Below are 115,034 nucleotides of genomic sequence, written 5' to 3'. Positions count from 1 at the left end.
TATCAAGAACTACTAACTGAAATAAATAAATTGAAAAATGGAAAATCTCCAGGTCCTGATAATATTTCCTCCAGTTTAATAAAATCTATAGCTTATGCTATTGTTCCTGTTCTTTGTCACATTTTCAATGCCAGCTTTTTGAATGGCCATTTCCCATCAAATCTAAAAACAGCTAAGGTAATACCTATTTTTAAGAGTGGATCGAATAGAGAAATTTCAAATTATAGACCCATCTCACTGCTTTCAGTGTTCTCAAAAATTCTAGAGAAACTTTTTAAGAAAAGATTAATGAGCTTTTTCAATAAAGTGAACTATTTTAATAGAAACCAATTTGGATTTCAGGAGGGCTTGAACACAGAACAGGCATTATATAAGTTTATGTCAGATATTTATCACAGCATCAACACACCACATAAAAATAGAACATCTGGTCTATTCTTGGACATCCGAAAGGCTTTCGACACAGTTGAACACAGCACCTTGTTGAATAAGCTTCATGCTGCTGGTGTCCGTGGTGTTACCAACATGTGGTTAAAATCATACTTGATGGATAGAAAGCAGTATGTGTCTATTTCGGGTTGTGATAGTGAGCTGACAACAGTTAAATACGGCGTTCCACAAGGATCCGTTTTGGGCCCTATATTGTTTTTAGTCTACATAAATGATTTGTTTTCCTACACATTTTTTGGATCAATTACATCTTTTGCCGATGACACAGCCCTAGCGTATTCTGCTAAAAATGAAGAAGAACTGCATGAAATGATGCAGCTGGATTTGTTTGATTTGCGATGCTGGTTCAACTGTAACAAACTAGCACTAAATGCGAGCAAGACTTCCTATATAAACTTTTCATTATCATCACCATTTAGTTCCACTGATCCTGTCAGGTATAATCAGGTCGGTTGCAGATCTGTGAGTTGTGACTGTGAGGTAATTCAACAATCTGACTATTAAATATCTTGGGCTAATATTGGATCAAAGTTTAAATTGGGATTTGCATGTGAATAAAGTAAAAGGGTACCTCTTATACTTGGTTAGGACTTTCTATCAACTGCGTCAATTCTTCCCTGTAAATATTCTTCGTGTAATGTATTTCTCTTTCTTCAATAGTAGGCTGGAATACGGAATCTCATGTTATGCATCTACCTTCATGTCTCATTTTAAAAATCTTATAGTCCTACAAAAATCAATTGTTAGAATAATGTTTGGAGCTAATAGACGAACGCATACTTTCCCAATATTCAGGTTTTTTGGAATTCTACCTTTCAGATACATGTATGTACTGAAAGTTTTATCTTTGTTTTATAAAATGAGTGGGGATAGGAATCAAATGGGGAATCTTGAACAAAATCAGCAGATAACTAGGCAAACTACAAGGATGCTAATCAGACTCCCCAAACCAAACAGCACTACCTTCCAGAGATGCTTTTTATTCCTTGGACCTAAATTCTTTAATATTCTCCCAGATGAGATTAGAAAGCTACAGAATCTCAAGAAATTCCTAAAACAAACGAAGAGTTGGCTATGGCTTCATTCACCATTAGAAGTAGAAGACTTATTCAAAGTAGTAAGCTGAGAAGCACATGGTGCTAATATTTAATCCATTATTGAATATGAATTTCAGTGTAGTATGGTCTTTTTACTGTAGTTACTTCTGTATCCTTTAAAGTTTAACCTTTGCTTTGAGCTTTGATCTGCAAACATTGTTTTATTTATCGCTGTTATGTCTCATCTTTTATTTTTCATTTTTTCCCCTCTCTTGTCATGAATTATGTTGAAAAAAATTATAATGGTGATTCTTTCCTCCCATTTTTTCGCAGTTTTAACGACATTTCATAATATAAGTATATTTAAAGAGAGGAAATGCTACAATCAATCAATAAAATTACTTGATGATGGTGATTGAATGTGTGTGTGTGTGTGTAGGCTTTTTTCTCCTCCTATATCCGATTAAACCTCAACTCCTGCTCACGGACAAGTGCTTCATGAAGCACTTTGTGAGCAGTTATTGTTCACATTAATATTATATTATATATTATTATATTATATACTATTACTTACAATCGTTTTAGAAATGCTGTGTCAGGAGCTCGTGGCTTCAAAATTTTGCTGAAGATGCCTGAAATAGATGTTTTTTTGCTTTTTCTCGGTTTACCTATTTAAAACATAATACTTCTCATTATGAGAAATATAATGTGGGGGGGGGGGTCAGACAGGCAGTGCTGGCTAATGGCATGCATTCACAGATTAGAGATTGTCATGACTGTTGAGTACCCACAGGATTCTGTCCAGGGCCTTCTGCTTTTTCCTAATTTCAGTGGATGGCAGTGGAGGCGTCCTTAAGCGCGCCTCTTCACTAGGAAATACTGAAACGAAGTGCATCTAACAGGTGATTCTCATAGAACATAATCTCATGAACTTGTTTCTAGTTAACTGAACTGTGTTGACTTATCAATATTAGTCCTCGAAATTTTGATATTAACCAACTAGCTTGAAGTTGTAATATTCTTTATTAGGATAAGATTGGTTGGATGAGAATTGATATTGCGGAACTTTTCCATAATTATTGTTTATTTTTCAAGTTATTATAAGAGTTATTGCATTTTAGTCCAGTTCTTTAAAACAATAATTAATCATTTTTATCCTTGAGGTGTCCTTAAGCGCGCCTCTTCCACTAGGAAATACTGAAATGAAGTGCATCTAACGGGTGATTCTCATAGAACATAATCTCATGAACTTATATATCATTGTGCAAAATATCACTGTGAGGACAATATAGATGGTGATGATGGTTGAAGGTAAAAATTATGTGTTTTTCACAATACAAGGAGCATTGTTGTCAGGTGTACCTGGAAATCTATATGAGATAGAGCGCTCTACCTGATCTCAGATTGTAGGGCACAAAATTACGCCCAGAGGGATTTTGAATTTTACATCTAGATTGTAACAATCGGGATATATTGTTGATTAAGGTACTAAATATCATCAAAATTGTTTTTTTATTATTGAAGTTTCACTCATTTTTTAAAAATCATTACTCATTGGAGATAGAGAGTTCCGAATGATCTCATTTGATACAGAACTAGCCGTCAGGCTTGCTTCGCTCGCCATATCCGTCTAGCCAGGGGGCTCCGCCCCCTGGACCACCGGCTGGATCGTCCAAGAATGAGATCAGCAGGCTCGCTTCGCTCGCCTGCATTTTTATCATATGTTAGGACAATCCAGTCGGGGGTCCAGACTAAACGGATATGGCGAGCGAAGCGAGCCTGACTGCTAGTAATATAATATTCCCAGGATTGAAGTAGCAGTGCCCAATCAATATTTTTCCGCGATAAATGCATTTAAATCTTCAACTTGGTGCCAACCTAACAAAGACAACTCAACTTATAATGCCAACCTGACAAAATTATTAATTTAGTTGCCAGTTAACAACTGTTTCAAAGAGGTACTCTATCTAGATTATAGTTCTATAGTAACATATGATATGGAAATTTCAATTATAATTGAGAGATTGGGAGAAGAAGAATATACATGCTAAAAGACGAACTTTAAACCCTTAAAACAACCCTTAGAGTTAAAATATTGCCAAAAGATTTCTTAGTGCGCCTCTAAAGGGCCAACTGAACATACCTACCAAATTTGAACGTTTTTGGTCCGTTAGATTTTTAGTTATGCGTGAGTGAGTGAGTGAGTGAGTGAGTGAGTGAGTCAGTCAGTCAGTGAGTGAGTGCCATTTCGCTTTTTATATAGATTTCATAATCTTAGAAAAGGCGAGAGCAAGTCTTTCTGTCCGATCACTGGATTTGGTGGAAATACGTAGCTGGAAAATGAACCGAAAATACGAGGTTTTTGGGCTATTCTGAATATAGCACAAGGAAATTTTGCATGAAGAATTTGGTTCTGGACTTCTCTCATGTATCCAAATGATATATTAAAAAAACACAGAACTACATTACAAATTTAAGCACACCCCTTTTTTATGTCTTTCTTTGTATTTGACGGGAGGAATCATGCTCAACATAATGAAGGATGATGCATGCGAGCTGTTCTCAATTCTGGATGATACAGCATGTATAAGGATAGGCGGATAGAAAATTATATTCACGAAAATATGAATCGCCTACTTCTAGTCCTATTTATAAATCAGGATTAAAAAAGTTGTTATCAATCTGAAAAACTTGGCATTTATGAGAAGTTGTTTGAATTCAAGCGGGTTTATGAGACGCAGGCTAGGGAACCTCACAATATTTTACTGACATCAGAAGACTCTGATTCTGAGCACGTAATGTCTGAACACAATGCTTTCTGAAAAGTAGAAATCGCTCGAGTGGATGGTAGATGAATTAGTTGTTTGAAAAATGTACTTCGAGGAACTACTAAAATGTTGAAAAATGATCTGGTAACACGATCTGTGAACACGATAACACCATTCCTAATTAACCGATTGTCTTGAATTTTGAACTTAAGGTCCTTATACCATGAGGATCTGACAATAAAAAATTAATAAAATTCAATTCAAAATGGCGGAAAAAGACTAAAAAAACATGTTTTTCTCGGGTTTTTCGAAAACGGCTCTAACGATTCTCTTCAAACTTATACCTTGGATAGCTATTTGTAAACCCTATCAACTGACATAAGTCTCATTTCTGGAAAAATTGCAGGAGCTCCGTAATATTCTTGAGAAAAATGGATGTTGTTAAATTTCTAACACGATTTTCTCAAAAATGACTTGACCGATTTTTTCAAATTCATACTCTGTATAGTTATTTATCAGCTCTATCAACTGACATAAACAGGGGGTCCACCTCATCCTTATCTAATAATAGATAAGGTTATCTTTTTAATAATAGATGAGGTTTTCAAAAAGTCATATTTTGGTCACTCTTTACGACCTAGAATCGACTTTTTAAAAAGAGGTGTGTTCAGATAGAATGCGTAAAGAAAATCTCTGAAGTATCAACCCAATTATTCATTCGATTGGTGATATCAATTAATAATAAAGTTCCACAATAAATCTCATACAGTCATCCATAAAATGTTTGAAATATTACAAAAAAATCAAAAGGGCTTTGTTATTTGTTTAGCGCACCACGAGATGGCCCCTAGTTGTCTTCCCAAAATCATCGCCAACCAGTGGTCTTCTCGGTATGCACAATTGCCAAGGAAATTCAGTGGCTCAGCAATCAGCTGTAACTACACCCGTTCAGCGGTGTATTTTGCATTGTGAAGCAAAGAATAATAATTTGTGAAACGTACTGGAACTGGAAGATGTCTGATGCCTTCATTTGTATGAATTTAGGTTGTCTTGTCATGTCTTCCCGCCTGCTGTAAGTAAGAATTGACCTACCTTAAAGTTTGATTAATTTGTATAGTGTTTTTGAAATATTTTTCTTACTCTTTGATGATTGAAATAACTTGAGTTGTCGCTGTATCATCATTAATATTGTAGACTTTATTAGCACTTGATAGTCTATGTAACATTACGCTACTGTTATCACTAGTAAAGTTTGCATTTTAAATTTATCTTTATAAATCATCTTAAAATAGCAATATTGCCTGTATTCAATGATAATCGGGATCAGCAACTCCTTTGTTGACATGTGAAATGTTGAAAATAACTGCGTCAATTTATTTCCCGGGTAAACTGAAAAACGTGCTTGTATTTATAAATTATAGTTTAATGTAGCTTGATTTGATAAAATTGAACTATCTATATAGTTTCTAACTATCTATTCAGCTTTTATATCATATATGCATTCCCTTGGAAATAAATCAATTGAAATTATAGATTTTTATGCTCCATCAAATGTAGTGGTACAAAGAGCCCTGACATTCCTTGTAAAGTAACTTATCACATTTTTTAAATGTTGTATTGTTGGATATGCTATTCTTTGTTTAAAGCAATTGTTTGTTATTATTTATTGCATCATTCAATGTAATTAATTTTTTATCCTGTACGGTATTTCTTTTTACAAACTAAATTTAGTTTATTATTTTTAGGAAGACTTGTAAAAATTGAGTATTCTCTTAGCACCAAATATTTGGGCGTCTTAAACGCGCTGATTTTATAAAATTTGTTAGTTGTATGCTTTGTCTCTTATGCAGTAAACTGTACAAACAATATACATGCAATTTCTGAAAACATAAGATTTCTGTACAACCTTTGGTTTAGTTATTCCTTCAGTTTTCTTAATCCTATACACAATTATCCTCTTCACAATGTAGTACAGGTCTTCCCTTGTCCTTTCTAATTTTTAGCAAACAGTTTTTTTTTAATTGCCAAATTCAATTCTTGGCAAAATAACAATTTGGATTCTTCGGATTTCCAATGAAACTTGAACAATTGGATATAGCAGCATTTGATCCTCAACCTTGTGGGCTTCATCGCGTCCCCACCAACGATGTCTCAAACCTCTAAATCGAACAATACTCTGCTCAGCCAAACCTCAGGACAGTCACAATTCCTCCCTGCCATGCTTCTGCAGTTCCGGACAGCCGTGCTTCTTCCCTGCCAGACCTCCATGTCTGCAGAACCAAACAACCCACGCTTCCTCCCTGCCAGATAGCCATGCTTCTGCAGTTCCGGACAGCCGTGCTTCTTCCTTGCCAGACCTTCATATTTTATTTTTATTAAAATTTTATTGTCATAAACCAACATTGGTAATTGACAAAGTCACACATTAAACAAAATATAGATTACAAAATACATTCATTCAGGTACTATCAAAAAATTCGTTCAAACAATAAAACGGTCTTTCAACAAGCCAATTAAATAATCTTTTTTTGAAATCAACAATGTTAGCACATTTGATCTCTGTAGGTAACTTATTATAGATCCTTAGTCCTATGCTGTCATAATGCTTCATGCTTGTGGATAGACGTTGATATGGTATATCAATTTGATGTTTATACCTTGTATCATGAGCATGAATTTTGCATCTTGTCTTCAAATTAGGTAAGTTTTTCATTGTATAAAGAGTTACATCGTAGATTTACAAATTTATGACTGTTATTAGTTTAAGTTTCTTGAAAAGAGGTCGACAGTGGCTCAGATAGTCTGCACCTGATAAAACTCTGACTGCTTTTTTTTGCAATAATAATACTTTGTTCATGTGGCTGCTGTTCCCATATATTAAAATACCACAGGCAATTATGCTTTGAAAAAAGGCAAAGTATGGGTTCCTGAGATATTGTTCTGGAACTAAAGTTTTCAACTGTCTCAGTAAATAAATAACTTTAGCTAGCCTACCAGTAATGAAATTTATGTGGGGTTACCACGTCAACTTGGGGTCAAACATTAATCCAAGGAACTTGATACTATTGCTGTTGTTTAGTGTGTGATCTCTCTGGCTAAATGTCAGAAACTGAGATTTTTCTTCATTTAATTTGAAGCCATTTGCTCTGAACCATTTGGAAGCTTCTATTAACGTATTAGCCATATTCTTTAGTGTGTGTGCATCTAAGTGAGAATGAAGAAAAGTGGTATCATCAGCGTACAACACAGTCTTAACTATTGAGTGAGAGAGGGAGATCATTAATCATAATCACAAATAAGAGAGGTCCCAAAATTGATCCTTGGGGGACACCATACTTCACTCTGGCAAGATCTGATTTATTATTGCCCTCACATACAACCTGTTTTCGTTCACTAAGGTAGGATCTAAAAAGACTGAGATTCTTCCCAGTGATTCCATAAAATGCCAATTTATCCAGCAGGATATTGTGTTCCACGCAGTCAAATGCTTCGCTCATGTCACAGAATGTGGCCTGAGCAAAAGACTTACTCTCAAATGATTCGATCATAAATTTTATCAGGGAATCAAAGGCGTCAGTGCTAGATCTTCTCTTCACAAAACCAAATTGATGTTCTGATAACACTTTAATATTAATCAAATATTCGTATGTACATAACAATCTCTAGCACTTTTGAAAACACTGGCACTATCTGAATAGGTCTAAAGCTAGACGGTTCTTCTTTAGAAACTTTCTTATAAACCGGAACGACCTTGGATACTTTTAACACATTAGGAAAAATACATTTTGAAATGCAGATATTTATACATCGAGTCAGTGCTGGTACCACTGCGCCTGCAATACTTTTAAGAAGGCAACTGGATAGGCCATAGAAATCCTCGCTTTTAGATTGCTTTATATTATAAACCACTCTAGAGATAACTTCTTGTCTGACTTCATGAAAACAAAAAGTGGCATTATGCTCTTTATCAACACTTCCATTTAGCATTTCGATGGCTGATATGGATGGCTTCACTATCTTTTCATGGATATCATCAACCGATCGTATGAAATATTCATTTAAAATATTTGGCATTGGAGTGGTGAAACCTTGAGCACATTTACTTGAAGATATCGTTTTGATTATTTGCCATGCTTTCCTGCAACTGTTATTCGAGAACTCAATAATTGAAACAATAGACACTCTCTTGGCCTCATCTAATGACTTTTTGTACAGTGCTCTACATCTCTGATAAACAGTTATAGCATGTTCGGTACTGTATTTACTTTTTATATACTTTCTTTTTATTTACTTTTTATCATGTCTGCAGTACCAAACAACCCACGGTTCCTCCCTGTCAGACAGCCATGCTTCTGCAGTTCCAGACAACTTTGCTTCCTCTCAGCTACATGCTCAGGACTGAGGAGTCCCATTTGAGCTAGTGACACCCTCACTTGCTCCTGATTTATTCACTTATGCATACCCTAATGCATGTCATAACCACACACCCTATGTGCACACACTTTATCTGTGACTTCCTTGAGGCACCAGACAATGTTGCTTCCGACGGTCTGATGCTTCCAACTATTCATCTCTGATATTCTAGATCGAGAGATAGAAATACCCTTCTTATCTTGGCATTGTCATTGAATAACTTTTAATATTTAAAACCGTTTTACAATCAGTCAGATCATTCTCAATTCATCTATTTGATTCAGAAAGAAAATAAAATTCATAAAATCTTGTTTTAGTATTCATAAAAGTTTTAAATCAGTCAAACTAGGTTACAAGATCATTGACTCTAACCGCCTGTATTTCTTGTAAGTCTCTACATGTGATCAGATTCCCCTGTGAGTCAATCACTATAAATTGTGGCACACTAACAATGCTATACATATTTCTCAGAGCCGACCTAAAAGTCTCATCAGAGTCCAGAGCAAACCAATGGCCAGATTCTTCTAAAAGTCATCCAGCATCTTTTATTTTTTCCCATCAACACTATCATGAACAATCTCAAACAATTTGAAAATTTTCCTCCATTTTCTGTTACAAGTTTCGTCCCATATTAGATACAGATTCTAGCATACCTTCTTTGAGCCAATTTACCAACTCGTTGAATGCTTCCAACTCCATTTTTGATCTTGCTCTCGTTTTCATGCAAAACTTTTTTTGTGTAACAAGCTTTTAGCACAATTTCATAAGGATTCAATCCCATTCTGACATCAATTTTGTAAATGTGCTTTTGTAATTAACACTTTATTCATTAAAAGTTTACATTTATAAACAAGATAAAAACAAAATACTTCATCAATTTAGAACGTTCATCATAAACTCTCAACTAGTTATTTACTTGTAAACGTTCCTTGCTAAAACAAGTCACCTTGACAACGGTGCTCACATGATTAGTATCCATGTAGGGCTAGCCTACATCAATACGTATACTTATATTATAGTTACTATACTATACAATATAACTATACTTGTTCTTATTCAATATAGGTACCTCATTCTTTTAGAATTTCTCTGATTCATCTCTAAAGCATTGTGTATTTATAAATTCGATTCTATAATCTTCGTGTGTATCAATTCTAATGAAATAACAAATTAATTATTTTTACAGGTAAGAAAACGTGCCTGCACATTCATGGCGTGTTCCCGTACATCTATGTGCCATTTGATGGCGAATTGGACCCCAATCAGCAAATGTACCAACTGGCAGCAAGTCTTGACAAAGCTCTGAATATAGCTTTGGGCACAGCCAACTCAGCTCGTCAGCACATTTACAAAGTAGTCCACGTGAAAGGAGTGTAAGTTGAAGCATTAAAATCAGTCATCGTCGCCAAACCGCCCTACACTGTGGTGTCTGCTTCTTGCCGCCATTAGTGACTAGCATTGTCCGAACCCCATCTCACATGGACAATAGGCTATTTTATAGTAGCCAACAGCAATGGCTAGGTGTTCTTTGGCCAGTTAATAGAAGATAACTATTTACACATTCAACATTCAAATCTCTATTATACTAATCATCTTCGTTCTACGAAACATCAATATTCTACAAAATTCAATTTCGTCTGTTGATCTCTGAGTTATTTTTGTAACTTATTTTATAAGTAGATTCTCACCATATCAAAAAATGTGTCATATTTAAATTCGTTTTCATGACCGATGTAGGCTGATGATTGTATTGCTGCATGATTTTTTAAATTACTGACACATTGATTTTTCAAAATTGTAATGCGTCAAGTTGAGTGTGTTGTACTTGCATTGTGAAGCCTTCTTGCCTTGGAGTTGTGCATTAACCGAGTAGTGCCATCACAAGGCAGAGAACACACAACAAGTTGGACCAGATCATGAATATTTTTATGATTACAGTCACTTGATAGTTTGTCCAATATCATATTATAACGCAACAAATTCAATTTCCAATTTTTTACTCTATGCACCTGTCGATTATGTAGCTGAACTTCTATATATATCACCCTTTTGCTATCTTAGCTCATCTAAACTATTAATTTTATCCATTAAAACAATAATAGTATTCTTGATAAAGATATTCTTGAGTGAATAGTCATTGATTGCTTCATGTAAGTCATTTATTTTTCAGGCCATTCTACGGTTACCACGAAAAAAGCCACCAGTTCTTGAAAATCTATTTCTATAATCCCTTGATTGTAAAAAAAGCTACCGATCTATTACAGGTAAGTTACCTTTGATACATAAAAATAATGTATTGAACTATTTTATTTCTAGATAATTGGTCTGATGATTGAATAACTATTCAATCATCAGTCTTGTTCAATGAATCTACTCGTATTACTCTACTATATCAAACGCTACACATTAATACTATTTTATAAAATGTGGTTTACTCAAAATATTCCTTTTTGTCAAAAATTAAAAATAGGAAAACCGAAACTGTTGATACAAACATTACGGCAAAAATACTGTGAATGTAGAAAAACACTTCTATGTCCGTCCTTTCACAGGAGTTGCCTTTTAAACAAAAAGCATTAATCTTGAAGTAAGCATGAATTTTTCCAAATTCAATTACTTGCACATTGTTTCAAGAATACTTCAGTTAGCCTACATGATTCTTAAATAGTCTTCAATTTCATTATTTCTCGATTCCATATTTTTCTCGCTACAGATTGTACTCATTGTAGAAATTTAATCGGCATACGGGCTTACGACTCTACCTCCACCAAATACACCTAGCCTATCTGCAAATTTTTTCATCATCTTAATTCTCGTTGTTTTTTTCAAGAAATTTCGCTTCGTCTACTGATTATAATTGCAAAAATTTATATTTATCGTGGAATTATATTATTCGATTGTTCACTCCTTGACCTCCTACCTATCCTCGCATTTCCTTCTTCGACTTGAATAGAGATTTACATCTAAAATCTTGTATACAAGCTGGTATTTTCTTTTTATAGAATGGGGCCGTGTGCAATAAAATATTTCAATGTCATGAAGCTCATTTGCCCTTCATACTACAGTTTTTCATCGACTATAATCTACATGGAATGAGCTTCATTCAACTGTCATCCGTAGATATTAGAAAGGAACCTGGTGAGTGTTGAACTGTCTATCGGTTTAATTCCTTTTCCTTATTTCCATTTATCTTTCCTCCTCTCCTTACTCAACTGCCTAATTTACCAACTGCCAACCTTTCTTCTGTTTTTTTCCTTTTCCATATTCCTTATTCCTTCCCAGTTTCCATTCCACAATCCTTTTGTTTTTCTACGGGCTGATCTCTTATTCTTTGTGGTATCTTGATGACCATTCTTTCTCGTTTTTTGCATGTCAATTTTCTACAATTTTTGTCAAAAATTCTACAATTTTTCATTCATTATAAATATATTGATGAGTTACGCATTTTTTCACGAATTTCATAAATAATGAATACATTTATAAATGCTTATGCAGCCCGTTCTAAAAATAATTTTTTATACAGTTCGTCAATATTATTTAACCAAAAATATATTCATTCATCCCTTGCAGGATTAATATGGGGAAAAATAAGCTAAAACAACTCTTTCAATGAAATATTCTTGGAAATTATACACTCGGATCTCCTTTATTATGTGGCATGCTATAGGCATATGTCTATAGCATGTTACAAGCGAGTGTCTACTATCAGAAAGGTTGTAGAAAGGTTTTCGGGTGTAACATTTTTGTATTATTGTTCCTTTTTTGACTCATTCGTTTAAAGTTCAACCTCTGTTTTCAGTAGAACTTATCTATAAAAATTAGGTACCAATTTTCGTTATGGGCCTTGTGTTATTTTTTTTGAAAACGTTCTAGTCGTACTCATTGTATTAATCGTCTTGAAATGATAGATTCATTAATTAAGAGTGTTTTACATAAATACTTACTGTTATGAATATTTTTATCCTTGAACTAATTCTTCTGTGTGAAGCTGCCTGCAAACAGGGACAATTGTAGCTTTCACTAGCGGTGATTCTGAAAGAGTTGAAAATTATAGACCCATTAGTATTCTAAATGTAATAAGTAAAATTTTTGAAAGGTTCCAGAAAGGGAAATCTACTAAGACTGCAATAGTATCCCTTGTTGAAAGACTAATAGATATAATAGATTCAGGTGAGAAGGCAGCCGCAATATTTCTTGATTTATCCAAAGCTTTTGATTGTGTGAACCATAGAATATTATTGGAAATACTAAAAACTGTAGGTGTGAATGGTATAGAACTAAAATGGTTTGAATCATATCTCATAGGTAGAAACCAGTGTGTTGAGCTTACCAAGGTGGATGGGAATGAAATGGTAAAAATTAAATCTCAAAAACTGGAGGTCCAGGCTGGAGTACCTCAAGGCTCAATTCTGGGTCCCTTACTGTTTCTGTTGTATGTGGACCAATTACCAAAAGAGTTAAAAGATCACAGTGCTCTGTTGTTTGCTGATGACACATCGCTTATCTTTAACAATTATTTATTAGATAGTCTAGAAATAAATGCTTTTACTGGAGTACAGTCAATTGTCCAATTCTTGAAGCAAAGGCAATTAACAATAAATAGTAAGAAATGTCAATTCCTACAATTCAAAAGTAAATATAATTCAGTAGAGGATAGAGAAATAAATGTGTTTGTAGAGGAAAATGAATTAGACCAAGAAGAGAAAGTAGCATTCTTGGGAATTTTATTGGACAGGAAATTAACATGGCATCCTTACATTGAGAGGATATGTAATAAGATATCATCTGGGGTATTTGTCCTGCGGCAGCTTGCTAGGCTGAATGATAAAAAACTACTGTTAACTGCTTACCATGGACTTATACTATCTCATATTAGGTATGCTATTTTAGTATGGGGTAATTCATCTCAACAAAATATGGACAGAGTGTTCAAGATTCAAAAGAAGGCACTCAGATGTATAGAGAAAGTGAATAGGTTAGACTCTTGTAGGCCTTTATTTAAAAAGCTTGGTCTATTAACTGTGCCATCTTTGTATGTATATGAAGTTGTAATGCATGTGAAAACGAGTGGTGTGATCCAGAATTCAGATGTTCATGAGTATAATACGCGAAACAGAGCAGATTATCATATAATGTGTCACAATAGTAGGTTATTTGAACAAAAACCAGATTATATTGGTAGGAAATTTTATAACAAGCTACCTCAAATCTTGAAAAGTAATGATGATTTGAAGATTTTCAAAAAACAAATGAAAAAATATTTATTGATAAAGCTTTTTATAGTGTACAAGAATTCCTTTCAAACCTAAACTAGGTTGAACTACTTAGTGTTAGAATTATTATGTAATAACATGACTTGTCTTATACTCCATAACTGGAGTCTTTAGGACGTAATCTGAAAAAAAAAAACATCAAAAAATGTGTCATATTTAAATTTGTTTTCATGACCGATATAGGCTGATGATTGTATTGCTGCATGATTTTTTAAATTACTGACACATTGATTTTTCAAAATTGTAATGCGTCGAGTTGAGTGTGTTGTACTTGCATTGTGAAGCCTTCTTGCCTTGGAGTTGTGCATTAACCGAGTAGTGCCATCACAAGGCAGAGAACACACAACAAGTTGGACCAGATCATGAATATTTTTATGATTACAGTCACTTGATAATTTGTCTAATATCATATTGTAACGCAACAAATTAATTCAATTTCCAATTTTTTACTCTATGCACCTGTCGATTATGTAGCTGAACTTTTATATACATGTATGTATATCACCCTTTTGCTATCTTAGCTCATCTAAACTATTAATTTTATCCATTGAAAAATAATAATAGTATTCTTGCTAAAGAGATTCTTGAGTGTCTTTTGTGAATAGTCATTGAATGCTTCATGTTAGTCATTTATTTTTCAGGCCATTCTACGGTTACCACGAAAAAAGCCACCAGTTCTTGAAAATCTATTTCTATAATCCTTTGATTGTAAAAAAAGCTACCGATCTATTACAGGTAAGTTACCTTTGATACATAAAAATAATGTATTGAACTATTTTATTTCTAGATAATTGGTCTGATGATTGAATAACTATTCAATCATCAGTCTTGTTCAATGAATCTACTCGTATTACTCTACTATATCAAACGCTACACATTAATACTATTTTATAAAATGTGGTTTACTCAAAATATTCCTCTTTGTCAAAAATTAAAAATAGGAAAACCGAAACTGTTGATACAAACATTACGGCAAAAATACTGTGAATGTAGAAAAACACTTCTATGTCCGTCCTTTCACAGGAGTTGCCTTTTGAACAAAAAGCATTGATCTTGAAGTAAGCATGAATTTTTCCAAATTCAATTACTTGCACATTGTTTCAAGAATACTTCAGTTAGCCTACATGATTCTTAAATAGTCTTCAATTTCATTATTTCTCGATTCCATATTTTTCTCGCTACAGATTGTACTCATTGTAGAAATTTAATCGGCATACGGGCTTACGACTCTACCTCCACCAAATACACCTAGCCTATCTGCAAATTTTTTCAACATCTTAATTCTCGTTGTTTTTTTCAAGAAATTTCGCTTCGTCTACTGATTATAATTGCAAAAATTTATATTTATCGTGGAATTATATTATTCGATTGTTCACTCCTTGATCTCCTACCTATCCTCGCATTTCCTTCTTCGACTTGAATAGAGATTTACATCTAAAATCTTGTATACAAGCTGGTATTTTCTTTTTATAGAATGGGGCCGTGTGCAATAAAATATTTCAATGTCATGAAGCTCATTTGCCCTTCATACTACAGTTTTTCATCGACTATAATCTACATGGAATGAGCTTCATTCAACTGTCATCCGTAGATATTAGAAAGGAACCTGGTGAGTGTTGAACTGTCTATCGGTTTAATTCCTTTTCCTTATTTCCATTTATCTTTCCTCCTCTCCTTACTCAACTGCCTAATTTACCAACTGCCAACCTTTCTTCTGTTTTTTCCTTTTCCATATTCCTTATTCCTTCCCAGTTTCCATTCCACAATCCTTTTGTTTTTCTACGGGCTGATCTCTTATTCTTTGTGGTATCTTGATGACCATTCTTTCTCGTTTTTTGCATGTCTTGTGAATATTTTCACAAGAACGCTACAATTTTTCATTCATTTTAAATATATTGATGAGTTACGCATTTTTCACGAATTTCATAAATAATGAATACATTTATAAATGCTTATGCAGCCCGTTCTAAAAATAATTTTTTATACAGTTTGTCAATATTATTTGACCAAAAATATATCCATTCATCCCTTGCAGGATTAATATGGGGAAAAATAAGCTAAAACACCTCTTTCAATTAAATATTCTTGGAAATTATACACTCGGATCTCCTTTATTATGTGGCATGCTATAGGCATTATGTCTATAGCATGTTACAAGCGAGTGTCTACTATCAGAAAGGTTGTAGAAAGGTTTTCGGGTGTAACATTTTTGTATTATTGTTCCTTTTTTGACTCATTCGTTTAAAGTTTAACCTCTGTTTTCAGTAGAACTTATCTATAAAAATTAGGTACCAATTTTCGTTATGGGCCTTGTGCTATTTTTTTTGAAAACGCTCTAGTCGTACTCATTGTATTAATCGTCTTGAAATGATAGATTCATTAATTAAGAGTGTTTTACATAAATACTTACTGTTATGAATATTTTTATCCTTGAACTAATTTTTCTGTATGAAGCTGCCTGCACACAGGGACAATTGTAGCTTTCACTAGCTTCCGCTGGAACACAGAATTTGAAATCTCCAGAACTGAAATGTACATGTCATTACCGATTGCGCGTTCCCGCGACAGCTAGTGGAGCTACTATTGTCCCTGTATGTAACGTGTTTTAGTAGTAGACCTTATTACAATTTTATTTAAAATATAATGGAATTTGAATGAAAATAATAATATTGATCTAATTCTGTTCTTAGGATCCATGCATTCTAATCTAGAATGCGATGTAAGGCTGGCAAAAACTACTTACTGTGAATTGGAAGTCGATGGTCTCGCTAGCGATATTTTGAATCAGAAAACAGTCTCAGGTTAGTAAAAAACTATTTTTGGCAGAACTAAATAGAAATTAGGATTCTATAGATAAGAACTAGATATAAAGATAAAAATATAGAAATAGATAAAAACGTTAGTTTCATAATAATAAATCACTTTATGAAATAATCATGGCTAATCCATCAACCAATATTTTTATCCATCAACCAATACTTTTCATTTCAATAGCCATACTGTGCTTCAACAAGAATCTTAAGTTGTGAAAACTTCACTTGTTTTCGGATTAATGTTTTCCCATCATGAAATATGTTTTGGTGGAAAATACCAATACCCTGCTACATTGCTGCTCAAAATGTTTGTTTTTTTTTTGAAAGAGTGACGATATTGACAGTATTGGTCTCACTAACCTTGATATTGACTTCCAGCCTTCTTCACTTGTTTTCTGAATAATTTTTCTTCATCATGAAATATTTTTTGGTGGAAAATATCAATACGTTGCTGCTCAGAATGCTTCTTTCGGAAAGAGTGATGGTAGTGTCACTAACCTTGATATTGACTTTCTGGATGTTGCTTCAAGTCAGATAGTCTCAGAAGGCGTCTGGTAGAGGCCAGGAGGTGAGGTTTGATCAGCTTGGCGGTTCCTCCGTCACGCACGTTTCTCGTTGCCTGGTTGAAAAATACACTGGCTGGCGCCTTTATCTCTCCCCTGACGAAACATCCTAATAGGAGATGGGGTGAGCGACTGCTTGACAGCCGAAATCGCTCCCCTGCCTAAGGGTATAAGGGATATGAGGTTTAGGGGTAAGGTATAAGGGTTATGAGGGTAAAGGAATCTTAGGTGAGCGCGGTAGGGTAGGTAACAGAGGTATGCTCACCGAGAAGTTGCCTAACACCCGAAATGAACAGCATCACAATAACCGTGGGGGGGGGGGCTACTACCGTTCTCCGCGCACTAGGGTAGAGAAGAGGTTTTCGACTGTCTGCTCTACCGCCAGGACCGCTGCGAGTGTCACGAACACTAATGCCTCGAGTTCCGTAAGCTACTCCTGTAGTCAAAGAGGATCAGCTCTAACTTACAATTTCACGAGGAATGAAACCGACTGATTGAATTTCAGCCACCAACCCGATCACGAGTTCACTACAGAGCCTCCTGTAACGAGAGGAGCTCAAATCTATCTTTCAATGTTCAAGAAGCTGCTTCTCTTCAGCTGTTATCTCCAAAAAGGAGAAACAGTGGGGATGCGTATCAAAAATATTTCTTCATTTTAAATCAAACTCCGAGATAGTCATGCGTTTTGACTCTCTGTCCTTCGTCACAAAACACATTGTGACAGTATTCACTTTGGAATGACTGTAGTCGACTAGTGGCCCCGGGTTCGATTCACTAACGGCCATGATATTTTTCAGGACACTCACGTGTTTCAGATGATCGCCTAAACAGTCATTAAGTCATGTTAGAGGCCCTGACATTGGCATGGTGCGACCTGAAAACACCAGACTGAACAAGCCAGGTCACTCGATTTATATTTTTTTCAATTTTGAAAATAGGTTATTAGTTAATACAGTTAACATGATATTCTCAAGGAGGTTTTATTTCATTTATTGACAAGAATACGTAGTGGAAGAAAAAATAGACATGACCCTTACTATTTCTGCAACAATTTTGAAAATATAGTCCAAATCTTAAGGCTATGTCCAAATTTCTGTAAATGTCAAAGGTTTTCCCACTTCAAGAAATAATTCGGAAGAAACCAATGGTAGCTATTAATATAATTAATTATAGTTATCAGATATCAAATATCAACATCACTAAATAACAATTTATTAATATTTTTCAATGATTTATAATAATATAATTAAATATTTATATTCATTCATTGATATTGAATACATCATATCAAAGAATAAACTTAGGGCCTGGACTTACAGAGTCCAGGACTAAAATGAGCGCTCGGGTCTAAATCGACTTTCTGAGTCACGATGTTATCTTCTAAACTCCGGGGTCTACTAAGTTATTGACTTATTTGAGTCCAGGACTCTAACGTAGTAAACATGACGGAAATTCACAATATTTTGCTGTTATATTGTTGGCATTATAGCAAAACGAAAACAGCTGATAGCAGCGGGATAGTTCAAATGAGCATTCTCTCCAAACTATTTTGTAAAATTATTTTGTGAAAAGCTGAAATAGCTATTTATGTATTAAGATCGTAATGCGCGACTTTATCGCTCGGGCAAAACAGTTATCACGCGACGCGAAGCGGAGCGTGATAATTTTGCAAGAGCGATAAAGAAGCATTATGCGCGAATTACATACAAACATTTTTCTACAACTGCCCAAACCTGTTAAATCACTTATATCTGGTGGAGTTAATAATTTTTCTATTCAATCTATCATTGACATTTGTAATGCAATTGATGTTCTAAATTAGCTGCTGCAATAAAATATTTTGAATTTTGACTTAATTTTGGCGAGCTGCTTATCATCAGCTGATTAGAGAGTGTAAAGAAACTCTTCTGCGCATGCGTGAATGATTAGCAAGCTAAAGAAAATCTACTGCGCATGCGCAGATGGTTAGCGAGCGAAAAAGTAGATTCTCCTCAGAAATAAGCTGTTTTACTAGGAGAATTGAGTACTCTATGTAAATTCTTTTTTAGAAAAATACGTTTTTGCAACACTGCACAGAAAGCAGCTGTTTTCCAGTCCCTATGTAGATCTGAAAGACATTGTTTGCAGACGACTCACGTCTCACGGCAGAACAGGTTTCTTTCCGGCTAAGGCCGGAAAGAGTACCCTTTCAGGCCGCTAACATGGAACTAAGAAAGGTGAAAGAGAAATGGTCTTTAGCATTGGGAGCTAATGTATCGGATTTTCGGATAGATATTCCAAGCCAGGGCGGAGCTTAGAGATGACTTGAATAGAACAGACCAATCAGCATCTCGGGATCACAGCCCCAGAACAAACATTAATGAATAAAAATGAACATTCCCAAAGTAAATAAATCCGTAGTTAATAAGTCATCCGCTAGATCAGGCGAGTGTCAACTTTCTTCATCTGAAGTAGCCATTATTTCAGTTCGAATTTCAAATCAAACTAATTCAGCATTCGCTTTGCAACCATTTTTATTCAATTATTTATTGTTGATTAGCGCATTCCAAATTTTCAAAAATTCTTGAAGACGATGATGCCCGTGAAATTCCAAGTGAAATTTTAAAAGAATCAGAAATCCTGACTGCAAATCTTCTACCAGAAAAATCAAGAGTTAGGTACATTAACGAGTATTCTTTATTGTGTAAGTGGCGCAACAATAGAGACATAAGAAATGTGAACGATGATATTTTATTAGTTTATATGTCAGAATTGCGAAAAATATCATACGCGACTCTCTCAGAAAGGTGTTAACGATATTCGGGTAACATATTAACTATGGATGCCGAAAGTGATTGTTTTCTGACCAGGCCGGTAAAATGTTTACGGCCGTAGGGCTGTAAAATAACCTTGAAGTCAGCTGATTCTGGTTTGATGTGTACGTTTTTACAAAATAGTTTATGAGACGGAATCAGTTTATGCAACTAGAGTTGAATAAAGTATTTTGCAATAAGATACTATCATTTTATTTGGATGACTGAAATACAAATAAGATATTACAAACTATTCAGATTCAATTTTTAGAGTATAATAGAATCCAACCTCTAACCTCATAGTGCTGCGTTTATCACGAAACCTGGTGGATAATTTTGGAACTTCTTGGGCATTATACTTGGTGCTGAACGTTTTTACAAATAGTTTATAAAACGGAATCAGTCTATGTTTCTAGAATTGAAAAAAGTATTCTGCAATAAGATACTATCATTTTATTTGGATTAATGAAATACATATAATATATATTATATTAAACTATTCAAATTCGATTTTCAGAGTAGGATAGAACTCCTAACCTAAACTTCCACAGCCGACGACGATAAGCATTGTTGACATTCAGATTGGCCAAATTTCAAGTGAGCTAAAACAGCTGATCAAAAAACTTCATTATTTGTGTTTATTTTTCAAGAATCGAAACATTTATAACATCAGAATAAAAAATAAAAAACTTGGACAATTTCCTGATATTCAGATTACCTAAGATTTGCTTGAGCTATGACCTTTCAGTTTTGCTTTCGGAAGTGCCTAATAAACAATATTATATATATATATATATATATATTTTCTAAATTTAATAGTATTTCCTATAATATTAATTTTTTGAATATAAATCCCTTAGAAAACATATTGTTTTATTTTTTCGTGTGGCGAAAAATAGCGTTCGCACCACGGGCAAAAATGTGCTTCTCGGCCTACGGCCTCGGCCCATTCAAAGCAAAACCTAACCTTTTGAAAGATGAATGACTAAACATTTTATTTTTCGTTATGCTATTATTGATCATTGATAAAAATTTCATTAGGCTATTAGCCCAGTCAATAAAGGTTTTTTCGATCCGAAAATTAAATAAAAGCTGAATCTTTTACCATCGATAGAACCCTCCCAGAGGGTCATTCTCCCAAAAGTCCCAGGAAATCCACTTGGAGCTTTCCCCCCTAGCCACCCTCAAAGTTGAAAAATGCAGTTAATCACGGAAAATCAATTATCTCTGTACCCATTGATCGGAAACAGTTCTATTGTAAGCCATTCAATTCGTTACATTATGGACTACAATACTAGTTATATTTATTTTTTCAATAAAATTAACAGTTTTCTTGATAAAATAATATATTTGTAAAAATTTAGGGGGTTTGCGATTTGATTTTTTTGTTTTCTTCGATTAACTTCAAAGCAAGTAGTTTTAAAGAAAAATGAGTCGAATAATTAATGTAGCCACTCTCATTGCGAATCCATTGATGTATATTGTTATGTATTTGCGATTCGATTTGACGCCGTGGAAGGGGAAACAGTTGACGCAGAACGGCGCGGCTGACTCTCTTAGCCATAGTAAACAGCAAACTGGAAATCAATTATCTCTGTACCCATTGATCGGAAACAGTTCTATTGTAAGCCATTCAATTCGTTACATTATGGACTACAATACTAGTTATATTTATTTTTTCAATAAAATTAACAGTTTTCTTGATAAAATAATATATTTGTAAAAATTTAGGGGGTTTGCGATTTGATTTTTTTGTTTTCTTCGATTAACTTCAAAGCAAGTAGTTTTAAAGAAAAATGAGTCGAATAATTAATGTAGCCACTCTCATTGCGAATCCATTGATGTATATTGTTATGTATTTGCGATTCGATTTGACGCCGTGGAAGGGGAAACAGTTGACGCAGAACGGCGCGGCTGACTCTCTTAGCCATAGTAAACAGCAAACTGGAAATCAATTATCTCTGTACCCATTGATCGGAAACAGTTCTATTGTAAGCCATTCAATTCGTTACATTATGGACTACAATACTAGTTATATTTATTTTTTCAATAAAATTAACAGTTTTCTTGATAAAATAATATATTTGTAAAAATTTAGGGGGTTTGCGATTTGATTTTTTTGTTTTCTTCGATTAACTTCAAAGCAAGTAGTTTTAAAGAAAAATGAGTCGAATAATTAATGTAGCCACTCTCATTGCGAATCCATTGATGTATATTGTTATGTATTTGCGATTCGATTTGACGCCGTGGAAGGGGAAACAGTTGACGCAGAACGGCGCGGCTGACTCTCTTAGCCATAGTAAACAGCAAACTGGAAATCAATTATCTCTGTACCCATTGATCGGAAACAGTTCTATTGTAAGCCATTCAATTCGTTACATTATGGACTACAATACTAGTTATATTTATTTTTTCAATAAAATTAACAGTTTTCTTGATAAAATAATATATTTGTAAAAATTTAGGGGGTTTGCGATTTGATTTTTTTGTTTTCTTCGATTAACTTCAAAGCAAGTAGTTTTAAAGAAAAATGAGTCGAATAATTAATGTAGCCACTCTCATTGCGAATCCATTGATGTATATTGTTATGTATTTGCGATTCGATTTGACGCCGTGGAAGGGGAAACAGTTGACGCAGAACGGCGCGGCTGACTCTCTTAGCCATAGTAAACAGCAAACTGGAAATCAATTATCTCTGTACCCATTGATCGGAAACAGTTCTATTGTAAGCCATTCAATTCGTTACATTATGGACTACAATACTAGTTATATTTATTTTTTCAATAAAATTAACAGTTTTCTTGATAAAATAATATATTTGTAAAAATTGATTTTTCTCTTCAAATTTCACTCATTTTTGAAACATCATAACTCAGTACTCATTGGAGATAGAGAGTTCCGAATGATCTCATTCTATTCAGAATTTTATAATCTAAAAAAAGGCGAGAGCAAATTTTTCTGTCCGATTACGATATTTGGCAGAAATAGCTGAAAACTGGAAAATGAGCCGAAAATACGAGGTTTTTGGGCTATCCTGTATCTAGCACAAGGAAATTTTGCATGAAGAAATTGGTTCTGGACTTCTTATGTACCCAAATAATATATTGAAAAATCAGAACTACAATATAAATTGCATGCACCAATATATATATAGTGACTGGACTGGCAAAAAATTGAATTATGTTTAGGCTGTTTCAGTGTGTCATATCCTTATTATTGTCTGTAATTTTATGCCGATGGTTTGGTAGTCAATGAACAATTCTGTGCATACTACTATGATTAACCATAATAATAATAATTAGTATCTATGCTTTTCTACCAGCATTTTTGTCAATTTGTGCGATTGTTAAAACATTTGCTCTTCTCATTTACAAGTATCGTTGTTAATGTTTAGAAGGAGAGGTGGCGAATCCAGGGTTGGCGGGAATTTGGAGTGAAGAAAGGCTGAGGAACGAGGCTGATGCGAGCCAGCTCAGTGAGAAGCAATCGCAACAGAGAACGGCCAACAACAAAACCCTCAGTGAAGTTTTGCTGAGGCAGAGGCTCAGAGAAGCACTTAATGAGGTAGGTGATTATAAGTTGGAGAAAATCCAAATTAATGATATTCTTTATTAAGAAAATCTTTTAAGGCCATTCTAACTCATATCCTAAGTATAATAAAAATGAAACTCACTATACAGTACAAATCAATGTTTAAGTGCCGGTTGCACAGAAACCGGTTCAATTTTAACCGTGATTAGTTTCACGAGAACTAACCAGAGAAGCCGTCTTATCAAAAAGGCCTTCTCTGATTGGTTCTTCTGAAATTAATCACGGTTAAAATTGAACCGGCTTTTGTGCAACCGGGCCTCAGTGTTATAAATCTGTTTGTTTTTTATTCATTTATGGATATAAATAAAATATTACAGTATTTTGATTATGTATAATCATAAAGAAAATATAGCATAAGCATTGCTATGTTAAGCTGACTACAGACGACTTGAGTGCCATGAACAATAAGCGCATTTCACCTTCGATCAGCTGATGCTATCCTTATTTATATTATGTATGTAAACACATCATTGTATTCTGTAAGATACAAAATATAATAAGCGTGGTGTCAGCTGATGAAAAGTGAAATGCGCGTTTTCGTGGCGAATAATTCTGTAGTAGCAGGTAACCCTGCTCCGCAAGGGTGTAATTAAAAACTTGACTAACTGAAAAAAATTTGACCTACTGAAATTTTGAAAAATTTAAAATAGGCCTATAACCGTCCTTGGTAAATTAGGAATCTATATGGAAAATTTCAAGTTAATCAGTCCAGTAGTTCAGACATGATGATGCGTCATTCGTAAATTTTCTATCCTGTAACTAATCATCTCCTTTATTATATTATAGATTATATCTTTTTCTATGGTATATTGTACTGTTGAAAAACTTCTCTCATCCGAATTTGTGTGAGTTGATGACTAATAAAATATTAATTCATTGAATGAAGCAAACAAATACAATATTCAGGAAAGACAAAACAGGCTATTGCCCTAAACTTCTATTTTTTAATTTTGTCTCAAATAGACCAAATAGGTTATGTCCATATCAATTTTTACACCAAACAAACTGAAAATTCCACATCAGAATTAAACTATCAATTTTAAATATGGATAGGTTGATAACAAAACTTTCGAAAAAATACAAAACAAACCTTGAATTATTATAATATAGAATTAACACATAATTTTTTTTCAAAAATAGCACCACAGCTTTTACAATATTACTATAAGCACATTATTCAACTGAATATTCTATTATCTATACATTTTACTTTTATATTGACGAAATCGGGCCAATCTGGTTTCTAGGACCTTCAAGCCTACATATTCAATGTAGGTTTAATGGTTCATTAGAAAGATTCAATAAGTGTCTTGGAAACCGGGACTCAGATTAATGTATGCTATGAATTAAATAAAAAATAATTATTCTTCATTTATACAAACATTTTTTATTGAATGTGTTTGAATGTGAATAAAATTAAAGATTTAGTTAAAAAAGTATTTCAAATTTGTAATGTTTAGCAAAAAATTTAATTTATGTAATTAGAAGATGTAAATTAGTTCTGTTGAGGTGATTTAATTGCACTGAATGATAGATAAGAAAGGCATCTATTAATAAACTATTTATCTTGTTGATTGTGACGCTCCTATCAGAAATACCTGGTTGAGCTGTTCAGTAATTGATTATTTATTATCTCAGCTTGTAAATAATCATTCAGGAAACTGCCTGGAAACAAACATATTTTGTTGTGTTCACTACGATTAACGATGGAGTACGAAATAATTCAAAATTTCATGATTTTTTATGAAATTGAGGTACGAGTATAAACCAACAAGAAAATAATATTAATTTCTGAGTTTTAGAAATAATTAACAAAGTTATCCATGATGAATTATGCATTTTCTTGAAATTTCCTGTTGTTTAATCCATTGTAAAAAATGAGTAATTTGTAACGAATTTTATGAAACTCGTTTATTTATCTATTTATACATTTAAAATCCACAAATAATATGAATGACCATTAACTTTATGTTAATTATTTATTTATTGAATATGAGCGGAATAATTGCAGAAGCAATAGATCCAATTAACAAATTTTGATAGATCTAATCTTGCTTCTACAGGTGCGGCAGCGAAACTTACTTTTTTTAAGTGAATAAACCTTTGTATGAATCAGAAAGTTTGTATTTATTTTTTTTGTAATGTAGACACATATATAAAGTTTTGTTTCAATTAGTTTTGGATACCAAATCAGGTAGGTGACGTCCCCCATTCTCCATACACTGAGTAAACCGATTTCTGGCGTTTTTCATGACTCCTGCCAGCATTGCAGGCGTTATGTTAGCAATTTATCCCCTGATTGGTCTACGACATCAGCTGACTGAATGGCGTTAACTTCAAAAAAGGAATTTCTACTGCAGCTCTCTGTATAACGAAACTCAATTTTACTAGCTCAAAGTAGATTTTTATACTACCCTACCTGTAGAATTGAATAAATTATGCAAGTTTTAACATACATTTTACATTTTTCGTTTAAAACGTGTCTTAGATTTGCCGGAATTGATAGATTTTCATATTCATTTTTTATTCATTACTGTATAGAAATGCAGATAGGCAGAAGATTTTCTCCAAAGAAACTATTACTTTTCAAATAACAATAAAAACAAAACAATATTAGCCTATCAAGGATGACCTGTGTGAGAGATACAGTAAAAACGAATGGTTAGAAAATTGATTTAATTGAAAAGGTGATGATTGATACCTTCTGAACAATATTTGAAGTATAATATCGTTGAGTCTAAAATTGTGATTAAGGATAAAACGTGAGGGGGGATAATAAACCCCAAGGATAGCTAATAGATATTGCTTATTTGTGGTTTGGAGCTCACCTAAAGCATTGTTCCTTTTATCTTTCAATTTCAATTTCAATTTTTCAATTTATTCACAACACACAAAAATTCAATGAGTAAAAGCAATATACAACAAATCAATAACAATAACAGTAACAATGATATTAACACATTAAAAGACAATAAAATCTATCTCATACTTATCAATTAATACACTGTTGATGAATAAATAGATATCTGAATAGACAAATCAGATAATTCCATGCTTTTCTAACTCCACACCGTTGCCAATTTTTTCGTAGGCTACAAAAATGAACCAATAGAATATTTAATCTCAATCAGGAAAATTAATAATTAAATCACGTAAAAATATATTTACTTGATGAATAGAATATATTTACGACATAATAATAATTATTAATTAATATAAGAACCAACGACTAATATTTTATAAGATATACGGGTATGACTTCAATCACAACTTCAATTGATGACTTGAATATATCTGCTTCATTGGCACTTTACCTCTCACTTTTTCATCTCTCGTCATTTATTTTATTTTCATTTCGTGTGTCATTTATTTTCATTCATTATCTCGTCATTTTATGTTATGTTATTCTTATCTATGTCATTCTTCAGATAATTCTTGATATTTCTGTTGATTTTACAGCTGAGTGGTAAAATTTCTGGAGGAAGTGTGAGCACAGTTCTGTACCCTATCGAGTCAACTCCAGGAGATGCCATCCATGATGCATCGATGGTGGAAGCATCCATGGGGGCCTGTAACATCTGCACTGACCATGAATCGTCCACATTTGTGCCCAACTTGGATGACTCAGTTATTGATGAACAATTGGTGTTATCGCTCTCCCAGGCTCGTCAGTATTTCTTCTCTAATTTTATTTGTGTATTCTAGAGTAGACAATCAGCTCTCTTAATTTGATAGATCTTCTAGGAACTTGAAAAGTTTCTTCCAGTTCTTCTCAAGAGTCCTTGATAACTTTCAATACAATGAACAATTTTTAAAATCTTGGACCAGATTGCTATAAGCTATATTTAAATTCAAATTTCATTTATTGTCCAAGAAACATTATAGTAAATTATTGTATAGACACTGTTAATCTACATGAAAATTACACAACTTAACACTACACATGAAAAATTATCACATCATTCCATACTGGCTAACCTAATGCTAAAATACCGTACTGATCTAAACTATAAAAACATTTCTTCAATAGGAACTTTTTAATTTTTCTAGGACTAGTGCATTGTTTTGGATGGTCTTCTCCAATTGGAATGTAAAGTGTATGCAATCAGGGCTACTTATTTTTATTTATAAAATAGCATTATAGTACCCTTTTTTGAAATTAATATAAAATAATAGATTAAAAACACAAATTGAAACTACTAGTTTCGATGTTCCACATTTTCTTCTTCTTCTTCTTTCGGCATTACAGCTTACAGCTCAGCGTGAGTTTTAGCCTCTTCCACTATTCGCCTCCACACCAAACGGTCACCTGCTTTCTGCTTCCAACCTCTTACCCTCGTCAATCTAATATCTGCCTCTACTTCATCCAGCCAACAATTTCTTAGTCTGCCTTTTTGTCTTATCCCCTCCAATCTACCCTTATCCTCAATCTACATTTTCTCTGTTCAGCCATTCTTTCTAGGTGCCCAATTCATTGTAGCCTCTGGGATTTCATGTGTCGTACAATATCTCTACCCTGGAAAATATAATGTATTTCTCGTTTTGTCTTCTGTCTCCATTCACCTCCTCCATTAATACCTGCAGAGATTCTTCTAACAAGCTTTCTTTCAAATATCCTGAGCTTGGATGCATCCGAGTTTGTGATACTCCAGGTTTCCGCCCCATTTGTTAGTAAAGGTCTCATCAGTTTCCTGTGCAATTTCAATTTGGTCACTCTAGATATGGCTCTGGAGTTTATGAGCTTGATATTTGCGTAATAGGCACAATTCCCAGCCATGATTCTTTGTTTTATTTCTTTGCTCACTTTATTGAAGTTATTCACATCTACACCCAGATAAGAAATGCTAACAATTTTGAATGTCCACCCATCTACTGCAAAGTCATTCAGCGTGCGTCTATTCAAATGTGTTCCACATCATCATCAGGTTTTAAGAATAAATTTTCAAATGAACGTTTTACTAAAACTTTATCAAGTAAAGTTTATTATTTCAAATTTATTCTTAAAACCTAAAGATGATGTGGAACATCGAAACTAGTAGTTTTAATTTGTGTTTTTAATCTATTATTTTACATTAATTTAAAACAAGGGTACTATAATGCTATTATATAAATAAAATGTAAAGGATGCTATATTTTTAGTCAATCAAAATGTAAAAAATAGTTGTTGTTGTACCCTCTAAGTATCAATTTCTCAACTCAATAATGACATTATTATGTAGTTGATTCTCGAGAATGAATATCTAGAATGTACTCGATGTATTCGAAAAGCGAAACGCATTGAGCCTGTAGACTATAAGATATTGACTACTAATACATAGGAATGCTATAAACCCCATTTCCCTTATAATGGTATGACTGTGGTTGTTGCAGCTGTCAATATACAAGATGTGTCACTACTTGACATGATGCAAGGTCTTGCCGAGAGGGGCGCCGAATCGTATGAGGGGGAGGGGGAGGGGTCGAAAAGTGGCACAGCTCTGCTCAGTCAGTCGTTCCACTGTTCCAATATGGAGGCAGACAGCGTTCTAGCAATAATGCAGCCGGCCGTCGATTCTCTTGCAGACCATACTACACAGTGAGTCAGCCTAACCTAACCTAACTTTGCTTAACTATGTTTCTAAAAACACACATTTATTTTTGTCGAATCCACTTTATTAAAATTAACAAACAGAACCTAAGTTTCGTGATGAAACCAACACACATCTTCAGCTGTACTGTTTTGGTTTCAACACGAAACTGCAGTTCTGTTAGTAAATCTAATTAATGTGGATTTGACAAAAATGAAAAGTTCCACATCATTAATGCATATTCAACAAATTTCATTTCTTATACTAAGTAAATAAAACACTTGTATTGCGACCGACCTTAATATTAATCATTCATTTGTTGATACTGTATAGAATTTTTAAATTTGATTATGATTTGGTTTCTTCTAGTCCAACGGTTCAATTAATTAGAGGAAGCTAATAAGATGAATGTATATAGATATTCATAAATACAAATAAAAATCTCATATCCTTTTTTTGAATAATTTTATCACAACATGTTTCAACATTCATGCCATTTTCAAGTTGTGTTAAAATAATTAAAAAAAAAGAGTACGAAGATTTTTATTTCTATTTATATTACAAGTAGCCCTAAACAGAAAAGAGACAATAGATATTCATTCATCTATTTATTTGTAAAATCTTCTAGAAGAACTAGAATGTGATGTTGAATTTTAAAAACTCATATTCATTCCTTCCTCTACTGTAAAAGTGATATACTATTCAAATTACAAGTACAAATTGCTCTCTCATTGTAGGAGTGATGCGCGTTTCGCCTTTATGGCTTCTTTAGACCGACTGAATATTCAGACAGACAGATACAGTTCATCTGTTTAATATGTAATAAAAATAAACTATTTGAAACAAACAAAGACACATATTTATTGAAACAAACCAACATAAAATAGTGCATCGTTACTCAAATAAATATCAAGAAACGTTTTAAAATTGAGATAAACTTTAAAACGTTTTAAAGTTTTAAAAGCAGCACTTTTTGATTAATGTGTAGGCTACCTAATTGAGACAATTTCAAGTCTAAATATTTACGATTGCTTATTTTCGCTAAAGAAAAAATTCCACCATATTATTATCTTCACTTGTTCACGGCAATGTGCTGGTGCTTTCAATCACTGCAGATTTAACATTATTATATGTTATTTAAATTCTAAAACTTGACTTTTAATCGTTTTAATTTCAGGAAAGAAGACTGTTGGCAAGACTCAGTATGGAATGGAATGGACCTGGATGACATACCTCAATTGGATGGAGCTCCGGACGAATGTGATGAAGAACGAGACGTGCCTTCTAGCAGACGACAAACTCGCCAGTCGTTGAAAAGCAATGCAGATATCATGAGGAAGGAGAGTCCAATCAGCAAGACTGCCGTCAGAGTGTCATCGCCCATATCCATCAATAGTTCAGAAGATGACAGTTACATGAGTTGTACTCCCATGAACATTTTTAACCAGGAAAGGTTCTGGTGCTCTAAAAAAGAAAACGCGGACAGTGATTTGGAAGAATCGCTATTTGACGATAGAATGACTCCGGTTACATTTTTAAAACCAGATGTGTTCGATGACGGTATAAATAGTTGTGAAAATACGGCATCCACTTATGACAATGTTCTGATGCATGGTGACCCCTCCCTCAACAGTCTAGCCGAAGCTGTAAATGAACTAAACGATATCGAGCTCAACGATAATAAAAAAAGCGAATTGACAGAAACTGGTCTCGAAACTTTAGATGAAAACAGTCTAGACTCTGATATATCTTCTGACTTTTGTCTTCAACTTAAAGAAGATTCAGATGGTGTCGTTACCAGCCCAGAGTTTATTTTCAATTTAGATTATGACTACTCCTCAATCGACAACAACGAAGGCTGCGGAGAAAATAACGAAGCTGTCAACAAGAAAAAATCAAAGAAGGACAACAAAGGTGCTGGGAATAGTACCAATGGTCATGGCACTAGCAACAATAATAAACCGAGTTCAAGTAAACGAAAAAAGAATCCTCCAAATAACAGTAATAAAGTGGAAAATGTTGTCTGCAATGAAAAACAAATTATAGATATTGAACCAGAACAAGAAAATATAGAGTTAAATAATAACAGGAAGAAGAAGCATTGCAAAACTGAAAATATTAATGAAGAAGGTGCGAGTGACTGCGATGGAGAAACCGAGCATAGGAAATCCAAGATGAGTTGTAAAACTAACAAAAAATCCAGCAAAAGCAGTGAGAAATCTCAAGTAACGCATGTTATAAGCGAATCCCCAAGCAAGAAACAAAAGAAGAACAGAATAAGCAGAGAGATTGTGAATGAAGAGGGTTTGAAAAGTTGTAAGAATTCTCTGAAAGAAGCAGCTCATAATATTGACAAAAATTCAGAGTCGCCAAGCAAGAACCAAAAGAAAGCCAGTAGTGACGTCGAGCCCATGAATAAGAACAGTTCAGTGAATAAGAATGTTGGAAATAATGAAACTAAGACTGTTAAAGACTACAGTGTTGAAGAAGAAGATGATGATGATGATTTGTTCCGAATAAATTTCAACATTAAGAAAGAAGTTAGAAGTCGTGCGAATACAACCAACAAATCCCCCTTCAAGTCAAAACCAAAGACTCCCATTAAAGCTGCAACACCAGTCAAGTCAACTGAATTACAAGAACAAAACTGTCAAAATGATTCTAACCAATCTTTTCCTTTTTATTTTTTCAAAAGTAATGGTGTAGCAATGAAGTTTAATTTTCCGTTGAAGCATAAGTTGTCCGAGAAGACGAAGCAGCTCCTGGTTGAAAGAAGAAAAGGATTCGCAAATGTCCTTTCACCAATGGTCGATTTTAGAATTAAGGTTTCGAATCTGGAGGATGGCTACTTGACAAAAGAAATTGTTGAAGAATATTACGAAAAGCAGAATTCAAGTGGAGTTCAATTGAATTTGTGTGAGGTAAATGCTGTTGACAATGGTTCTTCCACACCTAAAAAAATGAAAATATCCGACAACAGTAAGCCAAAGAACAATACTGCAAGTGCCAATCTATCTCCTGAGCCCGGTGTAAAAACTAGTATAAAACAAGTAAGTTCTAAGAAAATTCTCAGTCCTAAGTTAGAGTGTGGTAGGAATAGGAAAGACTCAGTAAGCTCTCCCAAGAGAAGTAGGATTAAAAAGAGCTTGGATTTTGAGTTGAGAAGCGATGTAAATGATTCTGGTGATTCACTTTCTAAGACGGTGGAGCAGAATTACTTGTCTAGTACAGGTAAAAATAAATCAAAATCTATATCTCTTCAAAAGCCACGAGAGCATTTTAAAGGATTTGATGAGTTCGAATTGAATGAAAATGACTTTAACAAACCAAACAAGATGCATTCTCTAAATACTCCTACAAATTTGCAAGCTTCAGGGTCTAGTCTCCCTAAGAGAAATAAGTCTTTCAAAGCAGCAAAAAATACAATTTTGAAACCTTCTTTAAAGGTTATGTATGATGTGGAATCTTCTAATAAGACTGAAAAACAATCACCGAACATTTCTGTCCTCAAATCAGTTGTTAAGGGATCACCAATCAAAAACAGTAATTCTCTGAATCGGGATGGTAAAATTGATAAAAATTTCAATTCTCCCAAGTCAAAAATATCGTCCAGGTTGGAAAAATGTTTGCGATTGAACAATATAAAACCATGCAAAGTTGTAATTGTTAGATTACCTGAAAATTATAAACATTTGTCTGTGAAAACTCGCTCTTCTAGGCAGAAACAGAAGAAGAAAGCTCTCTTTCCAAAGCCAAAACAGCACAATGTAGTCGTTGATGACCGAAAATTAGTAGACTGCTCAATGCCAATTGAGAACAGTCGGGAAGTGAATCAGGGTGTAGCAGTATGCTCCGAGAAGGAGTTTGACACTTTTCAAGTGCCTTTCGATAGATTTGAAGTTGCTGAAACTAGCTCGAAAATAGATGTAGAAGACTGTCATAACCTATCCAAGTTGGTAGAAGAGAACCCGATTGAATTCAGGTTGTCTGTGAGATTGGATCGTATTGACCAATCAGTATTTTTCCGCAGCAATGAAAAGCGCGACTCGTTCAAAATCGACAATCTGGATGGATCGTTTGGAGAGGACATGGAGACTTCATCGGACGACGATGTGCCCATCACACCTTCAGCCAGAAAGACCGACCGCAACAAGGCACGTCTCAGCACACCTCGACCTAGATACAAACCATTGAAAGTGAAAATCACCAAGAGCCCGCCGAGGAAGGTCTCCAAACCTCTGCCCCAGTGCTGGGTCCTCTTGAACAAACTCAATTTTGATGACTATAAAGGTACGACAATTTTGAACTATATGCTATTTGAAAACTGCTAATTTAGTATTTTCGATTGTTAGTTTCTTTAATCCAACTGTTCAGTCACCTAGAATAGTAGGCTTTAACAAATTTAGAACCACTTTCTATTGATTTGTATTGTTTTACTGCTCATTATAACATATACAGGATGGCACAGAAGAAGAAGAAGAACTATTGTAATAATTTAATTTCTACGAAAATTCATAAAATTAGTCAATTACTAATGTAATGGCATGCATTATTGCTCCAATCAATACAATCTAAATTTCCAAAAGTATATCTATACGTTTTAAGATAGCATCGGAGAGATGTGCTCACATACAACGATCACAGCCAAGCAAACGAGAAATTTTGAAATGTCATTCCCACAAATAAATGTATAAAACTGGTAGATTACAGGTGAAATGGTATGTTTATGTCATTCCATTTATGTTCCTTTAATCGTAATTTCTCATTACCCACGCTCCACGTTCAAGTAGTAGAAAACAACAAACAATTACACGATTAGCACCTGTTTATTTCAAACAGGGTTTTTACCTGTTTATTTCGATCTGTTTGAGTCACAATCAAAAAGATATAGTTTATATTTATTTCATCGTCAAACATCTCATTCGGCGTTCTCAGCATGTTATGGAATGACTGTGTAGCAAATCTTGGGTAGTAAAATTTATTTTATTTATTTATTATACATGTCATAGACTATTTAGAATAGCATTGACAATAATTGTCACACATATAATAAATTTACATAAGAATTATATTGCAACAATAAAATTATATAACAATATTCATAATAATTAAATAAAATCAATTGAAAGATTTATCATCCTTCAAAAAGGCTGTGATGTCTAATATAAGTTAGGAATCTCGCCAACAACCATTTCTTCACCCTATTCCTGAATGACTAGTGGTGACTGAGAATTAGTGACTCAGTGACTGAGAGTTTTAAATAGGTACTTTCTTTCAGTTCATGTTTTGTTGTTGGATGTTTACAGTGCACTGGATACGTTCATGAATTCAAAAGTGTCATGATATTCTAATAATGTCAAAATATTCTCTTTGCGGCAGTTATATCACCATTTTCATAAAATGCTCTCATCGCTATTGCACCTTCCAAACCAGTCCAATGACACATGATTGATCAATGAAAATACGCTCAATCAAAAACTAAACTCTATCGATCATATTCTGCTCTCACTTAGCATGTTTTCGAAGGGAGGATAGGCCTACCGACTGCCGAGAAGGAACTGACCAAACCCTTAGTCTAGTTACAGTACTTACACATCGATTCCATGTCTTACGATTTTTTGCAGTCCTTAGAAATTCTATTAGATTAAACATAACTTGACAAACATCTTTGAAACATACATAGCCTATTATGCTGTCTTATTTATCTCTTTTCTGTATAGGGCTACTTTTTATAGAAATAGAAAGAGAAATAAAAATCTCAGTACCATTTTTGAATTATTTAATCACATGTTTCGGACATTGATGCCATTTTTGATAGAATTATGCTAATTTAAATCCACAATTTATAGTTTTAGTACATATAATCATATGAATACATATATGATCAAAATAAGAATTTCCAGCAGTATTATTTATTTACTTCATATCACTTGAAAATGGCATCAATGTCCGAAATATGTTGTGATTAAATAATTCAAAAAGGGTACTGAGATTTTTATTTTTATTTCTATTCCTATTATGCTGTATTATCAATATATCAATGAGTAAACATTATTACTGTATATTATGCTTCTTAATAATGTGAAGTTGATTTTTGTTTGTAGGATCTTGTTCGGCTCATCTGCCAGCTCGTCACACTGCTTGGCTGGTTATTCAAAGTGAGTGGCCTCTACTCTACTCAATCAAGTATATCTTCCTTTTATATTTATCAAATTGTCAATCATTTGTTTATTATCATTTAGTATTTGCTTAAGTATATAAATACATAGCCCCATAGCCCCAAAGTATTTAAATGTATAAATCATTATTTTTATTTTTGAAGATTTATTTTAGATATAATTATTATTTTATCAACTCAAGATTCCAATGTTTAGTTTTTATATTACACATTGTTAAATGGGCATAAATATGTAGATATTTTCAGACCACTGAAGTGAGTAATTTTTTATTCAAACTTAAATACCATTGACTACATTCATGCATAAAATATTCGTATATCAGCTATTGTTATTAAATTATCATTCTTAATTTTTACGAATATAACCATTATCCATAATAGATTTTACGGAATATTTTTGTGATGACATCTATCGCATTTAATGAGTAATACCCTTTTTATGATATCTAAGTGCCTTCATAAGATAACATAAGATTGCTTTTTCTCACTTTTGTAGTTTATGATTTAGTGTCGTGTAATACTAGTTATGTGCTTGACTTTTCAAGAATTATTTTGAAATTTTGTCAATTCTATTCTTATTTTTTATTGTTTAAGTTGTTTTAAAGTATCTAAAACTTGTTTACATGACAAAAAAGATTTTGCCCTCCACCAAGAAATGAACTTGAAAATTCACGCACATTAATTACATTCATTAGCAACCTCAATAATAATTACTTATAATAAAAATAAATAACCTACAGTGTTTAATAAGAATAAATACTTATTTCTCAACAATTGTTATTTTATAAAATATTAATTTATAGTTTGGGTAGTAGCTTTCCATTAAGTCATTGATCTTATTCATTGAAAACTTAATAATTATAATCTATAATGAAGAAATGTATAATAAATATGTAAGTACCGATTTTTCTACATTTTTTATTTATAAACTTCCGAATGTTATTAATTTATTGTTTGCAATGGAGCTTTCACTAGCCTATTGATCTTATTCATTGAAAAGAACTTTCATACCTCCCTTTTAAACTACCTACATAATTGAAGCATTATTTTAGGTTTATTTAGGACAATATTTTTTTTTATTTCTGCTTATTATATTACCAAGTCTCAAGAATACGTGCCCGGGACCACTTTCTGACAGATTTTTCATTTTTTTAATCATGTTAAATTATAATTGAGTTCGAATACTAGATGAGTAATTTTAGTTGAAGTGGTTCACTTGTTTGTACTTGTTCACTATAATATTATGTTCATCTTAGAAATAATACCAATTCATGTACTTGGTCCCTTGTATCACATTTATCAAGTTCTCTAAATATTTTAGTTAATTTTCATTATTGATCAAGTCGAGTATGATGATACATAGTGTTATCAGAAGAAAACATTATGTGTGAGTTTATTTCATATGTGATAATAATTATAATGAATAATTAATCAATTCTCATTTATTCTATAATTAGTTACCTAATTATCCGAAACATTTAGGATAATTTTACAATCAAAATATCTTGAGATAAGTAAATGAGTAAAAATTTACCTGTAAAAACACGATAGTTTCATGGTGATCTTGATTAATTGTTTGTGAATGAATGGATTGTACCAAATTTTATTCATTAAAATATTTATACCATATGTTATAAATGTAAATAATTCTCTATTAGGGTACAATGTGATATCAGATTGTGTTATTCTTGCGTAGAGAAATATAATTATTTTTTTTAATATTGGAAGAATGCTCTGATTCCACTCGACTGATGAAAGAGACAACTGTGAGCTGTGTGATAAACTATGAGGCCTGATTGAGTGATAAGCTATTCCAGTGTTTGGCTAGCATTAAATTATAATGGTCGATTATGCAGTTCGATTCAACTGTTACAATTTATCACAAGCTTTTTCACACTAGAATAATGTTGAATTTGTATAAATACTTATATTTGGCTTTGAGAAGTCATGAGATTTCACCCTCAAGCAAAGAAGAACCATAATTTATATTGTATTTTCTTGTATTGAATAATGGCATGAGCCAATAATGTAGTTTTAAAGGAATCAATAAAATAGCATAAATAAAATTTAGGGTACAAAATATAAACTGATTCAATTATTTATAACGTTTTAGTACGATTTTTTATCGAACAATACTAATTGAAAAAATATCAACTTTTATATTCATTCCCTATTCAGTTACATTATGTATGAGCAATTGATATATACGTAATTATTTTTCCTCTTTATTTATTTTTTCGCGATTCCAAACTATAAACATTTGTCCTTCATGAATTATCTATTATTAAATAAATTATTAATGATTATTATTAAAAATCTAGACGAAAAAATATGAGTTTGATGCATAATAATGTGTTATGGTTGTGGGGTCACGGCTCCGTATCAATCAATTTCATTTTATTATTATTTTCATAACTGTATAATTTAACTTGGCTTTGTTTTTATCTACAAAATAGTACATTATTTTTAGTTGTCCAAGACACCCATTCTTCACTAAAAATTGATGTAATAACATTTGAAGGAATTTATTCATTTTGGATCTGAGAAATCAACTTCTATTACATTCATATTATGTATGTAATTTATGTTTAAATTTGGCATTAAATACCATGAAAATATTCTGTATTTTCTAATTAAACATTCATTTATCGTAAGAGTTGATCTATTACCAAATATGATCAATAGTTTACTGTGAGTCTTGGTTATTTTTCAGTACGTTAATTGTATTTTTGAAACTAATATTCTCTTGGTTGAAGAAAAGAAGCTCACTTCAATGCCAAATAAATGTCAATAGTTTGAAATGTGATTCAGTATGTAAGAATACCTGTTAATTTTTATTATTTGATATTGTTGAACATTTTCAAGAATATTGCATTCTTATTTTGTTTGAGATAGTTTCGTTTTGTTTTTAATTTGTTTCAAGAATCAATTTGTTCTTGTAATTGATAACTATGAGTTTTTGAATAAAATTAAATTTATTTCAAAATGTTGAGTTTTCTTTTATTTTGAATTTCAGAATCCGAAATCCTGTTGATGCCACTTCATCACATAGTCATTCGGGAAGTGATGATTGTGATATTTTCGGGGAGGGGGAGGTCCTATCGCAACCTGAACCGAAAAAGGCAGTGAATTTACAGTTAGAACCTGATGAAGATGATTTCGAATACTTGGCAAGCTCAAATTTATCTAAAGCTGCTCAAGACAAGACTTCTCAGAGAGTTGAAACCAACTCAGAAGCGATAGGTTTGTGCTCTGAGAGCATAGATGAAAAAAATATTAATGATCAGTCATTCCTGAATGCCTCCGAAAATTATGATAATAATTCTGAAAAAAGGAGTTTTACCTATAGGAATGCCTTACCAGTTAATCCGGTTACATTTAAAAGTAAAGATACAGTGGATAAGTATATGAGCATACCTGGACCATCCACATCGTCCACCCAACCATGGTGCAATGCTAACGTTTATGGTAGTGATAGTTCCACTGATGAAAAAGAAGATAAAGCAATTTTAAGCTTTTATAATACAAGTGTCTATTTTCCAGAAAATGACTCGGATAGTGAGAAAACCATTTATGAAATTGTCTCAGGCGATGACAGTTGTGAAGTTAGTGACAAGGAGTACAAAACATTCATTCCTGAAATTCAGCCGCCATCTCACGACGGAATCTTGTCCTCCTTAACTCAGTACGGTTTGACCAAAGTTTTGAATCCAGAGCCGTTTTGTAGTGATCTCTCAGATAGGGCATCAACAGAGGTGGGTCCAATTTCCTTGAAATTGAAAAGTCTTACAGCTATTGATGTTGAAGAGTACGATGGGCCTTATTCAAGGGGTCTCTGTATGTACAGAAATAATCTGTTGAAAAGTCTTCAGGTGGAAGGATTGAGTGTTCTAGCCGGCGATAGACAAGTATCTCTAATACCATTGAAACGACCACCATCTTGCATGCAAGTTAAAAAATGGTTGAAAGTGAAAAGGAAACTAGAAGAAACTAAAAAATCGGAAACAGAGGACAAGAGCGAGAAACTTGAGCGATTAATTGTGGCATGCAGTCCTGGCCAGGACTATGGCTCAGATGAGGAACAGAACACGCTTGTGTTGACCCCCATGTCACCCCCCAGTCGAATTCACAGCACCCCCAGTGACTGTCCGCCCGGTACTTCCCTCTCTCTCACCGACACCCCTCTTTGTACTCCGGTCCCCCTTGCACCGGGTCGACGCACCAAACGAAAATCGTCTGATATATTGAAGAAATCTTCCGCAAAATTGCTGAAAAATTATGCTGCCATGTCTTCCATACAGGAGAATGAAGCTGATGCTGTCCATGCTCAAAAAGAAGAACTAGAACTACAGGTGAGATTATTATGTTTGCGAAATTTTTACCTTTTTTCGTCGAATGATGATGGGTGTTCTCTGATACAACAACTTTGACAGAGTGTAGGTAATGATACATACATTGCAGAAATATGTGTACCGTATTCAGTGTGTATAACTAAGGGCCGGCCGGCCCTACACACTTAGGGATTTGGCGTGTGTCGTTGAACGGCTCGGTGCAAAATCACTACACACTTGTGAGCAACGCGAGTCCCGCCCGCCTTCCATACTTTTCAAGTCTATCCTCTCCACCGAAATCTGAATCGGCCAATAATGAAGATAGAGCAATTTTGATTTGGGATTTGGATTCAGTATCCCCAAATTCTTTAAAGCGTAAGTACCTTTCTCGAAAATAACCGAAAACAAGGGAGTTATGGCTGTATTTTATTATAGCTTTCTATTATCGTAGTAAAAACTTACTAGGTTAATAAGATAATTTTTTGCTCATAAAGGGACAGGCAAAAAGGTTTTTGCCTTAAAGTTTTTAAACACTTGAAGATTTAGGTCTAAACATGATCATTTTAAAACTTAAAAAGGCTTTTTTTAATTTTAAATTTTGAAAAGATGAATCCAAATATGAAATCAGAAAACTTATCACCTAATAAAATAAAAGATAAATAAATTTCTTCATAGAAATATAATTCTTCATTAACAAGTTGGATAAACTGTTTTCTTTTCCATTTGTATATTTCTTATAAATTTATGACATACAAAGTTAAATACTGTTAATGCAAAAGTATTCTTTGGCCAAAATAATAGTGCTGGTTGGTTTTATTCAAGAGCCTTCAAATATACAATCGGCAACTTAGGACAAAAATACCAGAGTATATTGGTTCATGCTGAATAAGAAGCAACAACAATAAAAATAACAAGAGTTTCTGAAGGGTGAGCGCACACATGCATGTGCTTTGTGAATTCAACTCTGACCATTTTCACTTCCATTTTCTCCTTATTATTATGTTGATTATTTTCTCCATATTCATGTTGATTGAATGTACAAATTCAGTTACTTTTTATTCATCATTCAAAGTGTAAACATTAAATGATTTTTAGAAATTTTTAAATGGTTTTAAAATAATTCAGTCACTTTTTATCCACTATTCAAAGTGTGAACATTAAATGATTTTCTATTCAATTTATGACTTATTCAATTTATGACTTATTCAATTTCCACATTCATTTAATCACAATAGTTCAATATCTGTCTCTCTAGAGAATTGTTGTCAACTGGTAGTATTTAAATACATTATGTCAAATTCAAGCTGGGACCTCAAAAATAAATACTGCAAAGCCTAACCAGCTCCCATTCAGAACAGTATGGAACTCTTTACATCGTGTGTAAGAGGTTTATATTATTCATTGATTTCAAATACTATGACAATCCATTAATCGAAAAAGGTTGCCATACTCAATATTTTCCTGTAAAAATAGAGACAAAAAATTTTGATTCGATTTCAGCTTCTTCAAATCAATAAAATTCCACACAAGTAGACAAAAATAATAAAAAATAAGTTCATTTTTATTGAATAAAAAATGAAATATGTTTATTCTACAGCTAACTTGATAAAAATTTGGGAGAAACACTTTATTTTCGACTATTTTAGAGTTACCGCGAACCATTTTACTAATTCGAGGGCGCTGAATCCGAATCTGAAAGTAAAATTTTGCTATCTCGATTTTTAGGTGATTTAGATTTTTTGTAACTACACGCGCCCGGCCGGAAGAGCCTACACACTCACGGAGCCGAGCCGCACCAGAAGCCCTGGACGAAGTTGGCCTGGCTCGGCTCGGAAGAAAATTGACTACACACTCACGGATGTCGCCCGAGCCGAGCCGAGCCAGGCCAAATCTGCAGGCTGCCACAGGCGAAATCCGTAATTTTGTAGGATCACATTGCAAACGCATTACCACGTTTAAATCTTAATTACAGTATGTTACACAATAACTAGCATGTTAATAATCATTTATAGATAAATTGCTACAGTAGATTGTAATTTAGAACAACGTTTTTAATACGGTATTTGATGTTTTCGCTATGTATTTGAGCACAACCTTGTAAGAATTGTAGTTCTTACCGGCAACGTTAGTAAATCGTTCTAGTAGAAGAAAAGTAACTACTCATATTGTTGTGACATTGCTTCGTCTCTGGGGAAGGCACTTGTGGTGCCATTTAGGTGGCACTTGCGGAGACATATTTTCTTACAACTTTCTCTCGACTTTTTTCATTTTCCAACTATCAGATTCTGACTGTTCAGCAGGATTAACGCAACAAAGTAAGTAGGCCAATAATCAGAGATAGAAATCAAGAAGAGTAATAAGCTGCTTTCTGTAATTATTATTGTTCAAGAAATTGGAAAGCTTTCGAGTGGATGCAGTAATAACTACACATTATTAACACTTTCTCAGTTAACTCATTTTAATTAATTATAAAGTGTTGATTCTTGTTATCTTCAAATGTTTAAGCTGTGCTATAGAAATAATAAACCCTGCTTTATCTGAGAAAACATTACACAAGAATAGGTTGACTAGAATAGCCTATAATGTTTATTATTTTCTTTACGATCATGATTCCCATGTCGCAAGTAGAAGAATAATCAACAATCATTCTAGAAATTATTTACAACTGGATGGACTATAATAATATATTCATAGGTATTTATTTTTTAAAATATTGCAGTTGTCGGACAGTTCAATTTGCATTTCTGAAGAGACTAGGAATAACTTGGAAGCCGAGCTGAAGAAGAAGACCCGTTTATCGTGCAGTTTCCAAATAGAGGCCTGTAATAATTCAGACAGTACCAGCAGTGGCCTTCCTACCCGAATTGATAATTTACAAAAGACTCGTCCACAAATACAGGTACAGTTGCTACGGCATCTATTGTTCTATTCCAAATAAAGTTTAATAAAATATATTTCAAATCATTAATATATCATATTTCAAATCATCAATATATTTCAATCATTAATTACTTTACAATTTTTGGAATTCATGGAAATGAATTTTACTCTTGAGAAGGTAGCCTTTTGATATGAATTCAATGAGAATTCCCAATAAGTAATTAGGCCTACTGCGTCATTTAAAAAAATCAAGTGTGAATAGAAAGGACTGAATATTTATTGAATCAAGTATCGTGTAAAATTTATAGAATTTTCTATTTTGTACTCTCCTCCGCCAGTATATTTTTTTCTAGTCTTCAATAAGCAACAATTCTGTGGAAGAGTGGTTGCTGCCAAACAAATTGGAACAACTTGATTCGTGTTTTAAAAATCTTTAACGTATTACATTAAAGGTTATCTTGGCAAATTCATGTGAAATGATTGGAATGAATACTGAATTTTTAAAATAACAAATTCCATTGATTTTACATGAGTTATTATGATTTAATATTATTCACAGTGCTACACATGTATATTTTATTTTATTCAAATAAATTAATCAAATTCAACTCAGACAATTTTGGAGTTTACATTAATTATATATACTGTTAAATTAAACAAAATTGAAATGGTATAAATATTGAATAGGTATGCTAATGTTTTTAAATAATCTGAATGTGAACTACAGTAGGTAGGCTATCTTTTTTTTTTTTGTTATGTACCCACCCTTCAACTTTGGTAGGCTGGCATGTCAGTACTGCTTTCTCTTTCTGAAAACGATATGAAAGATATTCTCTCTTTCTGTTTATTACGAAATGATTCCTTAATCTATGAGTACTCGAACAATTCTCTTTCCTTTAATCTTTTTATTTTCTTTGTATGAATGTTGTACGAATGTGTGCCATTATAATTGATTCCGTATTACATTTTAGCATTGAGCATTACCTTCTCCATAATATATTGGTTGAAAATAAAATTCTAAATGATTAATGCATGTGAATTAGTGGAGGATATCACCAGGGTTAACTCGTGTTTTCTAACATGCGGTGATAATATTACAATTTTGCATCAAAATATTCGTAGTCTGAACAGAAACTTTGATTCCTTTTTACTGTACATAAACTGTTGGAAAGTGAAGCCTGATATAATTGTCCTATCAGAAACATGGTTCCAACCGATAAATGATGCGAACCCTTATATTATTGATGGATATGATAATTACTCCACTGGCAGTGATATAAGTAGAGCATCAGGTATCATGATATTTGTTTCGTCTAGCAGAGGTTTTTCTTGTTCGCGAGATGAATCACGGATTGATGGAGCCGATTCTATTTTACTCACTCTGAAAAAATCCAACTTCAAATTTAGATTATTGAGTTTGTACAGATGGCACTCTGTTGGATTAGATGTTTTCCTGAATAGTTTGAGCCATTTTCTGTAGAATCTAGGATATGAAGGTGACTCAATGATTCTTGGAGACATTAACATTAATATAAATGACTTGAGTAGTGCTGGGGCTTTTGATTACATGGAAATCATGCATTTCAATGGCTACCAATCACTGATAGATGTAGATACTCGTGTAACAAACCTTAGCTCAAGCTGCATTGATCACATATTTTATAAATCCAAGTTTAACAGGAAAAAAATAATTCAGAGTTCAGTCATTGAATCGCTGATTACTGATCATAGAGTTATATCGGCTTCATTGTCTGTGTCTGGAGACCGGACCGGTCATGCTACTCCCATATTTAAAGATATCATCGACGTAAAAAAATTGACGGACTTGTTGATGGAGCATGATTGGTCTGACTTATATGCTTGCGACAGTGTTGATGATAAGTTTTCTGTGTTCATGGATAGTCTGCTGGCGTATATAAAGCAGTGCACTCGTTCAAGCCAGAGGCTTGTCAAAAATGTTAAGCGTCTGAAACCGTGGATGACAGATGGGCTCTGCCTAGCAATTAAGCATAGAGATAAACTCTATAAAGCGCATAGAAAATCTCCCCAAAATGAGAGATTAAAAGCTAAGTACTTGGCTGCAAAAAATAACATCAATGAATTAATAAAAAATCAAAAGATTAAATTTTATTCCAACTTGAATACCTTTCCTGTAAAAAAACAATGGGAAATTATAAATAATCATTGCAGTAAATCAGTTTCCAAACGAAAGTCGATCCATCTGCATTGTGGAGATAATCTAATAACAGATGGAAACGTTCTGGCTAACAAATTCAATGAATACTTCATAAATATATCTGATGAAATAGTTTCTTCAATACATGACCCAGATGAATCCATGAGAGAAAATTATGATAGAAAATTTAAAAGTGATTTTATCCAAAATTCTTTATTCTTAAATCCTATTAGCTATCAAGAACTACTAACTGAAATAAATAAATTGAAAAATGGAAAATCTCCAGGTCCTGATAATATTTCCTCCAGTTTAATAAAATCTATAGCTTATGCTATTGTTCCTGTTCTTTGTCACATTTTTAATGCCAGCTTTTTGAATGGCCATTTCCCATCAAATCTAAAAACAGCTAAGGTAATACCTATTTTTAAGAGTGGATCGAATGGAGAAATTTCAAATTATAGACCCATCTCACTGCTTTCAGTGTTCTCAAAAATTCTAGTGAAACTTTTTAAAAAAGATTAATGAGCTTTTTCAATAAAGTGAACTATTTTAATAGAAACCAATTTGGATTTCAGGAGGGCTTGAACACAGAACAGGCATTATATAAGTTTATGTCAGATATTTATCACAGCATCAACACACCACATAAAAATAGAACATCTGGTCTATTCTTGGACATACGAAAGGCTTTCGACACAGTTGAACACAGCACCTTGTTGAATAGGCTTCATGCTGCTGGTGTCCGTGGTGTTACTAACATGTGGTTAAAATCATACTTGATGGATAGAAAGCAGTATGTGTCTATTTCGGGTTGTGATAGTGAGCTGACAACAGTTAAATACGGCGTTCCACAAGGATCCGTTTTGGGCCCTATATTGTTTTTAGTCTACATAAATGATTTGTTTTCCCACACATTTTTTGGATCAATCACATCTTTTGCCAATGACACAGCCCTAGCGTATTCTGCTAAAAATGAAGAAGAACTGCATGAAATGATGCAGATGGATTTGTTTGATTTGCGATGCTGGTTCAACTGTAACAAACTAGCACTAAATGCGGGGCAAGACTTCCTATATAAACTTTTCATTATCATCACCATTCAGTTTCACTGATCCTGTCAGGTATCATCAGGTTGGTTGCAGATCTGTGAGTTGTGACTGTTAGGTGATTCAACAATCTGACTCTATTAAATACCTTGGGCTAATATTGGATCAAAGTCTAAATTGGGATTTGCATGTGAATAAAGTAAAAGGGTACCTCTTATACTTGGTTAGGACTTTCTATCAACTGCGTCAATTCTTCCCTGTAAATATTCTTCGTGTAATGTATTTCTCTTTTTTCAATAGTAGGCTGGAATACGGAATCTCATGTTATGCATCTACCTTCATGTCTCATTTTAAAAATCTTATAGTCCTACAAAAATCAATTGTTAGAATAATGTTTGGAGCTAATAGACGAACGCATACTTTCCCAATATTCAGGTTTTTTGGAATTCTACCTTTCAGATACATGTATGTACTGAAAGTTTTATCTTTGTTTTATAAAATGAGTGGGGATAGGAATCAAATGGGGAATCTTGAACAAAATCAGCAGATAACTAGGCAAACTACAAGGATGCTAATCAGACTCCCCAAACCAAACAGCACTACCTTCCAGAGATGCTTTTTATTCCTTGGACCTAAATTCTTTAATATTCTCCCAGATGAGATTAGAAAGCTACAGAATCTCAAGAAATTCCTAAAACAAACGAAGAGTTGGCTATGGCTTCATTCACCATTAGAAGTAGAAGACTTTTTCAAAGTAGTAAGCTGAGAAACACATGGTGCTAATATCTAATCCATTATTGAATATGAATTTAAGTGTAGTATGGCCTTTTTACTGTATTACTTCTGTATCCTTTAAAGTTTAACCTTTGCTTTGAGCTTTGATCTGCAAACATTGTTTTATTTATCACTGTTATGTCTCATCTTTTATTTTTCATTTTTTCCCTCTCTTGTCATGAATTATGTTGAAAAAAATTATACTGGTGATTCTTCCTCCCATTTTTTCGCAGTTTGAACTACATTTCATAATATAAGTATATTTAAAGAGAGGAAATGCTACAATCAATCAATAAAATTACTTGATGATGGTGATTGAATGTGTGTGTGTTTGTGTGTGTGTGTGTGTGTGTGTGTAGGCCTTTTTCTCCTCCTATATCCGATTAAACCTCAACTCCTGCTCACGGACAAGTGCTTCATGAAGCACTTCGTGAGCAGTTATTGTTCACATTAATATTATATTATATATTATTATATTATATTATATTATATTATATACTATTACTTACAATCTATTATTAAATTTTAGATGGATTATTGTTGTATTTGTCAAGCTAGACTCTATTTGGTTTCTGTATATGTATTTATGAGTGTGAATAAATTTGAATTTGAATGTCTATTGTTTTGATCTTATCCTGGTTTTTTATCCGTCAAATAACTGTTTAATCTTATTCCGTATAGATATAAGTGTTCTTGTTCTACGATGTGATTCAATTCATTTACCAAATTCTTTTTTTCAGCACCAGTATTTAACTCTGATGATTCTTGAACTCCACGTTCAAACTCGTGGTGATCTTTTACCTGATCCAGAAAATGATGCTATAAGAGCTGTTTTCTACCACTTTGTCAATGATGTCCCCGAACAAGCTGATAATATAACAATGCTGACAGGTTAGTGGCAGTTTAGATATTTCAAAATTGAATAGAATGTATTAGGGTTTTGAAAGTTTCTATTTCTTCGATTGTTTTCCAAGCTTGAATCAGCGCTAAAAATTTCGAAATCATAAAAAAAACATAAATAGGGTAATAATAGACCAGGAATTGTATAGAAAAGTTAGTAGAAAAGCTTATAGTTTTCAAAATGTGAAAAAACACATTTTTGTCGGAAGAAATCCATAGAATTTGTTGAGAATAACAGAGAACTTAATTCATTCTTAGTACCAATTTTATGAAACGTAGAAACTCACACAATATTTCAATATCATGGTTATGAAGTAACTGCTCTTCTTAAAATATTATAATTTTAAATAGTTGGAAAGATTTTACACCACTCACCCACTTATACCCAACAACTCACTTAGTCCATTTTTCCCATTAATCATGGAATTATTAGTCGTCGTGGTTTTTCTGTTTTAGTATAATTATTATAGAAGATTATTCTGTTAGTTTTCTTGATACATTTGTATTTCGTGTTGTGTAAATGAAAATTCTTATAGTACGGTACGCATGGTACTTTTTGGAGGAGAGACACAACGGGATCTTCCTCTTGGTATTGAAACCCAGTTTTTCTAAAAAATCTTCTATCATATCATACTCATTTGAGACTAAATGTTACCGATTTAGTTTGTGAGTTTTGATCATATGCATTAATTTAAATATTCTATTCACGCTCAGAAATAATTTAAGCAGGGAGCACCAGGAGTACCTGAAGCCGATTAAACTGCTGGGTATTATCCTAGAAAGTAAATTGAGTTGGAGTAACCACAGAGTATCTGCGTAAGAAACTGTCCAGAGCTATGTACCTACTAACGAAACTGAAATATTGTGTCAGCAGGGAGGTACTTACTCTGACTTACTATGGTTTGTTTCATTCCAATCTCAATTATGGGCTCCATCTTTGGGGTAACTCAAGTGATATGAAGAAGGCATTTATCTGGCAAAAAAGTCATTCGCTTTATTGTTGGTCTAGGTAGGTAAGTAAGGAGTGTTGAAAGCTGTAAATATAGTTTTATCGAGCTTGGAATCATGACTCTCCCTTCAATGTACATTTATTGTAACCTGGTCCATTTTAAAAAACCTTACTCTATTAACAATACATAGCCATCAGCATGAACATAGATAGAACTAGAAATAGAAATAACCCAATCACCCCATACATCAGACTGCAAAAAACATTCAAAAGCTATAATTATCAACAATACTTATTATTCAATAAATTACCGACAACAATAAAAAAATTACCACAAAAAAGTTCATATCCACACTAGCAGCACAATGGCTCAAAAAACAGGCTTTTTATACAATTGACGAGTACCTAAGTCATAACGTGAGCATCTGACTGTTTATATCATATTTGTAAATGCATATATGTATACATGTTTAATGTTATGTATATATGTGTTAGCGGTACGGTATATTGTTAGTATATGCAATCGATGACAAGAATAAAGATTATTGATTATTGATCATTTCAATTACCTAATTACATAAAAAATCTCCACATTAATTGTTGTTGTTTAGGGATAATCGCGGTTGGCCATGTTGTAGCAGAAGATGAGACAGTGTGTGTAACATGTGTTTCGGATGAGATGGCTCTGCTGGTAGCTCTGGTCCAATTGATTAGAAGGTGGGATCCTGATATGTTCATCGGATATGAGGTGAGTTTTTCATTTTTGATCTTTTCTGTTGAGATGTCTCATATTAAAAATGGATTTCATTACACAAAGAGATCAACTCATATGCATCTACATTTCCATTTTTCTATTTACATCTTTATATTCAACTTTCAAGGATAAAAATTAATTTGCTTAGTAGTTTCTTAATTTCTCTTTGTAGACTTAATCAATTCCTAATAAAATTGGTCTCCTCGAAGGTTGAACCTGTGATGAAAATGTGTTGAAACCTCATCAGCTTTCAGTTAACAAGCAGTTAGTGCTTCATGGATATCTTCATCTATTGTAAACAATCAAATATATTGAAAACTCAATGTAGATTTGAAATGAAGTTTAAAAATATACTTGTTACTATTTTTGTCAATTCGTCTATTTCACTACTTTTATAAAACTTTTTGTGTAGTTGAGAAGTTGATATTGTGGTAATTATTCGTATTGAATGAAAATGACAATGGTGTAATAACCGAAACCGGTCTTTCTAATTATCAATAAATCAGTGGTTTTTTGACAATTTCTTAGTCTTTTTCATTCAACTTTTATAAAATATCTCCCGTGATCCGAGATGAAAAATATTATAGTAATGATGTACAATGAACAAGCATTAACAAAGTTCCGTTCTTAGAAAGCTGCTGTTTTATATGCGGTAGATGAACTGTAGATTCGTGCTGGGAAATTCTTGTGCTCTATTTTTGAAATCTTTATAGATTCACAGTCTATTGACATATATTTTTTTGCTGAGGGTGATGCCCATGCCACATAAGCTCTAGACTTGTGCGTGGGTAATGAGACTGATGATAATGAGAGATGAAGAGATGAGTGGACATACAGTTCTAGGTGGGTCTAATTGATTTTATATAATATTAATGTTGACATATTAATAATAGAAAATATCCATTCATCTAGTGTAATATAAAAATTTTGAGATTAACAACAGTACATAACTGTGAATGTTAATACCACACTAAATCTCCAATCACCCTTTGAACCAAAGAATCCTAAGAACCATTGATTTCAAATTGTGGCTCCAAATCAAATCACGACAAGTCTGCCGCCAAAGATTTAGATATTCTCAAATCGATCATTGTTAATGCAATAGCCCAATTACGTTGACGAATGTACTCTGCTAATATTATCGATAAAAAATTATTGTCAATGAATTTCCTAGGTTTTTAGAATTTACTGGAGTGATTATTGATAAATTAATTAATGGTAATTAACTACAGTCCGGATCCTGTAGCTTTGCCTATCGGCGGAGGGCCCACTAGACTACAATACTACCTGTTTAAAAACATCGAACAATATTGGAAATGTATCTTTCCATAAGCAAAAGATGCTCCTTTGTATCTTCTCAAAAGCGCCATGTTGCATCCGAAAAGATACACAAGGAGCTTTTTGGTGTTACGTCATTTTAGCACAACACAGCATATCAGCTGACATTCGTTCAACATGCTCTTTCCATTGTTGGTGATACGTTGCAACTCTCCCATTCATGAAGAATCTCTGTGAATAGGGAGCTTCCTCCATATAGGGTCTCTAAAGCCTGATGTTTTTGCAAAGCCGTGAATAATACCCCGCGAACCATACCTTGCCTTTATGCCGTTTCAAAATCACGGAGGCAAAGCTACGGGACGCGTACTGTACTTGTCATACATTTTCAGATAGAGAAGCTGTCGTGGGGCTATCTGATAGAACGCGCCTACACTGTGGGCATGAACCTGAACGTGGAGCTGTCGCGTGTGATGGGAGCAGAGGGTGCTGCCAGGCACGAGGACGAACAAGGCATGCTGGCAGAGGACATTCGCCTAGCCGGCCGCATTGTGCTCAATGTATGGCGGCTGATGAGACACGAGGTTGGCTGGCGACTTTGCAACTTGTACAGATTTCCCATAACGATTGGCACACACTCTTGTCTGACAGTTGAATCTCAAATCAATTAGTTTTCAACTGGCAATTATTATTCAACACTAGCAGATAATCCGTGCCTTGTACTGGGGGAAATGCTGTGTTGTAAAACGAAATCTCCTTAAGTCCAGGAAACATAGAAAAATAGCATGATTATAAATTATTTTTCAAAATAATCTTCATCAGAGTTGAACATTTCTAGCAAAAAAATGGGTTCACCAAACCCGCAAAAATTTAAGATTCGCGCGTGCTACCAACTAATCTACGGAATCACCTGGAGTAAACTGTTTAGTTGAGCTGGTTACGTAAACTTTGAATCACAAATTGAATATTTTTGTTTTAATTATTAAATTAAAATTAGTTGATTAATAACAATGAAAATTATCCTATGTCCGTCCACTGTAAATTCAGAATCTTTATGTAAAACCTAAAGATTATGTAAAGGTAATCGGTTCATTAGTTCATAAGTGTTGATGCGTCATTTGTGTATCTCCTATCCCATAAATGTCTAAGCCGATTCTTTCCTCTGTTATTTATTATAGACTAGCTGGTAACCCGTGCTCAGCAAGGGTCTAATTGACAAATAGATTTTGACAGAAATTGACAAACTGAAAACTTTATCCACAAAAATCTTGAAGAATTTAAAATAGCAGGCCTATAACCATCCTCGGTAAATTAAGAATCTATATGCAAAATTTCAAGTTAATCAGTCCAGTAGTTCAGACGTGATGATGCGTCATTCGTGAATTCCCTACCCCTTATGTGTATAAACCAATTCTTTCCTTTATCATATTATAGATTATGTAGTTGACTTCCAAATATTGTTTTATTTGGAATAATCCTTTCACAACATATCCTCAAACTCATTCCATTTCATTCTAAAAATGGTCCAGGATTCATTTTCAGATAATGTTTTAACTACCGTATCTATTTTAGAGTTTATTTTCATATACAGTATTGAGTTGAGTTTTTTAGTCTCAATATTCTTTGAATCTCCTTTGTAGAAATTAAATCTCAATGATTTTCATAAATTCAAATACAGTAAAATAATATTTTAAATGATATCAATTTATTAATGTTGTAAAAAATAAACGTTGAATACAGCTCATTTTCATTTGTAATCATTATAATTTTTCATTACAATTTACAATATTTATGATTCATAAAATTATCCTTTACTAAGATGATGTTACTCTACTATGGAATAGTTCTAGCCTACTTGGTGAGGTTTAGTTGAAAAATTCCAAAAACTTCGGAGTTTTCTATCAGAAAATCTTTAATAGATTATTAAATTATAATATACTAGGGAAAAAACCGTTTGGTGAAGAACAAGTTTTTTCTCTTAGAAAAATCCTCGATTTGTCAATTTCCTTGTTTCAACTCGCAGAAAATTTAGCCCACTATTCACAAATATTCCTGTCAAGTATAGAACTTTCTTCTACTATATATTTGTCATTGGCTGTTCTATTTTTTCTAATAGAATATTTCATGTGAATTTCATCTATAATTACGGTATCAACCCAGATATAGAAAATAACTTCATCATTTTTCTTCCTGAATAATCAAGTCTTCATACTACTTATTTTCTTAGCACTACAGCCCTGTGTGGGCCTTGGCTTCATCCGTCACACGCCTCCACTCGTTATGGTCATTCGCCATCTTTCTCCATCCACGAATCCCCATCCTATTCAGATCACCCTCCACATCCTGCAGCCACCTTCTCCTACTCCTTCTCCTTGTTCTCCCTCTTCTTCTCACGCTGAAAATTTCACCCTCAAGCAATCAAGTCTTCATAATTCAACAAATTATCAATATTCATCTCAAGACTATGTTGATTCATAATCTATGTTGAGCTATTGATAACATCATTACATCGAATAACTGTATCCCATATCAATATTGATAACATCATTACATCGAATAACTGTATCCCATATCAATTCTCTAATAAATAGTAACACATATACAATAGAAGCTCTAAGATGAGATTGTGTCTCATTCGTTTATTGTTAATAGTTGGAATAATATGCCTTTCCTCGAAAAATAATAATAACAATTCGCCACTGTGAAATGGTAAACTCATTTTAATTATCAGACGGGGTTATGATTTTTGAGTCTCCTCTTCCATTCTATCTTGATTTATTTCATTTTTTCAACGTTTTATTACATAATTTAAATATTGCATCACATGCACAGGTGGCACTGCAGAGCTATACATTTGAAAACATGATGTTCCATGTACTGCGTCGAAGGATACCATTATTCTCATTTCGATCATTATCTGCTTGGTGGGAACACAGAACGCAACTATACAGGTGATGACTACTTTGAATTTCTCCTAACACTTCATTTACATGGAAGAACAAATATACAAAATACAGGAAAAAAAATCAAGAAAAAATTTCAAAAGCATTTGTTTTCAGGTCAAGGTTCAAAAAGTAGTGTCGTGGCGAATGTGGAGGGTAGCTGAGATGGATAGGCTATTAGCATAGTTGAAAATAATGCATACTGTTCATTTAAATGTCTCCGCTTCACTCTACCTTCACCGCTCCACTATGTTCTGACCCTAAGCCTGTGTGGAGGGAATGTCTCGAAAAACAAAATTAATAATTGATAAAGAAAAAAATTATCGATTACAAAAATTTAGATATGTAAGCTATAAACTAGCAGGTAACCCGTGCTTTGCACCGGGAAAAATTTGTGATGTAAAATACAATCTTTTCATGTCCAGGAAACATCAAGAAATAAACTAATTTATTATTTTGTCAAGATTACGGGAAATCTTCATCAGAGTTGAAGATTGTCAGCAAAAAAAAAACATGAGTTTGATTGGTCTCGAACCCGCATCCTCTCATTCATGAGTCACGCGTACTACCAATTACGCTACGGATTCACTTGGAGAACACTCTGTTTGGTTGGGCTTTTATTGTTGCGTAGACTTCGAATCACAAATTGAATAAATTTGTTTTTCTTATTAAATTGGAATTAATCGATTAATACAAATTAAAATAAGAAGATGATCATTCTCGGTAAAATTGCAAGTTAATCAGCTAATTAGTTCATAAGTGATAATGCGTCAACGTGTATATCCTATCTCATACCGTACATGTGAAAGCCAATTCCTTCCTTTACAGTCTGATATTATATATTGAAAAAGGCTACAAATTGTAATCATAAACTTTTCAAAATTAACTTTCTATAATAACTATTAAATTAACTAAAAAGTAGCTATTGTTTCAAGCTCAATGTCAGCAAATTTGTTGGAAATTAACATTAATTTATTATTTGAAAATGTAAAACTGATCCTTCCTTTTTTTTGAGGATGAACAAAATTTTTGTTTTGATTGTTTGTAGGTGGTTGGCTGTAGAGCACTATTTGGTGCGAGTGAGAGGAGTGGCTGAGATCCTTGACCACTTGGACCTGATCGGGCGCACAAGCGAACTTGCCCGACTGTTTGGTATTCAATTCTACGAAGTACTATCTCGTGGCTCTCAGGTAAAGTAATTATCATTGCTCACTTAGCTATTAGATATCTTCCCAAGAAGATGCCTCTCAGAGTTCGCCGGTCCCACAAGCATGTTTTAAATCTTGGGCTCATGAGTATGGGTTATCATTTGAATTCACGAGATTGAAGAGTTGCTGGAAAGTAAGAGCCTCGCTTTACCTCCTACCTTTTACTCCTGTAGGTGCCTCTCCTACCTTTACTTCTTTTTCTCTTTCTTCCTCTCCTTTTTTCTCCTTCCTTCGTTTCCATCTTTCTCCACCTTAGCGTTTACCAATTTAGTCCAGTCAATATAGACAAAAAAATGGGTGTGCTTGCAATATCTATTGTAGTTATGATTTTCAATATATTATTTGGATACATGAGAGAAGTCCAGAACCAATATTCTCATGCAAAATTTCCTTGTGCTAGATACCAAAACCTCGTATTCTCGGTTCATTTTCCAGTTTTAAGCTATTTCCGCCAAATCCAGTAATCGGACAGATAAATTTGCTGTAGTCTTTTTATAAAATTCTGAATAAAATGAGATCATTCGGAACTGTCTATCTCCAATGAGTATTAAATTATAATTTTCAAAAATGAGTAAATTTTAAGAAAGAATTAACTTTGATGAATTTTAGTTTTTGATCAACAATGTCTTCCGATTGTTTCCATTTAGATGTATATAATTCAAAATCCCTCTGGGCGTAATTTTGTAATCTACAATCTGAGACCAGGTAGAGCTAAATCTCATATAGATTTCCAAGTTCACCTGACAACAATGCTCCAGACACCCAATTTTTAGCTTCAACCATCATCACCAACTAAATTTTCCTCACAGTGATATTTCGCTCGATGATATGAGCTCATGAGATCATTTTCTATGAGAATCATCCGTTAGAGGAACTTCATTTCAGTATTTCCTAGTGGCGCATAAAGACACATCAAGGATGAAAATTTCAAACACTTATAACTTTTGACACAATGCTTGGATCTCATCATACTACACTTCTTTCTTCTCATCTCACCATGGCGGCTCAAAATCATGTATCATAAGTCAAATTCGGTTGAAAAATGAAAAAATTATTGTTGAATGTACTTAAGCACCAATGTATATTGGTAGTGACTGGACTAATTAGCGTGCTCTCATCTCTGAAATGTTAGTGATTAAATTGAAAAATTGAAGCTGGATTCACTACAAAAGTGGCAGTGGAAAATGAAAATGTAATTCACATGAGTACTTATTGAAATATTTCACTCGGCCCGGCCAAGCAAGTTAGAATAATTATATTAGAACTTATGGGAATTATATGATCACTATTCTGTGAGAATCCAGCTTCAAGAGGAAATCAGAAACTCTCCCTTCGGCATGAAATAGGGTCTATGACACCAATTTCAAATTATATATTTCCAATTAAGCTTTCCACATACATCATTAAAATGAGCTTGATGTGCAACGGATTAGCAGGTCATTGTTTTTCTCTCTAGTTTCGAGTTGAATCGATGATGCTGAGGATGGCCAAACCGGAGAACTATGTCGCTGTTTCCCCCACCACTAAGCAAAGAGCTCATATGCGTGCTCCTGAAAGCCTTCCACTCATAATGGAGCCAGAGTCCAGGTTTGTCCATTTTCCTATAAAATCGTTCAAATTGAGTACTCTCCTGTGAATAAATAAATTCTATTCCCAGCAGATATGATATTCATAAGAAAGATAAATGCCAGTATGCCAAAAGTCAACAATATAGGACAGCTCTCGCCCTCATTGAAATATTATACTTTTTATAAAAATTACTCATTCATATACGCTCAAAAAAATTAAATAAATGATTAAATTGTGAAAACTATTCAATTTGAATTTTTTGCAATTTGTGTTAGTAAACACTTACAGTAGCTTTTTTCTCTTTTAGCCTACACTTTCAACAGTAAAGTTTGATGTCTGATTTTAATGTAGGCATTCAATGCATTTCTGTACCAAGAGCTGCAGATGTATACAGGGTGTCCCATCAAGGTTGTAACAGCCGTTGACTATAGATTCTACTCGACATTTCTGACAAAAAATGTTCAGTAAACTTTTTTCTATCGACCTTAGTTTTCGAGATATATCGATTTTTCAATATTTTCAGAATATGCCTACTTCCGGTCATCAAATACTCAATAACTGGAAAACTACTGGTCGAGTTTTAATTTCAAGGGTATTGTTGGAAAGAGAAAAACATTTCTAACAAGATTAATGTAATTCTATTCGTTGTTAAATATTTTGTAGTTTTTTATTAGGGCTTAAACTTGAAAAAATGCTATTCTTCAAATTCAAAGTCAAATTTCAAACCGTTTTTTCTCGATTTTTCTCCGGGTAATTATAGTGGTTTCAATATTTCAAAAACTTCTCCATTTTATAAGCTTTGAATGAGTATAAATTCGAAAAGGTAAGTTCCATGATAAAGTGTTCAAAACTGCTAATATCTGGAATGAACACCTTCAAAATGAGGAAATTCACAAACAGCATGCATCAAGTGGTGATCCTAAGAAAATCACCTGATTTCTCTCTGACAATATTCACAAGTTTTAATCAACATTTTAACATTCGACAATGATATGACTTTTTCAATAATTTGCATTATTTCCTGTACCATAAATCCTGAATAAAATAAGATATTTCAGCTTATTTTCAGTATAGTTTTCAGTGTGCTTTTCAGTTAATTGGCATGATATGTATCAACTTTGGCTAGTAGGGAAGTTTTCGCGTTCATTATCATGAAATTTACCTTGTTTGAGTAATTAATAATAATGCCTAATAATAATAATTTCTCTGGATGTTGGACAACACATCCAGAGGAGTTTATTCATAAATTCACACATTACATATTTTTTCATACATTTTCAATAGTATAACAAATCAAGGTTTACAAAATGATACCTCACTACATAAAACATGTGTCGAGGTTATCATCAAATTAATACTAATTTATGCTACAACAGATAATACAAAAATTCCAAAAAATCTAAAACTATATCTATTACCTTAAGCATCACCTAGTACAAAGATACTAAACCGAGGTACTATTTTCTACCTATGAATTACCTTATTTAAAAAGAATACTACTTAAATCTAAATCCTATTTACTATTAGTTCCTAACTACTTTGTATCCCAATACTGAATAACCAATGTCTAATTTTTCTTTTGAAGCTATTGAAATTTTCCTCTCCTTTGATTTCTAATGGTATTCTATTAGATATTGTAGGCCCTAAATATCCTAGTGATCTTTGCCCAAATGCTGTATTCATTCTTGGTACTTCTGGATTGTAACGTTCTCGTATTCTAGTATTATGGCTATGATTTATGATATGGTTCCTATTTTGATGTTTTTTCATATACCCTAATAACATCAATATATACAATTGCCTAACGCTGAGTACTCTATTTTCTATAAATAATTCTACAGTTGGAAACTGGATTTCCCTGTTTCCCATTATTTTCAAAATGCGTTTTTGAGTTTTAAATAATGGATCTACAAAACTGAAGTTAGCTGCACCCCAAACTAACAGACTGTACCTTAAAAGAGATTCAACTCGACATTTCTGACAAAAAATGTTCAGTAAACTTTTTTCTATCGACCTTAGTTTTCGAGATATATCGATTTTTCAATATTTTCAGAATATGCCTACTTCCGGTCATCAAATACTCAATAACTGGAAAACTACTGGTCGAGTTTTAATTTCAAGGGTATTGTTGGAAAGAGAAAAACATTTCTAACAAGATTAATGTAATTCTATTCGTTGTTAAATATTTTGTAGTTTTTTATTAGGGCTTAAACTTGAAAAAATGCTATTCTTCAAATTCAAAGTCAAATTTCAAACCGTTTTTTCTCGATTTTTCTCCGGGTAATTATAGTGGTTTCAATATTTCAAAAACTTCTCCATTTTATAAGCTTTGAATGAGTATAAATTCGAAAAGGTAAGTTCCATGATAAAGTGTTCAAAACTGCTAATATCTGGAATGAACACCTTCAAAATGAGGAAATTCACAAACAGCATGCATCAAGTGGTGATCCTAAGAAAATCACCTGATTTCTCTCTGACAATATTCACAAGTTTTAATCAACATTTTAACATTCGACAATGATATGACTTTTTCAATAATTTGCATTATTTCCTGTACCATAAATCCTGAATAAAATAAGATATTTCAGCTTATTTTCAGTATAGTTTTCAGTGTGCTTTTCAGTTAATTGGCATGATATGTATCAACTTTGGCTAGTAGGGAAGTTTTCGCGTTCATTATCATGAAATTTACCTTGTTTGAGTAATTAATAATAATGCCTAATAATAATAATTTCTCTGGATGTTGGACAACACATCCAGAGGAGTTTATTCATAAATTCACACATTACATATTTTTTCATACATTTTCAATAGTATAACAAATTCAAGGTTTACAAAATGATACCTCACTACATAAAACATGTGTCGAGGTTATCATCAAATTAATACTAATTTATGCTACAACAGATAATACAAAAATTCCAAAAAATCTAAAACTATATCTATTACCTTAAGCATCACCTAGTACAAAGATACTAAACCGAGGTACTATTTTCTACCTATAAATTACCTTATTTAAAAAGAATACTACTTAAATCTAAATCCTATTTACTATTAGTTCCTAACTACTTTGTATCCCAATACTGAATAACCAATGTCTAATTTTTCTTTTGAAGCTATTGAAATTTTCCTCTCCTTTGATTTCTAATGGTATTCTATTAGATATTGTAGGCCCTAAATATCCTAGTGATCTTTGCCCAAATGCTGTATTCATTCTTGGTACTTCTGGATTGTAACGTTCTCGTATTCTAGTATTATGGCTATGATTTATGATATGGTTCCTATTTTGATGTTTTTTCATATACCCTAATAACATCAATATATACAATTGCCTAACGCTGAGTACTCTATTTTCTATAAATAATTCTACAGTTGGAAACTGGATTTCCCTGTTTCCCATTATTTTCAAAATGCGTTTTTGAGTTTTAAATAATGGATCTACAAAACTGAAGTTAGCTGCACCCCAAACTAACAGACTGTACCTTAAAAGAGATTCAACTAATGTTAAGTATAATGTTTTTAACATTTCTTTGTCTATGATACGCCTTAATTGATAGAATTTGTATATAAGCTTCCTTATTTTGGCAGTTGTATATGTTATGTGCTTATTCCATTTCAATGAATCATCTACTATTATTCCTAAATACCTTATATTGTCAGAGCGTTCTATTAGTGGGCAATTACAATTATTGTTACTATTTCTATCACAATTATGAAGCTTTATTGTTGTCATGTGTGGTTTTGTGCTATTTGTTAAAAAAAACTAAAAATTTTGTTTTTTCTGAATTTAATGACAATAAATTATTTTTTAACCAACTAGTGATTTTTGTGAGTTCTATCTCTGCTGTTTGGAACACTTCTTTCCAGTTTTTTCCTTGAAAAAGGAGTGCTGTATCGTCAGCAAAGGCTATAACTCTACCTTGAATTTGAATGGAGCACAACACATTTGCAAAGATCGAATACAAAATTGGTCGTAAAACTGTTCCTTGAGGTATTCCAAACTTCATGGAACCCTCTGCACTGATATGGTTCTCAACGTTTGTTTTTTGCTGTCGATTGCTGAGGTAGGATCTGAACCATTCAAGTGGCACTCCTCTTATACCTATTGCCTCAAGCTTTTTTATTATTAAGTCATGGGAAACAGAGTCGAAGGCCTTTGCTAAATCTAAAAATACTGCTAGACATTTATTCTTTTCCTCTAAATTGCTAGTTACAAATTTTGATAATTCTAGTACAGCTAATTCTGTACTTATACCTTTGCGGAAGCCAAATTGGTTAGGAGAAAGAATATCTTTAATTTCTAAAAAGCTTATTAATCTTGATTTAACTAGCTTTTCTAAATTTTTTTATATATTGCTAATCAGTGAAATAGGTCTATAATTACTAATAATTAGTTTATCACCTGCTTTATGTATAGGTCTGACACAGATTTGCTTCATTGCTCTTGGAAAAGTACCATATAACAAGCTCAGATTGAAAATATGAGTTAAAGGTTTAGAAATTAAATCTTTTATTCCTTTCAAGGTCCTGTTATCTAATCCATCTAGGCCTGGTGCACTAATGCTGTGTAAAGAATCAATTGTGTTTATTATTTCCTCTTCATCTATGGGGAAAAGAAACATATTATTTGGTACATGCAATTCTGGTACATTATCTGCTATAATTTGGTTAATATTTTTATTCAGATTCTCATATATTTTGTTAGCCATACTCTCTCCAATATTAACAAAGAAATTATTTACATAACTCAATAGTTCTCTAGGATTATCTTTCAGTGTGACTATGTCACCATTAATTCTCAAAGCATTCAGTTGTATATCCTTTTTCTGATTTGAATCTGTAGCATCCTTGATTATTTTCCATGTCTTCCTTACATCATTGTTCGCTTCATTTAGTTGCATCTTGAAATAATTTTCTTTTGTAGTTTGGATGAGTGACGTCAGTGTATTTCTGTATCTTCGGTAGTAGTTAGCAATTTCCCCGTTCTCTGGGTCCAGCTTCCTTCTTCTACTTAGAGAATCCCTTGTTCTTATAGCTGAGATAAGTCCTCGTGTTATCCATGGTTTCATGCTCTTGATCCTCTTCTTTTGTCTGTAATGATGTGTATTGCTCTCCATATGTTTTTGTAGAATTGAACATGTTATTGGTGTATGGAGAGTGTGTATGCAATTCAAGAGAGACAGAGAGAGTATACAGGAAACGTTTTCCTTACCGAAAACACTCATCTCATAACACGTCTTTAAGATTGACAGATGTCAAGATGGTGGAGGTCTAGGATCAGTTTCAAGGTACCAGAGGCCCGTCTTAATTTCTGAAGCTTTAGAGAATCTTATTCTAAAGTATTTCGAGCAGAATCCTCGATCAAGCATCCGGCGGGCAGCTGGGATGTTGGATGTTTCAAGAATGATAGTTCAAAGGATATTGAAGAACAATAACTTTCGACCATTTCATGATACCCCAGTTAAAGAGTTCAATAAACCTGATACTGTTTCAAGGATGCAGTTTTGCCGTTGGATCTTAGCACAAGATTGTGTTCCAAACATTTTATGAACAGATATATCACAGATAAAAGTACATTCACAAGAGCTGGTGCTGTAAATTTCTACAATACACATACATGGACCTTTCATTTTCCCTGCAAGAATAAATGGTGAAGTTTTTATGGACTTTCTGGCCAATGAGCTTCACGAATTGATGGAAGACGTGCCTCTCAATTTGAGGCAGAATATGTGGCTACAGTTGGATGGCTGCCTCCCTCATCATGCTAGAAACGTCTGTGGGTGGCTTGATAACAATTATTCTGGGCGGTGGATTGGCCGAGGTGAACCCGTAAGTTGGCCACCACGCTCACCTGATCTTACTCCAATGGACTTCTACTTTTGTGGGGTTCTAAAAAGTGAAGTTTACAGAGAACCTATAGAGACCAGAGAGGAACTGATTCTCAGAATTCGATTGACGTTTAAAGTGATGAAGACACGGCCCAACGAAGTGAGACGGGCAACTCGAAGCTTGATAAACGGCAGCAGAAGTTGCATAGAAAGAAATGGAGGCTATTTTGAATTCCTGTAAGCAGTGAACATGATATTTAACTTGATTACCATCTGAATGATTGGCATCAGTTTTTTTAATTCTGTCATTCATCTACTTTGAATTATTATTCTATTAATTTAATTTTGTTGGATCTTGTAAAAGTGCATGATCAATGTTTTATATAGGATTTAGGCTATATGCTACCGAAAATAATGCAATAATCATGTGATTTCACCCTTTAGGATCATCACTTGATGCATGCTGTTTGTGAATTTCCTCATTTTGAAGGTGTTCATTCCAGATATTAGCAGTTTTGAACACTTTATCATGGAACTTACCTTTCCGAATTTATACTCATTCGAAAGATTATGAAATGGAGAAGTTTTTGAAATATTGAAACCACTATAATTACCCGGAGAAAAATCGAGAAAAAACGGTTTGAAATTTGACTTTGAGTTTGAAGAATAGCATTTTTTTCAAGTTTAAGCCCTAATAAAAAACTACAAAATAACTAACAACGAATTAAATTACATTAATCTTGTTAGAAATGTTTTTCTCTTTCCAACAATACCCTTGAAATTGAAATTCGACCAATATTTTTCCAGTTAAATACCTATTGAGTATTTGATGACCGGAAGTAGGCATATTCTGAAAATATTGAAAAATCGATATTTCTCGAAAACTAAGGTTGATAGGAAAAAAGTTTACTGAACATTTTTTGTCAGAAATGTCGAGTAGAATCTGTGGTCAACAGCTGTTACAACCTTGGTGGGACACTCGATCTGTATATATAGGCCTACTGCCTAATAGATGAAAATTATAATGTAAGAAGGAGAAGATAATATCGACTACAGAAATGGGAATCCCATTAGTGTGGAAAAGGTCACTGAATATAAATGGAGAGGGTAAACGCTTCATTGCACAAGGATCAGAAGTATGCTATATATACCTGCCAAAAGGTCTCGCAATTATTGCATTGTTCTCCCTTGGCCGTTCCATGCCCCCATTGAGTTAGTTTTCACCCAATTCACCTGCATAACATAATATCTTATCAAAATACATGAAATAATAAGATCTTATTAGTAATATGAGTTTCATGACTACAAGAATGTTTTATTAAGAATTATTTTCTGTCCATTTTTCCAGTCAACCATTTAGATTGATATGTTTCAGATGCTTTGAAACGTTTAATTCGTATTGCAATTCTTAATTCCAGATTCTATGCGGACCCAGTTATTGTCCTCGACTTTCAAAGTCTTTATCCATCAATTATTATTGCCTACAACTACTGTTTCTCAACCTGTCTTGGAAGAGTCGAAAACCTAGCAAAGTAAGTCTCAAATAATAATCAATAATACGTTCCAAATAGATGGATATAGATTAAAATTTTGAATATTAATTGTGTGTTTCCAGAAATTTGTATTTGAAGAAGCTATCGCAGATTATAAAAAAACCAAGATTATCAAAAGAAATTGAGTACACACATTTAAACAGCTCTGAGTTATGGACATGAACACAATTTATAATCTGTTTCTACCTAGAAAATTGAGTCGCAATCTCCTTCAATTAATTCCAAAATATAAGTGCATTCAATAACTACATATATTATTAATTTTACAAATGATTTATACAGTGAGTACTCTGTGTTACCCCTGAATTACCTCTGTATTAGTACTGAATTTGAATTTATTCAGCGCACCACAATCTAAATGAATTGAGCTCTATACTTTTTTCCAGATCGGAACTTTTCAACTTCGGTTGTACTCACCTTCGAGTTCCATTCAGTACGGTGAAACATCTGGAAGAAAACCTCAACTACTCACCCTGCGGCGTTGCATTTGTTAACAGCTCAATTAGGAGGGGCGTTTTACCCAGAATGCTGCAAGAGATTCTCGAAACTAGACTAATGGTTAGTTATGATTATTATTTAGTTGAATACAGAAAAAAATTCTTCAACTGCAGTTGATATATTAGTCTGATTATACACACAAGTGTGTGCTACAGATCTCAAAAATATCAATTCAGTTTTATAATGAACTTATCATTACAGAATTCAATTAACTGATAACATGCTAAATTGCTCCTTATCCCTAGACCTCTCAAAATTAGATCTCGAAGTAGATTTAATAATTCATTAGCTCCTATTATTATTCAACATCCAAATGGATCAATAATTCAAGGATAATTATTATTAATAGAAAATAATTCATCAGTTTCTCTTAATTTTCAACACCTGAATAGATTGACAACATGTTGAACTGTTATTCGCAGTGGTTAGGGTTGCAAATGGTAGGTAAACATTTGTATTTTATTGTCATAGTTGAACTCCAAAAATGTCTATTATGTTTTTATTCCTCTTCCAGGTTAAAAGATCTATGAAGAAAAACAAGAATAACAAGGCGTTGCATAAGGTTCTTCATAACAGGCAGCTTGGACTCAAACTAATTGCCAATGTCACTTACGGTTATACTTCTGCCAATTTTTCAGGAAGAATGCCATGTATCGAGGTAATCATTTATAATCATATTTATTCTAGAGTAAAACATCTAAAGCCTAGTTCAATAGACTGAATTAGATGTTTTTATTTTAATATTCTGCTCATTAACTCTGTCTTAACTCGTTGATACTCCATATTTTGCACAACACTTCATGACGATATTAAATATTAAATTGATTTCCTACTCATGATTGAGTTCCTCCTCATATTTACTCCATAAATTTAAATCTCTAGTCAATGCATAGTCATGTATATATTGTCATGAAGGTGCACTTGTAGTATATTATCAAGCTACCTTGATAATCATTGCTTAAGGATGGGCTATTTAACTTTGTTCTAGAAATATGTAACACAGTTATATTATTATTGAGTTGAGTTAGATTCAAACTGTTGGATTTATAACTATGAAAAGTGTTTCGGGTTTTGCCTGCAGTCATGAGTAAAATAAATACATTTTAATTGATGCTGTTTTCCATGACGAAACACTATATAATAACTTTGTTGTAGTTTTAAATATTTAAAAAACACTTGCTCATCTTATCACAAAGAGTAAGTATATTTTAAATATTTACAAAGATAAACAGTGTCAAAACTACAACAAAATTAAATAAATTGTATTCCATTATCAAGTGTCAAATTTTAATAATAAACGAAAATAATTGAAGTACCATCAAACAATTTGAAGATTAATATGATATATTATTATTTTTCATGCTTATAAGCACAATTGTTACGCTGATATCTGATTTATATTTATGTTTTATTCTATATTGCAATACCTCATGATTTCTATGTAGGCGTATGTTTCAGATAGGAGACAGTGTAGTGAGCAAAGGTCGCGAAACTCTGGAGCGAGCTATTGCACTAGTTAACAAAACAGAGAAGTGGGGAGCGCGAGTGGTGTACGGAGACACGGATTCGTTGTTTGTGCTCGTTCCCGGCAGATCGCGCGCCGACGCCTTCCGAATAGGTGCCGAAATTGCCGAAGCAGTCACTGCCGAAAACCCCAAACCCGTCAAACTGAAACTGGAGAAGGTTTATCAACCTTGCATATTGCAGGTGACTATGTGGTTATTGAATTTTAATTATAGTCCATACAAAATTAGTTCCGACTTGGAGGGATATGCGAAGCAGAGAAAAGTACGAATACAGCGGCGGCGATGTTGCCGTACTAGAGTGACCAGCGTTCTGTAGTCTCTATGTGAGTGTTCAACTGTTCATGATACCCATGCGTAGTTTCCTCTCTGAAAGCACTGAGTCTAATCGACAAATTGACAACTGCGCTTCTTTCTATGACTCTATTCACTGTAATTGGCTGATCTCCCTCCATTTCTCTGTGCCTTCGGAAAATATCCTTCCAAGTCGGAACTAATTTTGTATGGACTATGCTAGTGTATCGAGTATTTCATGGTGCTAGTGGTATTTAATCTACACTGTATTTATGAACGATTCTAGAACTGTAACAACCAACCATTTGAAAGAACCAATCAGAATCGTTGAAATAGCTACTAGAATCAAAATCCGATTGGTTCAGCAAATATTGATTCGTTAAAAATATTTTTTAATATAAATATTGTCTGTTATTTGTAAAAAATATGTATTCGTCTGTATGGCACATCTGTATGTACCACATTTTTGTGTAACTCCTTTCTGTATTATTTTTCCGTTAAATGTGTGAGTGTTAAATTTATGCCAAGTGCTAATTATGAGTAGCATAGAGTTCCCCTGTGACATGAGAATTAATTTCGATTACCAAGTCTCAGCATTTAAAATTATTAAAATCGCATGTCAAATTCCAAAGAAGCATATGATGCCATGCAGCCCGTCGTTAGGTAAACAAAAGCAAAGCCAATCTAGTAGCCTACCTGTGTGAGTGCACGTATATTATAGCTGTCCTCTTACTCTCAACTTCCTCATTACCCCAGTATTTATTTATTAATTTATCGTATTCAATTTCATTCAGTCCCACTTCTTCCATATTGGTTTTTTTGGCATCATCATATGAAACGATTGTATGATAGCAATATTCATTCTTTTTCAGACTAAGAAGAGATACGTTGGACACATGTGGGAAAGCCCAGACCAAGAAACACCAACATATGACGCCAAAGGCATTGAGACCGTGCGCAGAGATGGATGTCCGGCTGTAGCAAAAGTATATACATTTCCAATTTTTAAATATAATCTTAAGTTCATTATTCAGATTTTGGACCAAATAGTTTCAAATTCCTTCAATAATAAGGTACCTAATTCACGACTGGAAGGCCTATCAGCATCCTTGTTGGAAAATTCCTATCCACTTAATTCAATTTAAACAAAATAGACCACATTAGTATTATTTTTTATTTTATTTATTTTCAATAACAATTGAATAGTTTTTTCAATGAAGTCTCATATGCCTCAATTCTATAGTGAAAGTAAAATAAAAGTTCAGAAATGTTCAAATCATGAATTTCATCAAATTGTTGTTGAACTAAAATAATTGTTAATCGTGTTTCAGATTTTGCAAAAGTCACTACAGTTACTGTTCGAGACGAAAGATGTGAGCATTGTAAAGCGTTTCATCTTGCATCAGTTTTGGAAGGTCTCATCTGGTCGAATCAGCATTCAGGAGTTGACCTTTGCTAGAGAATACAGAGGGGCCAGAGGTTACAAACCTGGAGCCTGTGTTCCAGCTTTAGAACTTGCCAGGTGATGATTTGTCGCTATTTAAGATTAGTGGTCACCCGTCCAACTGTAATTACTATTGGGGTGAGCTAAAAATTCCTATTATATAAACTCCTACCTTACGGATCCAGATCTCCTAGCCTGAACCCCAGGTCTCGAATGGCAACTACTCCCGACATTATATGAAAAAATATAAAATAAAACTTTCACGAAATGAATTCCTAAAATACCACCTTACAAGATCCTTAATCTTGGAGAAATACAATTATGTACGGTTTAAACTGCTTGGACTGAGACAGACTATAATTGATTTTCAAGACAAAGATCCCTTCAGGTAAGCGATATCTCGATCAATCACCTGTTAACTAACAGACGTACATGGGCCTCGAAAAGAAAATTATATTTATGTATTCAAATAAAGCCGGTTGCAGACGAACCACAATCGTATGTGGGATGTGGGACCGACATACCACAGAACAATACGACTAATGCAGAGAGTCTTTCACACCACATTTGAGAAAAAGCTTATTAGTGCGATTGTGGTACAGAAGCTAGGGGAAGCGAGGTAATCAAACCAGTGGTACCAAAATCGCAAGGAAAATAATCGCTACCACAGCGCGCGACGCCAGGTGGAAGTATCAGTGCCACTGCCATGTCTACCAATGCATTGGTTGGGAAGTTGGCACGACTGCCTTGAATAGAATAGTTCAACTGCACTTAGCTCTTGTAAAATTGTTAAAATTAGAAGTTATTTATTTTTTTAGAGGTGTTAAATTCACTTTTACTATTAACTAAACATACGTGTTTATGAGTTCTTACCAGTAAAGTGTGTGAGCTGTAAGTATTCGCGTAATAATTCGTATCGTAATTCTTGAAACACTGTGCTAGGTTAACCCATTGTGATTTGATTGTTTGTTCTTGTCAATCATCATCTGCTGTGCTTTGTTTATCAGGACAAAACAACTGTTTACCGGTCCGCTTTTTGATTGACATATCAATTGACTAGCCGAATTACGGAACTGACAATAACAAGAATCTTATCTTGTTTGTTATTTGATACTCTGACCTTTCATAGCCGACCGGCGTGAGCAACAGTAGCGTCCTCTTGTCTCCATGACAACGCACAGGCGCTCTTATCAGCTAGCCAACTCTCGCTGTCAATTGGTCTACTGAGAGGCGGGAATTTTTTGAATCCTACCTATTCCTTCCACAACAATATTCAGGAGCTTCCTTCATCCGCCTTGATAGCTCTCTCGGCAAATATCCTCTGTATTCCTTTCTGTATTATCCTACATGCCATACTCCTTACCCCTCCCATAAAAAATGACGACACGCAGTAAACGCATGAACTTGATTCGAGGTGTTCAATCTGATCTTGATAATTTGAATGATGACTTATTCAATGAAACTGTAATAGACTTGGCAGTAAGAATTAGAGGAACTCTCTCAGTTTTGGCAGATAAATATTCCAGTGAGGCTATAATCGACTTGATCCCAGATTTAGTCGGAGTTCTAAGTAAGCTGGACGACTCTTTATCTGATATCACCCGATTGAATAACAACTTAGAGGTTATGTCGGAAGAAAATAAACAGTTATCAAGACAAGTGGAGGTTGAAAGATACAGGAGGATGGAATGTGTCGAGGATTCTTTAAGCAATGAAGAGAGAGCAGAAGCGGAATTGAATTCTCTCAAATCGCATATAGAGTGTCTGGAAGCCACCAAGGCAGATTTGATCAACGAGTTGAAAACTAAAAATGCGATAATAGAATTGATACAAACTGAGGATAATTTACCATTGCATAGTGAGAATATTGATTCAGACGTAGAACAATACACAGTTGAAGGTAAAGATTTTACTAAGCCTAGGATCACAGCTAAGCCTAGAAAAATGCTAAGGGATATAAAGTCGGTTGAGGATGAGAATAGATTTTCTGTTTTATCCTCGAATGAATCGTCTCCTTCGAAACCTCATAGACAGCAAGTGGTGGCGCAGGTTCACAGGCCAGCATCACAAATTGAATGTGATCGAATGAGCTTTCCTCCAAGTAATAAACCAAGGCGAGTTTATAAGTCTATGTCGGGGATGAAAAAGCGAAATAAAATAGTAATATTATCTGATAGTCAGGGCAGATACTTTTCCAGATATGTTCAAGCACTTACTGATAATTATGACTGCTTTGTGCACACACAGTCCAGCGCTAAACTAAAGCAGGTGATTGAGGGAGGAAAGTGTTTTATAAAAAATATGACTGAGGAAGACTACGTGGTCATTTTGGCAGGAAGCAACGACATGCATGTGCATGAGCCCGGTCAGCTGACCATAATGCAAGGCCTAGACGCTCTGTTTTCTCTACCCAATCGGACAAATGTGATTCTACACACGATTCCATTTCGTTTTGACAACACTGCCCTCAACGATGACATACACTTTGCCAATTCACTTATCAGAAATATATTGGAAAAGTATAAGGGAAAACTAAATATCACCCTCAAAGACACAAGTCAATATTTGAAACGCAGGTGCTTTACACGACATGGTCTTCATTATAGCACAATGGGAAAAAAGATAATTTGCGAGGAAATTTTCAAAACTATTGGAAACTCAAGGATTTTATATGAAGCTGCTCAGAGTAGGAGTTTGGTCTGTTCGACAGAAATTGAATCTGTCCAGGACAGTCACAGTCTTGCGGTGCGTTCTGAGGCAGTTACTGATGATGACTCCATCGTGGAATTTCGGGGGTTCTCACCCACTTGCCAGGAGTTACAAGGTTTCTCATTTACTCCAAGGGATTCAACAACTGACAGCGGTGAACATCCTTTTGCAGTACTAAGTGAAGCTGGTAACGTGAGTGACTCTTCAATTGTGAACTTTACAACTGCTCAATCACATTACGATGGTATTTTTTTAGACAACTCTCTATAACTGATCAACACGATCAAAACAATTTAGAGCTTAGAATGTGTTTACAGTCTAAAAGGTGTTCAGGGTGTGTTTGCATGTGTTTTGACAACTGTAATAAGAATTATTCATTTAAGCAGCATACTAAACAGAATACTAAATCTGTTCAAAATGTGACTCTTGTTGACACGTCAACGTTTTTATGTACTGATATAGGGGATACAACACCTAGCAGTAAAACAGTTACAGGGGCAATTATAAAAGGAAAAAGTTTTAAATGCGATTCAGCTAGCGGTAATATAAATATTCTCCACCAGAATGTACAGAGTCTATCTAATAAAATAGGTTTAATTGAACAAATCATTGTGGATAAGAAACTAGATATTTTATGTCTTACTGAGCATTGGATGACTGAGGTTGAACTGGAAGTAAATTCTAATCTAAAAGAACTTCAATTAGTTACTGGTTACTGCCGCACAACACGAATGCATGGTGGGGTAGCCATTTATTCAAAATATAGACCTTCACAGTATAGATTATTAAAATATATAAATAACATTTCTGTAGAGCTGGACTGCGAATTAGCAGGTGTAGAATTCTCAAATATTGATACTATGGTCATTACTGTATATCGTAGTCCTCAAGGTACTTTTGAAATGTTTTGTAAAATAATGGAATTAGCTCTTAGTTACTTGAATAAGAGAAACCGACAGTCAATAGTTTGTGGGGACTTCAACTTACGTTTCAATGCAAATGACAAACAGGCAGATCACTTTGTTAATTTGTGTAGTATGTATGGCTTTGAAATGAGGGTTTATGAGCCGACTAGGGGGGCCAATTGTCTTGATAATGTTTTCTCATCCAGCTTCCAAGACAGTTTGAGTGTAGAAATAAGCAACTGCCATGTCAGCGACCACTTAGGACAGCTTATCTCAGTAAAATTCAATAAATCTCAAAAAAGCTTGTTGTCCTCGAGTAAGATTTATAGAAAAGTCACTAAAATAAATGAAAGTAATATTAATGTATTTAGATGCCACCTGTTAAAGGAAGGTTGGTCAGTTTCTATTTATGATAGTGATGTTGATACGAGCTTTGATGTATTTTTGAATACAGTTATATATTATTATGATCTGAGTTTCAACTTGATCAAAAAAATTAATTCTAACTCAAGAACCGCTAGGCATTCTTATAATAAAATCAATTATTGGTTCACTCCGGAGCTGAAAGAGCAGAAAAATAGGTTGGACTTTCTGTATTTTCTTTCTAAAACACACTTAGATTATAGATATATGTATATTAGAGAAAAAAGTTCCTATAGACTAATGATAAGAGAAGCAAAGAAAGTAGCAAACAGAAATATGATAGAAAATTCTGAAAATAAGTCAAAAATGTTGTGGAACATTGTAAATAAAAGTAAAACAAAAAGAGAGGAGTTACCGCAAATAAATATATCTCCTGATAATTTTAATAGCTTTTTTGTAAATACAGCTGAAGAAATTAAGAAAAAAATTGTTAAAAACTATAGAGTAACATCGGCTGAACTATTAGAAAAGAAAAATATTCCTGAAAATATTAAGAAGTTCCGATTCAAACCTGTAACAGAAAATTGTATCTTGGAAGTTGTAAAGCATATGTCTACAAAGAATAGTAAGGACCACTATGGACTGTCCAATGCTCTAATAAAGAATATTATCAATTGTATTCTAACCCCGTTCACATGCCTTGTAAATAAAGTCATTGCGGAAGGGAAATTTCCCACCTCACTCAAAATCACTAAAGTAATACCGGTTTTCAAGAAGGGTAAACATGAAGATATTACAAACTTCAGGCCCATTGCTATAGTTCCTATTTTTTCGAAAATAATAGAAATTCTGCTTGGAAAGCAATTTTGCAAATTTTTGGAGGAGAATGACTTGCTCTGTAAGACTCAGTTCGGTTTCCGAAAAGGCCTATCAACCACCCATGCTCTGATTAAATTGGTGGAGGAAATTCTGGACTGTTTTGAGGAGAAATGTTCTGCTGCTGTATCATTCTGCGACCTCAGTAGAGCTTTTGAATGTGTTTCACATGACATCCTGTTAGCAAAATTGAAGCACTTACAGATTGAAGGATTAGCACTGGATTTATTCTCCAGCTATTTGCAGGGCAGAACTCAATATGTATGTGTGGATGGTAAAAGCTCGGGTACTTTGTCTGTTAAGTGTGGAGTACCTCAGGGCTCGGTCCTGGGTCCTTTGCTCTTTCTTATTATGATTGATGATTTGAGCATCAATGTCCCATCGAAAATAGTCTTATATGCAGATGACACCACAGTTCTCAATAGGCATTCAGATGACACTCAGGCTGTGGCACTTTCTGAATCTAATTTGAAGGTAGTTCAAACGTGGTTGAATGCGAATGAGCTGCTTCTCAATGCAGATAAAACAACAACAATCACGTTTGGGCTTAAAAGTAGATCTGCTTCCAATAGCACAAATAATAAGGCTCAGAAATTTTTGGGAATCATTGTAGACCCTACTCTAACTTGGACCCATCACATTGCCAGTCTGAAAAATAAGTTGAGCAGCAGTGTATTTGCCCTCAAACGTCTTTGTGGTGAGCTGGACCAGGATGGCATTCGTCAGGCCTATTTTGGCATTTTTCAGTCGCATATCCAATATGGCCTAATAGTCTGGGGTTGTGCAGCACAAGCGCATGATATCTTTTTGTTGCAGAAAAAGGCTGTCAGAGTCATTGCCAAAGCTCCATTTCGTGAACATTGTAGAGAAATTTTTAAGGGATTGCGTATATCAACACTCTTTTCATTATACATATTACAATGTTTACTGTTCTTGAAAGCTAATCCCGATAAAATGGAGTTGAGAAGTGCTACACACACACATAATACTCGAACAAGTCAATCTTTGAATTTAGCAAGAAGCAGACTCCACAAGACAGATCAAAGCCCCACTAATGCCGCAATCAAAATTATGAATAGACTGCCCTTTGAAATAAGACAACTTAATTACAAAAGGTTTAGAAATGTGCTAGAAAAATTTCTCTTAGATAATCCCTTCTACTCCGTCAAAGAATATATGGAGAAAAAATTATATCCAAGGGATTTTGAAATGAATTAAAAATAATGTATATTTTTGAATGATGTGTATTGTTGTATATTATGAACTGTATGTAATGTATATTTGAATTTCAATCCAATGTACTACTGTGACTGTTTATTGTGGTGGTTTATTGCCCGTTTTTATTGTGCTGTATTGTATTGTGTTGACTGGCCTATATGTCAAATTGTGATGTACTATTGAGGCTAATAAAGATATTCTATTCTATTCTATTCTATTCTATTCATTCCGTTTGTGGTACCACAGAAGGAAAATAGTAGCTACCACATGCGATAGTGGTTCGTCTGCGACCGGCCGCCTAAGACCTTGATTTGCAGACTAAAAGCCAATTGAATGAAAAAGACTAAGAAATTGTCAAAAAAACCACTGATTTATTGATAATTAGAAAGACCGGTTTCGGTTATAAATTTATCAGAGATTGACAATGGTGTAATAACCGAAACCGGTCTTTCTAATTATCAATAAATCAGTGGTTTTTTGACAATTTCTTAGTCTTTTTCATTCAATATGAATAATTACCACAATATTAACTTCTCAACTACACAAAAAGTAAAAGCCAATTCACTATAGTTTGTGAGTAGAGTGAGATCATAATATTTATTATTATTAGCGTATGGCTTTGAATGGTGGGGTGACCCAAGGGTAGTTCCACCGTATATAGTCCAAAGTTCCCTATTTATTTATTAATTTATTATAATAATATTTATTTATTCATTTATTTAGATACAAAGAACAAATGATTAATGATTGGGGAAGGACCAACAGGCACAGCCCAAAACTGTTCCTTCCCCGAATATTGCCTATAATCAGCTAATAAACGTGATAATACACACGATCATAACTTACACATTGGAAATAAAATAACTTGAACTATATATTACGTTTAGAATTAATTCCAAGATTTACATCAAACTCTGAATAATAATATTCAAGAAATAATAGATGGATCATGTCATGTATGACAAATAGAATCGAATGAAAAGAGGTTTTATTTGGTAACTGAGCAGGTCGTGGCTGAAGAAGGACCGACGGTCAGAGCCGCGAGTGGGTGAGCGAGTGCCTTATGTGGTGGTGGCGGGTCCCCCCGGCCTCCCTCTCATCCGGCTTGTCCGCAGTCCTCATGCCCTGCTCGCCGACCCCGCACTTAAGATCAACGCCGAATACTACATCACCCGGGTCATCATCCCGCCACTCAACCGCTGTCTCCTGCTCGTCTCAGCTGATGCACTCAACTGGTCAGTTATTTCTATTTGAAAATAATATTCCATGCACCGTAGAAACTTAGATTTATAAGGTTACAATCATAATATTACAATGAGTAGGCCTACCTATAATATAAAATGAATAAATATCTTGAGAGTAGAAAATAAGAAACGCAGATATGGACCTCTAGGATCTGTTTTTGGGTCGTATTAGGTCTTATGAGTCTAAGAGCACTATCCATTTGCAATACTTGAAACTTAAGCCCGGTTACACAAACGCCTGTTGAAATTTAATCATGAATTAATGTTACGAGAACCAATCATAGAAGGCTGTTATAAAAAGAAGTCTTCATTGATTGGTTCTCTAGGCATTTAATCTCAGTGAAAATATAACAGGCTTTTGTGCAATCGAGCCTTGGAATTTTAATACAGTGATTGATCTAATTTAAGTTCAAAAATTTGGAAGAGAGAGGACTAAGATAACTCCAGATGGACAATAATGGAAAAATAAATACATACAAACTCACAACATAACTTGCATTCAAAAACCAAAACACAACACACACACACAAACGAAATCAAAATGAAAAACCACATGCACAAACTAACACACACGCATCGACTCTAATGAAATCATTCGATTTGATGTGTTTTATTTTAGAACCCAGTGATCATGGTTTGAGGATCTTTTCTAATACTTTTAAAGGATAACTAAATATAAAAAGCTCATCAGTAATTTAAAATTTACGATAGTCTTTCATTAGCTGTTAAAGAACAGCTAAATTAGTAGTGGAGAATTAATTGATCGAGAAGGCTTATTATACAATGAATGTTTACTTTATGATTATGATTTTTACATACTATAAATGCTGCAAATCATGTTGTATCTACTCAATTATGTATCTCGTATTTAGACATTGTGAAATGTATGGAAACAAAGAATCTGAATCTTATTGACTTTTATGGAATTCTTCAATCGAATAATTTTGTTTTGAAACCCTTCTATCAATGGCTTGAGAAATTGTTAAATTAAATTAATTAATTTGTTGATTAATTATTTAATTAATTTGTTAATTTAATCAAATTAAATTGAAATTGCATGGTATAGAATATTTTATTGTTTGAGAAATGGTACAAATAGACTATCAGAACTAGACTACTTAAATTTGTTGAATTTGTTCTATAATACTGTGCTTATGGTTTCAATATACTTTAATGTAATCTTCTATTTCGTTGTATTCGGTTTCGATTTTAGAATTCTCTGGTCAAGTTCTCAATATGTTCTGAATCATATCCACAGTATTATATGATTTGTAGTGGTATTAATAAATGAATAAACTGTGTTTTTTGTGTGTTTTGCAGGTTTAAGAGCATGCCCCGCCGTCAAGCGCCCAGCCTGCCGAGCGCAGTGCCCAGTGGCGTGAAGAAGGCAACCATTTCGCAGTACTTTGCGACAGTGACGTGTGCCGTGTGTCACGAGCACAACTGCACCACTGGCATCTGCGACCACTGCCAAGCTAGGCCGCAAACGGTCGCCGTCTCCCTCGCCACGCAGCTCAACGCCTGGGAACGCAGGCGGCATCTTGTTATCAAGGTATTTCAACCAATAGCTACTAATTTTCTATTAACAAGCTCAATCACATTCAGATCGATTCAAAGTTCTTGACAGTTGGTAGAGGTAGATGTACGGTCATGCAAAATTAGGTTCTTCGTACCCCATTACATTTAGTCAAAGATCTTTGATGGTGTAATAGGTCATCATTTTTTATCAAATATTTCAAGGTATTTAGAAATAAATATCTTTGATAAAAATTGGTCAGAAATCTTTGAAAAATATTTGACTATATGAGGTCCTATCCACCCAACTTGATGCAACCTTGAAATAGATTAATCACCTTGAAATTATATTATTTTTTATTTTACATACAAAAATATGTGGAGACAAACAGGTAAAAACACAAAGCTTGCCTCCTTAACACAAGTTACACAATACAGATGTTATGAAGATTTAAATATAAACTTATATATAAAATATCAAAATCGCGTTCTCTGATTTTATATCTTTACAGCGCTTTACACTCTTTATCTTTATAGTGCCCATGGTTTATTGTACTTTTCTCAACATTTTTGTTGGTTTGAATCTATTGTTTTCCAATAATTATTGTAAAACTAGTAGATCTATAACTCCAAAGTGGAAAACTACCTACTACTAACAATGAATGATAATTTTTCACCTAGAGTAGGCGAACATGATTTATAGAGAACTGTTCAACACTTGACAAATTCAGATTGAATTCAAGGCAAGAGGTTCATGTAAGATTCAACTGTTGTGAAGAAGAGCAATATTTTTGTGGAATGTTTTAATTTGAGCCTAGTCTAAACTCATACTAATTGTTGGAGTTTCAATTGTTTTATTCAATACTCGTATTTAGTAGTGGAGTTCAAGTAGTCATATAGCATTTCACTTTCATTCATTTTATACTTTCAACTCAATTGATTTTTTCTCCAGAATACAAATAAACTATGCACATAACTCTAACCTTTGTTTATACAACCGCATGTAATAATAATTACATTATTTGAGCCGGTATAACGTTCACAGTGATGCCATTAGTTTTGCAAACATTCTACTCTGAATTCCCATTCATAAAATATGTTTTATACTCTGAATCAAACAAGTAGAGATCTGGACAAAATATCCGTGTTGCCAAATTGTGCGAAATTTGACAACACACTCGATGCAGAGTTGTCTGCTCATTGCATATAGCCATTGTCTCCAAGTTTCAACTTATTTGATCCAGCTTATAAAGATCAACTGTATGAATAAGAATTATTTGAGCAGTGTAAAGCACGCTGCACAGAGGGACATTATTAGCGTCCACCAGCAGCTGCAACGGAAACACGGAATTGGAAATGACCGTAACTTGACTGAAATGTACATGGCATTTCCAATTCCGCTTTCTCGTAGTAGCCTAGTGAACGCTAATGTTCCTTTGTGAAGTGTGCTTAATACCTCACTGAAAATGTTCATATTAATGGGTGGGTCCTTGTTTGAAACCGTATATTAATAACAGTTATTGAAATAATTGATTTTTGATTGTTTGGCAGGCGTGCCAGTCATGTTGCAGACGCTCTACCAACATCGACTGCATATCACTCGATTGCCCCGTACTCTATGCCAGGGCAGACGCCGACCGCCAACTCACCCACGAACCATTATTCAGAAAACTGCAACATGAATACTTTGACTGTGATTTCTGAACAATATTTTTAGTATTAGGCCTAATGCATGAGAAATATTTTCCAACAATCAGTATTTAGTAAACCATTACAGGAATACTCTTGTAAAATGTGATTTCCCAACAGAATAAAATTATTACTATATTATTATTATTATAATTATATCTGCATGGAGAGATATTTCAATGTATAATGTAAACCCAAAAGGTAATTTTGTTTATCAAGTTTATGATAAGTGAATGTTGTTATATTTATATTATTTATTATAAATAAATTATTTTTATGATATTAACATTTGTTTTTATCAGTACCCTGATGATTTTACGATTTCTAAATAGAAATATATTGTGCAATGTAAAACGTCACTCGCTTTGAAAATTTACTCTAAAACAACGCGACTTTTAAAAAATATTATGGGTTTTTGTTTAGTTCAGTTTCAAACGATGAGAGCAGCATTTAATCAAGTAGTTCCTTCTATCGATTTAATTACATATTTACCTATTAACGTAGTATTATAAAATGTGTCTTCAATTTATTTTTGGTTTAAATTATGTTAAACCAAATTTATATTATATAAGCCATATTTACATAAAATATGTATATTCGTTTTGAAGCATCTAAATTTAAAAATCTACTTTGTGAAAATAATTAAGGACTGAAAATTTTGTGAAGTGAACAACTACAAGACTTGACCTATTTCGGACTATGTGTAACCGTATCTAAATTTGGGAGAGGAATAGCACAAGGTTATCTTATTTGTTCTCTCCCAATCATTTTGATGATGTATTTATTGTATGAATTATTTAATAAGAACTCATCTAAGTACAACCATAGAGAAAGAAAGAAAGAAAGAAAGAAAGAAATATTTATTGCCAAAATCATTAAACACAACTTTACAAATGTGAAAAATATAAAAATTTTCATATACTTAAAATTAAATATTTTCCATTTAAACATTGATTATAATATTATCATTGGCGTTACCAGCAAAACTAAATAGTTTGAGCGATGGCAACGAGTAATCAGTCGGCTATAATTAGTGGCTTGAGATTCAGTCGAAAATAGAAAAAATATAATAAAGAAAAAAGAAACATATGGAATGTATGAAAAACTAGAAAAAAAATAATAAAATTTCAATCCGAAAAGAAGAAGTACTAAGAGTGAAATACTAAGAGAGTAGAAAAACTAGAATGAATTCATAATAATTTAAAAACTCAAAAGAAAAAGAGATGATTCATGTAATTATTAATCTACAATTCACTGTACATATGTAATTATAGTAACATTTAGTAACATAATGTAATTCATTTGTAGCATATATGCAATTCCTTTTGTAAGCAAAAAGAGGAAAACAATACAATACAGTACACATGACACAAAAAATAAAACTTAAACTCAGAGAGAGAAAAATTAATCTGGGAGTATAGCCCTACTAATAATAAATTCAGAGGAACTGAGGAAGACAGTATATGTACATCAAATTAAAATATTTTAGGTATAATATCTTCTGTCTTTATCCAGCTTTCAATTTTTAATTTAAGTGCTTTTGTAGGTTTTCCTGCAATGAAATGTTCTGGCATAAAATTAATAAGCTTTTTTGTTGTATAGTTGAATTGTCTTCTGCATATAGTTAGATCTGTTCGAGGAACAAAGCATCTATTTACTGATCTAAAACTATAATTAGTTGAATGAGGTTGTTTAAAAATATTTTTTTATTAACTTCTTATTTAATTAAAAACAAAATTAATTAATTAAATTATTTAATAATTATTATTAAGTCTTTTAAAAGATAGCATAAGAAGATATCCCATGATATAGTTTGTTTATGTTGCAAATTTCAAGCCAATTTTGGGTTAACTGAAGTCTTTTATTACTGTTTTGGCCGGGTGAGAGTGTAAGAACGGCACAGTATTAAGGTAGGCGCACACAGATCGTACTTTTTTTAGGTGCTGCGCACACTAGTCGTCATCGGAGCATTGGCATTTTTTAGTTTATTGCGACGAATGTCGAGTCGTGTGCGAATTGAAAGTACGAAGAGGACGCCCATCCTACCTGGCTGAAGGTTGGTCATAAATCATAAATCACAGAGCGCGCTCTCTTCGTACCTCACTGATTTACCCTTCTGACAGCTTGACAGATCTTTGTTCTCCCTGATAATATATATAAATATACATGCTACCACTTATTTTCTAGTTCTCTTCAATAAACCCCTTCAACAAAGATCGACGTGTTGAGGACCGAATGTTGAATATTGAAAAATATTAATATTGTAAATTTCTGTTCGTGTTCTCCAATTATTGTGTTGAAGTGATTTGATTTAAGCCGAATTTATTGATATGAATTCCAGTGAACTTCGATTTTTTAACTGTTAATTATATTTTTGTGTTTAATTTTAAGTGTTAATTTTATTTTTTGACTGGAGAACGATTCTGCTAAATTACTTCAAAGCTGCTTGAAAGCTGCAATAATTTCAACAACATGGAAGTAATGTTGACTTCTATGTTGTTGAAATTATTGCAACTGAAATCATGTGTCGGCACATAAAGTCTGTCCGTCTGACAGTCTGTGTGATATAAAATCAAAACAATTTTTTATCTTATGCACTTCCAATGTTATTTCAATATCCTGAAGGTGTGAGTCAATTTTGTTGTCCAACGAACTTGATCTGTAAAAAGGTTTGAAGAATTCGTGTTCAAAATTTGAAGCCGATTGATCAATTCTCTCTAAAGTTCTTGTCAAACATAAAAACAGGCAGAAAACGCCTTCAGTAAGTCAAAAGTGAGAACTTCGCTAACGCTCGTTCTAATGTAGAGACTTAAGTTTCAAGCCTGAATTCTGAACCCTTGTCAACACTAACTTGTCAAACTGGAATCGTAGAGGTACGAAAAGAGCGCGCTCTCTTCGCACCTCACTGATTTAACCTTCTGACAGCTTGACAGAACTTTTGCATGCGCGCTTTCTTCGTTTTCCCGTGCGAATTAGGAATTCAATAAACAAATATTACATTATATAAGTGATGGATAGCAGTAGGGAAGAAGAGTGATAATTGTTACTTGTTTGTTAGCCGAAGATAAAGAAGAGGTACAGCGACGTAGGAAGAGAAAACGAAAAATGTGCATCCATAGAATTAATCAGAAAAGGATAGAATACGGAGAATTTGATCATCTGTTTCCTGATTTAATTGAGGACGAAGTAATTTTTTTAGCTACTTCCGCATGTCGCAAGTAATGTTTTTTTGAGCTTTTGAATGTCCTCAGACAATATATAGTAAAACTGAACACCACTTATTGCCGTGCGATTGAGACATTAAATCCGAACGGAGCCGTCGGCTTCAATGCTCCTCTCGGGATTTCTGACGGCATTTCCGATCTACGATGCGGATAGGTATGCGCACTCCAATTGAAAACAATGCATCAAATCTAATCGTCCGATGACGATCTGTGTGCGCCTACCGTTAGAGACTACCAGCGCCACAAAGCTTCAAGAAAAAGAACTACTAGGACTATCTGCTTGAGTTAACAGCGAAATTTGGAACATAAACACCCTATACCATGAGATATCTTCTCATGATATCTTTTCTATTTGGTAAATGGTATAGGCCTAACATTATTTTCATCATAACACTAAAAATCTGGAACTATAAACATATCTAAAAATATAAATTTATTGAAAAACATGAAGTAATTGTTAAGGTTGCATTGTTTACTAGTTATTTAAAAATCAAGGGGCACTTCGAGCTGCACGGGTGGTGTCGTTATATTATTATTCTTTTTTGTATTCTTCCATTTAGGCTATAACACATGCTTCTTTCTCTTTTTTGTTCTCTCTCTCTATTCCTACTCTTCTCTCCCAATAATGTATGATTTATAGGTGTACAAATAAATGTGTTGAACGTGCGTTTGCCTGCTATGGCATTGACATGTGGCAATTATGGTCACCTGGTCACCTCTCTCCATAACAAGACGAGTGTGCCAGTGAGCTGAGAAAAACTTTTAAAGGGTTTTAATGTGATTCAAATGACAGCTTGTGAACGTTGACTTTAACTGGATTGACCATATACTTTTGTCACGTTGCAGAGTGCAGAGTGATTTACTCCAATTCATCATTAAACATACCATTACTTCATAAGAGGTGTGTTTACAGTATTTCTAAGGAATCAAATAATTTCAAATGAGATACATTTTGAGAAATATGAGGAATGTAATTGTAATTTACTTTATCTTTTTATAACTACTTGACAAAGAATGTAGATCACATACACATTTGAAAATTATGATGGATCAGAAAAAGAATTTGAAATTTTATTCAGACTTATCAGTATTCACAATTTTAAGTATGTAGATAACAAAATAATACTAACCAAGGTTAACTATAAGCATTTGTACAATAGATTAATTAGTACAATTACATTAGTACAATAGTTATTATTAATACATTAGTACAACAGATAGTTCACAAGAGTTTATTAAACTCCCAATTATATAAACAAATATTTAAGTTGAGCATTTTAATATCACAGCTTATATATTTTACAATATATATTTACTTCATAGTAGCCTATATTCTATATACTATACTAAGCTTATATATACTTCATAGTCCACACTTGAAAAATATGAATGATCATTAAATTCTTCTTGGATTGTATTTTTCAACTCATTTAAGTTACAAGATGTTGCGAAGAAGTTAGCCTGACAACTTCTACAACTTTTTCATCTCATTTGCATAGCACAAAAATAAGGCACTTGAGAACTCATCCTCATTATAAAAAAAAGATTGTCTTGAATAATAAATATAGTTTTTTACCATGTACCATGTAGTGTAAAATATGGATATTCATTATCATTTCTGGTTTCAAATTAGGTTTTCTACTGCACTATAGAAATGGAATAGATTTCAATGTATTCATATTCATTTATTTATTCAATTGAAATAATATACTGTAAAATATTAACTTACCGTTTTTGAAATGCGCTTTAAAAAGTAAATAATGAAATCAATCATTTGTTGTCTGGTTTGGCAATGCATCAAGTTCTATCCATTCGAATCCATCCAATTTATTCTTATAGTATTTGAACACTACTTTGTCATGACATCTGATTTCTGCCCTAAAAAACACTACTCCTGATTCGGCATGAGCGGTAGGCCTACGTAATTCAATTTTATGATTGATGAATCCAATCAGAGGATGCTGTGACACGTTTCTGTTCACTTTACTCGACATAGATTTGAAGTAGGTTGGCCGAGTGTAAATGATACTCAAATTAAAATCGGTAACAATTTTCTGAAGGAACTTGAGTATTTTGTCAGTGTAGAGATCAATTTTCCGAGTGCCACCTTGATGAACGTCTTGCCAGTAATTTGCTGACACACTGTCTAGAACTATGAGACTAATCTTAGGATTGCTGGCTATGGTCTGCTGAAGAGAGTGAATAGTAATTCGCAGTACAAAAGTATTTGCACAATCATAGATGTGCAAATTCTCGAGGGACGACTTAATAATGTTTTCTATCTGAGAAGGGTTTAAACAAGAACCATCAGCATTCCTACAATGTTTTAGCCGATAGTCAAGAATTGTTACTAATTTGAATATTTGAAAATGTAGATCAGTATTCAGAAATATAACACCGGCTTGAAGACCACCAATGCAGAAACCTTCATAGTTGGAAGGCAATATGCATGTGGCTATTAAAGAAGTTAGTAGGTGCGTTTTACCACTAGCTGGATCTCCGCTGATTTCTACAACCTCCTTTTGCTTCAAATCGTTGGGGAAGAGGGTTGTACTAATTCTTGCAATGCTTGGCCGGCTCGTTAGTCTTCCAAATAGTTGAAGTCCAGTCTCCATTTGTTGTGATAGTGGTTCAAGCCAAACTTCATTTAAAATCTGTTGATAACAAGCCATTTTGTTAAATTATAAACGAATCTGAATAAGCAATAACAAATAAAGTACTTTCTCGTGGCACATTCCCACACAGTTACCAGGCTTTACTGAGGAATTAAGAAAAGATCAAATTTGTGAATACATTCTTATTTTGAGACAAATCAATTAGGCTACTCTTAATTTAAAAATTCATAGATCTTAAAACAATTGTATACATTGAATCATAAAATTTGGAAGCCAATTCCACTATTGCCAGAATATGGCTGACTCTAACTTGACTGTTGACTACAATAATTGTATACATTGAATCATAAAATTTGGAAGCCAATTCCACTATTGCCAGAATATGGTTGACTCTCACTTGACTGTTGACTAACCCAGAATGTAGGCCTATATGTCAATGAATTTGAGTGACTCACTTGACTTAACCCAGAATGTATGTCAATAAATTTGATTAGGTTAACAACAATAAGTAGTTTTAGTTCAATAACGATTCAAAATAATCCAAACTTAGTGGTGAACATAACATAATAGTCCAGTCAAATAGTAATTTTTAAGGAAAAAGTCCCAAAATACCAAATTTTTTATTGTATCCTTATACTCTAAGGCCTTCAAAAAATGAATATTTTGACTATTTCTTGTTAACGGTTATGTTTTATCAGAATCACCCGATGAATGCACTTCATTTCAGCATTAGCTAGTGGAGAAGCGCGCATGAGGTCACATGTCCTTGAATACAATGAAATAAATACTTGAATTCAATTATGTCAAACACCTCAATGAACCAGCTACAAGGCAACTTGAAAATTTGCTACGTTCTTATGGACTCCGTGTTGAATCTGAGGCGCCTACTAGGAGAGATTGCTGCCTGGATAGCATTGCTACTAATTTGGATGCCTCAAGGTATGAGGCCCATGTCACTGAGTCTCTTGTTGCAGACCATGCTGCTGTGATGATGTCTGACAATATTTGTACGGTGAGTGATTCTTCTCAGTTTCCTTCATGGTGTTCCAATTATTGCAGAAGTTTCAGAAAAGATGATGAGGACACTCTCTTGTCTCAAATTTGCTATGTCTCATGTGGACTGGGACGGTTTGATACAGGGTGTTGAGCCTGAGAAGGAATATGCAAGGTTTTTTTGGAAAATCAATAAACTTTTCAATGACTTCTTTCCAGCAAGAATCTTGAAATGTAATACCAGCCCACAAAGAAAGCCCTCTGCCCAGCCAAAAAAGTAGAAACCTGGTTTTCACCTGAACTGTTCAGACTTAGGGACTTTGCAATGTCAGTGAGAGGTAATTATGAAGCTACTACCTGTCCCAGAGAAAGTGAGAGCTTGTATTTATTGTACATTAGAGTGAAGCAGATCTACAAACATAATATCTTAGATGCCAAAAATATATAAATGTTCAAGAGATTGAAAATGCTTTGAACCCCTGCAAGGCAGCTTGGAGTTTGATAAATAAATGCAGAGACTCTGGGATCGCATCTAAAGCCTTGTGTGAAGACAGCCCAGATGAGTTTCTGATGAATTCCTCCTGCAAAATATTGATCAAATTGTTTCTGCAATCCCAACTGCAAATGAGGACCCCAATAAGAGCGGTGGAAATGGGAACTGTGAGCTGGTTCCACTGGCGAGAGGTCACAACTGCTGACATTCTGAAAATTGTGTCCAGCTTCAAGCCATCTAAGAGCAAGGATATCTGCTATGACTGTTCTCATGTTAAAAGCCATCAGAAGTGTGATTGTCCAACATTATAAATGCACGGGATGCACTGGGATTTTTCCCGAATTGTTGAAGATTTCTCACCAAGAAAGTGCCAATCTAAAAGAAAGGTGACTCTTCTGTTATAAGTAGCTATTGACCTATATCAGTGATTCCAATGGGCTACTCTCTGATCTGCAGTACGGTTTCAGAAAGAGCAAGTCAAGGTTACTGTAGTGGCGGAGCTGGTGGACAGAATACAGAGGGACTGTATTGAGAGAGCCGGCTCTGTGTCCCTGACCCTATGTGACCTCAGTAAAGCCTTTGAGTGTGTGTCACATGAGATTGTACTAGGAAAGATTAAACGTTATGGTGTAAGGGGAGCTGTTCTCCAGACCCTTAGATCGTATTTGAAAAATTGAAGACAGGTGATCTCCATTGGAGGTGCAACATCAAGAGCTCAACTGGTGCGGCGGGGTGTCCCAAAGGGCTGAGTGCTGGGTCCTGTGCTGTTTTTGGTCACAATCAACGATCTTGATCTGTAGGGCAGGGCGCTGAAGTTTGCTGATGACACCACCATCATCTCAACTGGCCAGGACTCAGCTGAAGCACAACGGGAGCTGACAGAATGTTTGGCAGCTGAAGGGTGGCTGGAGGCAAACAGACTGCTTTCGAGTGTGGAGAAGATTCAGAGGCTGATTTGTCCCTGAGCCCCAGCCAGGACGTCATTGAGGGGAGCGTGTCCCTGCTTGGATTTACCATTGATCCAAGACTCACCTGGGAGCATCACATTCAGGGCATCTGTAGGAGACTGGCTAGGATCAATTAAAATACTATATCATAGATTGGACTGGACTATATTATAGCCGGCCAGATAGCCTAGTTGACCGAGGCGTTGCACCCTTTGGTCTGCTAGTGCTATCTGGTTGCGGGTTCGAATCCCACCAAATAGGCATGGACGTTTGATTATATCATAATTCACCCTCGCACTTCCAATTACCCACGCACAAGCAAAAAGCTTATGTGGGCATCATCCGCAATAAAAATAAAATTGCAATTTACTCAACATAACCAACAATTTCATGAAAAAAGCATACGATTTGAATTAAGTGATTACAACTTACAAGAACAGTCTATTCAAACCCCGAAGAGGTTTAACAATAGAAGCGGGTTTTGAATAAATGAAAATAAAAATTCACATCGGCAAACAAAAATAAAAAATGATAATGTTGTTTTGATAATCCATGCGTCAAACCCAGTGCCACTATTGTCTTTTTCTAAATTCTTTATGAACAGTACTCTTGTATTTACAAAAAAATCGCAATTGAAAATAATTTGAATAAAATTGGAAAGAATGTGATTAAGAGGACATTTAACATTTCTAAATATAGAATGAATTTATTCATCTATTTTCGAACAAAATTAAAACATTCCAAACGTAGTTTTACAACTCTGAAGATTGAGTTGGCTGTGACCTGTGATAGCTTGATACTTGAAGATAAATTTTAGGTTATGTTTATTAGTCACAGTCAGATCTGGTCGATTCTTGTCATAGTATGAAATAAAAAATATAAAGTATCATGTGTGAAAAAAGTTAGTGTTAATAAATCAAAAAGATTTTTCAATTCATAATCAAAAGTGAGTAGTAGGAATTCATCTACTTCTCTATATCTAAAAAAGACAACAACGTTTGACAACTTGAGTAAGCTACTTCAAGGCTCAAGAGAGTCTGAATAAACAGAGATTATCCTAAATCATTAGTTTATTTTTATATTATAATAATTCCTAATATCTATTAGTAAAGGCATTCCAGGAATTCCTGGATTGGTCTTGTTTTATAAGAAAATATTAATTAAAGCTCTTGAGATACCGTATCCACTGTGATAAGCTATTTTCAACATTGAGCTTGAATTAGTTAATTCTAAAGAAACTTTCCGCTATCTATTGCATTCCAGAATAGTCTTGGCTATTATCCAGCTAACATTAAAAAATGGTTGCTATAAACGATATTTCTTCCGATTTACAAAAGCTACAGACTTGAAATCTATTAACCGTCCGCAAAATATATCTGATTGATAATTCGCAAGATATTTTGGGAAAACTGGAAAAAGCACCAACATTTTTCAATATGACGCCCAAATAACAACTTTCCGACACTATTTGGCGGTAGGCGTTTTACATGTTGAAAATGAAGCTTCCACATTTCTGCAAGGTACCGCTCATGTTGCCATTTTGTTGAGCCTCTATTTTGAACTAGTTAGACTTACTTACCTACTCCTCCAGACCATCAAAATAAACTCATAGATATTTCTTTTCAATCTTTTTTTTCAAGTCTATCTAGTTAGACTTACTCAGTTACCTACTCCTCAACGTTAAAATGCCATTACAATACTTGGCATCCCTCACAAAGCCTCTCCGTCACTTCCAATCCTCTGCTTGTCTTTTCCAGTTGCAAACTCCAAGCGCTCTCAAATCCTGCTTTACATCATCTGTCCATCTTTTTCTTGGTCTTCCTTTTTCTTCTACTATTATATATTCCCTCCATAAGCATTTGACAATCATTTCATCACATGGAAGTACTATCGTGAATGGATTGTGGCAGATATGTGGATAGCAGATGATCTGTTCATAATAGCAATAGTTATTACAGACTATTTTATCTCAGTTTTTATAATTGGGCAGATTATATTTGTGATCCATTTATCTGACATTCTTTCCTCTCTCCAGACCATCAAAATAAACTCATAGATATCTCTTTTCAATCTTTCTCCTACATTCTTGATCACCTCACTTAGTATTCCATCCTCTCTCGAAGCTTTATTATTTTTCATTGTAGCTATTGCCTTCAGCAAAGAAGGGCTCATCAGTTCCATTCTCTTCTCTCACCAGAGTTCCAAACCTCTTACCTCGTTGCTCCTCTTGTGTAGTACGGGCGCAAATCTACTCCCGTGGTCATTTTTTGGGTAACATCCGTGGAAGATGTTTTGATTTCTTCCTTAGGACTAGAATAATGACAAACGCAATGATAATCATTCGAAATCTCAGGCAAACACCTAAAAATCAAGATTTTGGCCGCCAAAAGTTTCATGGATTTGTTATATTGCTTGTATCTTGATGACCGTTCAAGACATTTCGCCGTTTTTTGCACGAAAATATTTAGAAAACGTTCATCTACAATTTTCTTTATTCCCTCTAAAACGTATATTTTATTAGTTATAACCTCCCAAACTCCAAACAAACATTTTCTCTTCACTTTCTCTAATTTCTTCCTATTATAACTTTTTTGTGCGAAAGGTACAGAAAAATTTCAAAGCTATGAAATTTAGATAGTTTTATTAGCTTCGTATGATATGTCTTCACGCGCTGTGTTCTCCAGCCACCTCCAAAGAAAACGTTGCATGTCATCTGGTGCATTTTCCAAACGCATGAGGTAACAAACTAGAACTATGAAATCGATTTTTTCATATCGAAAATATATTTATCACTAATCATGATAAAGACTAACTCTTTGTTACAATAAGCTGAATAAGAATATTGATGATATAGTCCACTGCATTGTTAATGTCCATTGCAAATACATTTACCGGATGGAAAGTGAAATTTTGTCCCCCAAAAATTTATGTTTGAAGTTTTAGAAGTTATATTTATCATGAAAAGCGTACTTAAAATGAGATGAATCTCTCAAATATTATAGTTTGGGTAATTACAGTATTATAAAAACTTTGGTAGTAGAATCGATCCGATATATCTCATTATAACTGAGTAGCAATTGATATAAAAAACTTCTACAAATTTTGGCCGCCATCTTGAATTTTTCAATCATGTCGAATATTTTAGTTGTTTCCATCGTATCAATATTTTTCATCAGCTTGTTGTAATGAAGAGATTGAGACCATTTGCAAGTCTTTATCTAGGAGTAGTCATGAAAAAAATCGATTTTATCATAATTCTAGTTTTTTACCACTGCAAGTTGTGTTTGCTAAGTGTCTGATATTTGATTTCTCCGATACCCCCTCCCCCTATATCTAGGAGGCATTCCCCAATCCGCCACCTGGGGAGGCGCCCGATAGGAGACCAGCAACTCCCACGGAGAGCTGATTTGACTACACTAGACAAACGCTGCGTTTTTTTGGCTACAGTTACTTCAGCATCGGCACAACATGCAGGGCTGGTGTTATCCTAGCTGTGGGCTGGGACTGTACGTAGCAGTGCAATGCATTAATTCAGGCCACTGCTTCGAGAGCAGTCCATCACACACTCTGCAGTCGGGGAGACAATATATTAAGGGTGTGATCACATGCGTATACTGTATGTTCAAGTTCACGTCAGATCATGCATAAGCTGAAAAACAAATTCAAATTTTATTCATTCCAATTCACAATATTTGCAAATTATACGCAAAAATATAACAAGATCACACAGCTCAACCAGATGAAAATTATAAGCTAACAATTATTAAGTACATAATAATTATTAAACAAAAAAATAGAATATGTTATATCAGGACTAATTTGTGAATTAGGATTAAATAAAAACAAAATGTGGAAAGAGCCTTACAAAAAGACATTGTGATGTGCATGTAGCTACTCACACTGAACTGAACACAATCAGTGACTGCATGTGTTCAGTGTGATTGCTCTTTTCATAGTTTGTTTTCCATCTGCGTCTTTGGTCATGCATTGCCCATATAGTATACGCATTCAATGTGATCACACCCTAGCATATGAAAATGCTTATACATAAACCAAGAATTTGCTTTGAATTTCAAGTCTTCGTTTAACAAATGATTGGAAACTAGTTATCTGTATACACCGTTCCTCTCATGAGTAGTAAATAAATCACTTGTTTTTTGCCGCAAGCTAAATTTACGTTTTATTAGTAATTATATAGAACTCATCAGCCAACTCTTCCATGAATAAACATTGCACCAACGTTCGTATTGAGATGAACTGGCATACCAACACCCACTGCTCATAAATCGCATCAAATCTAGAAAACGACCATGCCGAAAAACGCCGCTGCCAAAATGTCGCCTAGTACGATTTTCTACAACCCGCAGCTATTAAATCCCACCTTGAATTTAAAAAACAAATCTAAAGACTGACATTTGATTCAATAGCATTGCTCACTAGCAAACAAATGTTATCTCTAGTCTTCTATCTGGTTACTATGTTTACTGGAATCTTCAATTTATAAGATGAATATAATTTTGTTTAATTTTTCTTATTTGGAAGCTTCAACCAGTTGGAGACACAAACTAGCAATGATTAAGTATTGGAAATAAAACGGTTCTATTGGCATAAGCTAAACATGTGTTTTAAATGATTTTAATCTTTTTCAGATAATTCATGAACAATTATTATAAAATGAATGAAGAGCAACCACCTACCATTGGAGGTGAAGAAGAAAGTGTTGAACTGTATGAAAAACTCTCATTAATTAGTAGAGAAGCTTGTTTGAATAGGATACAAACAAGTTTGGACACTTCATTGAAAGAGTCTGATGTTGCAGAATCCAGGCAAAAGGCTGAAACTTCACTTTCAACCCTTCTCACGTTCTGTGAGAATCATTTCATTCCAAATGGATTTAATAGTGCAAGAAAATTTAAGAAAGAGAAACAACAAGCATTATGTTCGGTCATGGTTTTATGTTTGGAGCATATCAATGAAGACAATAAATGGTCATCTAATGAATCATTTAAGTCATCTTCGACTATTATTGACTTTATTTGTAAATATTACTCTTGTGAGAATGCTAAAGACTTGATAAGCAATGAGCAACATCAATTGTTACCAATAATTTTTACATTTCTGCGACCGAAGCTATTAAAGGATAACTGGAAATTCTTCCCTGCTGCTGTCACATCTTATGTTTGGATAGTTAACAATTTAGAGGTATGTTTGGATTAATTTCATGTCTTTCAAAATTTTTCTAAGTTTGAGCAAATTCAGTTACGTACAATGTGAAAAGCGTTCTTCAGATTTACCTCAAAGTTAATTGAAAGAGCGTCAGTGAGTTCTCACTTTTGACTTACTGAAGGCCAAAGTCGTCCGTCTGTTTGTATGTTCTACAATAACTTTAGAAAGAATTGGTAAATCAGCCTAAAATTTTGAACACGTATTCTTCAAAACTTTTTACAGGTCAAGTTCGTTGGAAAACAACATTGTCACTCCATCGTCCTTTTTCAGGATGTAACTAATAACATTGAAAGTGCATAAGAAAGAAATTTTGTTGTGATTTATCATTTGGTCAGCTGGAGAACTCATTGCACAATTCTATTTTATTTTTATTTTTTATTTATAATTTTTACGAAGAAGCACTGATCAATTACAAAAGTTTTTCCATTCATTTATTCATAACATCAGCTGAGGCTATTTGTAAGCTATCACACAGACAGACCTTCATGCGCTGACACATGATTTCAGCTGGTTAATACATAACATCATTCACAACTGTGTAAACGGAGGGGGGTTGTTTCTTCTTTTCTATAATATTTGCTAAAGTTTACTGCTATCAATTAATCATCTACCGGTATTTGAATCCTTGATTGGTTGGGAGCTTTTAGTGGATTCGTTCATTCAAATGCACAGATTATCATCATTAACTAATTGTCACCTATTTTAGCAACTAGCAACTACGAGTCAGAAACTTCAATGAAAAATACTAATAAAATTCAACTTCAGGTTTATTGAACTCTAAATATATAGAACGAATTAATAAAAGTCAGGTAACATGTCAAATTTTCAAACAAAACAAAGTTGATTCAGGTCAAGAAGACATACTCAATTTTTAATCTATACATTTTGGGAACCTGCTAACTTGCTGCAACTAAATTCGGGCCTCGGTCATTCTATGTACTGAATTTCGAGTTAAATAAAAACAACAGTTTGGCACTCACCATTTCAAAAATTTCAAATTTTACTTTTGAGACCACTCAATCCAAAACTCAATGAACTCAGACGTTATGAAACTCACTACACTCTACTTAAATTCACGCACACAATTAACCTCTTGATTTTACATCTACGGATTCTATCAATTTTAGATTACTATACAAATTACAACAAAAGTACTGATAATGAAAAAGTTTTCAATTTGTCCCTCTGGATGGGCAACAGACCCATTCAGAGGACCGAGGCTCGCGCACCGTTACATGATTTTTCGCTCGCGTCTCAATACCAACTGAGGCCTTTTCACTGAAAATTATTCCCCCTCCACGAGCGTTGAGCATAACTTCCAGTGGAAAAGCCAAAGCTGCAAAAAGGTCAATGCTCATACAATTTTCAAATATAGTGGCTTTTTCGACATGAAATTGAAACTGTATTTGAAAAATGCACTAAAATTGCTTTAATTTTGACAACTAAGCAACAAGTTAGCAAATTCAAACAAGACAGAGTCAATTCTCACACTAAAAACGCAGGGTTCAACATACAGTTAGAATCAAAGTTCATTTCAGTTCAAAAACCTGAAAAATAATTTAAGATACACAAAAACAACTACAATAATACCCACTTAATATTCACACTATTACATTACCCCCTCCCCTAAAAAAGACGAATTCACTATCATTATTCTTTATTCACACTTGCTCTCTCACTCTTAACACTTGACACTCTGATACTCTCATCTTCGGTTGACATCATTATCTTCGCCTGCAGCTAGAACCTGGAACATCCCTTCGATATGGATGGGGTTGGTCGAAGAGATGCACCCATGCACCTGACGGTAGCACCTAGCATCTCAGCCCGTCACCCAGATCTATCAGCTGATAACGCTGCTATCACTGGCGAATTTGACTTATGGTGCATGATTTTGGACCGCCTTGACGAGCCGAGAAGAATGAAGTGTAGTACGATGAAATCTGAGCATTGTGTCAAAAGTTATGTGTTTGAAATTTTGATCCTTGAGGTGTCCTTAAGCGCGCCTCTCCACTAGGAAATACTGAAATGAAGTGCATCTAACGGGTGATTCTCATAGAACATAATCTTATGAACTTATGTCATTGTGCGAAATATCAATGTGAAGACTATGTAGTTGGTGATGATGGTTGAAGCTGAAAATTGGGTGTTTTTCACAATACAGGGAGCATTGTTGTCAGGTGTACCTGGAAATCTATATGAGATAGAGCGCTCTACCTGATCTCAGATTGTAGAGCACAATAATACGCCCAGAGGGATTTTGAATTATACATCTAAATGGTAACAATCGGAAGATATTGTTGATCAAAAACTAAAACTGATCAAAATTTTTTTTTTCTTCAAATTTCACTCATTTTTGAAAAATCATAACTCAGTATTCATTGGAGATAGAGAGTTCCGAATGATCCCATTTTATTTAGAATTTCATAATCTAGAAAAAAGGCGAGAGCAAATTTTTCTGTCCGTTATGAGATTTGGCAGAAATAGCTGAAAACTGGAAAACGAGCCGAAAATACAAGGTTTTTGGACCACTCTGTATCTAGCACAAGGAAATTTTGCATGAAGAAATTTGTTCTGGACTTCTCTCATGTACCCAAATTATATATTAAAAAATCAGAACTACAATATAAATTGCATGCACCAATGTATATAGTGACTGGACTAATAGGATCCCCTAGACTGTGAAATTATTCTTGTAAGATAAATATTTTTGCTGTTTTCATAATTTTCTTGTACTTGGTATTCAATTTAAAATTATATATAACTAATTTGGAATTATATATGTTCCAGAAACTTGCAATTGGAAGGAATTTATATTTATTGATGCCCACCGCCCTAATAATATTGGACGATTATCTAGCTTCTAACAGACTTGTAGGTTTGAAATGCCTAGATCGAATTGTGAGAAGTATAGTAAGTATTTTTGCTCATATATCATTATATTGTTCATATTGCTTATATATCAAATTAATATTGTTCTTTCAATCCATTCAACGGAAGGTTATTGGAGGAAACGTTTGACTCCAAAGGAAGGAAATAGTAGGATTCCAAAGAGTAACCTGATCTCTTCTGATTATTTGGAGAGGGTTGAGAAGCCAAATAGTAATTTTTCCTTCAAGTCTATCACTGTGGAGAATGTCTATCCAATGATTCATAAGTTAAGTAATAGTAAATGTCTAGATATTTATGGCTTAAATTCTCTTTTATTGAAAATCTCTGCGAAGTATTAGCCTATCTGATGATCGGTCAAACTTTAGATCAACATCAATAGTGCCTATATTATCTAAATTTTTGAGATGATAATGCAGGAGCAACTCTGAGTATTTTGAAAATAATAAATTATTCTCAGATAAGCAGTTTGGCTTCAGAAAGCAGTGTAGCACAAGTAAGGCTGTACAGAAATTAACAAATCAAGTTTTAATGTATCTTGAGAGTAGGTTTCTTGTTACTTTCAGATCATTTGATATAAGTCGTGCGCTCGAAATAGTCCACCATGATCTGTTATTAAGAAAATTGGAATATTATGGTTTGGAAATTCAGTTTGTTAGAGTGATTAAATCTTACTTAAAGGGGAGGACTCAGTTCGTGTATCAATCTGGATTTCTCTCCAGTGGCAATGATGTATTGTATGGTGTTCCTCAGGGATCCATACTAGGACCACTATTATTCATAGTTCATGACTTACCTTCAAATTTTGATTGTGTTACCAGAGAGGGTTTCTTGTTTGCGGATGACCTGGGTTTAAAAATGAAAGCTATACCAAATTAGAGTTGGATCATCTACTTGTAAATAGTACAAATTAATATTTTGACTGATTGGTGCTCAGCAAATCATCTTACACTAAATATAGACAAAATCTGTGATATTAGTTTTAGTTAAAATAATAGGTTACCAAGCAGTATTGAATCACTAAAGTTCCCAGGTATATATAACAGACTAAATTTGTTCTCGCACATGTAGTCTCTAAGTAAGAAACTATCTAAAGGCCTTTATATGTTGATAAGATTGCGTGGAGCTGTTGATGTTGATGTTTTGTTAAATGTTTATTATGTTAAGATATTCTCATTATTGTCTTATGGCATCGTTGTATGGGATAATTGCAGTAGGTCCATTGAGATTTTTAGGCTTCAGAAAAGGGCAGTTAGAGAAATAATGGATGAAAACCATCTCATTGTAGGCCTCTTTTCAAAAAGCTTAAAATGTTGACTCTGCCGTCCGTCTATGTAATGAGCCTGCTTCTCTATGTACATAAGTATAAGGGGGAGTGGCTACTAACACTGGGGTCCATAATCATAACACGAGGCACAGAAATAACATACATAAGAACTGAATACCTCAGGTATTCACTCAGGTGCTCATTTTTTAGTAACAGCCGTGGAAGATGTCTCAATTTCTACGTTAGGTCTAGCATAATAAGGATCGTGATGATAAGTCGAAATCACAGGCAAACACCTCGGAAACAAGATGGCCGCCAAAATTGTCAGGGTTTTGCTATATCGCTTATAATTCAATAACCGTTCAAGATATTAAACCGTTTTTTAGACAAGAATTTTTTTTAAATCTTCCTCTACAATTTATGTTCTATAAAGTTTTTCTCTAAAACGCATATTGTTTATTCGACAGAGGCTGGCTCAAACAGCAATCTGGTTTGTGGACTGTATCATTAATTACATCGAGAACTTTTGGGTTGTCTGGCGTCGGGTGGCAAGTTGAACAATTAAAATGGCTAAGTGCACAATAACATGAGCCTACCTTCATGTCCAAATCCTCCTTGCTTCCAGGATCCCGGGTCCAGATCACGATACGAGACGAGACGACACTTGTAATAAATCACAATAAATCAATAAATCACTTTGCAAAAAATCGACATTACGAGAAGTGAGCTGTTCGGTTGGCTGGCAAACGGCAACTGGCCACAATTGTGCTTTGCGCATCACCGTATAATTGCCCCCTCCACCACACAACGCCAGACAAGAAAGGGAAGCATTCATAACGTCCGAACATTCCGCCCACCTTGGAAAAACTTCCAATAACAAAAAAACAAAAAACCACCTATAACGAACCCTACTAGGGAGACTAGGAAAAAAAGGAAAATATCTTCACTCCTCAGGGGCCCTTGAGGAGACTTAAAAAAAGGAGTAGGAGGCCCACGGAAAGGAGAGGATGGGACGAGAAATAAATGACTATATACAACTAATATAGAATAAAAACAAGAAACAAAGCACCTTGGGAACCTTTCCCATACATAAAACGAGAAACAAAAAAACTAACCACTAAAACTTATTGAAGTTCCCTTCAATAAGGCCTAATCTTCATCAATAGGGAGGAGACATACCCTATTGACAGACTGGTGAGACTTCCTTTTGCAGTCTGTACCTCCACCACTCTCACAATTCCATCCTGTTCAAGGAATATCTTCGTTGTTCGACCAAGTCTCCAGTGAAGAGGGAGTAGGTTACTTTCCTTTAAGAGAGCCATACGTCCAATGTTAACATTACTATGTTTTCTGTACCATTTTGTTCGGGTTTGCAAACTAGATACATACTCCAATTGCCAACGTTTCCAGAATGAGGATACAATTCTTTTGAGTAAACTCCATCGATTTCTCAATTTCACCGATTGAATTGATTCCTCTGAGTCTTTACTCTGTGTTGCTAGTGTCATTTTTCTTGCTTCCAATTCAATCTGTATGGAATTTTCATCATCATTACCGTGGGTTTGGTGTGGCCAACACTCCAGTGGTTTGTCTAACCAATCAGACCCATTCCACCACAGAGAATTACCAATTAATTCATTGAGAAATAGTCCTCGACTAGCACAATCAGCTGGATTACATTCGGTTGACACATATCTGAATTGCTCTGTAGACAGGTGTTCCTGTACTTGACTTACACGATTTGCCACAAACCTAGCCCAACGAAAAGGTGAAGACCGAATCCAACTCACTGCCACAGTTGAATAAGTCCAAGCTGCAATATAATCTATGTTTATAAATTTTGAAAGCACTTTTTGAACTTCAATACACTGATGCGTAGTACAAATGGCAAGAAATGGCGATGATGATACACCATACGACATAGTTGTTAGAGTATAACAACTTAAAAAAAGTTGTTAGAGTTGTTCAGTATCAGCTCTGAAGCTGCTGTGAACGGTTGATTTAACGTTGTGCTCTCTTATCTAACTACTTTCTTGTTCTGCCAAGCTTGTTTGATTCTATGTCTTGCTAAGTATTCTGTTAACCCATCCAGCCGTATTTTGTGAATGAACGGTTATAATTTATTCTATAATTTTACTCAAGTATAGCTTCACCCATCACTTTTTTTTTTAAATAATATTAAGAGTTAGTTTTTGTGTTGAGTCAGGCGTACGTTTCTGCAATGAGTCAGTGTAATATTTGCAATCAGTCGGTGAACAGAAATGCTAAAGATAAAATAGACTGTTCGCGCTGTAAAAACTTTTTTCACGGCAAATGTGTGAATTTGGGTGATACTGAGTTGGAACAATTGTCTAGTAGTAATTGGACCTGTGCTCACTGTGAGGCAAATTACCGTATTCAGCGGGCGTGTTCTGATTCGACGCCAGTGAGAGGGACAGTTCCAGTGGCCAATAGTGCAGTCGGCTCATTTGTTACCGTGGAAAACTTGAACTCTTCTATAGCGGATCTTAAAACATTCATTGAGCAGTCTAATATGAAAATGCAACAGGATTTATCAGTTTCTATTCTTGCTTGCACTACGAAGATTGATGAGTGTTATGAGGCGCTAACTAGACAGGCCGAGCTTATCAAAGAACAACAAACGGCTATTGATAGGCTCTCTGAAGAAAACAAATGCCTACGTAAAAAACTGGATAATGTCGAGCTGGAAATGGATGAACTACAGCAGTATTCCAGGAGGAATAATGTGGAAATCTATGGAGTCCCAACTACTCAGGGGGAGAATGTATCGAAAATTGTGCTTGATGTATGCAAATCGGTGGGCATGGACATATCTAAGCATTCGATTGATGCATGCCATAGGCTGAAGAAGAGAAACAATCGACCTACTTCCGGAATTATTGTCAAGTTTGTTCGTCGCACTGATGCAGAGGATCTACTGTTAAGAAGAAAGAAGAAGCGTGATTTAAACACTAATCATATCGGTTTTACTGGTGGGGCGGCTCCTATTTTCATAAACAAATCACTGACGGCGAAGAGGAGTAAGTTGTTCGCGAAAGTTAAACAATTCCAACATGATGCAGGTTACAAATTTGTTTGGACGGATTTTGTGGGGAGAGTGAGGATTAGATTCAGGGAGGGGGACAGAGCTATTGTTATCAACTCAGAGGATGATCTGCAGAACTTATCAGTGAGTGGACTAGGGCGAAATGAATAAAGTGAAACCTTATCATGATAATTGACTTATGAGTACCTACTATTCTAATACTTATTGGACTTTGCTTACCTACCTTGTATAGTTTTTGATTTGTTTTTTCCTCTTTTCATTCACTCATTTTTCTTTTCTCATTCCTTCTCATTAACATCATTCTTTGTTATGTTGTGATAGTATATAGTCATAGTTGTATTGTTGATGTCATCTCGGGTCAGCTGTTCTGTGAAAACTGGCTTTCATTGCCAATCACTGTAGATTAGTTGAAGTGCACGTCGATCTAGAGATTGTGCTTATCTGTTCTTGTGATAAGGCAGTGGGGCAAGTTCACAGATCTCGGCTTGGTATCGCAATGCTATCCATAGCTGGTTTTACTGCCTTTGTTGCTTGGATCGATGGTGGTACTTTGATAAACCATTCTCGATAGGTACTGTCCGTTTCGAGTTGGTTGATAGTGTATTTTTCTGTCAGCTGAAACGTTTTTGTTTACGTTGTAGCTCTACAGTTACGTTGATGATAATGATTATGATGTTTATGATGATTGTTAATGCAAGTTGATTGTTGAGTGATGTGTGAGGTGTGAATGGGATTTACACTCTCTGAATGTGGGTATTATATTTATATGGTTCAAATTAACCTTATCAATTGACTTATTGTTTCCTGATCGCGGCTGGTTTAGGTTAACTATTATGAGTTTATTTCTTATATATATTTTTTTATTTTACACTGTTTCTTTATTATACGATAGTCATTGTTTTTCATTTTTCAAGTATTTTTGTAGTGAATAGTCTTACTTTTCATTCTTTCTTTTTTTTTCTTTTTGTTGTTTGTATTTTCGTCTTTGTTTGAAAGTGGTGGCCTACTTCTCTTAGCAACAATTAGCTTCAGTCATGTCACGGTCTACGATGAATGGTTTAACTGTCTATTACCAGAACGTTAGAGGTCTGAGGACAAAGACTCACATCTTTTCGAGGTCAATAGCTGCATCGAATTATGATGTGATATTGTTGACTGAAACGTGGCTTAACTCTGGCTTCTCCAGCAGTGAACTCTTTGATCGAAGATATGTTGTTTATAGAAGAGATCGTGAAAATGGTGATTCTTGTCGGGGTGGTGGTCTTATTATAGCGGTTCGGAAAAATATCCAGTCTGATGAGTGTGTTGGTATCAACTTATTGCTCACTGATGGGAGATTTGAGAGCTTAATGATTAGAGTTATGTCGCAGGAGGGCCCTGTCTATCTTAACCTTGTGTATTTCTACATTTCTGCAAATGCTAATGATTATGACATCTATTGTGATTGCCTGGAAAGTCAATGTCATTCAGTTAAAGAGAGGTTGTTTATTGTGGGTGACTTCAACTTACCTGAGATCTCTGATAACAATTTTGAGCTCAGGTCAGGTTCGGTGGCCGCTAGAAGACTTGGTGAACTCTCTAGTTTTTATAACTTGCATCTTTTCAATTGTGTTCAAAATGCCAACAATCGTACTCTCGATCTGATTCTATGTAGCCTGCCCGTTGTGGAGGTCGCCCATGACCCTGTGCCCTTGGTACCTGAGGATCGAGATCACCATCCTGCTTTGTGCATGGAACTGATTATTGATTCTCCTAGGGAGCCACGTTTGCAATCCGGAACGCGTTCTATTTTTGATTTCAGAAGGGCTGACTATTTATCACTTTATGTGATGTTGCGAGATGTAGATTGGAGTGGTTTGTATCTGCTGAGCAATGTTGATGATGCTGTCAACTTTTTCTATGGTGAGATATTCAGGTGTTTTGAGGCCACTATACCTAGGAAGACACTAACAAATGAAACATCCAAATACCCCTCATGGTTTACTGCAGAGATTATTCAAAAGCTCAAAAGAAAGAATAGGTGCGCTCGAAAGAAGAATTACTCCAGTTTCCATAACAATCAATATGTCGCCTTGCGTAGAGAACTGAAAATTTTAATTTCAACAGCTTATAAGAGTTATGTTGATAGAGTCCAGTCCAATGTCAGTCACGATTCCAAAGAATTCTGGAAATTTATTAATAATAAGCGAGGCTCGGGAGACTTTTGTGAGACCATGCTTTTCAAAGATGAAGAGTTTACTGGCTCGGAAATTCCTTCTGGTTTTGCAAAGTTTTTCAAGTCTGTCTATACCCCAATTACGGCTTGTTACAAGATGGATGAGGACAATGGACTTTATGGTGAGGGCTCCAATAGTGCTCTGAATATTTCTTCAGTATCTGAGGATGACATACGTCAAGCAATCAAGAGCCTCAAGCCGAGAGTAGCTCCGGGTCCTGATGGTATACCAGCTTTCATTATCAAGGGTTGCAGCGAGCTCTTGGTGGCCCCCCTCAAGTATCTGCTTGATTTATCTCTTTGTAAGGGTGTTTTCCCCAGTGAATGGAAAATCTCCAAGATTATCCCTATTTTCAAATCTGGGAAAAGGAATCTAATAGAGAATTATCGTCCAATCTGTTTACTTTCTGTATTTTCTAAGATATTTGAAAAGATACTATATAATAAGATGTTTTGGCATGTAACTCCTATGATTTCTGACTGTCAACATGGTTTTTTAAGGGGTAGGTCTGTGCTGACTAATCTTCTCGAATTTACAATGTTTGTTTCGAGTGTGTTGGACTCAGGTGGAGAGGTTGATGTGGTTTATACCGACTTTGCAAAGGCATTCGATCGAGTAAGCCATAGTGTGTTGCTGTATCGCCTCTCTAGTCTTGGCTTCAGTGATTCTCTGGTCAATTTGTTCAGATCATATTTACTCTACAGGCCAAATATAGTGACTGTCAAGGGGATGGATTCCCCCCATTACTACAGCACCTCTGGGGTTCCTCAGGGAAGTAACTTAGGACCGCTCCTTTTCTTGCTGGTAATCAATGAACTTCCACTTCAGTTGTCATCTAAGTGTCTGATTTTTGCTGATGACATGAAGATATTCCGAGAGGTTGGTAGCCAGGATGATAGCTGTCAATTACAGTTGGATATTGATCGCATAGTTGCATGGTGTCATGCTAATAGCTTGGAAATTAATGTTTCTAAATGTAAGTGTATCACCTACTCTAGAAAACGATGTCCTTCTGCTTACACATACAGGATTGGTGGAGCGGTTCTTAACAGAGTCAACACTTGCAAGGACCTGGGAATCATATTTGATAGTTCACTTACTTTCTCCTCTCACATTGAATTTGTGTCTTCCAAGGCTAACAGATTACTGGGGTTTGTCCTGAGAAATGCAGCTGACTTCAGCAATGTTGTGGCAATACTGAGTGTCTATTATGCCTTGGTAAGAAGCACTTTGGAGTATGGATCCATGGTTTGGAGTCCTCACACAGACCAAAACATTCGGGTCATTGAAAGGGTACAGAACAAGCTGATGAGGTTCTTATACTTCAGAAGGTTTGGTGGGTCGTGTCCCCTGGGGTTCCCGACTCAGCAATTGAGGGATCTTTTCCTATTGGAGTCTCTACGTCAGCGTCGAGATAAAACATCTGTCTTGTTTGTTTGGGCATTGTTGGATGGTGCTGTAAATTCTCCTACCTTGCTTGCAATGCTGAATATCAGTGTTCCAGCATTCAATAGGCGGAATGCTAACTTGTTTGCGGCTCCAAGGTGCAGAACGGTGCACCATTTTTTCTCACCTTTCATAAGAGTGCAGAGATTGATGAACAAATTGAGTTTGAATGTTCAGCTTGCTGGGTCAGAGAGAGAGGTGAGGAGTGGGTTGCTGAGGTCAATCCCTCGTTGATGGTTGGAGTTTGATTGGAGAAAGTCTTCTGTGACAGTGATCTCTTTGCTTTTTACTACTCCTTAAGTTGTGTGTTTAATTATTTCCTCTTGTTACTATTTTTTTCTCTCTCTTCCTAGAATGACTTCTGTTTAATCATAGAGACTTTTTTTTCATTTCATTTCATTTTCATATTTTCATTTTATTATTTGCTGTGTTTATTTTTTCTGCTATCTAAAATTGTGTTTAAATTTTCTGTTATGTATATTTTTCAGAAAGACTTTTCGTAAAAATTTCATAAACTTTTCATTTCTTTCAATATTTGTATTAAATATTCATTTTTAAATTGTTTCACTTGTATTATGTGTTAAGAGAGCAATTATGGGATATTATCCTTGTGCTCTCATATGTATCTCAAATAAATAAATAAATAAATAAATATACTCTTTCATTTCTTCTCCCTTTTCGGATTTTGTCCATTTTATTTCAACATTATCCTGTCTATCATCATCTAACTCTTCCAAACTTCGTTTCTCCCTTCCAAAAACATCTTCTCCAATTTCCTTTTTCAGTATGGGTCTTCCCATTGATTTGATTCCATGTGGACTATGGATCACTTTTAACTCTTTCCCTAAATTAATGTTGATCGGTAAATAACTGTTGAAGGCTATACCTTGTTTACCTGGAATTTCTTCTAAATTATCTCCCAATTCTTCTTCTCGAATCATGGTAACATTTTCTCCGACATTAGTTTTAACTTCAAGATATCCCGATATCTCCCTCGTATTTGTTTCCTTGGATGGTAATTCTACAATGTATCTACCAGTATTCAAACGACAAACAGTTGATTTGTATATCTCCTCACAAGCCATTTCACTTTCCAATAATTTTTTTGTCCTAGGTGGCTCTTCTACGACCCAAAATCGCTTCACCAACTCTTCTGAATTAGCATTGGAATACATGCACAGATTATTTGAGATAGTAGAACTCTCCTCTGATACCTTACCCATCAGGCAGTAGCCCCATACTGTTTCTAGGGCAGATGGTGTACCCGCTGGACCAATCACCTTTCTTCCAGTCAGAATGAAGGGGAAGTATTCAGCACCCAATAAAATATCAACCTCCTCTGAGAGGAAAAATTCAGAATCTGCTAGCTCCAGTCCTTCAATATGTGCCCAGTACGCATTTTTTATCTGATTTGTAGCTGCTATTTTGTTGACTCCCGACACGGTAATTTTTAATGAAGGGGAGTTCGGTATTTCAAATTCACAGTTAGTAATTTCATCTGTCACTTCCAGTTTAGTATCAGATAATCCATAGATTGGCAAACTATGTGTTTTCTGTACCACTAAACCCAGTTTTTTCATGCATCGCCTTGTAATGAATGACTCGGTGCTTGCACTATCTAATAATACTTTGACCTTATGATAATTGCCTTGATTACCTCGAACTCCCAATTTAACAGTTGGTAACAATACTAAGGAACTATTTACGTTCGAAAATACTTTCTTCGCTGAGTCAGTAACAAATGTCTGATGGCTTTGATCAGCGACGTCGTGCACGTCTACCCTGCTCATTTGTTTATTACCGGCCAATGTGTTGGTGTTTTCAACAGGCGGCTGTCTCGGCTCTAAATGGAGGAGCGAATGATGACGCGAATTACAGTGACTGCACGGCTTCCTTCTTCTACAATCTCTAATAAAGTGCCCTGCCAATAAACAGCCGATACATAGTTTCCATTCTTTTACACGTTTTAATCTATCAGATGGTTTGAGATTCAAGAACACTTCACAATTTTCCAGTTCATGAGAATTATTACATTCAATACATTTCAGCTCGCCCGATTTCGATTTAACAATCATAGCTGAAGCCTTGTAATTTCCCATAGTTGGTTTCGATTTCCCAAACTGCTTACGTGAGGAGGCTTCTGACGATGTAGATGATCCCAATAAATCAGTGGATTTAGTGGCCTCTAAAATAACAGCTTCATCATTCAAAAATATTTGGAAGTTTTTCAAATCGGATACTGTTCCATTTCTTAGCAGTCTCTGCCACTTCTCTCTCAATTCTTCAGTAAGTTTTTTACGTAAGACAAATAATAACGGAATCGACCAGTCATTAACTGCATGACCAATTGGTTTTAGTGCTGCAATATACTCAGCTAAATGAGTGATGAATTTTTGTAGCGAGTCTGGTTGCTTATTAACTGCTGGCATATCAAAAATTGCTTGCAAGTATGCGTCAGTCAGATTGTAAGAGTCATTGTAGCGATTCAATAATAATTTCCATGCCTCAGCATAATGACCACTTGTCAATGGGACTACAGAAATGACTGACAGTGCATCGCCTCTCAGTACAGACCGAAGATACATATGTTTTTGTATGTCAGCAATTTGACCATTATTATGAACCGTGGCTTCGAATAAATCTTTAAATTGACTCCAAATTTTCAAATCGCCGTCAAAAGTCATTAAAGGAAGCTTAGGTAGGGCAACTGGCGAGATATTTCCAGTTGTAGGTGAAGAAGCTACATTGGAAGAACTAATATTCAAATTTGTTTGAGTGGATGGTAAGCTTTCGAGAATAGCCTTGACATTGAAAAAAGTGTCATCAAACTGGCTCATCAAATTTTCAAGGTCACTTGTTTCCAATCGAGGATTTTGTTTGTTATAGTAGCTCTGCATCTTATCTATTATGTCATTGAACTCCACCTGGTGGTGATCGATATGCTCACCCATAACTTTCAATAAATTCTTCATTTTTTTATTTTTCGGATCTTTTTCGACAGCTTCGGCAATTTCATTAATCCGTTTTATTTTACGAATTAATGCATCTCTTTGAAATGTCAAATCTTCTATAACACCCATAGTGAGGCGATAACAGTGAGCGCTCGAGAGAGTGAGACAAAGAACCAAACAAGAATAAGAGGGAAAACACGAGAGCAGGCGACACAATGGAACGAACAATGGCTGGCTTATCTAATCATACAAGCCAAACCAGCATTTCAACTATGTTCGGTAGAAATGATCGGTTGCAAGGCTAATAATACCGTATCGATACTCATTGGAACAAACAATATCTGCTATTAATAACGAAGTAACGACAATAATCAATGCAAATAACTGCAAGTATCCTTTGAAAAAAGTAACAGTTCCAGTTACTGTTACAGCTAGACGACGTATAAGTCTTTCTCTACTTATCGACACGAACTTGCCAGTCCAGCGTTGTGGCGCCAATGCAACAATCTTACGCAATAATACTACGACACAATTATTTACGAAAATATTACTTGTTCTACTCAATTTCCAACTTAAATTGAGCCCAAATTTCTTAAGATTACCACAATTAAAGCGTATATTCATCTACGACGACAAAAACAAGCCATATACACAGAACAAACCAAGAATAAAATAGGCATAAAAAACGACAAACCTATTAGACGATATTTCAAACTTAAGTCCTATTCAAATTCGATGAACAAAGCAATTCCGGACGGTTGGACCAATGTTTATTCGACAGAGGCTGGCTCAAACAGCAATCTGGTTTGTGGACTGTATCATTAATTACATCGAGAACTTTTGGGTTGTCTGGCGTCGGGTGGCAAGTTGAACAATTGAAATGGCTAAGTGCACAATAACATAGGCCTACCTTCATGTCCAAATCCTCCTTGCTTCCAGGATCCCGGGTCCAGATCACGATACGAGACGAGACGACACTTGTAATAAATCACAATAAATCAATAAATCACTTTGCAAAAAATCGACATTACGAGAAGTGAGCTGTTCGGTTGGCTGGCAAACGGCAACTGGCCACAATTGTGCTTTGCGCATCACCGTATAATTGCCCCCTCCACCACACAACGCCAGACAAGAAAGGGAAGCATTCATAACGTCCGAACACATATTTTTTAGTTATAGCCTTCAAAAGCCCAAAAATACGTTTTTTCTAAATTTGTTCAAATTTAAATCCATTATAACTTTTTTTGTGCAAGAGATACAGTGAAATTTTGAATCTATGGAATTTAGAGCGTTTTTTCAACTTTAAAACGATATATCTTTATGCGCTGTACGTCAAAAAATGAGTTCTCCAGCGCCCTCCAAAGAAAACCCTGCATGATTCTGGTGCGTTTTTCCATACGCATGAGGTAACAGGCTAGAACTATAAAATCGATTTTTTCATGGCTACTTTAATATAGAGATTTGCAAATGGTCTCAATCTCTTCCTTACAACAAGACGAATAAGAATATTGATGATGGAAACAACGAAAATATTCGACATCATTAGAAAATACAAGATGGCGGTCATTATTAAAATAAATTTGTATATTGCTTCTTATTCAGTTATTGTGAGAGATATCGGATTGGGTTTACCACCAAAGTGTTTAGAATTAACCAAACAATGATGTGGAATTGGATAAATCTTTCAGATATCGTAGTATGATTATTTTGGAGCTTCCAGATGGCTGAATTTATCCGATATCCTCGACATTATTAGAATTACAGACGATTTCTTGGAAATCAACATATTTTTGCCGCCATCTTGTTTTTTCAAGATGACATAGATTTTTGAGGTTGTCATCATGGATAATCTCTTTCATTTACATCATTATAAAGAGATTGATACCATTCCCAAGTCTGTACCTTCAAGGAGTCATGAGTTACATGGTTTTCTAATTGTTGGGATTGGCATTTGGTGGAAAAAGCGTGTTTTACGCTGCAAATAGTATTTTTTACTCTTTTTCCGATGACGCTCCAGTCGTGAGATATGGACTTACAGCCTTCAACCAGATGTCATTTTGAAGCTTTGGAAATATTCCACAACACTGTGCCAATAATACTAGAGTTTGTTTGTCTACTGCCAATACATATACAGAATGAAAGTGAAATATTGTCCCCGAAAAAAGGATGTTTCAAGTTTTTGGAGTTGGATAAATAATGGAAAGAGTGGTCGAAATGAGATGACTCTCTCGAACATCTCTGTTTGGTTAGTTCTAAACACTTTGGTGGTAAACCCAATCCGGTATCTCTCACAATAACTGAATAAGAAACAACATAAAAATTTATTTTAATAATGACCGCCATCTTGTATTTTCCAATGATGTCGAATATTTTCGTTGTTTCCATCATCAATATTCTTATTCGTCTTGTTGTAAGGAAGAGATTGAGACCATTTGCAAATCTCTATCTTGAAAGTAGTCATGAAAAAATCGATTTTATAGTTCTAGCCTGTTACCTCATGCGTATGGAAAAACGCACCAGAATCATGCAGGGTTTTCTTTGGAGGGCGCTGGAGAACTCATTTTTTGACGTACAGCGCATAAAGATATATCGTTTTAAAGTTGAAAAAACGCTCTAAATTCCATAGATTCAAAATTTCACTGTATCTCTTGCACAAAAAAATTTATAATGGATTTAAATTTGAACAAATTTAGAAAAAACTTATTTTTGGGCTTTTGAAGGCTATAACTAAAAAAAATATGCGTTTTAGAGAGAAACTTTATAGAACATAAATTGTAGAGGAAGATTTAAAAAATATTCTTGTCTAAAAAACGGTTAAATATCTTGAACGGTTATTGAAATACAAGCGATATAGCAAAACCCTGACAATTTTGGCGGCCATCTTGTTTCCGAGGTGTTTGCCTGTGATTTCGACTTATCATCATCACAATCCTTATTAAACTAGACCTAACGAACAAATTGAGACTTCTTCCACGGCTGTTACTAAAAAATGACCACGGAGTGCCTTATTCATGACATTTGCGCCCGGACTATCTGATAGTAGGAGGATTTATTAAAATAATTTGAAAAACATGTATCAGGTTATCTTTAACCAAGTTCATTAAATTACATTATGGTTCATTAAAAAACTGGTAGGGAGTGAAAAAATGCAATTCTCTTTTGATTCTAAGGAACAAATAATATTTGTTTTAGCTGAATGTTAAAATTAAAGATTCAATGCGCTCATTCATGTAAAATGTGCGTTTTCAAGATCAATATTACACTTGATATTTGCAACTGAAAGCTTGTATAGAGGTCCATAGTAAATATTTTGATGAAGGGGTTTCGGGGTAGGTTGGTGAGGATTGTGGTTGGATTCGATTGTAGCCCAATTAGTACATTATACAGGTATGAATGGAGTACCACGCACACCGTAAAATTCTACTTAAAAAAATCTACACTACTGAAAATTCCAGAAAAGAAACTTAGTTGGTATTAATTATTCACTAAAAACAAAAGTAGTTTTAATTGATTAACTGAAGATTCAAATAAAGCTTGGTCTACTTAATTTTATGAATAATTTATTGTATGTTGATAAGGAACAATACCTTTCATTGGAATTATTTTGAAGATTCAACTTTGTTTATTTACTTACTTGTGTTTCCAGAGCAAGTCAGAATTTGACTCGTACTGCAGTGATGACTCAATATACCGCATGCTCCATCCAATGATCTACAATTTTGAATCTTCAACCGTTGAACCAGTAATTTCATGCATCTGTGCTGTACTAGAGAAAAGGCTGGATAATGTTGCAAAAATGAAGGTAGCGATTTATTATCTCTAAATTTCTGGCTGTATCCTATTTAAACAATTTAATTTATACTAGTCTATATTAGTTCTTCAGTTTTGGAAGACTAGGTTTGCTCAAAGAGAGATTGTAAAGAAAGGGGAAAGTCACTGGACCAAATTATGCTGCTTGCCACGAAGAATTAACATATTTTCATGACAATGAAATACAATATTTCGAGGTGATACAATGAACATTAATTATAATCTTCTTATTTCCATTGTTTACTTGAGATTTTCAATTCAAATGCAAATGTATTAGCTCAGAACTAAAATTACATTTTTTCAACTGGGGAAATCTGTGGTTGATTTATCAGGTAGGAGACTTTTCAGCTCAAACTTGAAGATCTATCAGGGTCCAAATTTGAATCCATCATTCAATTTGATTTGAACCAGGTTTTATTAATTGGTTATCATGTTTTAGACATTAATTTATTACTCTCACCTTGACTTGGAAAATGATTGCTGTGGAATATGTTGACAGTGGACACAGTATGACGATATAATGGGAGCTTGGTTGTCTGCAATGGCAATGGAGCAGAAGCTGGATTTGAGGGCAGCACACATCCAATGCTTTTCTATTTTTCTCACATCAATGGGCTGTGCTTGCGTTCGATGGTCTGAGCGTATTATAAACGTTTTCGAGGAATATTCAGTGTATCATAAAGAGCAAGAGCACTGTTTCAAGGTCAGTAAATGAATAATCTATTTTAAAATTGGGTCACAGTTTTATCTAATCCAAAGTTACACAATTTGTGAGTGTTTATTCACGTTTCGCAATCGAATTATGTAGTATGCAGTATGTATGTATGTTTGTAAGTCTGAAGTATGTTTGTATATTTTTCTGTCTGTAGTATGGAATGTATATCGAATCGTGATATTCTCAAGTTTAAAGGCCGAAGATTTCAAGAAATATATCTTCTCTCCAGAGTTCAAGCCATTTTTCAATCAAACGGAGTGAATGAAGACAAAGTTGAGACTACAGGGCTCATTGAAAAATGGCTTGAACTCTGGAGAGTGGATATATTTTCTTGAAATCTTCGGCTTCTTCAAACTTACCTAATTTCAAAACGATTTATTCATAGTTTGATTAACACACGCTAAAGGAAAAATCCTGGTCCACAATTTGAGACTAAATTCAATTCTCTATCACCAAGGGTTTCCGAGCTTCCGGGCATTTAGAGCAGAAAAATCACATATAATAATAGTTTTCCCCGAAGACACCTGCTTTTTGGTTGGTTGTATTACTCAAATGGGATTCTAGCTCGAAAAACGTATATTATGCAGATTAACTGGACAATTAAGATTATAAGTTGGGACATCAAAAAAGTTTGATTCATGATACATTATTTTAAAGGTCATAGAATGAGCTATAACTTTTATACGAAACATTTTTCTCAAAAAAGGGAAGCGTAAATTTTTATTTGACGAAATATGAAATTATGAGGTGAAAATTTCCTGGCTTTGTGTGGGAATAACTTTGTGAACAATAGATAAACGATGAAATGTTATTCAACAATTATATTGAAGATCTATTTATTCAGCCTTGAAAAGATTAAATGAAAGTCAGGTTGATATCTAGATTTGAAGCCGAGATATACTTGTTTTAAGAAACCATTGAAGTTCGTGGTCTGGGGGGGGCAACACAGTCTATGGGGGGGCACCATCGAAGCGGTGCAACGATGGGGGACTCTTCGGTTCTAGGCTATGTACTATTTATACTAACACCCTGAACAAATTCAGCTTTCCCCTAATTTGTTGCGCATCAATGTCTTTATTGACTGGGCTATCATAATTAGGACTTTTACATATTATCAGCAAGCTTTTTTATATTTGTATTTTAATTATGAATATGTATTTGTGGGTGGAACCTATCTCAATGGGGGCATGAAACGGTCGCGGGAGAACAATACCCCTCCTTTAACGCCGGTAGAATGGAAATTAATAACTGTCAACCCATGTTAATAGTCACAATAGGTCGATGAGCAAAATGAAACTGGATCTCACATTGATTGCTACAACTCTGTTTACACTGATTGATATTTATAGACAACACATCATTATTTTGATTGCATGGTTTGGTTTTCACCACACGTCAGGCATATACTTTACTTCGCAATTAGATTGTACATCGATAAAAATTGACATGCCTTCACGGTTTAGATTTTTTTCGCATCTTGATAAAATTTGCATGAACTCCATGTTGCACCAAGAGCTAAAGAGAATAGACTGATAGTTGATCATTATAACGTCGATGCGACCACAGAAATAGAAATCCCAGGTGAAATTCCAAGTGTGTTATAGAGTCATTATATAAATGGATGGGGGCTAACGCTTTATTGCACAAGGATCAGAAATGTGCTAAATATGTGACTGCCAAAGGGTCTTGCAATTATATTGTTCTCCCTTGACCGTTCCATGCCCTCATTGAGATAGGGTTTACCCGTATTTGTAAATAAACTCCTCTGAACGCAAGTCATTGGCATTCAGAGAAATTATTATTATTCTTACTATCCATGCAAGTTATTGACTTCTGGGCGTAATCGGAGAAAAATACATCTTGACATCTTTCGAAAAGCGTAATTAAAATTATTGTCGATCCAGAGAATAGATAAAGGGAACATTCCAGCATAAAATATCCTTGATAGATTTCAGCAAGCCCGATTAGGCCCAGAAGTCAATAACTCTCATGGATAGTAATCATAATAATAATAAGTTCAGTGATTATTAGAGATATGAAATATTTTCTAGATCATTATTATATACTTTTTATTAGAACTCAACTAGCTTGATTTAGATGTTTTATTACTTGTAGGTTAATTCCGTTCATCTTAATTTTCAGGCGATGCATGTATTTATGAGAGAAACGTGGAAGCGGACGCATAAACATTTTCCCCAGTTGATAGTGATCCTTCTCAAAGCACTTCATGATCTCAACGACGAAAATTCGTGTGCCAACAATGAAAACTATGAGAACAGAATTTCTTCAATAGTGCAGTGTTTGAATTTATTAAGGAAAGTGACTCCTGATCAGATGAATAAAATCGCCTCCGATTTGAGAGCTGACTCTAGATTTAGTGAAATTGGGAAAAAGTACTTTACCGATACTACATCGAATTGATTTTTTTTTATTAGAGCTCAATCGTTGGCTTGAAAACATTTCAAATAATATACATTGATATTTTTAATAAAGAATTCTTGAATATTCAATAGTAATAGACGATTTGACAGTAATACTTGTAAATGTAGTTCTTTTATAGAAGAAACAAGCATTACTGCACCAATAGGCATTACTGCACCCACCAGTGATAATGTAAATAATATGAAACTGACCAATCCGCGGTATGTAAATTATTTTTGAGGGGAATCTTTTTGAAAGAATACATTAAAAATTTTCCATTTCTAATAACTAAAAAAATATTATTTTTCTCCCGGAACTCTTCTTCTTCTTCTTTGTCTCTCCCCAGTGCGCCATTACAGCGTTGGGGTAGCCTCAGTCCATTTCTTCTATGATTCCCTATCTACCGCCATTCTCTTCATTTCTGGAACAGTCTTTCCTCTTCTCCGTTCTATTTGCTCGATCCGATCCTAATACGAATACCTTGGGCTTGCCACTGTTCTCCTTTCTTGCACTCTCACATTCACATAGTGTTTTGTCACAAGAGTCTATGATACATGTTTTCCGGGAGCGTTCCTTTGTCATTGATCACTCGACCAATTTGCTAAATAAGCAGTATTAAATAATAAGTACTGCTAAATTCCTTTTGCTAAATTGGCTTTTCGATAAGAAAATATGCTTGCTATGAAGATGATCGTCCATAGTGAGATCCACGTTATAATGGCAGTGGAGAAAGATAGCAGAGCGTTGCCGATTCTTTGCCTTGCCACTGCCTTCTATAGAGAATAGCTGATCCCATTCTATCTCATGTAATATTCACTGTTATTCTTGTTAAAAATAATAAATTATATTTTATTCGTCAAGAAAATGTATTTTTCGATGATTGAATTATAAATTTTCATAATTGAGATAAGATATTTTGTTAGTTAATTTATATGTAGTTAATCTACATTGTTGAAGAACGAACTGGCTACGTCGCAAAGCTAGAAAGGATAGCGCTATCTGCTTTGTCGAATAATAGAAAAGGATAACAACACCAATGTTAATCAAATACTGACATTGTAATGTGGACTTTAATAATCTTTGAGTATTTACATTATAATGAAGTCCACATTACAATGTCAGTATTTGATTAACATTGGTGTCAATACTCAAAGAGTATTGTTACTATTGTTGCTAACACTATTGTTACTAACAATACTCAAAGAGTATTGTTAGTAATCTAAACAAATTTAATTTCATCCAATGGCAATTTATGTAATCTTCTGTATAGATTCCATTTTTTCCAAGATTATTATCCTTCATAACATTTAAGAGTATTAATAATAAATTGTACTACTACATAAGGAGTTGTTAAAGATTTTATTATTCGTGAATAAATTCACACATAAAGTATCATTTATGATTCTCTTTACGTATAATTCAATACAATGTTTTACAATTACGAGCATAAGCAAACATTGAAAGGCTTCAAAAACAATTTATACAAATATATTACAGGCTATAAATTTCTCTATAATACACATTCATAGACTTCTACTCAAAATAATTTTTTTTTGTGAATAACTGTAAGCTGTAAAAATAAACGGAATCCAGCTAAACGAAAAATTTTTTCAATCTTACTAAGAGGTTAATCTTATAAATAACTAAAACAATTGGCCTACCAATTTGAAGGTATCAGGTTCAAAAAGATTCTTGGAAAATAATAACTTGAATACCTTTGATAGTGTAATTAACGATATTAAAACAAAAGGCATGTTGAATAAATTCTAAACAAAGATACTGGTGAAAATTAAAAAAAAAAAAAAAAAACATTTTTCAAGTGAAATTTCAGAAAATTATTCTGTTCATCACTTTTCTCGATGAAAATAAAATTTTTGAAGATGTGTTTAAAAAGCACAGTCTTTTTCTTTTTTTATATTAACTCAAGTTATGATTGAAAATATTAATAATTGAAAGCTATTCGCTATTTATTTAAGCACTAAATAGCACATTATTCTAGGAGTATAGTAAAATAATAATATTCGTATGGCTAAGGAGTATAGTGATCAAATTTTCAAGTTTTCTTGTTGGAGCAAAATGATTAAATCGATTCAATTTGATTCATGATTATTGTCTATATTCTCACAATTTTTCAATTCTGGTACATAACAGATAAACAACATTAAAAATTATTCCATAAAACACTAAGCAGCAGCTCTTATTCTATTCTTCAAACAAATTTTCAAATCATATTCACTTAATTGTTTGTACAGTAGAATAATTATTGAGTGTTTTCAAATCAATATACTGGGACGATATAAATCAAAGGTGGAATCAATATTGTGATATTATTGACTAAAAAACGTCTGTTCATACCGTATATTGGTTTCATCAACAATTACTGTTATTTTATTTACATAATTTAGAATGCTTGTTACTGAGAATTGAATTTGCAATAAAAAATTTCCTTGCAAAAGCAAACATTGTTGAGAAACTTGATTTATTTCCAAACTAAATCAACAAGACTATTTGACAATTGAGCAGAGAGCAATACATAAAATCAAATCATGATTCAACTGATACATGATGATAATGAATGGCGTTCCTAATACTCAGTTAAATCAATTTCTACTTCATTTAAACACACCTATCCTACATAATTAAATTTAATATTAGCAATAAGACTCCATTGCAAACTCATATACTGTTTTAAATATAACAGAAAATCTGTTCATAAGAAAGGAAATCTTGAAATATCACATATTTTTCATAACTCACAAGGTCACAAGATATGCTATTTGAGGGTCATTCTTCGATTGGCCATAAATAAAATAATGTACACCGTGTCTCATGAAGAGGTTTACACG

General features: G+C 34.1%; 3 protein-coding genes across 5 annotated transcripts; 2 read left to right on the top strand and 1 right to left on the bottom strand.

The window, feature by feature from the left end:
• Nucleotides 1-5,213: 5,213 nt before the first annotated feature.
• On the top strand, nucleotides 5,214-78,189 carry LOC111048559 (DNA polymerase zeta catalytic subunit). The gene is given in 28 exon segments (XM_039432572.1): nucleotides 5,214-5,327; nucleotides 9,855-10,041; nucleotides 10,839-10,932; nucleotides 11,671-11,806; nucleotides 16,632-16,742; nucleotides 23,504-23,673; nucleotides 27,160-27,367; nucleotides 29,071-29,275; nucleotides 30,445-33,557; nucleotides 35,372-35,425; nucleotides 38,462-38,578; nucleotides 38,581-39,797; nucleotides 42,496-42,675; nucleotides 47,393-47,543; nucleotides 49,113-49,249; nucleotides 50,923-51,114; nucleotides 53,363-53,481; nucleotides 54,521-54,662; nucleotides 56,137-56,267; nucleotides 63,496-63,609; nucleotides 64,017-64,188; nucleotides 64,643-64,786; nucleotides 65,587-65,835; nucleotides 66,818-66,931; nucleotides 67,277-67,467; nucleotides 74,468-74,695; nucleotides 76,025-76,256; nucleotides 77,771-78,189. Coding segments are annotated over 27 exon segments (8,178 nt in total). The 5' UTR covers nucleotides 5,214-5,327; nucleotides 9,855-9,937; the 3' UTR covers nucleotides 77,924-78,189.
• A 4,433-nt stretch (nucleotides 78,190-82,622) lies between these two features.
• Nucleotides 82,623-86,800, bottom strand: LOC111048561 (DNA repair protein XRCC2). Its single transcript, XM_022334476.2, has 2 exons — nucleotides 86,613-86,800; nucleotides 82,623-83,786 (listed from the first exon to the last, which is right to left on the bottom strand). Exon 2 carries the CDS (start codon nucleotides 83,745-83,747, stop codon nucleotides 82,899-82,901), a length of 849 nt encoding a protein of 282 aa, XP_022190168.1. The 5' UTR covers nucleotides 83,748-83,786; nucleotides 86,613-86,800; the 3' UTR covers nucleotides 82,623-82,898.
• A 169-nt stretch (nucleotides 86,801-86,969) lies between these two features.
• On the top strand, nucleotides 86,970-114,648 carry LOC111048560 (TELO2-interacting protein 2). Of its 3 annotated transcripts, none has more exons than XM_022334474.2 (6): nucleotides 86,970-87,126; nucleotides 90,830-91,382; nucleotides 94,197-94,319; nucleotides 108,889-109,044; nucleotides 109,552-109,755; nucleotides 111,910-114,648. In XM_022334474.2, the coding sequence occupies exons 2-6, from the start codon at nucleotides 90,837-90,839 to the stop codon at nucleotides 112,186-112,188; spliced, it is 1,308 nt and encodes a 435-aa protein (XP_022190166.2). In that variant the 5' UTR covers nucleotides 86,970-87,126; nucleotides 90,830-90,836; the 3' UTR covers nucleotides 112,189-114,648. The 3 variants fall into 3 exon arrangements, with proteins under 3 accessions (XP_022190166.2, XP_039288504.1, XP_022190167.2); XM_022334475.2 differs by having other exon boundaries at nucleotides 87,012-87,190; nucleotides 111,910-112,901; XM_039432570.1 differs by lacking the exon at nucleotides 90,830-91,382 and having other exon boundaries at nucleotides 86,988-87,126; nucleotides 111,910-112,901.
• The last annotated feature ends 386 nt before the right edge of the window (nucleotides 114,649-115,034 follow it).

This window comes from Nilaparvata lugens, chromosome 7 (assembly GCF_014356525.2).
Source record: "Nilaparvata lugens isolate BPH chromosome 7, ASM1435652v1, whole genome shotgun sequence".
NCBI lineage: Eukaryota > Metazoa > Arthropoda > Insecta > Hemiptera > Delphacidae > Nilaparvata > Nilaparvata lugens.
The sequence above is the reverse complement of the archived record's forward strand: the minus strand, read 5'-3'. Positions and strand labels throughout refer to the sequence as shown.

Excerpts from the sequence above, each read along its gene's own strand:
- LOC111048561 (XM_022334476.2), bottom strand. The coding sequence starts at position 83,747 with ATGGAGACTGGACTTCAACTATTTGGAAGACTAACGAGCCGGCCAAGC.
- LOC111048560 (XM_022334474.2), top strand. The coding sequence starts at position 90,837 with ATGAACAATTATTATAAAATGAATGAAGAGCAACCACCTACCATTGGA. Across the intron at positions 94,320-108,888 it reads ATCGAATTGTGAGAAGTATA|AGCAAGTCAGAATTTGACTC; the intron begins GTAAGTATTTTT and ends TTGTGTTTCCAG. Across the intron at positions 109,045-109,551 it reads ATAATGTTGCAAAAATGAAG|TGGACACAGTATGACGATAT; the intron begins GTAGCGATTTAT and ends ATATGTTGACAG.